This window comes from Lissotriton vulgaris, chromosome 12 (genome assembly GCF_964263255.1).
Source record: "Lissotriton vulgaris chromosome 12, aLisVul1.2, whole genome shotgun sequence".
In the NCBI taxonomy this organism is placed as follows: Eukaryota; Metazoa; Chordata; class Amphibia; order Caudata; family Salamandridae; genus Lissotriton; species Lissotriton vulgaris.
Window position 1 is genome coordinate 319,022,938 of NC_141700.1, and position 144,179 is coordinate 319,167,116.

At 43.9% G+C, this 144,179-nt stretch overlaps 1 protein-coding gene and 1 pseudogene across 1 annotated transcript; one reads left to right on the forward strand and one right to left on the reverse strand.

Annotated features, from left to right (window-relative positions):
- Positions 1-47,416: 47,416 nt before the first annotated feature.
- On the reverse strand, positions 47,417-107,044 carry PLEKHF1 (pleckstrin homology and FYVE domain containing 1). Its single transcript, XM_086945104.1, has 2 exons — positions 106,864-107,044; positions 47,417-49,258 (listed from the first exon to the last, which is right to left on the reverse strand). The coding sequence occupies exon 2, from the start codon at positions 49,242-49,244 to the stop codon at positions 48,456-48,458; it is 789 nt and encodes a 262-aa protein (XP_086801230.1). The 5' UTR covers positions 49,245-49,258; positions 106,864-107,044; the 3' UTR covers positions 47,417-48,455.
- On the forward strand, positions 74,962-75,571 carry LOC147674027 (acid-sensing ion channel 2 pseudogene; annotated as a pseudogene).
- Positions 107,045-144,179: the final 37,135 nt, after the last annotated feature.

The window sequence follows — 144,179 nt, forward strand, 5'->3', positions numbered from 1 at the left end:
TGCGTTGTCAGATTGCGGTGTTTTGTGTTGTATCTGTATTGTAATGTCATGCGGAGTTGAATGCCTGTAGTGTGATTGAGGGAGGGTTGTGAGCACGCGCAACCTGGTGAAAATCTTAAGTTCAGAGAAGAGCTTAAGTGGTTCGGGTGTATCGAACATCCAGAGTAATTGTCGACCATTGTAAAGGGGGTCATGAGGTACCATTGATCGCCCGCAGGACCGTGATAGGGGGAACGCAAGAGTGAGTGTATGGGTAACGGAATCAGGTCGGAAGTTACTGTGTGTAAGTAACCTATCAGTCAAGGCGATTGTCTGGAAGTTCACGGAAAGACATTTCGTCAGTTAAGGTGACAATTACAGTTAGACTGTGGGCGTACAGTCAAGAAAAGTGATCGCTTGGTCGGAAGTAATCATTTTTCAGGGTATGAATGGGACGCATGCATGACCGGGAGACGAGCTGATAGAGGAGGGGAACTGCTGCGAAGGGGAGACGAGTGACGTCAGAGAGAGCCGCGCTGTGATAGGCCGATTGGTGTGAAGCCACGCTGGAATAGGCCGGTTGACGCAAACCGCGCTGTGATAGGCTGGTTGGTGTGAAGCCGAACTGGGATAGGCCGGTTAGCGAGAGCCGCGCTGGGATTGGTGGATCGTCATCAGGAAGTAAACGAACGCAGGGAAATAGCGAAAAATTGTAGATTTTGAACATGAAGTGTTTTAAATGCTTGAGAGCGATCTTTAAGAGAAAAAGGAGAGAATCCTATTACGGGGAAGAGGCCCCGCCAGAGGGTACACCAGCTGGCTACGAATGTTGGGTTGCATACTATACTGTGGCTTGGTACTTGGAGTAAGATTACAGAAGGGAACGAGGAACTGACTTTTCCGAAATATGGAACGTTTAGATTAGAAGTGTTGCACCAGCTAAAAGCAGTTATGTCTTCATTGAGACCTTTGCCTAGTCCAACACAGTTATGAGGCCCTTAATGCGTGGATTAGGGCGGCGCACGACAGGAATCAGAACAGGCGTCAAGAAAGGGTGAGACGATCAGTAAGAGCAGTACAAGATGCCAAATGGGATGCGGAAACCAAGAAATGGAGGGCACAGACTATTGAAGTGGATAAGCTGTACCCAGTGAGAGAGGTTACAGGAGAAAAGAGAACCCCAGAGGAGGATGACGAGAGCGAGTCAAAGGATGACCTAATAAGTAGGTTGTTGATAGATAGACCGCCTCCGTACAATAGGGAGATGGAAGGTATCGAGCTCCCAAGGGAAGATAGGTTTGGCATAGAGGAGAATAGACCACTCCTATAACTGATCGGGTACCTACCAAAGGTGAGGAAACACCTCAACCTAGTCCTGTACAGAGGGTAGTCGGAAGGTTTGTGGTGCAGAAGGTGCCAGCAACGGAGTGTGTTGAGTCTCATGGATTGCCAGATGCTCTTCAAGTACCCGTTACCATACGTCCTATAGTGTCGGTTTATAACCCAGAGAAAGTGCGAGAGGAGGAACAGGTACGGCTAGACAGAGAAAGAGCTGAAATGGAAAGCAGGAACAACATGACAAATGGCCTGGAGGCAATTGCCAGGACCGATAAAATGGAGCACCCCATTGGATTCAGCAGTGGATCCCATAACAAAACAAGGGGGTCAGAGAGGACCGATGGATCTGAGAGGACCACGGCCGAAATCCTTTAAGGAGTTGAGGGCTGACTTGAGGGAATGCGATGCTGCCACAGAAACACCGAGTAACAGGTCAAGAGCAGAAGCTGAATGGGGAAGTCGAGGCAATGGGACATTGTCTCACTGCGGGGCTAGCGAAAGCGGTCAGGAGTGGGACGGTAAGAGTCAGGAGAGTAGAGGAGCTACCCGTCATATCCACGGTGGAAGTAGGCAGGAGCGAGAAGGTAGAAGTACAGAGTGTGGAGGGGCGTCTCGTCTCATTCACAGTGAGGGAGACCGAAGGACGCAAGAGTACAGGGATAGCTTTAAGTGCACCCTCCATGCACCTGGCGATAACATACAGCATTGGAATCTCGGGAACATGGGGAGCCACGAGGTGTCTCACCATGCGTCAAGCGATCATTGGCAGGAGCTGGATCGCGGGAACATGGGGAGCCGCGAAGGGTCTTGCCATGCGTCGAGCGAGCATGGACAGCAGGGGAATTGCGAAAGCATGGGGAAAAATGGAGTGTTTTACCATGCACCTAGAGAAACCAGGCAGAATGGGAAATGTGGGACTATGGGGAGTAGAGAAGTGTTTCACCATACACCAAGAGAGGATAGAACTGCATGGGACCTGGAGAGATGGGAGCATGGGAGGACTCCCCATAACACGCCTGAGCCCAGACGTAGGACTCGGAGCTGTGATGGGAGAGACGTAAATGGGCTCTTTAGAGACAGCACACTGAAAGCTGTGATAAAGGCAAAAAGGCTCGATGTGACCAGTTTAAAATCTGACCTGGACGAGATAATAGATGGTGCATTGCCTTTAGAAAGGATTGACATGTACGAGCAAGATGAGCTGCTGTTTATAGCATAGGATATTACTCGAAAGGCAAGAGCAACTCACGAGAAATTGTCTGAACTGGCAGACAAGTATATGGTAGACTTGTCGAGAACAAAGGCATTACAGGGTAACCATAGGTTGCATTATTCAGATCAGGACCTGGAGGAGAGGAGGACAACTGGATTAAAAACACACATAAGGGAACTGATCACAGGAATAAGAGTATGGAGAGATCTGGATAAATGGGAAGAAAGGTGGTCCAAGAAAGGGACTGTTAGGCGGAGCGCAATTCTGATGTCCCCGGAGGGAGGGCCACTGCGGATGGAGGCATTTCCTTTGCGAGTAATAGCGAATGGGAGTTATGTACATGTGCCCTGGAGTAGGGGAGATTTGGCTGCGTTTACCAATTCATTTCCGAAGTTAAGAGAGAATCCTGTAGAATGGTACAAACAGGTAGAGAGGTTTGTCAAGATTTCAAAAGTACTGTGGATTGATTTGAACACTTTATTTGACATTGTGGTCCCAGGAGACCTGTGGACAGCATGCAAAGTTAGTATTGAATGGCCCACAGCAGAACCAAAAAGATATGCTCGTACTAATTGTCCGTCAGAAAGAGTAATGATAAAATACGAGCAAGTGATTACGTGGTTGAAAACCAAGGTGCCAGCACAGGATATAGATTGGGTGAAAATAGACCGAACTAGACAGGAACCCAAGGAGACAGTCCATGAATTTTATGAGCGATTGCTGAAAATGTTCAAACAATACAGTGGATTGGATGTAATGGATCCCAAAGACATAGGACAGTTTGTATCGAAGTTCGTTTTGGGGTTGAGACCTGATATTTGTTTGATGATTCAGCAACACTTGATTTGCTGGCAAAACAAACCATTGGATGAAATTTTGAGATACGCAAGGTATTACAGTGATGAAATAGATTCCAAAGCAAAGAAACTTAAGGAGAAGTTGATGATGGTTCAGATGCAGTCGGCTGGAAAGGGTGGACAGCAGAAACAGGGAACAGGGACGATGGGAAGGAGATCAAATAGTCAGAATAGGGACAACGAGGAAAATCCGAGACCTAGAATAGACTTTGCTACATTGAAAAAGACGACAAAGTGTCACCAGTGTCACCAGGTGGGACATTGGAAACGCGAGTGTCCCTATAACCCTGAAAACGGAGAACTGGAAGTAGAGGAGGAGGAAGTTCAGACCGTTCCAGTCCAAGGGGTGACAGTACCAAAGGGTAAGGTGGCCAAAGGGGGGACTTCGGCTCCTCAAGCTCAATTCCCGCAACCACCAAAGATTACGACAGGGGGCAAGACCTATAGACAAATGCCTCTTTTAGTAGGAGGAGAAGAGTGTTACTACGTTGATCCACTGACTGGACGGCGTGTGAGTAGAGAGGAGGACTGTACCCTCGGGGCAGTTCTAGAGGTGGACCAAAGAGGACCGTTTGTTGAGGCTGAGGTGGCGGGGTGTCCTACAACATTCTTAGTAGATACCGGAGCTACTCGATCAACTTTGAGATCAGCCGTGGTTCCGGATCTGCCAATGTCGGGGGAAACAATTCAAGTGGTAGGAGTCACAAATAGGAGAATGACTAACCCTTTGGCGGAACCAGTGCTAGTGAGAATAGGAAACTACAGCAATGAACATCAGTTTGTAGTATGTGATTCTAGCCCTGTGTGTCTGTTAGGAAGAGACTTATTGTGCAAACTAAATTGCACAATATACTGCACGCCTCAGGGAGTAGAGGTACAGACTAACGATGATGATGCCACCTTTAAAGTTGCAAATTCAAGAGTATGCGTAGAACTGTATCCTACCCTGATGGTGGAAGAGCTCCCTTGGGACTTAAGAGATACTGTGTCATCTGAAGTATGGGATTTCACTGGAGAAGAGCTAGGATTGATTAAAGGAGTAGAACCAGTGAAAATCATGATAAAACCAAATGTTGAATATCCAAGAACGCCTCAATACAAATTGACCCCGGAGACGATTGCAGGCATAAAACCCGTGATCGACTCCATGATTAAGCAGGGAATACTGAAGGAAATCGTGAGTAGTACATGCAACTCCCCGATTATGGGTTTGCAGAAACCTAGCGGGAAATTTAGAATAGTACAGGATCTCCGAAGGGTTAATAACATAGTTGTTTCATGTTGTCCAGTGGTACCGAATCCATCAGTGATATTGTTTCAGATACCATTCCAAGCTGAGTGGTTCACAGTGATAGATCTTTGCCAGGCTTTCTTTTCAATTCCATTAGATGAGGAGAGCCAGTTTCTTTTTGCTTTTAAGCTGGAAAATCGTGTCCTAACATGGTGTCGTATCCCACAGGGGTATACAGAAAACCCATCGATTTTCAACCAGCTACTGAAGAAAAATCTTGAAAGTCTAGTACTACCACAGAACTCGGTTCTAGTTCAGTACGTAGATGACCTACTTGTTGTGTCAGGAACAGAAGAAGCTTGTAAGATAGACACCATCGCCTTGCTGAACCATTTAGCTGAAAATGGGCATAAGGTGTCTCCGAGCAAATTGCAGTACTGTCTGACAGAAGTGCAGTACTTGGGTCACCGAATTGAAAAAGGAAAGCGGAAGGTGTCACCAGACAGGATAGAGGCGATCATGAAGATGAATTCGCCTACGACACAAAGAGAGGTCAGGATGTTCCTAGGAATGGTTGGTTATTGCCGACAGTGGATAGCTAACTTTTCCCTGAAAGCAAAACCCTTACAAAAACTGACGCACAAGGAGGTGAGTGATCCGGTACCATGGGACAAGGATTGTTTGATGTCGTTCCTACAGCTGAGAGAGGACTTGTGCCGTGCTCCAGTTTTGGGAATGCCTGATTACGAAAAACCATTTTCACTTTACTGTTGCGAAAGAGAAGGTTGTGCTTTGTCAGTCCTAGCACAAATTCATGGAAATGCCCGTAGACCAGTTGCATATTTTTCGGCTACTTTAGACCCAGTAGTCGCAGCGTTGCCCGGGTGTCTCAAATCCGTTGCTGCAACGGGTGTCAGCATTGAAAGGTGTGAAAGCATAGTGATGGGACATCAATTAGTGGTGTATGTACCTCATTCTGTAGAACTGTTAATGACCAGGACCAAGACACAGCACTTGACCAATAATAGGCTCACGCGCTACGAGCAAGTTATTCTTGCTGCGGAGAACGTGACCCTTAAGAGGTGCTCTGTTTTGAATCCTGCCACTTTGATGCCACTTCCTAATGATATAGAAGACGAAGAATGTGAAGATCATGATTGCCTTGATGTGACTGAACTATGCACCAAGCCAAGACCAGATATTGTGGATGAGCCGTTGACTGACCCTGATGAAATTTTCTTTGTTGATGGCTCATGTGTTAGAGACAATACTGGTCAGTTGAGAGCAGCTTATGCTGTTTGCACCATTACTGGAGTTGTGGAAGCCGCCTGCCTGGAAGGAGTACACTCCGCTCAGGTAGCCGAAATCATTGCATTGACACGTGCCTGTTTAGCAGGTAGCAAAATTCGAGTCACCATTTACACAGATAGCCAATATGGTTTTGGTGTAGTTCATGACTTTGGGCAATTGTGGTCTCAGAGAGGTTACATGACTTCTTCAGGTTCGCCTATTCGAAATGGGGAGTTTGTGCGACTATTGTTAGAAGCATTAAAAGGTCCGGCAGCAATTGCCATTGTTAAATGTGCAGCACACACTAAAGGTACAGATTTTGTGTCCCAAGGAAATCGTTATGCCGACGAGGTTGCTCGCTACTGTGCGGAGCAAGGATACTCTTTCACGGAAGTGGAAGTGGGTGGGACACAGGAAAAGACAGAGTTAAACATGATGCTAGAAACAGTTGATACTTGGGATGATTTAAAAGGCATGCAAGAGAACGCGTCATTGAGAAAAAGACATGGGAAACTGCAGGTTGTGTAAAAAGTGAAATGGATTTGTGGATTTCAGCAGATGGAAGGGCAGTATTACCAAATGAATTAGTGAGTCCAATGGCACGACAGATACATGGTCCAGTACATTTAGGAAGAGATGCCATGCTGCGGGTATTTAGGCAGACTTGGTATAACCCAAAATTCAGAGTTGCCGCAGAAGCAGTGTGTCAAAGGTGTGTAACATGTCAGCAATTGAACGTAGGGAAAAAGGACACAGTTACATTGAGTCACATTGGGAGGTCTGGTGGGCCTTTCAACCAAATGCAATTAGACTTTATTGAGATGCCAAAAAGCAACCGCCTCACGTATGTTCTGGTGGTTGTATGCATATTTTCCAGATGGGTCGAGGCATACCCTACACGCAGGTGCGATACAGTCACAGTAGCAAAGTTGTTGCTTAGAGAGTTAATACCACGCTTCGGGGTGCCGACCTCTTTGGAATCAGATAGAGGGACACATTTCAACAGTGAAGTTGTGAAGATGCTTTGCTCTGCATTAAATATTGATCAGAAGTTGCACTGTAGCTATCGACCAGAGGCTTCGGGATCGTGGAGCAGATAAATGGAACTATAAAATCCCGAATGGCCAAAGTGTGTTCATCGACGTCCTTAAGCTGGCCTGATGCCCTGCCCTTGGTACTCATGAGTATGCGTAGCACACCAGACAGGAGAACAGGCCTCTCCCCACATGAGGTTCTAATGGGGAGGGCAATGAGACTTCCATCTGTTCCAACTACAGCTTTGTTGAATATCACAGATGATCTGATCCTGGATTATTGCAAGGGACTTTCTGATGTCATTCATTCTGTGTCTCTTCAGGTGCAGGCTGTTGAAATTCCATCTTCCAGAGACCTATGTCACGACCTGTGCCCTGGTGACTGGGTGCTGGTGAAGAAGCACGTCCGGAAGAACTGCCTAGACGTGCGCTGGAAGAGGCCCTACCAGATAATTCTGACAACGAATACTGCAGTTAAGTGTGGAGGGCTGCCAAATTGGATTCACGCCTCCCATACTCGAAGAGTTCCAGCACCCCTGGAAGAAACAGCTCCTCTCACAGACGAAAATCCAGCTGTGGACGACGAACCACTAGAGGGGATCAGTCAAGCTGTGGGGGTGTCGGGGGAAGCTGGGAGTGCTTCAGATCAAGCGGAAGAAAGACAAGACGACAGTGAAACTGAAGTTGCCACAGAAGGAGAAAGTTGCTGTGAATACGGCTCAGACACTGATAAAGTCAAAAGTGATCAAGAACCGAGTGTGAGGACAAGAAATAGGAGAACAAGGCGTGGAGAAGCTAGTTGGCCTGAAAGGAAGAAGAGGCTGAGCTTGAAGCCAACTCCAGAGAGAACTCTTGCTCCTATATCTGAAGACTCAGATCTGGACGAAGGTGCATAGAATCAAGAACAGGAGGGTCCAAGAAGATCAAGGAGGGTGCGAGTGCCCTGCAGAAGATACGCCACTCCTGAGTGGACCTACCTAGCAGCAGATGTCCAGTGCACGAGGTCCGGGAGGGTGAGGGAAGTGACAGTGACCAGTACTGACCCAATCATAACATTGGAAGTGGTGTTGTTGGTACCTGGACTTGAGATCGAAGGGTTGCTGGCACTCACTGTCCCCAATCCTCCTTATCTGAGCAGAATAAGAGAACTGGTTTTAAACAGAGTAGAATTTCCGACTTTTGGTCCAACGATACCAGCACTCGAGGAGATCATTCTTCGCTTAGAAATTTTAGAATACGTGATTAGAGCCCCTGGAACACGCATGATTACAGACTGCTAAAGACTTTGTAAATAAACAGATTGAGAGATAACCTAGCGCCAAGTGAAAGAAGAAGAAATTTAGGGACTTTTCTATTTAGTGGACGGAGAAGGGCTAGGGTTGTCTGTTGCTATAATTCAAAAGACTGATCTTGCAAAAGGGATTATCAGCTTCCAGGTATGGTTCGAAAAGACCGAATAAGCAAAGAAAACACTGTTGAAGCACCAAAGAAAAGAGACTTTGTGTCGTGGAAGAAAAATAGAACTACACTGTCTTGAGATCATGGAGGCCGGCAAGGCAAAATGCATAGTTGGCACACTTTTAGCGGGAGTATTTTTCCTTTAGTTTTAGTAGTTACTGTATCATATATAGTGGGACATGAAAATGAAGAGAAGGCAACAAAAGAAGCAAAAGTTGTAGTGATACCAAAACCTACTACTGCTGGTCAAAGGGGGGACAATACAGAGAAAGAGAAAGCTTTGCTAGCAGCAGAAACTCGTAGGTTGCACGTAAATGAATCACAAGGAAATTTCAAATCAAATGCATATGCTAAATTACTTTATGAATACATTGATGCTATGGATGCAAAGGACTGCTATGTCTGCATGCAATTGCCAGCCTCTGTAGACGAAGGTATTAGGTACCATCATCTTCCATTGGCTTATGGCAGTGGTTCCCAAACTGTGCGCCGCGGCGCCCTGGTGCGCCGTAATGAGGTGCCAGGGGCGCCGTGAGCACGATGTAGGAAATTGCAGCTACAGGCTGATGGACCTATGTGCAGTGGCGCAGCTGGGGGAGGGGGGTTCGGTCCGCCGCAGGCTGCACTATTTTGGGGCCAGCATTCAGTGAACAAGCGCACAGAGTCGGATTAAAAAGGCCATAGGTTTTGAAAAAAATCTAATACTCATATCACCGAGCTTTCACGTGTGTGTGCGCGCCTGCACCAATGGGAGCGCGAGAAAGTGAGCTGGCTCGCAGAAGAGACTTCAGGGCCACCTAACTTTCCCAAAACAGCCTTTAACTAGGCAGTCACTGTAACAATTGAGGTTAGCGAACTTGTTGGAGAAACAAGGCTTCGCACGAGGCGTCTTTCCAATCTTTTAATCGCTGTGGTTAAAATGTTTGCCTTTGTGTGCTTGTGCGGGGGAGCAGTGCTTTATTTTAGTGATACTTTGAGGTCCTAGAATGCAGCTTAATGAGTGGTGTGGAGATGGGTTAGAATACCTTTATAGCAGACACGAAATAAACCAGGGCTGTCACCAGGACTTTAGGTGGGGGTGGGCCTTGCTAAGTCTCAAACCCAGTAGCAATTGAAATCTGTCTTTAAAACTGGCCGCTATCTGGCTCTATATTCATGTCCGTAATTTTACTAGCAAAAACCCTAATTGTTTCCTTAACAATGACTGTAAAAAGCATTTCGATATTCCGTATTAGCGATGCAATCTCTGTTTACGTGTCACATGTTTTACTTTATCTTGCATTCCCTGGGAGTATTTGCTTTTTCAAGGTGTTGTGTTTCTGTAGTGTTTTGATACACCAAATTACTCTTTTATAATGGTGCATATTTTAAACTGAGACGCCTCCAGATGTCTGAGTAAGCTCGGGTTATGTGTGTGGGCGGTTCAAGGTGCACCATTGAGAGCTCTCAAGCTGAGACAGAAGGCAGTGCGACTTTCTCACAGTGTCTGCCGTTTGGTTCTAAATGTGTACAGACTGTATGCACCTCCAGTCCTTGGCCTCTCTTCAGAGCGATGGCTACATATGTTCAGTTGTAATTGTGGGAAAGTGCAAGATATGCAGATGGACGATTGCAGAAAGATGTGAGGAGGAAATGGGCATAATTGGGTAACAGAGAGAGAGACTTCATAAGAAAGTGGTGTGAAGTGGGTTGTCTGAAGCACTCGAAAGGGCACTGCCCTTTCCATAGACCTTACTATGTTAATTCGCAGGCTCATATTTTCAGAATTGAAACATTTTAGATTCTAATTCTTCCCAATAATATTATTGTTGTTACTCATTTATCTGCTACTGCTAACAAGCACTGGCAAAGCTAATAGGTCTGCCTTGATTTGGGTGTGTGCATTGGTTGTGCTGTTACATGTCAGGATGCAAAATTAGAAATCTCATAAAGAGGCATACAATTACTGGTCAGGTGGCACGCTCTGTGAAACATGGAGTTCTAGTTTACATGTTTTAAGCCACACCATTAACCAAGTAGGCCATGCCTCTTAGAAAAGGAAGTCTGGTTATGCTTATTTGGCCCTGCTCCATTTTGAGAGCTTCCTACACTTTTGATCAAACTTATTACATTGGATATAACAGAAAAGTGGGGACGCGGCATAGAAAGGGAAATATGGCTGAGAGCAAGGGGGGTACAGTAGAGTGAAGGGCACAAGGGACTGTGGAGAGAATATAGGGGCAGTGAACACAAATCCAGTAGGGTCAGTGCCTAATTAGAGATGGTAGTTGCAAGTCAGGCCCACTGGCAATCATTTTGGGGACTGGCAATGACTTTTCCTCACCAGGCTTTGACCCGAAGCAAGAAAGTGAAAAATCACAAAAGCCAGAAAAAGAGAAAGTGAACAATGGAGAAAAAATGTGAAGAGGGAGAATGTAGTAACCCTGCAAGAGAGAATAGGTTTGGGACCAGGCACTCTGTTGGGGGAAAAAACGATGGATTGGGATGCAGCCAAAGTGATTGCCAGTGGATGAGATCAATAATTCAAGCATTCCAACCCTTACAATACCTTCATTGAGTCCCAAATACTTTAGGGAAGACAACTGGAAGTACTCCCGAAGTCGGGCTTATATCCCCCCCCACCCGCCCACCGGTAAAAAAATGGTGGGGAGCCACGGCCAACTGCCGGGTAGGTCAAGGGAGCCACAGGTCAAAAAAGTTTGGGAACCACTGGAATCACATGTAGTTTGTTGCTTAGTATATTTTATGGACGCGATAGCTTTGAGTATTATTTTTCAAACTTTGACTCTGTTTTACCAGAGGTCCCGGCCTACAAGCATATGAACAAGTGGGATTATTATAAGAGTGAAGATAGATTAAGGAAATTTTTCATTCCTTGGAGAACGCTGGATACTTCATATGCCCGAAGAAATAATTTGACTTGTAAAGTGTCAGAAATTGAGAAAAAGTTTATAGGGCAGGTGGATGATCGATACAGGAGGCAGAAGATCCTAAAGGCTTCGGGCCAATGGAAAACAGATTGGACCGAGGAGGAAAAGTCACACAAAAGGAAGGGTAGTAATGGTCCAATAGCTTTAGATCGAGTGCAAAGAGGGAAACTATGTATATACAGGAGTAAAACCTACTATGAGAATGTGTTTGTGGGAGAAGTAAGTTGTGAACATGCTTTCCAAATAGAATACTATACAAAGGATTTCTTGAAGGGAATGCAGGTGATCCCGAATGTATATTTTGTCTGTGGAAGAAATGCATACGTGAAACTACCGGATAATTGGTACGGATCATGTTATTTAGCAATTGTCTTCCCAAAATATACCATACTGAGGATCTAGAATTCATAGAGAGAGGAACTCAAGCCAGAGGGAGAAGGGATGTAAGCAATGATGAGGTAATTGGAGACGTATTTGGTGCTATGTTCCCTCTTTTAGGGCTAATACTGAATGATGTCAAGATTAGGAGATTGGCAACAGTTGTAGATAGGTTGTCTGCCAGTACTGCTAGATCACTAATGCTGGTGGAGGGAGAGATGCAATCGATAAGGGCAATGGTTCTCCAGAACCGACTTGCTCTAGACGTTCTGTTAGCCAAAGAGGGAGGAGTCTGTAAGGCTTTGAAGGTCCAGGAATGTTGCACTTACATTCCAAACAATTCAAAACCTCTTGAAAAATATATACAGAACATCACTGAAATTCATCATGAGATCGAGGATCTGACACAGGTGAATGTGTGGGAAAAAGTGAGTCATGGAATGGGTAAAGTTGGAGGTTGGTTTGCCAACCTAGGGAAGGGTTTCATTTGGTACATACTGAAACCTATCATCATAATAGTGATTTGTGTTATCACATTGTGGGGGTTGGTGCGGCTGTATCAATGGTATAGATCAAATAGGTTACAAAGATCCATGAGAGAGCAGGAGCAGAGGTTAGCTGCAATGCAGGATAACCAGTACAGGAGTCTGAGTGCTCTAGACATGATGAAGCGAGGGAGCACTGCAACGAGTTCTGTTTGATTCAATTCATACCCTCAGGGATGGTGTTGTGATGGTGATGACCTCTAAAGGTCATCAAAGGGGGAACTGAGAGAGCGCAAATCAAGTAAAATGTAGAGGTGCACCATATTTACAAGCACGTTGCACCAGTCTAGTTAAAGGAACATATAAGAGTGTCGAATTTATAGAGTGCATACATATAAGAGTGTTTAATTAATACAGAGTGCATATATCAGTATGAAAAGCTACTGTAGGAGTGTTTAGAGATGTTAGAATGATATTAAATATCCATGTTAAGTGGCTGTTGCAGAGGGGAATGTAATGCTGCTAAACGTAGAAATGTGTAGGCCTCATGGCAGTTCACTGAGAAAAAATATGTGCCTTTACAATTTCACATGATATGGATTACTGTTGTCATAATTCAAAGTATTATTGATCATAGAACTGAAAATATACGTTTTATAGAAGTGTTCCCTATAACCAGTTGTGTGTAATAAGTTAGAATACTGTTTAGGCTGAGAAATAAAGGTTCATAGTGTGCACAGGCCCGTTTCATGTAATTCTAGTAGGCCTGAAGAGATAAGGTTGTTTCTTTTGATCTGCATGTGCTAGTTAGAACCAGGTCGTGTTAAGCATAAATTGTGAACCATGCTCGAAGGTTTACGACTTAGGAGATAAGCTGGAGGCCGGAATTTGGGGCCCACTTCATGGGTGTCTGTTTGCAGGTGCGAGGGGGTTCCAATCAAGAGAGTGATGAATAGAGCTCTGTTCTGGGAGACAGGCACAGGCCTGGAGGAGGGTTCAGGAATTTCCTGGGGGGTACCGTCTTGCCGGAGAAGAGCCTGAGAAGCAAGGTCAACGCTAACAATGAGCCCAGAGGAGTATCAGCATGGAAAAAGCCAGAACCGACACCACGTGAGGGATGTACGTGAGGGGCGTCTCTGAGGGGCGTTTCTACTGTAATTGTGATTTTGTATTAGGGACAGCACCCCTGGGTGGAGTTAGAGCAGATGGCCTGAGGAACCTAAGAGAGCGGATGGGTAGGCAGATAGCGCATAACTGCGATGCACAGATTTACAACAAAGAATAAGGGAAAGTGAGTGATCTTCTTTGGAAGTCACCACGGCTGACACCTTTTTAGGTTAAGATCTTGCTAAGTAGGGATGTCACTTAGTCTAGTGTAGGGACAGTCTAATTTGGATTTTCCTTCCCTTTTGTAAATGTCGCACAAGTTACAACTTGTGTCTATTCTTGCAACCTTGATGATCTTTGAATTAGTTTTGGTGATATTCTTCTGTCGCCTAAGAACATTTAGAGAGTTCATGTTTGTACTAATGCCAGTGTATCTTTTGAACCTTATATTGAGATGTTTGTATCTCCAGTTATCTTTGGCTTTATAATAAACTTTTAAAACTTATTCGTAGTAAGTGGTTCTTCAGAGTTGTTCAAAGTCTTGAACTGATTAACCTAGTAGTGGATTGCTTTTTACTCTATGACAGGTAACAAAGGTTCAGTCGACCTGAGTCGGGATCTAGATCTATAGTGATCTGATAAGAGATCAAAAATCCCGCCGTAACACACACCTATCTGCCCGTGGTGGAGGGGGGTTGGCTATCCCCTTCTTGGTGTGCCACTATCAGGCAGCACAGTTGAGATATATGGTGGAATGGCAGCAGCCGAGCATGGAGAAGCATTGATGTTTTATAGACCAAGCAATTGCCAGCATACATATATGGAAAATACCCTGGCTACTCAAAAAACACCTTCCTCAGGAGTATACATATCCCCAGTGGTAAGGTGACTATTGGGACAGGTTTCAATTAGCCAAAAAACTATGCACACCTAATTCACCGCTCACACCCATAATTGGGAATCCAGACTTCCCACCCACACTACACACCACAACGTTTTCCTCTTAGGAAGAAGTGATCCGTAAAAGGATAGAGGATCTAGTCAACTTACAAGGCCTGCTTAACTTTTCCCAACTGAAAACAGACTATGGCCTATCTGACACAGAATACTGGTGCTATGTTCCCGTTAAATACTGGGTAACATATCCTCTAGTGCGCCCTTTCGCAGGCAGACCCTCATGAGTTTTGAGAAGTGGCTTCTCACCTGCCACAATGATAAAAGTCTCCTTTCTGATATTTATGCATTTCTCAACACCCTACCCAAAGTTAGCAACTAGCACTGGGAATTGAAGTGTGAACATCCGTTTTATGATAAGGAATGATTGAATATTTTATATTGCATCCACACCTCAGCCTGTAGTGCGTCTGGGAAAGAAAACTTCCTCAAAATCATACACTATTGGTATTATACGCCAGCAAGAACTGCCAAGTGGACGCAAAGTGGCAGTGACAGCTGCTGTCGTAATTATATCCAAAAAGGCACATTGTCTCACCTCTTATGACATTGCCCTAAACTGCATCACTACTGGACCAACATCCTAGCAGACCTTGATGAAATGTATTATTCTGAGATACCCTGATTTCCCACTTATATTTTATTGGGCCTCCCCAACGCTCTGACTTACCCACTTCAGTCGACAAAGGGAAAAGCTGTCACACTTTCCGCCTGTGCAGCCAAACAGGCCATTCTGTTGAAATAAATGAAATGAAATGAAATGAAAACGGGATTTCTAGAGCGCATGGCTGCCCGGGGGCGTCCCAGCGCTGGGATTGTACTAGCCATTGAGGGGGGAAGCAAAAAACGGGAAGGGAATAGGCAAATTATTGTGGGAACAGGTGGGTTTTGAGAAGCTTGCGAAATTTGTTGTGATTCGTTTCTGCTCGAAGATGGATGGGTAGGGCGTTCCACAGTATTGCTGCTGCAACTGAGAAACGACGTCCTCCAGTACGGGCTTTCCTAATTTTATGTACTGTGGCCAAGTTGCCATGGGAGGAACGCAGAGATCTGTTGGGTTTATATGGGAAGAGCCTAGTTTTATGCAACGGGGGACCCTGATCTTGTAGAGCTTTGTGCGTTATACATAGTGCCTTGAATTTGACCCTTTCACGGATTGGGAGCCAGTGAAGGGTCTTCAATGCAGGTTTAGCTGATGTTCTGCGGGAGGTGCCTGTCAGGAGCCTAGCAGCGGCATTTTGAGTTCTCTGCAAGATGTTCAGGGTTGCTTCAGGGGCTGCCAGGAAAAGGGCATTGCCATAGTCTAGCCTTGATGATATCAGCCCTTGTATTAGGAGCTTTTGAGAGGGGGCAGGGAGCAGGGGGAGAATTTTCCTGGCTGAGCGAAGTAGGCCTACACAGGTACCTGCGTTTTTTTTTGCCTGGGTTTTAAGAGAAAGGTCCTGTTCTAACCAGAAACCCAGACTTTTGAGCTCCGGCTTGGGTTGGGGAAGGGTCCCTAGGCAAGAGGGCCACATTGCGCTGGAGAGGAGTGATGTTTGTGGTCCCAGTAGCATGAGCTCGGTTTTAGAGCCGTTCAGTTTCAGTCTTGAATCACACATCCACTGATAGATCCCTTCAAGGCAGTCATGAAGGTTTTTGATTTGAGCACTCTCTAGCGAAAAAGAGACCACCATTTGGGTGTCATCAGCGTATGTGATGGTTTTTATCCCAAATGGGGAGACCACTTCATCCAGGGGGGCCATGTAGGTGTTAAATAGTGTAGGGCTCAATGAAGAGCCCTGGGGGACCCCACGGAGTTGCTGCCTACACACACAGATTGGCTGTATAGACTACAGAACCTTCTTGGCATCAAAAAGCTGATGGCTTTTGTTAAACATAAGCTTCCACTATTCGAGGAAACCTGGGGTTCATGCCTTTGGTTCCTGGCGCACAGCTAGCAGGAGTTAGCATGACCTGCTTACCTGCAAGTGCTCTGCTTCAGAGCGGTGACCCATAATCAGACTTGATAGTCTGCCTTGTGCATCATTCCCTTTGGTTTTGCTTTGTTTGCCCTGCCTTGGCAAGGTATGCCCAGACGTGGGTCCCTTGCTCAGTTTGCCACTGGATTCAAGCTAGCCTGGCTGATGACGGCTGATTAGCCAGAAACCGGGCCCAGGATGCTTGTTTCCGGTCCAGGGAAGACATGACTTGGGAGTTCGGTCTGGACTGTTCCCATGATGCACAGGGTCAGACTGATTTGCATGTGGCCATGTCTGAACTGGGGTGGCGGAGTGAACTAAAGAATAATGATGGATTAAACCCAGATCAGTTGACTGGGGGTGAGTGCTTGCAATGTTCAACACTCTGTCCATCATCCCCTAGGGTTTGGCTTTGTCTTGCTTCTTAGCCTGTTTTGGGAAATAATAGTGATTTGATGAGCATTCGCCCATTCTTTCTTGTCCCCTTTCCCCTCCCCTCACCTCTCTAAGACATTTAAACTCAATACGATTCCTCCCTAACCTGTCCCCCCTCACCTTCCTTTCCCAGTTGTTACCCATTCCTGTTCTTTTACCCTCACCAGCCGATGAATGTACATAAGGGTAAGTATTGTCTATGTTTTCTTGATTGATTACATCTATATATGAAAATCAATACAAATGATTGAATCCTAAACTTCTGTGGCCATGATAAGCGAGTGTATGGATCAAATATCAACACACACTGTGTTGTTTATCTGACTGAGCCCAAAGTGTGGTATAGGCATCTGTTCTGTATGTGGAGTCAGCTGTTTAACCCCAGATGTAAGCATTACTGCATGCTAGTCATTAAGTTGTTTAACCCCTTGATGTAGTGTGTGATTAATCCCATATTGTTTGCGCATTTTCAAATGGCACGAACTTGGCCCAATGGCATTAGAGCATTCTACAACAGAACCAGAAAACATTACACATTTTCAAGGCACAAGGAGATTAAGGGGTTTGCCTATAATCACAGGCTGTTGAGCTGAGGCCAGAATTTGAGCCTTGTTACCCAGTTCCACAGCTGCCAGCTTTAGTTGCTAGACCACACCCTCGAATATTCCTTTCCTCATTTAAGTTTTTACATTCATGTGTAGAGTCCAACTGTTCTGAGAGGACCTCACATTCTAAACACAGTGAATAAGCTTCCTACCCCCTCTCTCACCATGGAATGGCAACTAAGCTTTCCCTTCCCACAATCCCTTCTGCTTTTTATGTCTCTGGACAGATACCTCATGCTCTGGCAGGAATAGAATTGCCTAACTATGAGAGATTGTCCAGGTACACAATGTGACTTTTTATATTCAAAATAGGAATCACTGTGGGTTCATCTTGATTAGATGCCTCTTTGGGGAAGAAGTAGGGTATAGCATTGCATAATGGCACCAGGTGGTGCAGCCCATGTAGTAGCACAGGGGCACAAAGGTGTGAGGGCACAACCTGCCCTTCACCAGCTGCAGTTTATTTAACAGGCTGCCTACCCAGTCTCAGAATTTATTTTGCAAGCCTGGCTTGTGTTTAGTTCTCTCCAAGTGAGAGGACCACTGGGAAAGATACTGTCACAAAGAGTGAGGGGAGATTTGAGTTTAGAGAGAGACAAGGGTGCACAGAAAAGGAAAGGACAGGCACAAAGACAAAGATGAACTTAGGAGGAGAGGTACAAAGGAGAGGAAGATGAGAGAAAGGATACGGGAGAAAAGGAGATGAGAATCAATGGAGGAAAGAGATGGAGAACAATAGTGCAACACTGAGATAAAGGTAGGACGATCATGAGGACAAGAAAAGAAAGCTAGTAAACAAAAAAAGGCAAGGCTGGGATAGAGGGTGAATAAATAACAACGTCAAAGAGAGCAAAGAGGAAGAGAAGGAAACAAACATGTGACAAAGAATGGAAGACAAAAGATAGTTGTATAAGAGAAAAGAAGAAAAGAGATGAAGGGCTGTGAGAGCATAGGGAGGCTGTGAAGAGAAAAGTGCAGGATGTAGATAGAAGATAGTGGAAAAGATGGGGGAGAGAGTAATGGGTAATAGCAAGGAGAATAGGATGAAGGGAAGAATTGAAAAGAGAAGCAGAACTTACAAAGTGAAAAGTATATAAGGACAATTGGGAGAGAGGGAGAAAGGGGAAGTGAACGTGGAGGGGAGAGTGAAAGGATGATATAAGGATGCTGCATGGGACTCAGGTTCTAGCTCTAACAGGCAGTTTTATTAAATACGTGGTCCCTGTGACAAGAGCTGAGCCATGTCTAATGATTGTGAGGTTGTCATGAAACAGTTGGCTGGAAGGTTCCAAACCGTTAGCCTTTATGTTTTGTGATTTCTGTGTTTTTTTTGTGTTTTCCAAACTTTTTGAAAACAGTGCTTATCAGTGTTTATTCAGCTGCCTACTCCCAAAACATAGAACATCTGTGCATTGCATTCTCACTCACATCTCCTTCCCATCTTTCACAATTTATTACCTTTCATATACACTCTGTCACAAATCTGTCTTGTTTACAGAACTGTTAATAGATTTTGAAAAGTAAGAGTGCTATATTAACACCTTGGCTGCTATGGGGTTTTCCCGTCCTGCGCTGAAAATTCCAAAATACTAAGGATCATGACAAGGCCAGCTCGTCATAAGCACAGAGCAGGTAAAACCCATGACGAGCTGGCCTTGTCATTAGCACTGAATTGGTTAACATGTTTTAATAAACAAATTCTTGGAAAGAGTTGGGAGTCATTCACATACTCCTTACTAAATAGTATGACATAACATTGTAGAAGTGATCAATCCTTACAAAAGCATAGTAACTTGAGAAACCTTTAACATTTTGAATCATACCAGAATAATTGTAGCCCTGTGTAGGAGGCTGGTTTAGTATATGGTACTCATGTATGTAAGTGTAGCACCCTGCACTAATCCAGACAATCCTTATGGGAATTTTAGTGGTCTTCGACAACCTCAGAAATCTCTCTAAGTGGTAGCTGTGGAGAGCAGCCTTCAGGCTTACTCCAGAAGGAGTGTAAATCATCTTGTTTTAACAGCACTTAAACTTATGGTATGGGTTAAGTGAAAAAGAACCAAACAGTGTAGGTATAAAAAATATGTATTTATTATTAACACTCACTAACACAATACAGTATCTCCTACCAAGAGATATATGTACAAAACACACAATACTTTGTCAATAGAATAAACGAAAAGCACAACTACACAGTGGTCCCCAGGGGAGACTAAACCATATACTAAAATAGTGCAATGCAAACCACAACTCAAGACAAGAGTGGACCCAGAAGACGTAGAAGAGTTGGGGATCTAAGGAACCACCCACAGTGAGTATCTAGGAACCCCACGGAAGTCATGTGCAGTGTGGGAACACAACCACGTACTCAATTCAAGTCAATGAGTAAGTCGTGGTTGCAGTTTTAAAGAAAAAGGACCCTTCCTAGCAGACACTGAAGACACCCCATGGAAGGCGAAGGTTGGAGAGCCACCCCAACCGTGGATACCCAAGGATACCTACACCAGGGAAGCTAGGTGCATAGGTGCGAAGTGGCGTCAGAAACTGCCTTAGACCACAATGGAGGACTTCAAGAAGATGCCACTGATGAAGAAGTTGAAAAGAGTCCAGTGGATGCCAAAGGTGGATTTAAGGTGAGAGGTACCTGCAAGCAAATGGGACAGAGTCTATGCCACGCTGGAGTGGCCAAGAGGCAAGGAAGACCATCGCCCACTGATGTCGGAGATGCAAGGGAGTTGATGGTGCCCTTGAAGTTACAGCTGTGCCGACCACATAAAGCTGTGGAAGACCAGGAGCTGCTCACGAGCTGTCCCATGTTGGATGTCACGAGCCAAGGGGTCAGTGTCCTGCAGGGGCACCATCAAGCCTTGGCAACGGCAACCCACATAGTTGTAGAAGAAGTTGTAGTGTCTGGACCAGCAAGGTCCATCTGGCTCACCACAAGCAGGTAAGTCAGAGCAGGGCCTGAGCAAGCAGAGGAGCCCACTGAAGCCCAAGAAGACCCTCGGGAGTACCCACGGGCTGGAGGCACAGGAGTCGCAAGAGGACCTCGAGCAGCTCACCAAAGGATGAAGACCCACGGTGCAAAGGATTGGGTGCAGGTGAACATCTTGGCTATAGGAGATGCTTGAGGCTGGAGCTTCTTGGAGCCCAAATATTTCTGTAGGAGAAAGTCAACAAGCATTGGAAACGGCATGTTGACGAGGTGCACAGGGGTTCTGTTACAGCGGTTCTGACGAGGGATACTGGCCTCAAACTTGGTGAGAAGACAGTTCAGGCCTCAAGGGAGTTGCAGAACCACCATCTGTGTTGCTAAGCCTTTCAGAGTCTGTGGGAGCCCAGGCTCAGCAGACCGGTCGGCTGTGTTGAGGTACCTGCAGATTCAGGGAAGTGACTCCTTCACTCGAAGGGAGATTCCTCTGGTGTCTTGGATGTCCGCAGGTCCTGTGAAGAACCTGTATGCAGCACAAGCACAGATGTTGCAGCAGACTTGCAGGATGACGAGACGAAGATCAGCAGGAGCCTTCTCAGTTGCAGTCTCAGTTCCCAAAGCGAAGTCCTGAGTGCCCAGACGGTTGAAGTAGAAGTGGTATTGGATCTGAATCTTGTCCCACAAAAAATGTAGGGATCCACCCACGGGTAAGCCCTTAAGTACTCTCAGGAGAGGGTTGGGATGATTCAGGAGTCCCTACCACAGGAGGGGCTGGACAGTGGGGATGATACTCCCATGTCCTTTGTCCAGTTTCACACCAGAGCTGGCTCCAATGGCTCCCTGAACTGGAGTATGCAAGAAGGGCACCAAACAAGTGTTTCAAGCAGTCTCAGTGGCACTGGCAAGCGCCCCCACCCTGTCCCAATACACTAAGTCCTGTCTGGAGGTGGTCACACCTCTCTGTGACAGGAAACCTATTGTTCTGCCTTCCCCTGCACGTGGTTAGCTGAGCAGCAGGAGAGCAGAATTGGGTCTATGGTCAGCAGCAGCCATAGTTTTCGGTACTGGGAGCACTGATGGCCTCCCAGAGGAGCTTTACAGTGCGAGGAAACATACCTTTCACAGTGTTTACTTGTTTGTATGATTCCAACATGTTTGATACCAAACACAACATGGTTCGTTACAGCCAGTTTAGAGACAGCCATTGCGTAATGACGTAAGGCCACTCTATGTATCTCAATGGTTGATGCATTTACAACCTGTGAGATTGGCCTCCAAAGGTTGTAGGGGTGTCCTGCTCATGCAGGGGCACCCTCACACTTAGAACCAAGCACCCTGCCTTCAGAATTGAAAGGCCTGCCTTAGGGAAATAGGACCCTTTACTCCACATGCTTTTACAACCCGTTCCATTATCCAGTATTTTTTACTCTGTAATTTTTTTTATAACGCAATCCATTGCAACGCAAGTTACTATTCCAACTCTACCGGGTTGTTACTTTGGGGAATGTGTTGTAATGGTTTGTGGTGTAAAGCCCTGAGTTGTAAAAGATTTTTCAGAGTAAAAAATGCAGGGTAATGGCATGTGTTGTAATGCATGCATTGTAAAGGATGTTTTCTGCCTTAGGGGTGACTTACAGGTTTTAAGTGCAGTGACCTCAGATATAAGGAAACTTATAGCGGTCATAAGGGATGCTAGCACCAGCTTACACAGGCTGCAATGGCCTCACCAATATAAATGTCGTTAACTACCCAGTTTGCGACATCAGCCTTGATAGCAACCCCATCAAAGTGTATGCGGACTTCTGCTCTCCCTACACCTTCATCAACTCAGTAGATTATGGCAAGTTGAGAAATGCTAAAATGGAAGGTCTTCAAACCCCGGACATTGCCCCAATGGGTATAACTGTGACCCCATTCCTCTCAAAGGAATGTTCAAATCTCTCGTCACCTTTAAAAATTCCACTTCTGTAGGCAAAGTCTATGTTGTCAAGGAAGGGTCCAACCTTTTGGGGATCAAACTAGACCCCAACAACCAAGAATAACTATTAGCTATCAGTCAACCGAAATCTGGGGACTGGATCTGCGAAGAAGACAAGGGTGAGGGAGCGGTGAATAAATCTTACCTGAACCCACCTGGAGTCTGTGTTTCTTCTGCCTACAGACCATCTTTGTAACATATAGCAAAGAAATCACAGTAAATAGCACTAATACATAGTGGGCCCCAGGGGCGGACCAAAATATACTAATAAAAAGGTGGTGGAAGAACTGTAACTCAAGTCAGGACAATGTCGAGAGGCTGTAGAATTGCTGGTACCCCAGGGAACCACCTAAGGTGAGTAGATAGGGACCCCATGAAGAGTGTGTGCAGTGTGTGAACACGATCACATGCTCAGTACAAGTCTATGTGCAAGTCACAGTTGGATTTTTAAAGATTAAGAACCCTTCTCAGTGGACCCTGAAGAAACCTAGTGGAAGACAGAAGGTTGGAGAGCTACCCCACCTGTGGATACCATGGTACCCAAGTGGTACCCAAGTGGTACCCAAGTGACCTAAAAAAGTTACCGTAAAAAAGAGAGTTACCTTAAAAAAGAGTTACCTTAAAAAAGAGAGTTACCTTAAAAAAGAGAGTTCGAAAATACCAGCAGTTGAGAACCCTAAGATCTAATAATCATGAGTACCTCACTGTCCCCCGTTTTTCTAAATCCAGAATTAGAGGACGGTCTTTTGCCGTCAAAACTGCAATCCTATGGAACTCCATGCCCGATCATATCAGGAAAGCTAAATCGGAACTCATTTTCCGGAAGGCGCTGAAGACTTGGCTCTTCAGCCTCCGGTAAACAAACTAGGGACTGACAGCTCTGACAAACTATGGCAAAAATGACAACCCTAACTCATCTCTCACCGTGTCCAAATCACCGGGACACCCCAGTTGAGGGTTGCTGTGTGCTTTACAAGCTTAAATACATACGAAATACATACCTATCCTGGGAAGCTGGGTGCATAGGTGTGATATGGCGTCAGAAACCGCAGTCGAACCCAATGGAGGACTTCAGGAAAGTGCCACTGCTGGAAGAGGAGAAGTGGCAGTGGAAATCCAAACATGGATTCTAGGTGAAGAGAATCTGAAAGCAGAGGGGACAGAGTCTGGGTCACTTGAGAGTGACCAGGTACTCGGTAGACGAATGCCCACCGATGTCGGGTGCATCAGGATAGATGTCGATGACCTTGACTCTGCAGCTATGGGGACCGGGCGATGCTGAGGATGACCAGGAGCTGGATACGAGCTGTCCCATGAAGGATGTCGAGTTCTCAGGAGTCGGTGTCTGGCGGGAGCACCAACAAGCCTTGGCAAAAGCACCCCATGCAAGACGTCAAGGAGTTGCAGGAAGAGGACCAGCAAGGTTCAGGAGACTCACCACAAGCAGGGGAGTCAGGGAAAGCCCAGAGAAATCAGGTGAGCCCAAAGAATATGTAGTTGACCCTCCCCAGGACCCACAGGTCATAGACACTAGAGTCGCAGGAGGACCTTGGTCAGCTTTACAAAACAACAGGCCACGGAGCACACGGTGCGATGTGGTTGAAGATCTTTGTAGGAGAAGTTGCCAGAGTTTGGGGAAACTTGGAGCCCAATGCACTTGCTGCAGAATTGCCAATATTTGCACTTGCAAAAGTATGCAGTGCACAGGGGATCAGGTATTGCAGTCCCCCTATGGGATTCTGACCTCAATCTGGGTGAGAGTGCAGCGTGGGCCTCAAGGGACGTAGAAACCTACCTGTGTTGTTGAACCCTTCAGAGTCTGTTGTAGCTTGGGATCAGCAGACCAGTCAGCAGTGTTGCGGTGCCTGGTAATGCAGGAGAGTGACTCTGTTACTCCAAGGGAGATTATCTTTGGGTGTCTTGGATGCTCCACATGCCCTAAACAGATCCTGTATGGTGTACAGGCACAGACAAGGCAGCAGACAGAGAGGGAGACGAAGTCAGGCCCAAATGAAGTCCAGCAAAGTCCAGAGTGCCCAGACGGTAGAAGTGCAGTGGTTTCAGTTCTGAATCTTGTCCACGACGAATCTAGGGACCTACACCCAGGTAAGCCCTTAAGTACCCCAAGGAAAGGGTTGGGAAGATTCAAGGGACCATCCCAGGGGAGGAGGGTCTGGATGGTGGGGAAGTTACTTCCATGTCCTTTGTCCAGTTTCCCACCAGAGGGGGAGCCAACGGCTCCCAGGCCTGGTTTGAACTGGACTATCCACAGGGACACCAAATGTGCCCCTCATGCAGACTTTCAGGCACTGGCAAGCACACCCACCCAGCCCTAATACACTAAATCCTGTCTGGGAGGTGGTCACACCTCTCTGTGAATTGAATCATGGTTGCTCAAGGATGAACCCATTGGCCCTCTTGTGGCAATCGCTTAAAAAATGTAAATTGTGGCACATGGAATGATCTTCAAAATATTGCGCTAGCTAAGCCAGGACACTGCATGGATGTGACGGAAGCATGACTAGAACATTGTGGGCAACATTGTTGAAGGTTGCCGAAAGGTCTAATAAAACCAGGGTGGCCCTATCTTCACTGACTACTGCCATTCTAATATCTTCAAGGATGGAGACTAGAACCAACTGTGTCTAATGACATGATGGGTCCAAGAGTGAATTACCTTTCCTTAGAGTGCAAACATATCAACTGTGATAGGAGCCCATTTGGCAATTACCCTGCCAATTAATACTGAGGTTACCAATGAAACATTCTTTCAGAAACTTCATTCTGGTGGAATGGAATAATCCCAAAAAGATGCCACATTTAAAGGCCCAGCAGTATCCGTTCACAAAGTCTGAAAATGCATTTCAGATTACACTCTAGACTAATTATGTGCAGATCAACCTTGCATGTCAAAATCCTGTGGCCTTAGCTGTTGAGACCCTTATTATTTTACAACAAAGCTTACAGCTTATTATTTGGATCATTTATAACCACAAACTTCAATGTCTCATATTCGTGGGCTCCGAAACATGAAGCAGTTGCTTTCCAGTTTCTGATTAATGGTTCTCAGACAATTTCCCAGCCGAGGTCCATACCAGGTAAGGGTGTTGGGATGGTGAAGCCGGGTGGGGGGGATTTAGACAGACGACGACAAGGGAACATTAATTATTTATTTAATCTTCCCTCGTGGTCGTCTGTCGAGCCCCCCACCCCAACCCGGCCCCACCACTCTTACCTGCACCGGCCATCGTTGGTCTTACTAAGTCTGTTCTTGAATCCTAGAAGGCTTTCATGAGGAAAGCATGTGATGATCCTTAAATGTCGATCTCATACTGATGCCTGGGGTGCCAGACAAAAGAGATCAGGCTATGGGAATTCTGTGATTTATTTACTCCTTCAATTTCACCTGCAATTGTTTGACCTAAGTTTGGTGGTAAGTCAATCAAGAGTCCACAGGCTTCAGAAAAAAAGCCTTTGGTATGTCTGAGAAGGGCTGCTAACTTTCATGCTTCTGAGGGGCCTACTTTGAATGTTTTGCCTGCTACACCATTACATCTTTGACCTGAGAACGTGGTCCCTTCCTACTCACTGTAGAGATAAGTACTTCCTGTAGCAAGGACACAAGAAAGAGAAACAGCAATTCTAAAAATGCTGGATGTAGTAATTGCATGTTGAATGATCCTTCTTCATATGTCAGCAGCTTCTGCTAGCAACTAAACTTCTCCAGAATCCCTAAACCCGAGTGTGCATTAAGATCGAGTATCAAAAGTAGTTCTCCTCCTTCTGAAATACTTCAAGCAGCTGGTCAGGCTGGAGAATTTCCCATCTGCATTGGTCTTGTCAAATATGGTATTCCCCAGACCCTTTTTGTACCACCTACATTGTTCAGTCTGTATATGAAAGCACTGAAACTCCTCAGGGTGGAGGTCTTTGTGCCGATGCACCAGCATGCAGACGTGTGTGCTCTGAAAAAGTGCCACTTCAATTTACGAAACTGGTGATCTTCGACCATCCTTATGCTTAATCTAGACAGAGCTGAATAGTGATGGCTCCATCTCTCTCTGGCCAATGAAATAACATCATTGGTTGAGTAGATTGATACTTATCTCTCTATTTCTTCATCTATAGAACATAAAGCAGCGAAATCTAGAGCTATGGTTCACACCGTCAAGAACCTTAAATAATTTCTCCAAACCAGGTACTTCCATCACATTATGCAGGCTCTAGTGCTGGCCAGAATCCACTATGAGAACTTTATCTTGGTGAGCACTCCAGTATAGTCTCTAATTCTGGTGAAAGATGTTCTCCATGTGGAGACAAGTCTTAAATCTAGCACAAGAAACCATGCCCACAGTTCCTCTGGTCTAAAGATCTCCACTGGCTCCACCTAAAAGGTAGAGCAAAATTCAAACTGGCTTGCATCGCCTTTAAAGCAATACACATAATAGACAACACAGAACAAGAGGATGATAGTTGGTTATAGGCTTGCCCTCAGTTGTAATTAGTAATTTCAAAACATATAAGGCTGCTCCCAGGGATAAGGATGACGTCTATCAATCCGCCACAATTAGATGTAGACAACATCCACATCAATAAATTGGCATAAGTTGTATCCCGAGCAAGAAAAAATCACAAATTAATACAAAGCAACATGTATATTTTATCTTCTTCTTTTATTATTTTCACAACAGCTTCCTTGTTGATCCTAGTCAACATGTGTTTCATCTTAAAAGCGGTATACACAGAAAGACTTCATCAGGGCAACTCCATCTAGGTAAATTCTCATGCCGCAAGTAAATTCAAATCACAAATCGCTAGACGCCAAATCCTCGTGTTGATACTTGCAGGCAACATACATGATTGCAAGACTTGATTAACCCCTTACGTGGGGTCTGACATTTGCTCATATTGGTACGCTTTACCTTACGTGGAACTATTTTCTGGAACACAACTTTTTATATTCACAATGCGATTTGTGATTGGAATTTACTTGCGGCAGGAGAATTTACCTAGATGGAGTTGCCCTGAGGAAGTCTTTGTGCGTATACCACTTTTAAGACGAAACACGTGTGGCACAAATGGTGCTGCAGGCATGGTGACCTCTTTAATACCTTTGCCCTGGGTACTACTGGAACCATATAATAAAGTCTTATAAAGCATCTTGCCAGTTGGCTGTACCGATTCACATTACCTCTGGAAGGAAAGAGCATAGGCATTGGGGCGTGGGTAGCAGGTCCCAGTCCCTTTCAGTTCAAATCACAGCATCCAGAGCTAAAAGTGGGGGGTGACCATCCAAAAAGGGCACTTTCCTACACTATAAAAATGCAATTTCAATACAATTCAACTGGTGCAGTCATCTGCGAGCAGGAGGTTAGACTGGAGTGAATGAATGTTGTGGTTAACCATCAGCACACATTTTAGTTCTTAAGTTTAACAGGTGTGGGATGTAGTTGAGGCAAAATCCCATAGCATGATGTTATTATCTTAACAAAGCCCCCACAGTGGAACACTCCATTCAAGGAGATTACTCAAGAAAGGACAGCGTTTAGTTTGGTGGAGATTACTCAGGTTTCTTGGGTCCACTGTAGATTTCTTCAAAAGAGGGCTGTATGTAATAAGGTACCTTTCACTTATGTAGACAACAAGTCTGAATCAGTAATTTATTACAGTGAGATAAAGATAGGCTTAATAAGAATTGGGAGAGGCACCTGGGGGTGTTGTCACGTTTAACTTCATGATTTTATCATACCAAAGAAAGAAGTATTTATTTCCCAAGCCCTGTCAAATGATTCAGCATTATCAGAGGCAAAGGAGTATTTACCACTGTGAAAAGTTCCCTTGGTTGGTTTTGAACAGAAACGATCTATTCCTGCAAATAAGCAACTTTTTTGCAAAGGTACACGTTAGCGTAATAACTAATCCTGACTTTTGTCCTGGGATCTTTTCGCCAAAACGTCTGATATACTCAAATCAGACTGTTTTGGGATGTATGGCTTTTGTTGTTTTTTTTGTTACCAACATGTGCTGTTTCTATTGATTGACGTTCGAGAGGTATCTTCATTGACTGGAACTGGAGCAACGTGATGTCTCCTGAACCTCCTTCTTTGGGGTAATCACGATGAAGAAACAGGCTCAGCTGCTCTTCCTTTGAGGGTACATGATGCTTATCAGACTAGATCCGCCCAGCAGAACACCTATGGAACTCCCTCGGTGTCAGTTAAGCATGCAGTGTCCGTGGACAGGTAGGCTTTGACAAGATCATTAGCATTTTCCAATGACCCGGAAGCAGTCCTATGCGAGTTTGAGTACTCATTTTGGAACTATTCTCCCATCAGTTTGCGACTACTCATATAGTATGAGAGGGTAGCAGTGCCTTCCTTGATTGCAACCCAAATACTACCAATGGAAACTGCAGCACTGCAGCAGTGAAGTCCCATGCACAGAATCATCACCAGGAGAAATGTGGACTCTCCAACCAGTACCCTGGAGAGTAGTTATAAGCACAGATCCATCATTACAGTAACTCATCCTGTGGATTTTGAAGAACAAGCATTTTGCATCAGTAAGTATTTTTCTAACTTTGCCTCAATTCCAGACTTTACTTTTGTTGTCCATGTACTGACCTCTGAGCAGAGCCACTGGAATGATGCAGCAGGGGTGGAACAAAGTATGTGGTAAATTATGTGTCACTCATGTTAACACTGTATGGGCAAAGGTTTCGCCTCATTCTTACCAGTTTGACACCCAAAGACATCAATAAGCAATTGAAAGGTGACCAATTAACCTTTGTGATCGGCCTTTCACTGCGCGAGACCATGTGTTGCTGTATTTGTAGGAACTTTTCATTTGTTGGAGCTAGAAACCAAATCTGTTTTTGTTAAAATCTGCAGATTATACAGCTGATGATGGCTTATGTGGCAATTTCATAATCATGCAAAAATCGCAAAATTCCAGTAGCTCTGCCTCAACCTTATCACTGACTAGGAGTATGTTCAGGCCTCCTGAACTTTGTCGCCAAATTTCACTGTAACCATCTTTTTTTTATACCTTGGTTTAATATTTAGTCAATATAATTACACATCAGGACATGGCCTTAAAGATGAAGAAGCCATTATGACACAGTTTCAATGTCGTTAGTAGACTCATAACCAACAGTGGAAACATTGAAAGCCTCCAAATATAAAATCCCACATGCAAATCAAGTAAACTGGTATGCTAGCAAATTAGAGGTAGAATATTTTCTGCACCATGGCTCTGGTAATATCTACAAATATCCAGTGAATCCACAGACTGAGGCCCTCAATATGAGGGGCCTAAATTCCACAATCGCAGTTACCGAATTATGAGATGCATCGTGTTTTCGCATTTATTTTCACACTGAGATTACAACTAAATCTCCATGTGAAAATTTGGGGGGAAATTAGTAATTAGTGGCAGAATTGGACCAGGAACTACTTTTCCACCTGCCAATGCCTCATTTCTAAGGAGACTCTCAGGATCCCATTTGTAATGGCCAGGATTGTTCTCACCCCTGGAGGTACCAATGCTCAGCATATGTGACTATGAGGGCAGGCAAAAACTGAATGCCTGAGTGGGAGTGCAGGTGGTTTCTCAGTCGGGTCCAAATGTTCCTAGGTGCGACGCAGCTGGGAATTGCACTGCATTAATGTCAAAGAAATCGTTAGAAATGATTAATTCCATGATTCAACCTGCAGATTTTTTCTCCCTTCCTCAGCTCATTGCCACCCTAACCGTAACCAGCAAGAGGAAAGTGTTGGTATACTTCAGCTTCCTACAGGGTTCCACCTACAAAGCTTCGGTTGGTGCCACCGGGCCTGGAGTGTGCTCTCTAAGCTCATACAGGACGTCATCCAGATTACTATCCTTAGAAAATTTTTAAAACCTTCTATTACGCATTTTACTTTCCTGCTGCTGTGAAATGAGTATGCTTTATTCCTACAAGTGGTTACTACATGCCAATAAAGATGACTGTCTTTTGCTCCGCCCCCTCTAAATGTATCGTAAAAGGCTGTGAAGTGCTCTGTTGCCCTGGTGACTTGGGTAACACCATAAATTATCACTAACAACATAATAAATAATGAAGTCCAATATCAAGATAATCCACAATCAACTCACACTCTCCGGAGTAGCCAGTGCACACCATGGTGAATCTGTTATCTGACCAATGTACGCAGCTTGGACCAGTAGGACACCTCCCACATTCTGCAGAAACTCGTGTGCCTTCACCACGAATGGGAGCTTCAAATGAAGCACTTTTTAAAAATATGAATGCACTGACACAAAAGAATAAGTAAAGATTGTGCTATCTATTCATTTATGTATTTTATGGTTTGTAATATGCTGTCACTTTTGTTCTTCTAGAATTGTCATTGTCAGGTGGGCTTCTCATGTGGTGTCAAATGTTGGACTGCGACTAAAAGCTCCAATGGAGCTTAAAATAGATTGATGTATACGGTGAGGGACAGAAACGTCTTGAAGAGGCTCTTCCCTCTCGTTGAGGGAGGTGGTCCCTTGACATCTAACGAGTAGAGTAGACCCCTTTGAAGAGGCAAGTATTCAAGTTTGTTCTGAAGGACGTCAGGATCAGTAGGTGTCGTAGGTTAGGGCACAGTGAATTCCACAAGCATGTACCTAGCATCTGAGTGTCCTCCATGGATTTGTTGGGAGAAGTTCTATTGAACCATCAATTTTGCATTGCTCGATCTGAGAGACAGTATGTAAGAAACGATCATGGCCCTAGTAAGGCTGATCTGGACAGACATTGAAGAAGAGGTGCGATCCTTCTGACCATCACAAATTGTTGGTTGGTATCTTTAACTGGTGTCGCAATGTGATTTTTTTTAAAGGAAAATCCTTTATCATATCAGATGCAGCAGTTTCTCACTGACTGAATGGGCCTCAGAGTTTCCTTAGCCATTCAAATGGAATATCATTTGTTGCGATTTTGCCAGTGATAATGATTTCGTTTTTCGAACCATTTAGTTTGAGGTAGCTGTCCTTCAGGCAGTCGCAGATGTGTCTCAAGCGGATCACTGAAATAATATAGACTGCCAAAATATCGACCTGCAAAAATATCGTTGCCAAAATATCGACAGACAAAATATCGACTTTCTATCTACAAACAGGTAAGTACAAAAATATTGAGTACAAAATATCGTTAACAATAATATAGATGTAAAAAATATCGACTTTATTAAAAACAGTGTTAAATTAAATTAATATTAAATTTTAATGACTAAAATATACTTAAAAATACTTAAATTAAATTATAATAATTAAATAATAAATGAAAATAATAAAAAAAAAAAATTTACAATCTTATTTGTTGACCCTGAACCCTAAAATATACCCCTTTACCCAAAAACCCAAAACTGACCCTGAACCCTAAAAATACCCCTTTACCCAAAAACTAAAAACTGACCCTGAACCCTAAAAATACCCCTTTACCCAAAAACTAAATACTGACCCTGAACCCTAAAAATGCCCCTTTACCCAAAAACTGAAAACTGACCCTGAACCCTAAAAATGCCCCTTTACCCAAAAACTGAAAACTGACCCTGAACCCTAAAAATGCCCCTTTACCCAAAAACTGAAAACTGACCTTGAACCCTAAAAATGCCCCTTTACCCAAAAAACTGAAAACTGACCCTGAACCCTAAAAATGCCCCTTTACCCAAAAACTGAAAACTGACCCTGAACCCTAAAAATGCCCCTTTACCCAAAAACTGAAAACTGACCCTGAACCCTAAAAATGCCCCTTTACCCAAAAACTGAAAACTGACCCTGAACCCTAAAAATGCCCCTTTACCCAAAAACTGAAAACTGACCCTGAACCCTAAAAATGCCCCTTTACCCAAAAACTGAAAACTGACCCTGAACCCTAAAAATGCCCCTTTACCCAAAAACTGAAAACTGACCCTGAACCCTAAAAATGCCCCTTTACCCAAAAACTAAAAACTGACCCTGAACCCTAAAAATACTCCTTTACCCAAAATGTATCAATATTATTTAATTACCAATTAATTATTAATTAACAATAACAATAAAGTAAATATATTAGCACATTAGCTGTAATTATTTTAATAATTAATATTATTTTTTCCCAATTAATTACTTAACAATAACACAAAATTATATATATTAAAATGTACTCTAATTAATGTAATTAACTAATTACAATTAATCAATTACCAATTAATTACTAATTCAAAATATGTACAAAATTATATTAATTAATTAACTAATTATTATTAATTATCAATTAATTATTAATTATAAATATTTACAAACATATATTAATTAATTAATTATTATTAAATTACTTCCCACCCTATTCCCCTATAAACCCACAACCCGCTACAGAATTACATAACGCAATTATTAAAAAAACAAATTCCATTTAACAAAATATTTTATAACATTAATACACACTTTTCACACATATTATTACATAAAAATACACTATAAAATATTATATATTATTAAAAATTCGATATTTTTGCTATCTATATTTTAAACAGTCGATATTACTTCACTTACCTGAAAAACGATATTTTTGTAGTCGATATTATGTCCAGTCGATATTTTGTTCAGTCTATATTTAAAACTCAATATTATGTCCAGTCGATATTTTGGAGTCGATATTTTGTCTGTTCACCGTCTCAAGCATATGGTCATATTCATACTTTAGTTTGAGAAGCCACCTAGGTGGAGATTTATCTAGTTGTCATCTACCTGCATTTGGTAATGAAACTTTATTGGGAGATGATCTGTGCTAGGAGTCTTGCATGAACAATAAACAGCGACAGGGGGGTCCTTGGGGGATTCTACAGCTAATGGGATTTGTGGTTGAAGTAGACAACCCCATTTTGATTTCTTGGCATCAATCTTATTGGAACAAGCTTCACAACTGGAGAGATGTTCTGCTTATCCTGACCCAATGTTCTACTTATTTGTATATGATCTTGAGGTCTATTCTATAGTAAGCTGCTGATATATTAAGTAGGATGTGAATTTCTAACTGTCCGGCATCTAAGGAGGACAATGGATTTCTCCTGATATCTGATTTCACAGTTTCCATGTCTCTAGAAGTCTGAAGGTTCATTGTCGTTTAATAGGTTTCAGGATTCAATGTCATCTTGAAGTTGCCTTTTGACCTCACCTTCCAGGATTTTGCTAATTAAGGGGAGGTTAGAGAAGGGCCTGTAATTAGATGGCTCTAATACGACTGCAGGCTGTTTCTTTAGTTAAGGAGTATTTATGGGGTGCTTCAGATCTGAGCAAAATCGTCCCTGTTAAAAGGAACGATTTTTGATTTGTAAGATATAGAGTCCTAGTGTTGTCAGAGGTTGTTTGATCGCTTCCCATGAGCATGGTTTTATTGAAGGGGAGGGTTTCTGATTCACTTGAATGTTGAATCGATTCTCTGAGATTTTGTTCTCAAAGAAGACCAATAGGTGTTCACAGTACTGGTCTTGAAGGACAATAGCTGTTCACAGAATTAGCTGGACTGTTGTGACACACACCAAGCATGCATCGATGATTCCAGGGCAATCACAACTGGACACAAGGCATGGATCAAACCTTTTGTGTTAGGGGCAGGGAGAAATGAACATCAGGTGTGAACAAAGATTTCCAATCCTAGGCAGGGATCAGTAAGTCAAAATGATTATAGACAGAAATGGATAAATGATTTTAAGCAGGGTGAAGGACATATAACAGCAACCTGTTTCAAAGTGTCAATAACTTACAAATTAGTACCTTGGTGAAAAACACGCAAAAGAAAAATGTACAACTGTATTTGTACAATGTCATTAAAAATTCATTTAAGTAAATTATCTAAAAGAACAGATGTACACAAAACAAATCTCACTCTTACACCCCCCCCCCCCCCCCCCACGCCGAAGCCTGAAACTAAGTAACGGTCATATTCAACTGAAAAAAGGTCGCATTCTGTGAAGGGTTAGTTTGTACATTTGTGTGGGGAACAAAGGGAGAGAAGGCTGGAGCAAAGGGATTTGAGAAGGGGGAATTTGCATCTTGCAATGCACAGTCACTTTATCTAACTCAATGATGATATTATTTAAGAGGGAGAGTGTGTGTCTTTTGTGCACTTTGACTCAGTTGTGAAGGTTGTGGGCAGAGCTAGCTGCAGAGCATTGCTGGAGACGCTGGTTCCGCAAGCCAAAGACCAGGTAACGAAGGGGGCTGTGAAGTGGAGCAGAGTAAAGTTGATAAGGGTGTTTTCTCGTCGCACGTTTAAATAATGACACAAACGCGAGGTAACTGTGAGGCGTCTTTATTCTTTCACTTGTGCCTCAGAACTGGCACTCCCTCGCGCCAACCCCTCCCCATCCGTTTCCGCCATGCCTGACCCGGAAGTCCAGGACAGAGTCAGGCATGGCAACACAACATCTCCCCCTTTTGTGATTTATTGGTTACCTTAAGTCCTTTTGATTCTTCAAAGTTCTTCAATGAGTCTAACTGGTCTTCAAATGGTCCTCTGCGACCGGCGGGGAGGCTGCCACTCTCCGACTTCATCCGTGTCAATTACACAAAGACGTTCTGTGAGGTTGACTGTTCCTGGGTCTGAGGTCTCCGTGTCTTTGTCCACCTCATCTTCTTGATCATACGCCATTGGATTGCACTTCCTGAAATGTGACACATTTCTTGTGGTCCTCTTGTTCGTGGAGGCAGCTCTAATCATGGTCCCTTTCCTCTTCACCACTTGTAACGGGTGAGCATGATAGCCGCTGTCGGTCTTGGTTCTCCGCTCCTGCCTCACTAGTAACCAGTCTCCTTCTTGAATGTCAGACGTCTTTGCAGGACGACGATTGTCGGCATATTCTTTCATTTTTGTTTTCTTGTCTCTGTCGAGGTTCATTAGTGTCTCATGATCCGAGGTCAGAAGTCTGGATTGTATAACGGCATCCGACATTGGTATCCTGGTGCGCTGGGTCCTCCCGAGCATCAGGGTGGCAGGGCACCTGTTGGTGGTGCTGTGTAGTGTGGTTCTGTATGCTTGTTAGGTAATTTGCGAATTCTGTGAGCTCATGTCCATTGAAAGGTGGTCCGTTGTCTGTCTTCAGTATCTTGGGGATTCCCCATGCTGCAAACACTTAATCAAGAATGAGTATAACGGCAGATGCTTTTGTGGATGATAGTTGGTGTGCAATGGGGAATCGGGAATATTCATCCATGATGACAATGACATATTTCCCAGATTATAGCGGGCCAAACAAATCGACTGCTACTTGCTGCCACACGCTGTCTGGGAGATCGGACATCTGCAATGGAGCGTGTGGTTCTTCTAGCCCTACTAGTTGGCATTGTGGGCAATCTTGAAGCGTGGCTTCTACCATATGATAAAGGGATGGGAACCAGACCTTCTCTCGCTTTCTTCAGGGCCACTATGCCTCTGTGGCCCTCATGTGCTAGATTGATGGTCCCTTGTCTTAGTTGGAGGGATGACAATTCTTCGGTCTCTTAGTATCAACCCATCTGCACTGATTGTGAGCTCATCCTTGACGTCCCTGAAGGATGAGAGTTCTTGCAACTCGATAGCAGTAGTGGTGTGCAAATCCTCCAGATGTCTCCACGAGTTTGTGCATATGTGTTGCATGACATCTTGGAGTGTGGCATCCTTGGCAGTGGCTTCTATAATGGCGTCTAGTGGGATGGCAGGTGGGCGTGCTTGGTCAATAACGAAATGGAGGTATTCTTCAGCTAGCGAGTAGCGTGTCTGTGTCAGTGCTTGGGGATGACGTGATATGTAATCTGCCGGGTTCTCCGCCTTCCCCGGTTTGTGGATGATGGTGTATGTGTAGTCTTGCAAGCGGATCCCCCACCTCTCAATCCTTGGAGGCATCTTTGCTCTTGGGTTGCCGAAGATGGTGATTATGCCTTGGTGATCGGTAATGAGTGTGAAATGCTTGCCATAAACAAATAAATGGAAGTGTTCGCATGCCGACACGACTGCTAAATTTTCCTTCTCCGGTTGGGAGTATGCCTTTTCCAATTCGGTGAGGCTGCGACTGGCATAGGCTATGATGTGATGCTGGTCTTTCTCATCATCATACTGGGATAGGATGGCACTGAGGCCAACAGGACTCGCGTCGACTGTGGTTTCGGTTTTTTGTTTGGGGTTGAAGTAAGCCAAATGAGCAGCAGAGCTCACAGTTTTTTTGATCTTGTTGAGAGCAGGCTCGCATGCAATGGACAAGTGAAATGCTTGACCTTGTCTTGTTAGTTCTCGCAGCGGGTAGCTGATAGTTGCATAGTCTTTAATGTATCAGGCACAATAGCTGGCCATGCCCCGAAAAGATCGAATGTCGCTGACATCACGAGGCTGTGGAGTGTCAGCGAGTGCTGAGACTTTTTTGGGATCCGGCCTCATGCCGTCTTTAGAGAAGATGTGGCCGTAGGACTTGAGGATTGACTTGTGAAATTCACATTTGTCTCTGTTGAGTGTGAGGTTGGCATTGAGATGGGCATGGCACACGCGGTCTTGAGCTTTGTCATGGTCTTCGCGTGTTTCACCGAATACAAGGATTTTGTCACTATAGTTGAATGAGTTTGGAATGTGGTGAATCACTCACCACACGGCTTCTTGAAAGATTTCCGCCGCTGAAGAGATGATGAAATTGAGGCCTTTATATCTGAAAAGTCCTTGATGTGTGGTAAACGTGGTAATGTATCTGGATCTTTCGTGGAGTTCGAGCTGGTGGTATTCTTTGTTGAGATCTAATTTTGAGAATACTGTCGCTCCATTCAGGCGAGTAATCATGCCACTGATGTGAGGTACAGGATGTCTTTCCCATTCAATGGTGGTGTTCGGAGCTCGCATGTTCACGCATTGGCGCACTTTGTTCTCATGTCCTCACTTAGGCATGACTACAACGGGTGACACCAACGGAGTTGGTCCGGGCGGCCGTTCTATGATGTCCGCTCTTGGCAGGTCTTGAAGCTCATCATCGACTGCTTCTTGGAGGTGGAACTGTACTTTCCTGTGATGTTGGGCCACTGGCGTTATTTGCTCATTTATGTGTAGTTTGACTTTGACGTTGGCAATTTTCCTAGTCCTGAGAACAGCTTCGGAATTTGTTTATTATATCAGGTGAGTTGTCCACTTTAAACAGGATCTCCACCAGCCTTAGCCTTTCTGCTGCGGGTAAGCTGAGGAGGCAGTCAGCAGCTTCAGGGCCTTCTATTACGTGTATTTGGGCCTGAATTGTCCTGTCCTTGTAGGTTAGCGTTGTGGGAAATCGTCCTAAACATGGCAGTGGTACCTTGGACATTCATGTGTAGACGCGCACTGCAACTGGTTCTAACTTCTGTTTTGGGCGCATTTTCTCATATTCAGTCGTGAACCAATTTGGCGGAGTAGTTTCCCATTTGAATGTCTAGTCGGGGATATTTCTTTAACCAGTCTGGGTCGGCCACCATGCACATGTATTCGTCACTGTCTTGTGATATAGGAGTGAGGGCAGATGATTCCCTTGATGTCAACCGGCGCAATCGATATGAGGCCTGCAACTGGGTGCTAGACCTGGACGAGCTAGTTGAGCGGTCTCTCCTTCCATGCACCGCCCTCACGTTGTGGTGCGTTCCATTGCTTCGTCTGGCTGGTCCTACTTCTTTACGTCGAGTTTGATACACCGCTTAGAAGTGATTGTCTCTGCCGCATCAGTGACATTGTTGATCCATGGCTTGGCAGGTGCCTGTATGGGGTAGTCCAGGCCACAGCAGTAGCAGTGTGATGGCTGTTTCTGGGAGTTGCTGTTTATGGTCCCGCCACGGGACGAACTTGCGGGTTTCCCAAGCCTTCGATGATTCGATCTATGTCTTGTTTCTGTCTGGGACTGAACTCGGAGGGCTTGGTTTTTTTTTCTGTCTTTCCAGCTTCCATCTTCTTTGCGTGTTATTCAGCTTGATCATTTATACGCGTCGAGTGAGTAATATTTCTTCAGTAGCCAATGGCGTAGTGACTCTGATTGGCATCCTTCGATAATAGGTAAGCGAAGCTCATCTTCAGTGTTGAAGTTGTCAAACTCACAGTATCGTGCCAGGCGCCTTAAACGCGAAATGAAATCGCCCATGGACTCATCGCGTTCTTGGGATGCGAGATCGAAGGTGTAGCGTTCATAATCCAAGTTACGTTTGTGGAGAAATTTCCTATTCAGAGCTGCTTTCACGTCTGCATATGATGCAGCATTTGCCAGAGGAAGTTCTTTGATTATTTGTCCAATGTCCTTGCCCACTAAGTTTTTTAGTGCTATAAGCTGATGGTCAGGGTCTTTTACTCTTGAACCCTTCATAAAATCTTCGAAGTCCTCTATCCAGCTCTTCCACTTGGGGCTCATCATGTTTCCAGAGGTCAGTATTAAGGCTTCGAGGGGGCAGAGGAATGATACCCCCATTACCATGGGTCCAGGTGGTGCAGTTTGAGCCGGGCCTGGCATCTCATCTCGTGTGGAATCAGGTTGCGTGGACATGGTGACGTGTTGCTGTCGTCACTGTCCCCTCTGATGCTTCCCACAGCATTCACAAGGCTTCTAATGTCTTTTGGCAGGCTTAGGAGGCTTTTTTAATAGTTGCCTGACTCCAAGATGGCCGCCAGATTGGTGGCAATGCTTTCCCTATGGGGCGCCTGGCTTCAAGATAGCTGCCAAATGTGACTTCTGTGCACCAGTCTGAGGAGTAGGGAAATGAATGTTCTTACCCCACTGTTGCGCATTTTCATCTGGTGATGATACAGGAACTTCTCCTGTAAAGCGCTCTTCTCAGGCTCATGAATAGGCTGCCCTGCAGGGTTTACTGGCTTGGATAAATAGCGCGCTTTCTTTTGCGGTCCTGACGACCTCGGCGCTGTTATCCCATTCTGCAGGGTTGGAGGGGGGGGTCCTCACATCCCACCCTCGCCGGCAGGTTTTGCGTTGCACGTTTAAATTTAAATAATGAAGCGGACGCGAGGTAACTGTGAGGTGTCTTTATTCTTTCACTTGTGCTTTTGACAAGCCAAAGAGGCTCTTAACCCAAGCCTGTCTTCACTGGGCTCGGTGTTCTGAAATGAAATGAAATGAAAATGGATTTATAGAGCGTCCCAGCGCTATAGAACAAGGAATGCCAGGGACAGTACCAGCGTCTAGGGGTCCTTGGGAAACAGAAAGGTTTTAAGGAGCTTTCGGAACTTCGAATGGCTCGGCTCCATCCGAATCCTGGGTGGGAGAGCATTCCACAAGGTCGCTGAGTTCACTGAAAAACGGCGACCCCCAGTCCGCGCCCGCCTCACTCTCTGAACAATTGCCAAATTGGCATGATCGGAAAGGAGCGATCTAGTGGCCTTGTAGGGGCGAACAAGATGCCCTAAAATGGGGGGTCAGTTCCCCTGCAGGGACTTGTGAGCAATACATAGGGACTTAAATTTGACCCTTTCACAAATTGGTAGCCAATGGAGGGCTTTGAGTGCAGGTCTGGCTGATGATCTGCGCGGAGTACCAGTAAGGAGTTTCGCTGCCGAGTTCTGAACTCGTTGAAGAGTATTAATTGTAGATTCAGGGGCTGCCAGGAGAAGGGTGTTACTATAATCCAGTCTTGATAAATTCAGACCCTAAATGAGTAGCCCCCTCGAGAGCCCTGGCAATAGGGGGAGAATTTTATGAGCAGAACGCAAAGTAGTCCTATACAAATGACCGCTGTCTTTTTTGCTTGGGTCTTAAATGTCAGATCCTGCTCCAACCATACTCCCAGACTTTTTAATTCATTCTTTGGGGTGGGCGCAGGTCCCAAACAGGCAGGCCAGTTGGAGTTAGGTAAAGATGTTATATGGTGGCCTAGCAACATAAGCTCTCTTTTAGCCCCATTCAATTTAAGACGTGAGCCATTCATCCAAGAATGGATTTCTGAGAGACAGGTGTGGAGATTTTTCGCGCAGTGTTTTTCTTGGGAGAGCGTGAGGCGACCAGTTGGGTGTCGTCGAAGTAAGTGACTATTTTAATCCCAAATGGATTCACCACATCCTCGAGGGGGGCCATATAGACATTGAATAAAGTAGGGCTCAATGATGATCCCTGTGGGACCCCACACTCGAGGGGGGTTATCTTGGAGCGTGCTGCACCCTCCCAGACCTGGAAGGTACGATTCTCCAAGAAAGATGTGAGCCATTGCCGCGCTGTACCTGATACTCCCAAATTGCTCAAACGGTGGATTAAGATCTTATGGTCTTACGTATCGAAAGCTGCGCTTCTCAATCTGCCATTCACTATTACCAAACCTTCTCCCATCCTATATGTTCTACTCCAAGCAAAACTTTTATAACCATTCAGCAGCCTCAGAAAAATAGTTTGGAAGGAGGGGAGCGGCAAGTGGAAAGTAGAGTGTGAAAATCAATTGAACATGGTGATACACCAACTGGGATAGTATTTACCAAAATATTCAAATTGAAAACCAATCAAGTTGTTTGGGCTATATAGGTCAGTTACCAGTATCTACCAGCATTAATAATGAAACTGACTAGAGCCAGATTAAAATCCTACTAAAATCTAGCCAGACTTTAACAAAAGTCATAGGTGGAAAGTCAACACAAATAAGGAACATTACTAAGTATATTACACACAAAGAAAACGGCCTGGCTGAATATCGAAATAGACATTAGGAAACACATTACTGCAGAAGAAACACCAGTGGAACAAAATAAAGTTGCAGAAATTACTAGTCCCGATAGACCAACCACTAGCCTAAAACAAATCAAATTGGTTCTTTACTTGGCATAAGAAACAATGCTAGTGTTCTGTGGAGTAAACAGACCGATCTTGTGAATTTCTATGCAATTCTCAGCATCCAAGCACCTACATGAAGAAAACCTTCTAAGCAACAATAGAAACGGTCAGTCCACTGATCAGTAGGTTAATTCAGTTTTTTTAAGTGAATAACAACCAGGCTCATATTGGTAAAGAGCAGCTAAGACTTTCAAGATTTTTTTTTTAAAAGCTTACAAACGTTTTTTAAAAGTGACACAAATATAAGAAACAAACAATACCCTTCTTAAGCTCTTTTAAGTCACTTCAAACTCGCCAAAACATCAGGTTCTGGACATATTGCCCATTCAACCAACTGTGGTGATTGTCTCCAACATACAACAAAATGACCATGGTACTCAGCAACATACCCAGGATTACTACCTAGTGGACACAGCCCAGTAGACATTGAAAGAATAATTCAGGGAAGGACTTAAACCCAGTTTCAAATCAAACCTAGAGGTGGAGTAACGAGTTCGTTTGAACCCCCCCCCCCTTTAGCCCCCCTTACCCAGACCACCATGGAGGCAGAAACTCAGTGTGAGATTGAAAGCACTGAATTAGTTAATAATCCTGATACTTGGATGGTCTCTAACATTATTAATTAGCCCCAATTTCGGAAGATACAACCAAAAGACCATGAATGCTAAGCTACAATAAAAAGGATCTCAATCTTAATTAATGATCAGACAGTCTAATAAAAGGCTGAATATTGAAATCCAATGTGATCTTTTCTTGACAGCCAATAAGTATTCGTCTGAACTCGAGTCCACCACTATTATAACCTTAATTAAGATTGAAACACCTACATCTAGTACATTGAAAAGCTCAGGGATTCCACCTCAAAGTGGATCTGCCATTAGTAGTCGATCTCTTGGCGAGGCAACCTCGACCTCCATTCAAATATTCCCAACAAAAGACATAGGATCAACGCCTGTTAGAGCCAGCCACAGGAAATTCAGCTGCTATGTCTGAGACATGCAACAAAAATAGAATACATCTAGCAGGCCCAATAAAAACATATAACCTTAACATTAATAAGGCTACTCACAACAGAAGTTGGGTAGAGCCCGCGGAAAACGGAAGTTCACTATTTGTCCCTCATTATTGTAGGGAATGTATAAGCAACATCTAAACAAGAGAACTCTTCTAGGACTCTTTGGAGCTATCCCTGCCCTTGCTGCCATTAAATCTAGTGACATTGAATGTGTGGCCTTCACAGAGGCTAGATGGGGGTGAGCAGCAAGGCTTTAGAGGCCACTAAAATAAGTTGTGTAAAGCCTGGCACCACACACTTCATTATGTCCCTAAGATCGTCCTCTTAGAGTGGGGCATTGATTTAGTCCTAGATGCCGCTACCAGGTATCTTGTGCCACTAAGAAAAAAAAGGAGGTTGAGCCCTGTACCACATTGAACAGTTGCAGTTTAGTATGCTGATAAATGCTATGAGTGCAGCTAATGAAATTAACAACGCACGGTCTTTGTCAATTCTTGGTATGAAGACAGGGACACTACAAGCTGAGCAGAGAGTTATAGAACACAATGAAGCTCATGTACCTGTCTCAGAAGTTCGGTGAATGTTTCCTGGGTCTCTTCCAACCCACAGAGAGAATCCTTAGCTGAACAAGGAATGCTGGAGCCACAACAATAAGAACCAACTTCTCTTCTTATCATAGAATGTTGCAGGTGCTAACAAACTTAAAACATATTTCGATTTTTGTGCTTGTTAAATCAATTTTCCAAAATTTGCTTGCAAGAAACATAGGTCAGGGCTGACAGAGGAGTAACAGGTTTCAGTGCCTACATCAAGCCAGCAGTTGAATTCTCAGTGCATGGCAGACTGTCGAGTTAACCTAGTACTAAAAGAAGGGGGGGCAGTAATCCTCTTAGTTAACATCTATAGTCCTCTGGCCTCATTAAGAAAGAAAATGATTAGCAATATACTGCTGAAACACCTATACAAACAACAGCAGGTATTTGCTGATCATGAAATAATATTAAAGAGTGACTCAAATGAGGCACTTTCTCAGGTGTGCTTGCAAGATCCTGCACTAATCGAATTGCAGTAATATTGTAATATGACATATATGGTGTTTTTTCTACTTTGATCTGCAGCAGCAATAAACGTTTTGGCCTAAAATGTATGAACGGGGGCTTTTAAATTTCAATGGCAGTTTGCAGCCTGACATGCCAGCAAGGCCACACGCATGGCTGGTCATCAAATATCTTAGACTATACTCTTGTCATTACTCGTCTCCTTGACCTGACGACCCTTTCCCAAATTGTACCCTCGGCCAAAAGTGATCACCATCTACAGGCACTTGGTATCAATCTAGGAATCATATTCAATGATCAAATGAAGACTACTGCGTCAGCAGAAGAGGAGTCCAAGCTACGTAGAGGGAAATGGAATCTCTCTGCATAAGAAGTATGTGAACTGTGGGAGTTTCTCTTGGAAAATTATGTATTGGAAGAAATGACAGAAACTAACGGGGACAAAACAGCCACCAACACCTGTGAGAATATGGTCACCTCATTAGTAGATCATTATCAACTAGAGAATTCTCAAAGTTGAACATTTTTCCTTCCTATTTCCAATCACTCTATTTGCCGTAAAGTGCTCTCTTGGTATACGGAGGAACTGGAAACAGAAAAGAAAGTAATGCTAAAACAACAAAATAAATATATTTAAAAAAAGAAAATGGAACAACTTGCATAGATGAGCAGGCCACGAAGGGACCATTGGAAAACTGAAGTAAGTATACAGAGTTTGATGCTGGAAAGCAAAATCAGCCTTTGAAATTTAGAGATGGCAAATCATTTGTAAATAGTTTAGCATCAGGGACAACACTGCATTTTAGACGCTTTTCCATCGATTAGATAACTTTACACCTGGAATAAATTGCATTTATGCAGAGTCTTGGGGAAAATATTTACTTAAACTTTACTGTGTCCTGGAAACAACTGTGTTACCCCACACCTGTCCTCTGACACACAAAACACTCAGCAATGCCTCAAAGAATATCTTGGAGATGAAGGCCTACGAGATATTTGAGCAAAATTATTGATGGCTGACTTCCAAGGTTGGATAAACTCACTAAAACTTTTACGTTTCTGCCAGACGGGGTTCAGAAAAGGCAGTGAAACCCTGGAAAATATTGGTATTACTACAAACTACAAACAAAGGGAGCGCCCAGAAATCCTCATTATTTGTGCACTTCTTAGACTAAAGCATGACCTTTGACAAATGAATCTGAGAACCTTTTGGAGAAAGTTGGAGGCTTGCAGACTTCTGACCATTTGTTCACTGACAACCGACTGTAGTAAACTGACACTTAGGTCAGGGTAAAACTGGGCAATGGACCCACACTCTCTAATAAAATCTTCCCCAACTAATGTCTGAAACAGGGCTGTGCCCTGGTGGCTGTTCTTTTTGACTTGTATATGGCTGATCTTCTTCGCGTACTGTTAAATCATAAACTCTTCCCCCCAAATTGGGAGCAAGATATTTACCACTGCTTCAGCATGCAGATGATACACTACATTTAGATGTAACTGAAATTGGCCTTCAAAGGGCCATAAATGGTCTCCAAGAATAAAATACATGATCTGAAATTAAATATGAAAAAGATCATGATAATGAAATTTGGTTTTGCTAAATCTAAGTCTGTCCAGCGTCTAGGAGATCAACGGATACTCATGACTGCAGCTTATCGCTGTCCCGGAAACTGGACAGATTCCAACTAACGTTTAAATATCAACTTAAGTCATGGAATGTTGTCACTACATTTGCTGCACCATTTAAGGATAATAAACAATAGGCTACTTAGCCCCATAGGTACAAGTGTGCTTCAGATATTTGGAGTATGGTTGGCACCAGCCATTATCCATGAGTCCCCCACTGGGGTCAACAACTTGCATGCCGATCTGGCGAAAATGTAGTTTGGGGCGACATTCAGAGTTTTTCATCTACCCAAGAGCCCTCCCGAAAGCCAACTTCGAATCCAGAATGGGGAATTTAACCACGTCTGCTGATGCCCACTTTATCAAGTACTACTTTTGTCTGAGGAGAGCTCCTGTTGAGTCCTTAAAAGCGTGTATTTGGAATGGGGCAACACGTCATTTTTAAATTCATACAAACAAAAGCATCTTAAATTTAAAAACCCTCTCAGAAGAACTGCAACTAAATGAACGCTGGGACAATAAGATAGAATATGGTTATTTTAAATTACAAGTGAAGCAAGCAGCAAGAATGTATTCATACACAAAAAAATTAAGCTTTTAAAACAATGGACAGAGCACAGTCCCTTTACACTCTCATCAGAGGCCATTTCCTCAACCTTATCTTTATTTGTACATAAAACAACATTTGCAGGAAAAATATATTCACCTCAGGTTTCTTCTGTTACCGTTGAAATACATTGAATCATGGAGATATTGTTATAGGTGCACATTTTGTAGAAGATGTGGCCATCATTCCGAGATGTTATCACAGATAATCTGCGTATGTCCACTTATAATGTTTCCCTGAAGAAATATTTTACTCCCATGTTTTAACAGGCTTGAAGTAAGGGCACTCAAGGCAGCCTGTTTGCTGGGCATTGTTCAAGAATTAAAGGCCACACAATTCAAACTCTAGGGAGAAACAAAGAGAGAGCGAGGAGAAGAAGGGGTACATCCTTATCCCCAAATTAAATGATTAGACAACAAAAGGAATGGACCCAGCATGGGAATTCAAACACAAGGCGGCTCAATGTCAAGCACAGTGGGAAAAAAACAGTAGGTTTTGAAAAAGAACCCTCACCCACCAACCTGGTTGGTGGTATGATTCATCATGGATTCCCAGCTGGGCTGCTGCATGCAACCCAGCTGTGCTGCAACGCCTGAGTTACAGCGGAGCGGGTGATTGCATGCCACCAACCAGGTTGGAGGGTGAGGGTTCTTTTTCAAAACCTATTGGTTTTTTTCCAGTGCTCTTGGTATTGAGCCGCCTTGTGTTTGGATTCCCGTGCTGGGTCAGTCCCTATTGTGGTCTATTCAAATTCTAGGACATTGCATTAATTGAGTTTCGAAAGGGAAATCAGACAACCACGCACATTGCTGCCCCTTAGTACATAGATTTAAGTTAGATAATATTTCTGCTTAGCAAGTGATTACAATAAAGGCTTGCCACTATTTCCCTAATTTTGCACTTTAGGTGACTTTTCCAGGATCTTGGGCTCTGACATTTGAATGTTCATTTACTTAGCTAATTATGTATTCCAGCACCCTACTCATAGGACTTAACCTGCTCAATCTTAAGATCAGAGTACCAAGTGCTTGTATTTCTGGATAGGGCCATCTTGTGCTGTACTTAAGGATCCGCGTCATCATGTGAATTATAGCGAATATGTACCACTCATTGTAATTCATAAAATACTGCTCTTTTTTTCTCCCGCACAGGGCACTTTGTTCTTGTTATGGATCAGTCATTATTGTGTCATGGTGAATATACTTTACTCATTGCAGATCTTGAATTCATGAACTTTACCCTATATTCGGCAACTAGTTTCACCAAACTAACTCCTGGTGAATTTCGATGCATTTCTTATCTTACCTGTTCCATCTCAGGATTCCTTTCTTAATATAGCCTTATAGCCTGCCGTAGAGGGCTATACCGGCTATTAAAGGCCATCTCCAGCGTTAAAGGCCCGAGCAGAAGGCGAGGTCCTTTAACAAGAGAGAGGGACTTTAATAGCGGTATAGCCCATCTACGAAGGGCTATAAGGCTATTAAAACATTCTGTCACTAGAGGACAGAATGTTCTAACAAAAAAACAAAGCCTTTTAGAAACATGGGGGGATTGGAATCCCCTCAGGCTCCCTGAAGCCTTTATTCACAGCCAGAGCTGTGAACAAAGAAACATTGGAATGTTGGAGCTCCGGGCTTCTACCGGCCATTATAAGCCCAGAGCACTCCATTGTTTTCAATGGAGCTCCAAACATTCCAATGTTCTAATATGCGGTAACTTATGGATTTATGGACTCTTTTCTTCTGTATAGGTCTCCTTATCTGCATAGTGAGGGATTAGCGAATGATTTGCTACAGAGAATATGTATTTCTCGCTTCGAATTATGAACTAATGCACTTTATCTTATCTTTGCCTGCTAGTTCCTGATATTATAAACCTACCCAATGGTGAATGTCTATGCATTATTTCCCTTATCCGTCTCAGTTCAGGATTAGCTTTTATTATGCTACTCCAAGCTGAACATCAGCATAGTCTAATAACATCAGTCTGTAAACAGTTTGTGCAGCTACAGCAGTTTTAACACGCCAACTGCATAGCAAAACAGTCAAAGCAAGAAAGATTGTCTTTTGGCATTGGCTATCAGCTTGCTAGTGACTAATGTCTGTGTCTTTAGGAGGCTTTGAGACCAATTTTTCTGGATTCTAAGATATTTCTGTGGACATTTTAGAACATCCATTAAAAAAAACACTTTTGTGTGCATGCATTAATAACATCTGATGACTGCGCCCACAAGGAAGCCTAAAGGTCGAAGATCAGATAGCAAGTTTGACTGTATATTGCAACTTGATTTTTTTAAACGTTTAGCAAAGCAGAAAAGTAATATGCATATACTAGAATAAAAACGATACAATTTACCCAAAATCCCGGTTTACAAAGTGATGAATAACTAATCATGATGCACCCCAACTGGACAGAGTTTTTCTAGGGCGTCATTGGGAATTGCAGGTTATCTGAAGCAGCTAGAAGGTTTCAAACACAGTCAATGAATTGTCTCTGCAAGGGCAGCAGTTTCCTTTCATATTTTCTGGGAGCAGAGAGAAGCAGTCAGAACATACTTTTCCAATATCTCCCTCTTGTGAAAATAAAATGATAACAATGTATTACCCGGAAGATTGTTTACTCATAGAGCTATACAAGTTACATGTTATATACATAACTACTATTCAATGTTGCCCAAGCCCTTTAGTAATCAAGGGCTTATGTGATGTTTTTCACATTAAAAATCTAATATCCCCAATTAAGAAATATCGTAATTGTCTGGTGGCCAGTTATATTGTATGTTTTCTTCCAGAAAATGATTAGATCCACCATAGCTCCAGACAACTTTTATGCCCACCTTTGGTACATATAGAGTCACTTTACTCTCCCTTTCTTCCATGTCTTTTACAGTCCTCCATGACTTCAATGCCTTTCGTAGACCTCCCAAAATGCCAATCTCGTATTTTCCGGTCAGAAGCTCAAGTGTTTTAGCATCTATATTTTTAATACTGATGTTTTTCTCATTCCATAAGACTATATTAGAATGATAAAAGGCCAGGTTGGCTTCTCTAGGGTTAGTAGCTGTTACTATGATATTGGACGCCTGCACCAACAAAGCAAATTAATTGTTTAGAAAGCTGTAGACACAGAAGACGATTCTGATGCTTTGGAAACCCTATTATCAGCTATTAATTTCTGCGCATCAAGATGGTGGCACATAAAACTCTGCGGTATATGCATTCATTGTCTCATATTCGTTATCGCTATCATCCTCACTGGATGGGTCATGCAAGGGCACTTCAGAATGGAAACTCTCCCTCTTGCTTCTCTCCTTTTCCTCTTTTGCCTTTTCAGCCATTAACTCTTTGTAGCATAGGCCACATACCCGCTGTGGCTTTTGATCCAACTTGGGCATCAAAAATCTGAATTTAGAGCATTCTTGGCACACCACGAAACCACACTTGCGGCAGTGGTGACGACGGGTGACTAGTGAAAATTTCTTCTGTGTGCAGCGCATGCAAATATCTGTGGCTCTATCGGGGATCCAAGGGGCTGCGTGGTCAGTGGAGGCTGCCCTACCAGTTTTTGCAAGCAGCTGCTTTACACATTGCTCAATGTGTTGGATCCATTCATCTCTCTCTGTCTGGGAAGCTGCAGACACAACAAAAGTCTTCTTGGAAGTTTTGATCATCCACCTGTTCTCTCTGTCTGGCAGGTCCTCCAGGGTCTCTATGGTGACATCCTCCAGAGGAATGATGTTCTGGCAGTTGTACTTCCGCTTGTTAATGACAATGTTTCCATACACCAAGATATCGTTGAAAAGAAAAAACATTCGTGGCTTGGCCTTTTTCCGACACTCTTTTGTCAAAATTCCTTCCCCTATGAGAACCCTTCCTGGTAGAGCCAAGGGTTGTCCTGCAACCCCGAAGCAACTCTCCACAGCACCCACGCGGACAGAGTTTATTTCTGTATTAACAAGGTTGTCGGCCATCTTGTCTGTTTTATCTAGAAAGCAAAAGAAGTCCTTGTTAAGCAAATAAATACGCTGAACCATTTTTTCATAATACACAACCCAAAAGATGCAGCATTATGGAAAACAGTTTCTCAAAGAAATGCATATATAACAAGCCCACAACAATTAGTAAGACATATCACAAGAAGAACAGGAGGACACTGCCCATGGCGTTGGAGCATCAAGTAAGCAACACATAGTGACACCGTCTCTGTATTAATGGAAGATTTGGAGGAAGCAGTACATTTTGGACAGAAAGCATGGTACTGCATCACCTTTCTTTACGTGTTCACTACGGGCTTTTGTACCACTCAGTGCTCAGCACTGAAGTGGTCCACTGGTGACAAGAGAATAGCCAGGTGCAAAGGCATGGGGCGGAAACTGAAAGTGCACAGCAATAACAATTTTTGATAAGACAGGTACAGTTATTACATGTACTGACAAAAAGAAATACCTCAAACGTCACTGGCAAGCAATGATGTGTTAGGGAACTAGGAACTGAAAAGCCAAGGCCTGAATGCATTAATAATGTCCAGCTTGCTATGAATAGTGGAGAGAAGATCCAAGGTGGTTCAGTTACTGAAAGCACATGATAATTAGCTCTAGAATGATTAAACTGTGATGAGTTAGTAGGCTTTAGCTACAAGAAAATATTTAGCATTTCCTCCATGGGTGAGAAAAAGCTCAAAGGGAAAAGAGTAAAGGGTAGGACTTTAGGGAAAAGACAAAAGCGATGCGTGACATCAGTGTGATTTAACCTCACGGTTCGGGACCGTCTGGCGTCAAGGCTGACACTGAAGAGCTGGATAAAGTACCTGGTAATACACCCACTTTTTTGATAAACTGCAGGATACTTACCAGTAGATAAATGCCCAGGTGCCAAAATATGCCCCGCACACTGAAGACCCACAAGGCGACCATGTAATTCTCTTATATACAGCTATCCACTACCAGGCAAAGATTCCCGCTGTCTTTGCGCTGCTGCTTCTTGTGGTTTGGGAAGCAGCACTGGATTAATGGACACCGAGAACAACAATAGGGGATGAGCTTTGTTGTACCACACATCCACACCAGCACAGTGCTGTGCTGATGACGTAAGTAAAGGTAAAGTGAAAATACATCATTGAAGATCCCCCTGCACCTCAAACACAGTTATGTTGCCTGAGTGTATCTGACTAGGCAGAATCCTACTGAATTACTGGCTACTAGGTCTATAAGCTAGAAAGTAAGACTACAGTTGGGAGCCGACTACGCACACCAGAGGTTTAGCCAGAAGGGGAAGTTTAGAGTTTTGTAAATAGTTCTTATGTTGATCAGCAGTTCTAAATGCTGCAGTGAGATGGGGGGTAAGGAAAACCTACTTCTCTGGGACATAAGCAGGTAGAACATATCAACTGGTGAGGTGTATGTAGGAAGGAGAAGTTACTTGAAGAAGGAAGATGGGGTAGAAGGGAGGGCCCACATGCTAGGAAGAGTGGGTCAAATGGAGCACCTAAATTGGTGGTCAATTATGGGAAATTGCAAGGAGCAGTGTAAAAAGGAAGGGTAATGTTGAAATAGAGTTGATTTTGACTGAAAGGACTTTGGCAAGGACTTTACAAAAGGGCTGTTACATGAGAAAGCGTGACGGTGAAATGGTGGGATAGTGTAAAAGTAGATGTTAATAAACCTAAAATGACCACAGAAAAATACTTTTCTTGGTTTATAATCTGTTCGACTCTGTCTGCATCAGCTTGGTATGTTCTGGCCTTTCAAATCTATATGAAAATCACACCAGACTTATTTTGGTCCCCATAATTTCTTTAATCTGCAAGACTGAACTATTTCTCTCTCATCACCTCACTACATGAAATCCCCTTTAAGTTGATGTTTGGAACTACTTGATGCACTTACAGAAACCAACATCCCCTCAGTTCAATAGTCAAAAGTGAAGATGATAGGTTTCTCTTGGAAACATACCCCCAACGTAATGCCAGCTCTACCAGCTATGAGTAATAAAATTATTGAACTTTCAAGTATCGGTATATGATCCACAAAGCTCCACGCGCCCCACAGAATGCCTTTCCTGGTGACAGACAGACTGCTGGACGTCAACTGATTGTGTAAAACAGCCCTCTAACCCCGACATCCCTAAATCAAACAGCAACCACTTAAAGAATGCAGGGAAAATGTGTTATAATTTAGAATAGAGTCTCTGGCCTATTTTTTCTAGTTTAGTCCTTGTTCTCCACTCTCCCTAACCTAACCAGCCCATTTAACTGACAATACTAAATTTACAATACCCGCGGCTTGTCTTCATTTGTTTTTTAGGTCGAGCCTAGAGTCAGCACATGCACTGCTCTGCGAGGCATGCTCTACACCTTCTGTTAAGTTAGTAGACACCCACACACATCCACTGCTTTTTCATTGGTTGCTTGGTCTGCCTTTACAGATTGCATTGCTTTTGTTGGAGAATAGTGTCCATTTGGCCCACCAAATGGCTGTTTTGTTCCCTCCCTGGCGACTGGCCCTGCTACATGGAAGCATTCCCAAGGGGCCATATGTTTTGTTTCAATTAACTATTTTTTCTTTCGCCAAAGCTGACTTGCATTTTGTAACCACCTGCACCATTTGTTCCACCCCCTCCCCGGCCTCTCTCCGGCCCTGCTTTCCTGTTCCCCCGCTCCAGCAGATGATGCTGCTGCCAGTGTAGCAGCATTTTTTTAAAATAATATGTTTCTACCCAGCCGCACTTTACAGGCATCTTCTGCAACAAATGCAACTGACTGAAACCATTGCAGCAGCTGCGTCACCTCAAGCAGAGCATGGGGGGACAGCGGCTTCGCTGCAAGAATGTGCCGCATGGCAGGAGGAAAAGTTAGGTTTCTGTTTCTTCGCTGGTGGGTGGATTTCGGTGTGAAACAGAACAATATCGCTGTCCCACGAAGAGTGATTACATGCTTCAATGGGCACGGACATACGGTATTGATTAGCACACGAATGAGGCCTCTCCTCTTCCGGTCACAGGCATTGAGGTACTCATTTTATGGGAATGGAAAGCTTTCCTGCTGGATGATAATTTGAAGTGAATGGCAACAGTAAGTGCTTCGCTGGTGCGCTGTTCTTCAAAGCCCCTTCATCTTGTTTTATGTTTATCAGGCTCGCAGGGGCTAAGCTAAAGTTTCAACTGAGCTGTGTGTGCTATGCTACTGAACTTTCCTTCGGCGCCACTCTCTGGGACTGGGGTTAGTTTACCTTCTTAACTAGTGGTGAATAGTCACAAACCAGACTCAAGTCGCGACAGCCAAGAAAGCAGAAAACCCACAAACATTTACATAAAACATGCCCATAAATAATAAATGTAATTAAATTCAACATACTGCCCATACAGTGTATACATAGAAACCACCACCAACATGTTACTAAGTAGAATGCAGCTGAATTCATGCTTTGTTTCGAACCAACAATTACTAGAAAAATACAAAATGATATCCAATGGTAAATGTGTCCTATTACATTCTAAGTAAAATGAACCCCAGGCTTAACTAACCCTGCAAAAACATCAGATGTCCACCAAACAATTAACTTGTGTGCTTAGGATTTGTTATCTCTCTCTACGGCGTGACTAGCAACATGTCCTTTTCAGCTAACACCCATGAAATTGTGCTGAAAGTGAACTATGTAAAATAAATCCTTTTCTGAACCCCACAGGTGAAATCCATTCATTCCAACATGCCGTACAGTTTAAAGAAGACACTTGATCATGAGAATCAATCTAAAAAATAATCATGTAAGAAATATGTGAAACACCTCATTAATACATATCATGCGCCATGTGATCCTCTGCAAGCTACGATCTTTGAGATCTATCAAATAAACCTAAATACAATAACACATGGATCATAGTCAATTAAAATATTCCTATGAAAATATTTTGATTAACAGAACCAAAAGTGCTTTGGGAATAATTTTTGGATGTTTTAAAGATGTAAATATAGCTCTCTCTAGTGAACGTGATAAAACTTAGGGAAAGATTCATCAAGCCGAAAACGGCTCGCAAAGGGCCAGATTCTGAGAATCTGGCCCTTCGTGAGCGCTATTTTTGCATTTGGGATTCATCATCCCAAATGCAAAAATCGAATTTTTAGAAATCGCATATTTGCGAATAATTGCATTTAAGGAATCTCAATTAGAGATTCCTTAAATGCAATTCAAGAAGCATTTAAAAATTACGAAACGCTATTTTTGGCCGCTATTTACCGCGAAGTCTGACTTCGTGGTAAATAGCGAAAACTGAGAAAAATGAACTTTTGTGCATTTTTCTCAGTTGTATGTCACACACACACATGTCCTTTGGACATGTGTGTGAGCAACATCCGTCTACATTTTCATTTCAGGGGTGCTACAGGGTGTCCTTTGGACACCCCTGGCACCCTTGAAATCGCATCCTTATTTGCCATTAGCAAATTGCTAATCGCAAATAAGGAATGTATAGGAATCGCAATTTATTTAGCGATTCCTACATGAATCCCGTTTTGCAAGTCCTTAATAGCGATTCCTTAATAATCGCTATTAAGGACTCGCAAAACGGGACAATGATGAATCTAGCTGATAGTCTGTCCCAATAGCCTCCAAGATAGTATCTTGCTATTTCTTCTTCTTAATCTTAACTTCATGGTGCAAACGATCAGAAGGGACCGAAATATTGCAAATGCCACAATAATGTGATGCAATGTGTAGGAAGCTGGGTTTCTGTTGTAGTAACCCCCCCACTTTTTGCCAGACTACTAATGCATTTTGACTTGATGTGCCCTGGGTCACTGCCAATCAGGTCCCCAGGGCCTGTGTTCTTTCCCAAAAACTGTACCTTGTACCCCCAATTGGGACCTCTCTGGCCACATGTCAGTCCCTTGTAAAAGGTACCATGGGTACCAAGGGCACTGTGTCCAGGTAAGGCCCCTAAGGGCTGCAGCACTTATTGTGCCACCCTTAGATGCCCTGTATCTTTACACACACACACTGCCTTTGCAGGCTGCATGTTTTGGTGCAGAACAAAGTGAAGAGTCGACATGGCACACATGCCGGTGTGCCATGCCTACAACCCACTGCCCTGGCATAGGTCAGCCACCCCTCTAGCTGGGTGCACTATACCAGTGGTGACGGTACATGTATATGAGCCATGTACCTCTACAGTGTCTAAGCCAATTCTTAGACATTGTAAGTGCAGTAATGCCCCTACCTTGAACCTGCAGAAGCGAAACTCCACGGTGTCCTGCAGCCAGCAGCCTCAAGAACCCAGAGGACCTGCCCTGCCTTCAAAAGAAAAGACTCTGTCTCCTGTGAACACTGGATTTGTTCACCAACAGACTCCAGATCCTGCAAAGTCCGCAAGTTTGCACAACTCTGTACCTGACGCCAACGGGCTGAGTTCAAGTGACCCAACACCATGAGGAGGTCTCCCCGGTGATCCTGACCTAAGATCCAGTGGCCCCTGAACCGCCTCCAGCCGACGCTTGCAGCTTCAAACAGGAAGGTCCTCCCAACCGCGACCAGGAGCTGGTCATAAGATCCAACCCTAAAAGGCACCCCTGCATCTTACGCCCCAGAAGCCTGGGTGGCCCAAATGACAGTGCCTAACCAACCCCCAGCATCCCAACTTACCTCTCCAAGTGGTGGTCGCACCCAGAAAACCTTTATCCCGAGCCTTCAGTGTGTTTGCAAACCAAAGACTGCCAATCGAAAGCTACAGGGTGCCCATTCCAAAACAGCACTCTGCACCCGGCCGCCCCAGTGCAGCTGAGGGTGCACCTTTTGTGCTGTCTTGAACCCCCATTTGATCTGAGCTTAAGTCCAGGAGCTTTGCTCCCACAACCCAGTGGCCTGCTCGTCAGCAGCCACCAACCGGCGGCCCCCTATCACCCATTGGATAACATTGGACCTCAGCTCTCTGCACCTGGCTGCCCTAGTGCCGCTGAGGGTGTAACAAGAGTGTATCCTTGACCCTAGGGGACCCCTGAGTCTACCCCAGAATACCAACTCCAGGTATACAGCACTGTGTAAGAGAAGTACTCTGTAAGTTATCTACTTAACCGTCTACCTAAAAATCCAATACAATGTATATGTACAGTATATCAAAAGCATTGCATTACTAGTAGCTCAACTGTAATCAAATCAAGGTGCATATACAACTGCAATGCAAACTGTTTACAAACTGTATTACTACTGCAAAGTATTTATTGCTTACCTGTGCCATGCTGCTTGGTTCTAGAAAATAAAATAACTAAAAGAATATTTTTATACAAAACCAATTCGTCTGAAGTTCAGTCTTTGAGTGTGTGATATCATTTGCTGATTGAGTGTGTACAACAAATGCTTAACACTACCCTCTGGTAAAGCCTTACTGCTCGATCACACTACCACAAATAGAGAGTACGGTGCTATCTACTTTTACCTCTGCCTACCTTTGGGGATCCACTGGGCTCTGTGCACACTATACCTCACTTTGGTATAGTATATACAGAGCCAGCTTCCTACAGCAATGCACTCCTTATTGTGTTCATTAATCAATATTTTTTAGATGCTCAATGACAAAGTACAAACCAGCACGCTGAAAGTGAAGTAAAGATTAAAAAGAATAAAGCAAGATACCATCTCGGAGGCTATTAGGAAAGACTGAGTTTTATATTAAGTTCATTAGTGGGAGCTAACTTTTCATCTTTAAAACATCAAACATTATTCACAAGGATCTGTTAGTTATGTTAATTCAAATATTTTCATGGCAATGTTTTAATTGACTGATTCATGTTTTATTATATTTGGTTAATTTGATAGATCTCATAAATCGTACGCTTGCAGAGGATCACACAGCACACGATATGCATTAACGCGGTGTTTCACATATTGCTTACATGTTTATTTTTCGGATTGATGCTCATGGTCACGTGTCTACTTTAAACTTTACGGCATTTTGGAATGAATGGATTTCACCTGTGGGGTTCAGAAGAGGTTTATTTTACATGGTTCACTTCCAGCAAAATTTCATGGGTGTTAGCTGAAAAGGACATGTTGCCAGTCACGGTGGAGAGAGAGATAACAAATGCTAAGCGTGTGAGTTAATTGTTTGGTGGAAATCTGATGTTTTTACAGGGTTAGTTAAGCATGTGTACATTTTATTTAGAAAGTAATAGGACACATATTTAACACTTGATATCATTTTGTATTTTTCTAATACTTTTTTGTTCAAAACAGAACAGGAATTCAGCTGTGTTCTACTCAGTAGCATGTTGGTGGTTGTTTCTATGTATTCACTGTATGGCCAGTATGTTGAATTTAATTAAATTAATTATTTATGGGCATGTTTTATATAACTATTTGTGGTTATTGATGGGCCTCCCTTATATTACAGAAGCCTAACAAAGGTTGTTTTTTTTCCCCCAAAATGCATTGGGTGTATACCAAAGATATAACGTGAATTCTGACAGGTTGCAGAATAAAGTCTAGATGGGCATTTTTGTAGTAGTTAAAGTGTAAAATCACGCTGCCTCTGTGCACATTTTGAGATCATTGAAGAACTTAGGAATAAAATTGATTACTACGGATGAACTGGATGAAATCATTTAGTGTTTGCAAGTTTTTGCTTCCTTGGCTGTCACAGCTCAAGGGACCTGCGAGCTGTTTAGGAGCTTTACTTGCATTCCATGTATCACAAGAGAAGCAAGTACTTTCACAGCTTTTATGCTCTGTGTACCACCAGGACCTTATACTTCATCTCGTCCGATGCACTCCATGGTATTGCTAGAAATTAATGCAGTCCTGGGCCACTCTTTTATTCCTTACAGCGAAGGGGCACCCCATGCACTCCTTCTGTCATAGAGAAGCTACAAACAGCATATGGTTTCCATTCATTGTAGGTAACACAGTAAACCTATTTCCAGTCCAAGGAATTGCATGCTTTTCACGTGACGTAGGAGACCTGCTTGCTACCCAAGGCTTCCATGCATTCTGAGTAACTACTGTCTGGGACTTCCGTGCATACCATATAACACAAGGGGCCTACATACTGCCCAAGAATACCCAAACATGTAAAGCAGATGCCAGCAGAGTGTCTCATGGCATTTGCGATAGCAGGGCATTGTTTTTTAATATTTGTGATTTTTCACATTATGGCAGGTTGTTGGTGCTTGTGACATTTATAAAAGCAGAATGTCTCTGCACGGTGGTGCCTATAATATCTGACTACAGTGCACTGGTTGTACATGTGACATATCAGAGTGCAGTGCAATGGCACCTGTAACAACTCCAACTGCAGTGCACTAGTGGTACATGTAAAATGTCAAAGTGCAGTGCATTCGTGCGGAGTATGGTGTTACGTTAAAAAAACATTGTTTTTTAAGTGCTGAGCTGTTACAGTGAACTTCATTTCCAGCTGCACTACGTGACTCACTAAGTAATGAGCATGCTGAACAGAGTTCCACAAAAAAAAGACATACAACAGAGTTCTTTGTTTTATTAAAGTGGGAAGGGCATATTCTTACTAAGTGTATTAATGTTTGGCCGTTTACATCATGTATTATGTAATTTTATAAATATTATTTATAGGCGTTTGTATACAATGGAAGGTAGTCCTCAACAGCACACCACATCATTCACCTCAAGGATATAATACTCTACAAGATAAAATACAGTTACACAGCATTACACTCCAAAAACACACAATCCCACTCCACACAATTCAAATGCACTCAGTACCACATAATTACTATTCACATAATTCCACAACACATCATGCCACATAATTCCAAAACACAAATACCCTCCACACCACACAATTCCACAACTAATAATCCAATCCACATAATTCCACAACACACATCATGCATACACTCCTTAACACTAAAATAAATAATATTGGCATTTACAATTCCAATAGCTCCAACAAATACAAGACATTATGCATAAGTACAAGTTAACACCACATAAGATACTGTCCTTACCCTGCATGATAAGTCAGTCTAACTAATGTCAGTGCTGTTGACAAGAGGCTGGTCCATTCTGCCCCATTTCAGTACAAAGGAGCTTGCATCGCCAGTCATTTAACCCAGGACTGTCACTTCTAGAAAGCAGCTGTGTCACGATGTATGACTAATGAGAAAGTCTTTCTTTCAATGTACCGTGCTCTGAATGTCTTCGATGTCTATGGGTGGAACAATGAGCATTGGGCACTTGTTTGTATCATGTAAACACACTTTAAAATGGTGGTTTTGTTTTTGTAACCTGGCTTGTGAAGGAGACTGTTCCGGTCGAAACGCGCCGCCAATAACACTTTATTAACACAGACCCTGGTGTGCGAGTCTTTTTATCTTGGGGGGAGGATGCCCGCAGGATTTTAACAGATCTTTATTCGGCTCTTGTCAAACGCGTTTCAGAGCTCTTCGCTCCTTGCTCACCGACAAGTGAGCTTAACAGAGCAGCCATTTTAAACCACACAAGTTTGTATCACGTGACAAACACACAAATGTAAATAAAGAAAAAAGACTATATATCTATTCAGGTTTGCGCATGTTGTCCCCTTCTTCAATACATGAATTCATTGTATTAGTGATTTGTCCCTCATGCCAATTTGCATAAATATAGCAAATAAATGTATCTACACTATTTACAGAACTTATACCAAAGCGCATAATTTTAAGGGCGATGACTTATGCCTTCTAGTATGTGGGACTCTTGATGACCCAAAGACAGACTGTTACATCAATGTCTCACCGATCTAGGTTACACAACCATAGTTTTTCCACACTATTTTAATTTCTACATTTTCTAAAGTTTTCCAAAAATATAGCGCAGGTGGGCAGTGATGATCGGCACGTGTAAAACTCTTATTAGGAAAAATATTATATAAAGAGGAGTCATATTGTACTTTCTAGAATATACTGACCTTCTTAAAGTTTTGTCAGCAGTCAGATCTTTAAAGTGGGTGTTCTGGTCAGACATTTTCTTTATTCTTCTCACAGGATTATGCAAAGGACACGGCTGACAGGCGCAGAGAATTCCTAGCTATGAGACCGGATCTTTGATCCATTCGAACACGTTTTGGTCTCTTCCATCCCTGTCTATTCAAAGTAACCAACAATAATAAGACAACTACCTATGAAGACTGAGAAGCTTTCTAAATCCTGCAGAATAGACAGTATGGCTACATCTTTAGTGCACACTAAATGGTTTGCTTAATCCCCCTTTATTTCTTACAGCCCTGTTTAATATTTTTCGATGATTCCTTCCCTAAGAACATCAACAATGTTTTTGTTAACAGCAGGTAATAGGTGATAACAGTCTTTTTTCTCCTTACAGGTACCATCTCCCTGTTGTTTGACCATCCCATTTTCATGTTGTTTGTGCTGCGTTCCCTCCCGCTTTCCCCCATGGAGTCTGGACGTGTCATCTTTTTCATGTGGCGTCATACCCCCCACCCTTCTGTGTTTCAGAATTGTTGTAGGTATGTTATGCTTTACTCTCTTAACTCTAACAAAAATCTTTTTCTTTTTTCATGCTAATTTGTTTCCTTTTTCCAGGTCTTTTTTTTACTCTGTTCCTTACTACAATATTTCTATTTTATGTTCTCTCTCCTACCCTCTATTCAGCTTATTCTTTCTTAATGTTATTATGTCTGTTCTTGTATTCTGGTTTACGTTCAATATTCATTACATTATTGTTTGTTTACTTAATTGCATTCTTTACATGAATATTTTATATTTTTGAAAAATGTTTCATGGAATGTCAGAGGCTTCCCCTATCTAAAGACACTGAGTCTCGTCATATTTATCTAAATTAGAAGTAAAAATAGCCCTATTGGAAGAATCCCACCTTACAATGTCTGAGTCACTAAAAAGGAATTGGGTAGGTGAAGTCTTCTTTTCACCTGATGATGGCAAAAGAAATGGTGTTATAAACGTATGTCATAAGTCATTAAAAGCTAAGCTTTAGTCTCAGGACTTTGACAATGTAGACTGGTGGTTGTTCACCAATTTACTTTTGCTGTACTTTTATTCTATGCCAAAGGTATTCCTGTTCACAAGATTTACAGTTTTGTCATTTGACCATCAAAGCACACGTTTACTAAACTTCCTTTCTTGGACTTATAGACACAGAAGTCCAATTTGACCACTTTAATATTCAGAATCATTCAGCTGCTGTTTTTTAAAATGTGTATTTGTTAGATTACACAATCCACGTGCAAATACAAAGAGCATATGCTCAATTAATTACTTAAGAAATCTCTCACTCCATTTCTCCCGGCAAAGTAGCATTTCGTTAAGTCTCAGTATTGATGGGGCAGAGTTCCATGGATGCCAGAAACCAAACGTTTCAGACCAATAATGTTCAGAATAAAGATCAATAATATTTAACCCACACTGAAGGATTGTTGGGATTTTTTGACCCAAACTTGTTGATTTATATAGTTTTGACCCCTCTCATGTTAGGTCAGATTGTGCGGTTACATACAAGACATAAGTTCTTTTCAATACAGATTTTGTTATGGATTCTCCCAGTAAATAGAACTTGTTAACGCACCCTAAATTTTTATTTCATTTGTTGTCCATAACTTGTTTTTTTGTAGCCTGAATTTTTTTTAAGTGAAATATTTCTTTAGCAATAGGGCTAAACTGTGGTGTTGCATTGATTTTCCAAGTTTGGGTTTATTATCGTTGGTGAGGGAGCCATGTATGTTAACCGTTGGCTTTGGAGCCCCTGCTTTCGGTGTATTTGTTCATTGCGTACAATGGTTATGGCATCTTCGCTTGATTTTCCCACCATTTTAGAATAGAACTCCCCATGAAAGGGATCCCTTTTCTAAATGTTCTGTGTATCACAGTGCATAATGCGCCTTACATGACTATAAATAAAAGATGGCCTGGACCATTTTATTTGATTTAATGGGGATAAGTCCAGCGTGGAAGGAAATAGTTGCTCAATATTTGTGATTGCCTTGTACAAGAACAGGGGAGGTTTTAACCTGCCCGTGATAGCATAGTTTATCACCTGTTTTGTGTTTAAACTTTTGTTTTATCCTGCCCGTGACTGCTTCAAACTAACCTGTTGAATTGTGGGATTTGCTGTCCAAACTCTGTCGTTTTTCCCTCTCATTCCCTGTGACTACCAGTTTTTCCCTCCAAATTTCTCCTTTGATCTGTGCTAAGACTTATATGTTAAGCAGTGCACCCCCAGCCACCATTTTGTGTTAACAAGTCAGGGAAACCAGCGCCCCACCAGCAACAGGGATATTCTACATCAGAGGGTGCTCTGAGACAGCAGTAATCTGATGTGGGCTGTTTAAGCTGTATGTATTTAATAGGGACTGTGCACTTCGTTTTTTGGCCAGGAGAGTGAGTAAAGTTTTATTCAAACAGTATTGTTAAAGGACATGTTTGTTAGTCCCTTACCTGCAGAAGTCCAAAGTGTGGATTGAGCCTGTCTGTCTCCTAGGAGATTTCTGAATAGAGCAGCAGCTTCCAACTCCCTGGCCAGCAAACCTTGTCTGAGGTAGCTGGGACCTTATATAGTCTGCTATTGTTTGGTACATGTGTACACTGATTTGTGGTTGATTCTGGTGTTACTATTGGATTAGGGTTAGTTTTCTCATTGATTGGGTATTTTAGGGTTCTGATTGGATTCTGGGTCTGTGATTCAATCAATGTAGGGTTTGGACTAGGGCTAGGGTTAGGATTGCTATTGGAAGTAGGGACTATGGTTTCCTGTGTTACTGGTTGTTGGGACTAGGGTGGGACTAGGGCTAAGGTTAAGCCTTTAATTCGAAGAAGTGATTATGGCTTCTGGTGTGATTGGTTTCTGGACTAGGTGTGGGACTAACAGTAGGGTTAGGCTTTCTATTGGAAGTAGGGACTAGAGCTTCCTGTGCCATTGGTTGCTTGGATTTGCATTGGGGCTACTGGTAGGGCTAGGGCCTCTATTGAGCGTAGAGATCAGGGTGGTTTTCACCTGATTGGTTGCTTGGACTAGGGTTAAGATTGGCTGTAAGGTCCTGCTCTCCTACTGGTTTCATATTTTAGGGGAAGTGGTGTGATTTGATAGAGTAAGGGCTAGGGTTCCCATTGGCTGGAGAGGTCACCTGATTACTAGGGCTATAAAAGGCCAGGCTTAGGGTCAGAGAGGACAAGGGCAGTTGCCTCTTTAAGATTGTTCGAGACTGGTCGGGACCCAGGCCAGAAATGATGCCCATGTTCCCATTCAGTAATACCCACTCACAATTTATTTTCACTGTAGATATGTACCTATCTTTGTGTATTGCTTTGTATAAACGTAAAATAATTATGTTGTTAAAAAAATTATTTTCCAAAATCATGTTTGGGCTACATGTACTTGCTTCCATTGTGTTCTATGTACCTTCATGTACTATGATCTCCAAAATACCCCTTTCTAGACTCTCTCCTACTCTACCTCTCCTGGCATCATCTGACACCTCTTTTACTATACCGATCCCCCAAAACAAACCTCTCGAAACTCTTCCCTCTGACTCTTCCCCTCCAGAAACCCTTTTCACTCATCCAAAAGCCTCGTCCCACTGCTATGACCTAAAAGAAATAAATAAAAAAAGAATCCTTTACTCTTCTATCCCTTCACTATCCTTTTCAATCAAAATAACAGACTAATATGTTCACATCTCAAATTCCATATTCCACTATACTAACTCACCAGTAATCCTTTATGGGTTCCAGAGTAGCGTGCTACTTGCCAATAACACATTTCAACACCCCATCAGGGTAACAAGCACTATATAAATGCAAACCTTTTTTTCCCTTTTCTACCCCTACCCAAGCCTTCTCAATCCACCACTCAATTAATTTAATGTTTCACCATACTAATTCAACACTAATCCTTATGGGTTCCAGAGTCATTCCATCACATTATTCAGGACCCCTTGCAGCGATTGCCTTAGATGATGAGAAGGCTTTTGATAGAGTTTATTGGCCTTACATTTTCCACAAACTTAAATGGTTTGGTTTTGGTCCAAAAATAATTTCTCTAATCTCTTAACTCTACACTGAACCCAAAACGGCTATTTTCGCTAACAGCCTTACTTCCCCCTATTTACCTTCACATAGAGGAGTGGGCCAAGGTTGTCCTTTGTCTCCTTTTATTTCGAATTTGGTACTAGAACCATTTTTATCTAAAATACAACAAAATCAATCCATAACTGGATTCACATCTAACACCCATTAGATCAAGTTAGCAGCTTATGCAGATGATGTTCTGCTATTTCTTTCTCATCCACAATCTACCTTCCCTGCTTTTTTGTAAGAGGTTGACTCATATAAAACTGTGTCTGGTTATACATTAAACAATGAGAAATGTGAAATAATACCTCTGATCAAATACACTTTTAAAGAGGAGTTTTCAATCTCAAATTTAAACAGAGCCTCCAACATATCAAATACCTTGGCTTATGGTTCACCCCATCTATTAATGCATCAATTCCCTTAATTTTGATTAATGCTTAAATAAATTAATTACACTTACAATGAAATGGCACCCTCTTTATTTGTCCTGGTGGAGCAGCCTAGATACTATCAAAATGTTCTGATTGGATTCTGGGTCTGCTATTGTTTGGTGCATGTGTACACTGATTGGTGGTTGATTCTGGTGTTACTATTGGATTAGGGTTTTCCTCATTGGTTGGGTATTTTAGGGTTCTGATTGGATTCTGGGTCTGTGATTCAATCAATGTAGGGTTGGGACTAGTCATACATTACACCATATCTAACATCCCGCTACCTATACCGACTAAGCACTTTCATAAGATTAATTCCATTCTTTTATTTTTTTATGGAGCAACAAAAAACCTAGAATGTCATTATTAAAACTTTCACGCCCAAAATCAGAAGGTGGTGTAAATGTCCCTGATTTCCCTAAATATCCGTAGGAAAGTAGGATCTCCTTCTTATGGTTAGCCCTACTTTTTGCTTGATGTTACACTGTTTTTGACTAGTCTGACTGTGATCCTGTTAATCAGGACTTCAGTCTATCTGCTTACTCCCTACAATGTTATGCCATGTACCTAGGTACACACCAGATCGGATACTGGGGTACCCCTGTCAGTCCCTAGTATATGGTACACATGTATGCAGTGCATAGGTACCCCAGAAGCCTCCCATGGGCTGAAGCATGTATTATACCACCCATGAAAGGCCATGCAAAATAGAACTAGAGGCCTACCAGTGCAGCCTGTGTAAACTGGTGCTTTCATTACTTACGAAAGATATAGGCTTCTTATATCTATAGGTCACTACACTCAAAACCTATCAGTCACTCCTCTAGCAGGCCTTAACAATCCTAAAGGGAGGGTGCTGATTTTTAGTGAGAGGGTGCCCCTGCATGAGCAGAACACCCCTACAGCCTTCAAAGACCATCCTCCCTGGTCGTCGGTGATGCACCCAGACATATTGTTAGAGGTGTATTATATGCTCACGTAAAATGCTATCTTCAAAAACAGCTGCAACGAAACATGTTGTGTTTGGTATCAAACACCTTGGAATCATACCTCCACACCTGTAACCAGTGTGGGAGGTATGATTCCACCCTTCTGAAGTGAGCTTCGTGGGGTCCCTGGTCTTCCCGGTGCCAGCCTTCTCAACCCGGACAGCACAAAATGGCTGCTGCCAACTAGAGACACAATTCTTCCCTCCTGCTTCTGAGCCGAGCGCGAGCAGGGGAAGGTAGCACAATAGGCATCCTGTCACAGGGAAGTGTGATCACCTCCCAGACAGGATTTAGTGTATTGGGGCTGAGTGGGTGCGCTTCCACAGTGCCTGAAAGTCTGCACGAGGGGCACATTTGGTATCCCTGTGCATAGTGCAGTTCAAACTAGTCCTGGGAGCTGTTGGCTCCTGCTCTGACACAAAACTAGATAAAGGACAGGGGAGTATCCTCCCCACTGTCCTGACCCTCCCCTGGGAGGGTCCCCTGAATCTCTACAACCCTCTCCTGTGGGCACAAAAGGGCTTACCTGGCTGTAGGACCTTAGATTCGATGTGAACAAGATTCTGAACAAGAAACCACTGATCTTCGACCGTCTGGATACTCTGGACTTCGCTGGACTTCGACTGGGCCGAACTTCGTCTCCTTCTCCATCCAAAGCATTGCCTGTGCCTGTGCACCATACAGGCTCTGTGCAGGACAAGTACAGCATCAGGACAAGTAAAGTTATCTCCCTTGGGGTGAAGGAGTCACTCCGATGCATTTGCAGGCACCATAATGCAATTGACCAGTCTACTGATCCTGAGCTCCAGTGGACAACGAAGGGTCCAGCAACACAGGAGCTGGGTTTCTATGTTCTTTGAGGTCGAGCTGCCCTCTCACTAAGTCTGAGGCCAGTATCCCTCATGGGGACCACATAACCTGAACCCCTATGCACTGCATACTTTTGCAAGTACATATGCTTGTTGTTATTTCCAGAACAAGTGCATTAGGCTATGAATAGCCCCATCCCCTGGGCACATTTCCACCACAGCACTTTGGCCTCCTCATGCTGAGTGCTCTGTGGGCTGTTACTTTGTAAATCTGCTCAAGGTCCTCTTGCGACTCCTGTGCCTCCGGCCTGTGGATCCTATTGAGGGTCTACATTGCGTTTCATGGGCTCCCCTGGTTGCTCCAGGCCTGCCCTGACTCCCCTTGCTGTGGTGAGTCCCCTGGTCCTTGTTGGGCAAGATTGTAACCTTCCATAACCTTCTTCATGGGTTGCCGCTGCAATGGCTTGTTGGTGCTCCCGCCGGTTACCGACCCCTCAGCACTCAACATAGTTGTAGAGTCAAGGCCTCCATCATCACACCTGAAGCACCCGACATCGGTGGGCATTCGTCTACCGAGCCCCTGGTCACTCCAGAGTGACCCAGACTCTGTCCCCTCTGCTTTCAGGTACCCTTCACCAAGAATCCACCTTTGGATTCCAACTGACATTTTTCTTCTTTTCCACTGTGACATTTCCTTGAAGTCCTCCATTGAGATCGACAGCGGTTTCCAACACCACTTCAGCCCTAGGCACCCGGCCTCCCTAGGATAGGTAACTCCGTTACTCCTGTATCCACGGGTGGGGTGGCTATCCAACCTCCTATGATCAAAAGAGCTTCCTCGTAATCCACTGGTAAGGGTCCTTAAACTTTAAAACTGCAACCGCGACTCTCCCATTGAATTGTACGTAGCATGCGGTCATGTCCTCACACTGCACCAGCCCTCTGTGGGGTCCCTCCTTACTCCCCTTGGGTGGTTGTTTGGGGTCCTAGCAATTCTACAGCCTCTCAACACTGTCTTGACTCGAATCATAGTTCTTATACCACGTTTTTTAGTATATGGTTTGGTCTCCCCCTGGAGCCCACTGTGTATTGGTGCTGCTTACGATTGTTTCTGTGCTACAGTATTGTTTGCTTTGTGTTTATCTGCATGTAGCAGATACTTTGAGGAATTTAAAGTGCGTTATAATAATAAATACATATTTTTATAACTACTGTGTGGTTCTTTCATTTAACCAATACAATAAGGTTGCATTTGGGTGAAACAAGCTGCTTAACATTCCTTCAAGACTAAGCCGGAAGGCTGCTCTCCACTGCTACCACTTGGATAGCTTTTTACTGTTATCTTTGACTTCTTAAATCACCATAAAGGTTGTTTGGACTGGTGCAAGGTGCCCACTTTCATTAGCTCACTTTGCCACTGGATTCAAGCAAGCCGGGCTGAAGACGGCTGGAATGCCAGAAACCGGTCCTCGGAAGCTTTTTTCCGGTCCAGGGAAGACATGGTTTGGCAGTTCGGGCTGGACTGTTCCCATGAGGCACAGGGTCAGACTGAATTGCATATAGCCATGTCTGAACTGGGGTGGCAGAGTGGGCTAAAGAACGGTGATGGATTAAACCCAGATCTTTTGACTGGGTGTGAGTGTTTGCTGGATTCCGATGCTCCGTCCATCACCACCCCCTTTTATACCACTTTCATTAGTAGACATCATATACCAGTCCAACTTCTCACAATATGATATGGCATTCTTAATAAGACCCTTCATTAGATTTCTCCACTATGGGTCGAAATTGAGAAATCTTTTCATTCACCCTTCTCATTTCAGGAATGCCTTTCTTTCAATTGTAAACCGGAAAAAATAGCCACACCAGTTCTTGAACACTCCTGCAAGTTGTAAAATGCTGTTCTTCATTTTACCCTGAATGATCTTGATACTTTTCTCACTTCCATGTTTTGGCATAACAAACATATACTTATCAACCATTAACCCTTTTACTGGAAGACATGGAGAAATAAACTATTTGAACAAGACACATTTCTCATGGGCGCAATCTCTTTTTCAATTACCCCTTTCATTTCAGCACAAGTTTTCAAATTCACAAAACAGCAATACTTGGAAGCACATACGCATTTTCTAGATCGTAACCCATCCTCCTCCAAGACTGATTCCAGGGGGTATAACCTTCACCGAATAATTCCTTATGCTTCTATTATTTATTCTAACATGAAACACTTCCACTAAAAGGGATAAAACAAAAATAGAAGTGTTAAATTCAGTAAAATAAAGATGATGGATACTTGTTGTAATGTTCATGTAGTATATTTATTCTTGGGATTAGATAGTCAGGTACAGCATTCAAGTAGGAATGTAATATGGTAAGAAACCCCACCGGGAGCAGATAACTTCCTGCTCAGCCTCCAGGTAACTGATAAATCCCTTGAATAGCAACAGGTAGAATCATGGATGACATCACAGAGACATGACATAGACAAGCAGACACTAACACTAAGGAGGGACAAAGATAGAGGAAGAGCAGGATATAACAAGAACTTTCTTGGGAAGCTGATTTTGACACACAATTGCCCATTTCCCTGTGGAACAAGATCTGGTCAAAAATCAGGAAATCATCCAAAGCAGCAAACACTACACAAACGTTATTTTTTATTTATAACAGACTCCTATTAACACCTTTGACCTCACACAAAATGCAACCTGACATATTCCTGACACCTGTTGGTCGCATTCCTTAGAACATGCTGCTATTTACATGTCAGCATGTTCTTAAGTTTTGGAATTAAATATGGAAACAGAGCAACATTTTTTGGGAAGTTTATCTACCGACTGAAATATGGGTCAATCTCCAGTATAAATTATAGACCTGTTGCTAACACTGGCTTTTCAGCAAATAACAAAGAATTGGAAAGACAAATGTCTAAACTATCGTATCTAACTTGGTGGTACGCTGTCTGTCATAACCACAGATTAGATACCACATTTGTATATCCTCTTTCTCTTGCTAAGAAACGTTTACATTTATGGCCTCCTGTTACACAGATTTTGGATAATAGCGCAAAATTATCCCCCTGGTACAAGAAGTTGTTCAGCCTCCCTGACTTCCCTTCTATTGATGATAACATTGTTTTGCATGTTACTTCTTGATTATTCACACAATTGATTATTTATATTATAGTAAATCTTTTCTTCTCTTCTTTTTACTGCTTACATGAACCAGCTCCTTATATTTTTTTCAAAGTGTATTATCTCTCTTTTCCAGGCAGAATATTCAAAACTAAAGCTGTTCCTTATGCATTTATTTTAATGTTCAAATGTACACAGCATTGGTGTGTACTTTTTTTTAACAATAAACTTACTTTGAACTAAGAAAATACATGGGGGAAGATTCACTAATGTTTCGCCCATCCCAGCAATGCGCTGTGTCAAAAATACGTGCTGTTTTATTTTCCCCCAGCACTGGCACACTTTTGGCTGCCATGTGCTAATGCAGACACCATTACTCTATAGTAGGAGTCTGTGCTTTCCGTCAAGCATATGTGTTATTTAATTGGTTGGGGGGGGGGGGGGTGCTATTCCAGGACAATAACTATGCATCAGTTACTTTCTCACTTTCCATGTGTGCTGTGCAGTGCAACACAAAGGTAGGAAAGTTTTAAGAAAACTAAAGGTAGTGTAAGTTTGTGGCACAAATCCCTGTTTACCAATGACCATAGATACGGGTTATACGTTAAATCCCATGGGAACACAGTTGTGCACATCACCACAGCTATCTTTAGGCGTCTTAGGCATCAGGATTTGCCTATGAAAACAAATCCTAACAAAACATTTTGAAAACAAATCCTAACAAAACATTTTGAAAACAAATCCTAACAAAACATTTTGAAAACAAATCCTAACAAAACATTTTGCGCAGGGTTTATGTCACTTTTGATGACACAAATCCAGTGCAAAATGTTGATAAATTTCCCCCAAGGCATGAAAATGAAAGCGAGCTGCTTCAGTGTCGTTTACATCGATCGATTGTGTGCGCCACTTCATTCTCCTTCAGTGCCTTAAACTTTCATATCTTCGAAAGCTAGAAATACAAAATATTACGAACCTTACTGGATATCGATGCTCGAGTACCTCACGATTCTGACTGTTGGTCTAAAAATCTAAGGATCTTGGACGTGTCCATGTGGTTCTTAAATATACAAAGAGTGAAAGATAGCCGAAAAAGTTCATAAGTTGTGTGTCTTCTAAGCAGAATAAGACTGGCATTTGTTTAAGACTACCACAACTGGCTACACCACAAAGTATACAATGATCAAGCTGTGCCGACGGCGCTGGGTAATAAATAGACTGACTAAAAAAGGCTCCACGTGCCTTGATGTCGCAATATTCAAACAGGCACTCTAAAAAGTAAACAAGCACGTGCTCTGCAAACCAATAAAAGCTGCAGAGAGAGCAAAAAAAATACAATTTGCTCTGCAAACCAATAAAAGTCGTGGAGATAGCAAGAAAAAAAGCAATTGGCTTGCACTGTAGGCTGCCATCACAGACAGGTTTTGCAACAAAAAGGAGAACTTCACCAAAAAAAAAGCAGGATCTCCCACAGCCCGAGGCTGCACTAACACGTGGTCAGTAAATATTGTTTGCAACAAAGCAGTTGGACTGGGTCTTCAATGTCCAGGTCACCCGACTCCTGTGCGGCCGAACGTGAGTGGGCGCGCGCACACAAGGGTCCAATTGTTCCTGGCGGAATTTCCTTAATTCCTGCCATGTGGGCGAATTGTGCTCAACAATAATAGCCATTGATGCCAGGAAAACTGCATGTGTTTTACTGTTTTTGCACATGCCAAACTGCCTGCTATGGATAACAAAGAGAGCAAAGTGCCGACATCGCAACAAAAATACAGTTTCTGGCCTTGGCAAGCCAGGCAAAGGTTATTGTTTTTATGCAGTTGCAAGTGTATGCAAAAAAAAAAAAAGAGAAAAACATGCTGTTCAATTGTGGCGGCCATGTGCTTGCCATAAACAGGATAAAATCAAACAAAATTAACCAATCACATAGAATTTTACGAGGGCAGTCTGGGTGGCTCCTAGAAAGCAGAGGTACTTAAAACACGCATAAAAAGCGTATCTTTAATATACATCAGAGCAAATAAGATTCTTTATTGCTGCAAAGTACAGGTATTTTTAATTACTCTACCGCGAAGTCCTAGTTTAACCTAATGATAATTGAAAACATAAAAAGATACACAGCAAAATATTGACCTCCAATTCCTGGCGAGGAAAAGCACTTCTTTTTGGATTGATTTATAGAGGTCATCACATTTTTTTTTATACATTCCAAGAGAGTCAAAAAGTGGGAGTCAGGCTGTATGCCATGGGGAGGAAGTAAATTGTGATTGACAGCTGAGTAGACAAAAGGGTAAACAGGGCTGACATAGGGACCTCTTTATAAGTATGTATTTATGATTATTTGATATGCATGAATCTTGCAAAACAACTAGAGCTGCTACAAAAAAAAAGAGTACTAGAGAGGTCCATTCATATCACCATACCCTCAAGTAAGGCAGGGCAGGGTTAATTAAACCGGAGGACACGTGAGGTGATGATGGTTTCCACTATTAAGAACATGTCTGAAAAGAAATATAGGAGCTAAAAAAAAAATAAGGATACGGCTTACAAGCTGTTAAAAAATAATAGTTGGAAACAATACTTCACATATAAGGACAGGGAGCAAAATGAGGGGTGGATTGGACTGGAGTGGGGTGGATTAGATTGGCTTGGTCTAGGGTGGATTGGATTAGAGTAGGGTGGTTTGGAGTGGGGTGAATTGGATTGGGGTAAACTGGAATGTGGTGGGCTAAGTGGGGTGGACTGAACTGGGGTGGATTGGACTGCAGTGGATTGGAGTGGGGTGGACTGGATGGGGTGGATTAGATTGGAGTGCAGTGGACTGAAATGGGGTAGGTGCACTGCATGGAGTGGGTTTGATTGGACTGGGGTATTTCCAATGGAACGGAATGGGGTGAATTGGATTGGACTTGTACGGGCAGATTGGATCGGATTGGACTTGGGTTGATTGGAGTGAGGAGGTGGATTAGACTGGAGTGGGGTAGATTTGTTTGGCTGGATTGGGGTGGGTTGTTTTGGATTGGAGCAGGGCAGAATCGAGTGGGATAAGTTCGAGTGGGGCAGATTTGGCCGGGGCAAATTAGAGTTGGAGAGATTAGAGTCAGAGAGATTGTGCTGGATTGGAGTGGGGCAGATTGTTTTGGATTGGTCTGGGGCAGATTGTTTTGGACTGGGGATGGAGTAGGAATAACGTGGGTTGGATCAGATTGGGGTGATATGGATTGGATGTAGTGTGACGTGTATTGGGAGCGAGTGGGTGGATTGGTGGGGTGCACTGAATTCGAGTGGGCAGACTGTAGTAGATTGGTGTGGGCGGGTTGGGGCAGATTAGAGGGGGCAGACTGTTTTGGGTTGGAATGGAGCAGATTGTTCTGGATTGGAATGGGGCAGATTATGCTGGATTGGAGTGGGGCAGAATGGAGTGGTGGATTGGTGTGGGGTAGATTACAGTGGAAAGGAAGTGGGGTGGATTGGATTAGTGGGGCTTGGATTGGAGTGGGGTGGATTGGAGTTGGGCAGATTGGAGTAGATCGGAGCAGATTGTTTTGGAATGGGGCAGATTGTTTTGGAGGGGAGTGGGGCAGAATGTTTTGAATTGGGGCAGATTTTTTTGTAATTGCAGTGGGGGAATTGGAGTGGGCCAGATTGAAGTGGGATCGAAGGATTGGATTGGGGGAGTGGTTTGGATTAGAGGGGGGTGGATTGTATTGGTCTGGGGTGGATTGAATTGAGTGGGGCAGATTGTTTTGTACTGTAGTGGGGTGGACAGGAGCACAGAAGATTGGAGTGGGCATTCTGTTTTGGACTGGGGATGGAAGTGGAGTGGATTGGAGTGACATGGATTAGGACGGTGTGGGTCTACTGGAGTGGGGCAGACTGGAGTGGTTAAGATTGGAGTGGGGCCAATCGTTTTAGATTGGAGCGGGGCAGATTAGAGTGAGCAGATTGTTTTAAATTGGAGTGGGACAGATTAGAGAGGGCAGACCTTTTCAGATTGGAGTGGGGTGGACTGGAGTGGGGCAGATTATCTGGATTGGAGTGGGACAGGTTGGAGTAGGGAAGATTCTTTTGGATTGGAGTTGGGCAGATTGTTTTGGAGTGGAGTGAGGCAGATAGGACTCTGTAAGATTGGAGTCAGCAGATTGTTTTGGATTGAGCAGATTGTTTTGGAAGTCTTGGCAATATAAAAGAAAGTTAACTTTGGAAAATAAATCTTTGCAATTTTGTTTGACATGCTGGGCACATTTTTGCCAGCCACACCGCTTTTGTTTGCAGGGCACTAAAAGTTAAACAGAACAAAATAGTACCTCAATCATATCAGGAGCAACAGACGGGCACTGATTGATTCAACTCAAAGTTTGGTCCCTGCTCCACAAAGAGGAACGGAAATGATGTTGGGCCTGTCTTTACAAATTATAAGGCTGAAAGATGAGTGCCACACAAGGCAACACATTTTAAGCAACGGGCAAGCTCTAAGCCCTTTTTAGGTCTCGCCTGAGCCAGCGCATTCGCTGCTCTGGAGAGACATTTAGTGAGTGGGCTTTCGAAAGTCTGACAGGGTGTCATAGAGCGAGCGGTTATGCGCACAATGACAAGCAGAGGTGCCATCTGGCTTTCCTCTCTTGTCGTGGTGCATGCACACCACTCGCCACAGCTGCTCTCACTTTTGCCGTAGCGCGGACACCACTAGCGTGTTGTTTTAAAAAATATCTGTTTAGCACACGCACACACAGTGCTTGTTTTTCCTTGCCACCCAGTTTCTTAAGTTCTCCCTCTCCTCTCACCTTCCAATTCCTTTCCCTTTTGTGTAAAAATTAAATATGGGCATTCATCGCTTCATCTCCGCTACCACTCCTGCACGCTCTCACTATCTTTCCTCCGTTCAGCCTATTTTCAGTTTTCTCCTCTTGGTTCTCCACTTCTCGTTCACCAGCCTCTGTCCTTCTTTCAATCAGAAGAGCCTGTGCACCGGAATGGCGGCCTCTGGAAAAGCGCTCAGAGAAGGACAGCTAAGTCCTGTCACTCTCCACCTCACCACATAAACCCGAGCAATCAATGTGAAGTTGCTCCAGCCCCGTGAAAGCTCAAGCCCGTGAAGCACACATCCCTGCGGACTGCTAAACCGAAGCATTACGCACTAGTTAACAGGCTGCGAGCTGACAACTCCTTTTAAGCATTTTTTTTCAAATCTTCTCTTCTTCTGTAGGAGCGCGCAAGCGTGTGTGTGTATGTGCAGGAGGAAAGACTTATGTTTGATTGGTTGACCCACTCTCCCTTCTCCACCCATCTCTGCCACATCACCCTGGTGTCTCCCTACATAAAACCAATCCTTATCGCTCTGAGGAAATCAGGAGTTAGAGTTTGAATGCTTTTTTTTAACACAAATATTTACCCCTGACAAGCCATTGCTGCGTCTCTAAGAATTCCACAGCACAGCACCCCTCTGCAACCTGCATAGCCTCCCACCCATTTTCTTCCTCTCCTCTCCTCTCCCCTTCCAATTCCTTTCCATTTGTATATAAAAAAAATATGTGCATACATCGCTTCATCTCCGCCACCACCCCCGCACGCTCTCGCTATCTTCCCTCCGTTCTGCCTGCTTTCTATTTTCTCCTCTTGGTTCTCCACCTCTCATTCGCCCGCCTCTGTCCTTCTTTCAATCAGAAGAGCCCATGAACTGGAATGGCGGTCTCTGAAAAAGCACCCAGAAGGGGACAGCTAAGTCCCGTCGCTCTCCACATCACCACATAAACCCGAGCAATCAATGTAAGTCACTCCAGCCCTGCGAAAGCTCAAGCCCATGAAGCACACATCCCTGCGGACTGCTAAAGCGTAGCATTCCGCACTAGTTAACAGGCTGCGAGATGACAACTCCTTTTAAGCATTTTTGGGGGGAAATCTTCTCTACTTCTGTAGGAGTGCGTGTGTGTGTATGTGCAGGAGGAAAGACTTATGTTTGATTGGTTGACCCACTCTCCCTTCTCCACCCATCTCTGCCACATCACCGTGGTGTCTCCCTAAACAAAACCAATCCTTATTGCACTGAGGAAATCAGGAGCCAGAGTTTGAATGCTTTTTAAAAACACAAATATTTACCACTGACAAGCCATTGCTGTGTCTCTAAGAATTCCACAGCACAGCACCCCTCTGCAGCCTGCATAGCCTCCAAATGGGAATCTATGTGTGTCTTCTTTGCTTCTTCTGAGGAATCCTTATAAACCCTTGAGCAGGAGGACACTGAAAGTCAGGCTGAATAAGTTGTGGGAAACCCAATGACAAATGGGTTTCAAGGAGTGTGCCAGTGAGGGAAGGGTAGAGAACATGCAGCCCTTCAGCCTCCAAATCTTCGCCAACACGTCCACATTCCATGGAATCCGCTACATCTTCACATAATGGCCTATGAGCATGAGGCGCTGCTTGTGGGTGGTGGTCTTTGCCGGCTGCCTCGGCCTGCTAGTTGTGGAGAGTTCGGAGAGAGTAGTCTACTACTTTTCCTATGAGCATGTCACGAAGGTGGACGAGGTGGTGGCCCACAGCCTTATCTTCCCTGCTGTCACCATATGTAACATCAATGCATACCGTTTCTCCAGGTTGACAACCAATGACCTTTTCCATGCCGGTGAGCTCCTAGGCTTTCTCGATGTGAATGGACACATTCTGGAACCTCAGCAGGCAGATCCTGTGTTCCTGGAAGCTCTACAGGAGAAGATACATTTTAAGCAGTCCAAGCCCAAGCTCTTCCGCATTCGTGAGTTTATTGACTATGTCGGCCACGACTTAAGATATGATGCTCTACTGCAAGTACAAGGGTCAGGAATGCACTCATAAGGACTTCAAAACTGTAAGTATGCACATTTTTCCTAAATCTTTGGTTCAAGATTTTTCCTGACTGTTTGGTGAAGCATACCGCACATGAAAATTGCTGATTATATTGTTGGAGGATTGATGAGAAGACTTGGAAAAGATTGTCTTTTTAGTGCCCCGCCCTCCCATCCAACAGCAATAAAGAACAAGAATTGGCATAGCTAATAGGTCTCGCCTCTGGGACCTTAGAAGTGTTTATTTACCCAGCACAACATCCTTGGTGCAACAACATCAAGTGTTGCATGGCTAAACACTTATAAGGTCCCAACGGCGAGACCTATTGGCTATGCCAATGCTTGTTTGTTAAGTGTCTTGCAAGTGAGACAAAAGATCTAGTGCATGCTGTCACAGGCTTGACCATAAAAAACGTGTTTAATGTAACATGCTCTAATACAAGCCAAGTTTTTGCTTCATAAAACGTTCAAAAAAATAAAGAGTTAACGGCTGCCGGTCCCAGGAAACAAACAGAAAATGCCTGATAGCACAGGTGGAGGGCTTGTGCATTTTAAAGGTAGGTGACAGAGGAACCTAACGCAAAAAAGGAATTGAGTGTTCCCTGGGTTTTTGATTCAAATGGGGAACCAAGTCATTCACTCATCTCACTATATTATCACTCAGCCTGTTCATCAATTCTATGCTATAGTAGAACCACAAAAACATAAATTTTGTGTACAAACACTTCAGAATCTTTATTATAAAATTTTTTTGTTTAAAAAAGTATTCGATACATTATAAAACATGAATTCATCATAAATGATTAAAAACAATATCCATCTGTTAAGTGGTGCCTAGACTTAGGTGTTTTTTTGGTCAAATTCATAGGCAAAAAGATACACAGATCAACACACTTTGAAAAACATCAATTACAATAAGAAATAATGATAAAATATACAAAATTAATACATCCCCAATGGGGTAGTCGACACGTTTCGGTGGTTGTGGCAATAAGCCCCACCTTCTTCAGGACAATTCTGATGTACACATATATCTGTAAGCAGAAAATACCAATGTAAGAGTACATTCACAATATAATGAACAACTTTATCTCTTCTTCAACACTCTTTTTTGTACTTGTACATCTTTGTTTTGTGGTCCCACTATGCACTAACACCGCTTTAATGGCCCTTAGGACCAGCCCCCTTAAGGATCAATATGGACTTGGACATGTAGGCTCATATACCCATGCATACAAACATTTCCCTCAACTGCAACATCACGCAATCAATAGGACTGCATACCTTTTAAAATATCCCTTTTTGCTCAGGACATCTATGTGAAGTAAAAACTTCTATGGCGGCTTATTGAAGTCTCGCTCTGCCAACAAGAGACATTTTTTTATTAGCTGGATCCTTTAGTCTAGCTATCGAGTTTTAGGCTTGCTGAAATCCCCAGACTCCTACCGTTTATTTTTAGGCAAGGTACTTAATTTTGCTCGCGGTATATATCCTTTTTCATTACTGGCATTTACGTTCAATTCTGCCCTGTAGGGAAGCAGTGAATCACATTAAGTTCCCCCTCCATTGTTATTATTATAACTAGCAACTAGGTTATCTTATCACGTTACACACCTTAGTTAGGGTAATCAGATGTTTACATCGGTGTAGTCTTCTGTTAGGTTGTCGCAATGATTTTGAATTTATTTGGTCTGAAAAAAAAATGGAATAATCCCTTTTAGTTGTATGATTCCATCCTCTTTTTTGCAACCCACCAGTCATAAGAAAACCTCGCTCACCTATTTTTCTTCAGTTCTTTCAGGAATTGGTATTCTCAGTTAACCGTTTTTTGTTTTGAAATTCTGCTGATTTCAACTCTAAATAAAACATGAGTGTACATTAGTCACTTCCCTTTCTGTTTTTTAAGAGTCTTATTACACTTATATCCTCATTCTGACTCTCACCTTTTGATATCAGGTCTGATTTCCTGATGTGGTTAACCCCACATTCCTTCTGCTTCGAATAGGACTTCCTTCAATTGTCCTTCTTACAGGGACTCTATGAGAAAATATCGTGATGTTACCCCCTTTGTGCGTTATGAACAGCATTCCTCATTCAAAATGACAGTGTTTTTACTTTCAATTGTGCATACATTACATTGTGTTATATAGATATACTTCCCCCACCTACTTATAGTTACAGATTTGGGGATATGTTCAGGTTTCTATACTCCCCTGAACCACTATTTGGGCATAACATTATTTTTACATGGTGTTCCCATAGGGAACTCCCTGTTACAGTTTTGTGGTTTATTGCCCAGATAACAGAAACTTTCGACAACCTCAATACGGTTTTCCTTAAAATAAAAGGGTTTAGGATGGTTTACTTTTTTGCCGCATACCATGATAAAAGTTTTGGAGTTATTAATTTTGAGTTTCTTCCCCTGGATAAAATCATAGAAACAATTCATCAGCTTCTGGAGGCCTATCGGGGTACTAGACAGTAGACAGTAGAACGGTGTCATCGGCATAAAGCAACACCGGTATAGGTTGGCCACCTGCTTGTGGGGCATCGGCTTGGACCTTCTTTAATTCCTGCTCGATAGAGTTAATGAAAAGCGAAAAGAGCAATGGGGCCAGAACACATCCCTGTCTAATGCCAGATTTGACCTTGATCTTTCTAGTGCATTCTCCCTCTGGTCCGTAACGAATTTGGGCCGATAAGTTGGAATAAAGTCTTGCTAGGAAGTGGATAATACAAAGGGGGTTGGTGATGGACGGAGCTTCTGAATCAATCAGACACTCACACCCAGTCAAGAGATCTGGGTTTAATCCATCACCGTTCTTTAGCCCACTCTGCCACCCCAGTTCAGACATGGCTATATGCAAATCAGTCTGACCCTGTGCCTCATGGGAACAGTGCAGCCCGAACTGCCAAGCCATGTCTTCCCTGGACCGGAAGCAAGCTTCCGAGGACCGGTTTCTGGCATTCCAGCCTTCTTCAGCCCGGCTTGCTTGAATCCAGTGGCAAAGTGAGCAAGGGACTCACGTCTGAGTATACCCTGCCACACTTATGGTGGCCAAAAGCAGTACAAAGGGGGTTGGTGATGGACGGGGCTTCTGAATCGATCAGACACTCACACCCAGTCAAGAGATCTGGGTTTAATCCATCACCGTACTGGGGTGAATGTAAGACATTGTTCTGCATTCTGTCCATCAACTGTGTTTTTTGCAATTTTCACCCCGAGTGGGCTGGGTATGCTCAGACGTGAGTCCCAGGCTCTCCACATCACTGGAGTCAAGCTATCCAGGCTGAAGAAGGCTGATAGCCAGAAACCGGTCCTTGGATGCTTGATTCCGGTCTAGGAAAGACATGGCTTTGTAGTTCGGGCTGGACTGTTCCCATGAGGCACAGGGTCAAGGCTGATTTGCATATAGCCAGTGTCTGACCTAGGGTGGTGTGGAGTGCAAAAAAACGATGGATTTAGGCCCAGATCTTTGTACTGGGGTGAATGTAAGACATTGTTCTGCATTCTGTCCATCAACGGTGTTTTTTGCAAGAAGTGGATAATAGCAGGGGGGGCACCTATGCCCAATAAGGTTGACCACAACAGCAAAGAACCCGGTTTGGCCTTGGTGTATTTTCCTATTAAAAGGTCTAAGTTAATACACTGATCTATGGTGCCAAGACCCTTTCTGAAGCCAAATTGGGATGATGCAAGAATGTTATTATCTTCGGCCCATTCTTCCAAGCGCATCAATAGGACCCTGCTCATAATTTTTAATGAGGAATCCAGAACGGAGATAGGGCGGTAGTTCTTGGCCTCTCCTCTATCTCCCTTTTTATAGATTGGAATAATTATGGATTCACTCCAAGTAGAAGGGGTCCTATTGTCGACGGTGGCATTAAAGGCTAGGGTCAAAAGTGGGCTCCACAGGGCCAGATCGAATTTATAAACATGCCACGCATCCCTGAACTCTAAACCCTAACCACCCTAAACTCAACCCATGCTTGATCCCTAAAAAAAAGTTCTCCCCATCCCTAAGCTCCACCCATGAACCCTAAAAACTCTAAAATCCCCTCATCGCCCCTATACAGACCCACCCCTTAACCCTTAAAAAAAACTCACTACCCCTACTCTTCACACACGTTTATGACTTTGGATGCTTCCTAAAAATGATCTTTCCTTTGTAATGGTTCCTTTCATTTTCGATTTATTTGTGTTTTCTTAAAAAATTCTTCCCTTTAAATTGTTTTTCCATGATATGGTTTCCTCCAATGTGTTTCTCAGTTTTTGTTTTTCCATGAATTCCCATACATCAGCACAGACACACCAGTTTAGAGATTTTGTTTTGTGTGTGCAAATTTCCTCGCTCTAGTTTGTCAAGTGTTAATTGTACAGCCACGCGGCCCAATGCTATGCTAGAATGAAGAATTTATGTCAACCTGCACGAGTCAAGAAGAGTCCTATCGGGCATCAATAAATATATCCTTTAAGCATAGGCTTCAGGCTCAGTGGGTGGGAAAACTGGCAAGATTATCCCAGCTACACTAAGACCAATTCAGTGTATACATATGTGGGGACCGCCTCCACCATATCCTCTAAGCCGAAGAAGCGGTAGGCAGGCTTCAATCCGGAATGTTAAATTGCTGGAATGCCCGCTGTACGGTTTGGCATGTCTTCGTGTTGTTTTCACTCATCACTTTTCAGGCTTTACCAGTTTTCCCCTAGTATTTGTCTTACAGCACCGGCGGCACCACAATAGGCTACTGTCACTTTAGTTATCTTTAGATCTGCTGCTTAGAGACATGTTATTGTGCTAGGAGATTTCTGTAAAGCAAACTCATTCCTTTGGCATTTGTTTTTCACACAGTTCTTTAGCACATGGACCCCAAGGCAAGGAGATTAAAAATATTTTGTGAGCACAAATCGGTTGAGACATATTGCGAACTTGGAGACATCTTAGGCTAGCTGAACAGGATGACCAACATAAGGTTCATGAACCATGCTGCCTCCCTCCCCCACCAGTAGGGCTCAGTTTCTGCAAAAACACAATGTATTTGTCTAAGGGAACAGGGAAGTAATATTTGAAGTGGGCTGGACCCAAAGCAACCAATGGCTGAAGTGTGCTCACCAAAAGTAACCATTGGCAGAAGGGGGCTGCTCCAAACCCCTCTCTGTTTATTGTTTATGACAAAAGGTCTTTGCTGTGCCATGCCTAATATAGCTTTATAGCCCACCATAGCGAGCTATACCAGTCATTAAAGGCCCGGGCTGAAGCGGGCCGCAAAGCTATTAAAACATTCCGCCCCATGAGGGCAACATTTCTTAATTGAGAAAACAAAGCCACGAGAGGAAGGGGGTGGCGATAACCCTCAGCCTATCTTGCTGTGAATATTCACCTGTTTACAGCTTCGTGCAGGGCCACAGCTTTAAGCAGTTGAACATTCGCAGCCAGAGCTGTGAAAGCAGACTGACAGAAATCAGCCCGCGGTTCTCCCCCGCTCTGCTAAGTTGTTTTTCTCAGTTCAAGCAGGCCAGGGAAGCCCAGGAGCCGAGCAGCATTCACCCTTCCCCCTTTCTGAAGCCCAGGTGACACTGAGCTACACGAGGAGAGATTGGCGAATGCTCCGTGTATCCTGCTGCACAGCCTCCGCCATTTGCTTCCCCTGCCCAAGCCATATATTTTGGAGAGGCAGGGGCAGAGAAAGGCAGAGGACATTAAAATGTTGAGAGCAGCGGGCCTACACCAGTTAATATAGGGCGCTGCTGCTCCATTGTCTTTAATGGTGCTCTTCAAAAAAGAAGTAAAATCTCTCCTCGTCGCCAAATTCACATGAATTTAGACTAAAGAAATCTCGTAACTCATTATTTTTCCTCCCATGACTATGTACAGCCGACCACCTATGCACCGTTGCTACCTTACCTTGTTTCTATTGTTACCATTTGCTCATCTTTGCACAAAATGACTTGTTATTTATGACTCCTTTGTCTTTTTTATCCCATTTGTGTGTAAAGCGCTCTATATCCATAAGGATCTTGTGCGCGCTCTATAAAACTTTCAAAATAAAATAAAATAAAATTTCCAATGTTTTAATAAGGGTTTTAAACGTGTCATTACAGTAAAAGCAATGCACACCATATATTTAGGATCATTATTTCTGAGCTCCGCTATCCTTTATCCAGCCTGGGTCCCTAGAACATGCAAGCGCTTCCATTAACCGCATCGCTGCGGCGGTTATTTTCACGCTACGCGGCTTTTTTCTAAAAGCCGCGTTAGATGACGAGCTCAGCTCGTCATCCGCACACGCCCCCCGAGGCTGATGACTAGCTGAGCTCGGATTGTGCAGCTGCACTTTAACTAATATCTTCGGATGATACTTGTGGACATTCAAACATGTACTTTAACATACAGGGGCTGACAACACTAGGCTAGTGATCATTAAAATACCAGGATGGTTCCCAAAGTACACAATATTGAAATTTATCAAATGCATTTGATCATTCTTGCCCCACAATTAATGTCTCTTTTCAATGAGGAAACAAAAGCTGTATATTGGTGTCGCTCCGCACACTGATTAAGGTTTTACTGAAATCTGGTGAAGACCCGTCATGTGCGCATCTTACCACACTTCATCAGTGGTGAAGTGAGACTCCCAAACTGTTGGCCAAAGTCCTAGCAAATATGCCAGTGGGGGCTGTGTTTACCCACATACACTTGGCCCGAAGGGATTTCTCCTGCCAAGGAATGCTGCTCACAATGCAGCCTGACTACACAATCGCGTACCAAGGAATGTGAAAACAAGGGGCAGATCCCATTGGGAATGCAAATGAAAAAGCAATGGGATCGCAGAGCCTGGATAAAATGTATAAAGTCATGGGTACGATGGATGAGACTCAATAGACAAAATATGAATTAATAAGTGCTTCCTACCACAATTTATACCATTTCTGAGCAATACAGATAACAGTTGTTAGTATTACAAAAGTTAATGCTACTCAATTTATTGATCCGGAGAATGATTTGAGACGGACTTAACCTGCTCTAGATTAAAACTTTGTTACTCTGCTCACACAATTGTCACATAGAAGCACTTACCTGTAGGAGACATTTTGCGATTGAGCCAAGCGCGATATAATGAACAAATCATTGGCAGCATGCAATACTAGTAGAATAGCCACTGATTTCAGGGCAAAACTCAGAAATAGGTACGATGTGCTCTACTCCCCACACTTCTTGCATTGGGGACTGATAATAGGTCCACAAGATAGCTTAACACGTGCCAAAGAAAATGAGAATGATTCACGAATTTCAACCAACATCTTGACTCAAAAAGAGATGGATGAAGACCTATATACCCAAGCTCTTCAGGACCTCAAACCAGCGTAATTTTGACACAAAACCTAGTTGGTCACAGGTGGAAACAAGAATGACTGGTCAGGGCAAGATACTTCCAGGACTATCCTATATAAACGATTAGGATAATTCAGGTGCACAGGAACCCGACAACAACACTCCTTCAGTAAATAACAGAGGAGTGTGCGGAACCTACAGGGATGTTCTGCAATGCTCAGTTCTGAAAGTGGGTGTCAGTGAGGGCAGTACTGGAGTGGGAGCTTCTCTCATTAATGGGGGAGCCAGCACAACCTAATCTTTCTATAATCCGACAGCGAGACCTACCAATCAAGACTCCGGTCAGCGTCATTGGCCAGGGAATCTGCTTCCTAATTTCCCCAAGTGCCAGCATCGCCAATCAGCACTCTGCTCTGTGGACAGCTAAGGCAGAGTTGGCACCGTAAGCACACTGGGTCACTGACACTGAACTGGGATGCCTTGTATGAGGTCACTGTTGTCTGGGATACACCTATGTAAAAGACAGCGACACACCTTACATCACTCCAGTGCGGGGAACTCCCAGTTGGTGCCACTGCAGTAAGGGCAGTGCCCCAGTGTAAGGCCACTACAGTGAAGGCAGCTCTTTTTGAGGTCATTTCACTGAAAGGTCCAGGTACAACGGTGCAAGGCTGAAGTCACTGCTGTAAACGCGGAGGTCCCTGCAGTGAGGGTGCCCCCATCTGCTATGTGACAGAATCTGTCCTGCTGGTCATACACATGATCCATAAATGACAACCTGATTTAGCAGGTCCATAATTCAGAATTGCACAAATGACGTGGGCACTTGTTTTCATGAATATTCAGCGAGGGAGTGACTTCAGACTACAGAGCAGTTTTGTTCACAACAGTAAAAGGAGTTTAAGGTGTATTTACTACAAATTAGGTTGTCTAGACGCTTCTCAAGAAGCTGGCTGCTGATGAAAAGACTAAATAAAGTAGGATCCTGGCATATCTCTCAATTACGTCAATTTCAGGATCTTCATGCATCATCACATTTGAGTGATTGTTGGCAGAGTACTTTGACATGCTTTGATACTGGGGTTTTCTGCCTTTGACAGACTCTTGACTGCTATGCGCTTCCCGGATTGGTAGTTGGTCATGAGTTTGCCAACTAAAAGTAGGGAAAAATACCTGTGAAAATTCACATGCTTGTCACTGTACTACAAGTAAACTCGTATTCACAGGTTTGTACACTTTACTCCTCTCCATCTAGCTGCTCAGCCAGTGTGAGTGTTCCGGGTAGAATGTTGGCGTAAGTGACATGAGTGGAATGCTTGGGTGCCTGGTGTATGTGTGTTGGCAGTTGAGGATGGGCTGGGCAGCCAGGAGTCTGCTCCTGTGGGGCTAATTATATCTACATCTAAGAACTTAATAAATATCTTCTACTTTTACCTGGCCTGGTCTACAGCGTCTATTTATGACACCTAAACATGTGGGACCAGCTCACTACATAAACCCACACAGGATATGTTGGCACTATACTTGATGTTCCTTTAGTAAAGATAGCGCTAGTCTTTTTGTCACTGCACTATGCCAAGTTGATTTAGAATTGCCTGGTAAATAAAATCTTTTGCAACATTAAACCATTATAAAACATGATTAAAACAAGTCTAATAGCATCAACACGATACATTAATTGCAGAATGAGTTTTCAATTTAGATTAATTTTATTTAGATAAAAGTGCTTTATTTTCCGACATATATAAGTGCATAACAGACCGTACCGGTTAAACCTCGAAGATATTAGGAAGGCAGATTCACAGACAGTGGCTCCATAGGTCTACTGCACGTTCACCATCAGTAGGTTATAAAATTAGAAACGACAGCTGACGTATATGAAATACATGTTCATTCAGAAGTTACATGCTAGACGGTTGCCGCTGCCCGTCTTCGTATATGTACTGTATAATAAGGTGCATTTTACATCTAAAGTAAGCGTAAATTGTAATGTAAATTGATACTTGTATAGCGCACTACTCACCCGCAAGGGTCTCAAGGCGCTTGTACGAATACCGCTGTGGAACCCATCCTGGCTTTCCCTCCGAGGCACCCACTCCTGGGCACCCCCAAGGTGGAGGCCAGGCATCCTTAGCGTTGTGGGGGCCGTTGTGGAGATTAAGCAAGCTATTGCCCAGAGTTGCAGAGAGGGACTCCATGATTGGAATAGGCACCGAGGCGAGTATTATCAGGTCAGTGGAATTTTGAGCCCACGACCTGCCGAGGCGGGGAATTGAACCCTGGTCCCGGGCTAGACCTCTGCATCAGCTGCCGCTCTAACCATTGAGCCACACTTCTCCAAGAGTGCCTCAGTTCATAAGGTGCATGCTAAACTGTCCTCAATGCTTAACTGACATAACATAACCTAAAATGCCGACCATAGAGGGAAAAGAAGGACAAGATCTTAAAATGCAATCTAGGCAGTGTACTTTTTTGTGAGACTTTTAAAAGGGATGCAGTAGCATCCAAGGTGACCTATGTGCAAAGATAGCCGGTTGGTTGACCAAGGGGAATTTACCCACCAATCAATTAAACAATGGAGTTTCATCAACCATTAAAAGCTTTTCCATAATGCAACGATCGGGGTGAGCAGGAATAAAAAAAAAAAACAGATTACATTCTACTGCTAGGTGTACTATTTATAAAATGGTAGGTTTTTCCTAAGACATTCTAAGCTGAGGAATACAGTGGCATTTAAGGTGTCCCATGAGCAAAATGGTCACTCCAGTTGGGTGTGTGCGATCAGTTTGACAGGAAATGCATTTTTTGCCTTGATTAGGAATTTTACAAAGCAGCAATTTAGCTGCATGCCCACTGGCGTAAAGCAGGCAAATACCACTTGTCTGCATGTTTAGATGCCTCTTCTGATGGAAAGTGGGCACAGCATAACTCTTTGATCTGCCATCAGCTCCTTGCAGGTACACACCAAGTGCATCATAGCTTCTTTCCCTTTTATGCACAAGCGACAATCAGTTGTGACGATGTCGCGTTTCCAAGGTGGTTGATGTAGGAAAGAAGGTAGTATGCCCAATCGATATATCAGAAATTTCTCTTTTACTGATTTAGAGCACCACGTGTGAAAATAGGGTTGGGGTGTTGCTTATTCGCAACTGTGCAGCACATGTCAGCAGAGGGCTCTGTCTGCCACTGCTGCCTTGTTCTCAATTAACAAAACTGTTTTGATGGATTTGTTTACCACCTTTTTGAAGCTGTTGTGGGTTGTACATGACTCCTAAACATCCTGTCGGCCAAGTTGTGTAACTGATTTATTAAGGTAAGCCTTGGCGGCCGGAGGACTGCTCCTGGTCGTCTGTACCTGCTAAAAATGTGCGTTTATTGTGTTTGGATCTGCGTTCTTGATTCTATGCCAGCACTTGATATACCCGCATCTTCTGGCGAGAGATTGTTTCTGTAGACCGAACTCCAATCTTACTTGAGCTGGAGAGGTGTATTTGGGCAGGCCGAAGATCAGGGCCGGACTGGGAACAGAAACCGTCCCTGGAAAACTGCTCAACCACCGCCCCCTGCGGTGAGGTGAGAGTGCAGCCAAGCAGTTTTCAAGGGCCGGTTTCGGACGGTTTTGTTACAGGGGAGCCAATATTGCCGACCCCTGGTAACAAAAACGGCCCCTAGGTGCCCAAAACCAGACCCCACATTAGTGGCGTACCAGGGAAACGCCTGGTGCCCGAAATGGCCAGTCGGGCCCTGCCGAAGGGATGTATGACAATACATCGCATGCTTTTACCACGCATGCTTTTACATTGCAATTTTTACAAAGCATGCCTTTACAACACATAGTGTTGAGGGGTGCTGGATAGTGAATAGTTTAATTTACTATTCCAACTCCAGTCCCCGTGGATAGTAGGGAAGTTGTTGGATAGTAAATTAAATCTATTCCCTATCCTAGAGCGCCCCCCAGCGCAATGCGTTGTAATGGTTTGCGTTGTAAAAGTTGCGATGTAAAAGCACTGCGTGGTAAAAGTTGCGTTGTAAAGGATGTTTCCCCTGCCGAAGATCCTTTTCTAGGATCAGTCCATGATCCCATCTAGTCACTACACTGTGGGCCGCCCTCTATGTCCTGTTACTGCACAAATGGCAAAACCCCAAATTCTATGGCATGGCCCTGCTGGCACATTCCTCAATGGTGCTGATCTCACCACATGTATGTCACATTTTAATCATTGTGGACTCACCACACACCTGTTTGTTGGCTGCATGGTAGTACTCTTTGCACTTGCCCAAAAACAACTGGCCGTGCTCCTACTATTCCACAGCCCCATGGTAGTAGAGTTATCTACAAAAAAAGAACTACGCAAGAGTTCATGCTGGTAGTGTATTAGTATTTTTGTGAGTGTTTTGGTTTGTAATGTTACTTCAATAATGTAGCTCGCAGCTGCTTTACTGTGCTTCACTGTGCTTTGGTCTGCTGCCGTTTCCCTCACTGATCATCTGCCTGCTGCTCGCTGCTCAAGAAAATCGCGGAGACAGGCTACCTTATCGCTCTACATCGGAGGCTGCTCGACAGGGGCAGGGACTGCGAGACCCAGGGTTCAGCGCGTGGAGACCTAAGCGCACCTGGAGTCTCTTCCCGCCCCTGCTCCGCCTCAATTGGTTGCCTACTCCTTTGGCCCGGATTGGCTAGAAGCACTACAACAGCTCGCGGCCCCCGCTTCGCGGGTGCCGCTCGCAGCTGCTTTACTGTGCTTCACTGTGCTTTGGTCTGCTGCCGTTTCCCTCACTGATCATCTGCCTGCTGCTCGCTGCTCAAGAAAATCGCGGAGACAGGCTACCTTATCGCTCTACATCGGAGGCTGCTCGACAGGGGCAGGGACTGCGAGACCCAGGGTTCAGCGCGTGGAGACCTAAGCGCACCTGGAGTCTCTTCCCGCCCCTGCTCCGCCTCAATTGGTTGCCTACTCCTTTGGCCCGGATTGGCTAGAAGCACTACAACAGCTCGCGGCCCCCGCTTCGCGGGTGCCGCTCGCAGCTGCTTTACTGTGCTTCACTGTGCTTTGGTCTGCTGCCGTTTCCCTCACTGATCATCTGCCTGCTGCTCGCTGCTCAAGAAAATCGCGGAGACAGGCTACCTTATCGCTCTACATCGGAGGCTGCTCGACAGGGGCAGGGACTGCGAGACCCAGGGTTCAGCGCGTGGAGACCTAAGCGCACCTGGAGTCTCTTCCCGCCCCTGCTCCGCCTCAATTGGTTGCCTACTCCTTTGGCCCGGATTGGCTAGAAGCACTACAACAGCTCGCGGCCCCCGCTTCGCGGGTGCCGCTCGCAGCTGCTTTACTGTGCTTCACTGTGCTTTGGTCTGCTGCCGTTTCCCTCACTGATCATCTGCCTGCTGCTCGCTGCTCAAGAAAATCGCGGAGACAGGCTACCTTATCGCTCTACATCGGAGGCTGCTCGACAGGGGCAGGGACTGCGAGACCCAGGGTTCAGCGCGTGGAGACCTAAGCGCACCTGGAGTCTCTTCCCGCCCCTGCTCCGCCTCAATTGGTTGCCTACTCCTTTGGCCCGGATTGGCTAGAAGCACTACAACAGCTCGCGGCCCCCGCTTCGCGGGTGCCGCTCGCAGCTGCTTTACTGTGCTTCACTGTGCTTTGGTCTGCTGCCGTTTCCCTCACTGATCATCTGCCTGCTGCTCGCTGCTCAAGAAAATCGCGGAGACAGGCTACCTTATCGCTCTACATCGGAGGCTGCTCGACAGGGGCAGGGACTGCGAGACCCAGGGTTCAGCGCGTGGAGACCTAAGCGCACCTGGAGTCTCTTCCCGCCCCTGCTCCGCCTCAATTGGTTGCCTTCTCCTTTGGCCCGGATTGGCTAGAAGCACTACAACAGCTCGCGGCCCCCGCTTCGCGGGTGCCGCTCGCAGCTGCTTTACTGTGCTTCACTGTGCTTTGGTCTGCTGCCGTTTCCCTCACTGATCATCTGCCTGCTGCTCGCTGCTCAAGAAAATCGCGGAGACAGGCTACCTTATCGCTCTACATCGGAGGCTGCTCGACAGGGGCAGGGACTGCGAGACCCAGGGTTCAGCGCGTGGAGACCTAAGCGCACCTGGAGTCTCTTCCCGCCCCTGCTCCGCCTCAATTGGTTGCCTACTCCTTTGGCCCGGATTGGCTAGAAGCACTACAACAGCTCGCGGCCCCCGCTTCGCGGGTGCCGCTCGCAGCTGCTTTACTGTGCTTCACTGTGCTTTGGTCTGCTGCCGTTTCCCTCACTGATCATCTGCCTGCTGCTCGCTGCTCAAGAAAATCGCGGAGACAGGCTACCTTATCGCTCTACATCGGAGGCTGCTCGACAGGGGCAGGGACTGCGAGACCCAGGGTTCAGCGCGTGGAGACCTAAGCGCACCTGGAGTCTCTTCCCGCCCCTGCTCCGCCTCAATTGGTTGCCTACTCCTTTGGCCCGGATTGGCTAGAAGCACTACAACAGCTCGCGGCCCCCGCTTCGCGGGTGCCGCTCGCAGCTGCTTTACTGTGCTTCACTGTGCTTTGGTCTGCTGCCGTTTCCCTCACTGATCATCTGCCTGCTGCTCGCTGCTCAAGAAAATCGCGGAGACAGGCTACCTTATCGCTCTACATCGGAGGCTGCTCGACAGGGGCAGGGACTGCGAGACCCAGGGTTCAGCGCGTGGAGACCTAAGCGCACCTGGAGTCTCTTCCCGCCCCTGCTCCGCCTCAATTGGTTGCCTACTCCTTTGGCCCGGATTGGCTAGAAGCACTACAACAGCTCGCGGCCCCCGCTTCGCGGGTGCCGCTCGCAGCTGCTTTACTGTGCTTCACTGTGCTTTGGTCTGCTGCCGTTTCCCTCACTGATCATCTGCCTGCTGCTCGCTGCTCAAGAAAATCGCGGAGACAGGCTACCTTATCGCTCTACATCGGAGGCTGCTCGACAGGGGCAGGGACTGCGAGACCCAGGGTTCAGCGCGTGGAGACCTAAGCGCACCTGGAGTCTCTTCCCGCCCCTGCTCCGCCTCAATTGGTTGCCTACTCCTTTGGCCCGGATTGGCTAGAAGCACTACAACAGCTCGCGGCCCCCGCTTCGCGGGCGCCGCTCGCAGCTGCTTTACTGTGCTTCACTGTGCTTTGGTCTGCTGCCGTTTCCCTCACTGATCATCTGCCTGCTGCTCGCTGCTCAAGAAAATCGCGGAGACAGGCTACCTTATCGCTCTACATCGGAGGCTGCTCGACAGGGGCAGGGACTGCGAGACCCAGGGTTCAGCGCGTGGAGACCTAAGCGCACCTGGAGTCTCTTCCCGCCCCTGCTCCGCCTCAATTGGTTGCCTACTCCTTTGGCCCGGATTGGCTAGAAGCACTACAACAGCTCGCGGCCCCCGCTTCGCGGGTGCCGCTCGCAGCTGCTTTACTGTGCTTCACTGTGCTTTGGTCTGCTGCCGTTTCCCTCACTGATCATCTGCCTGCTGCTCGCTGCTCAAGAAAATCGCGGAGACAGGCTACCTTATCGCTCTACATCGGAGGCTGCTCGACAGGGGCAGGGACTGCGAGACCCAGGGTTCAGCGCGTGGAGACCTAAGCGCACCTGGAGTCTCTTCCCGCCCCTTGCTCCTCCTATTTAAGACACTCCCCCCACGCTAAGCGGGACGCGTGCGGGACGCCGGGCGAAGCCCGGGCAAAGGGCGGGCCGTCTGTGGCCGTCCGGGGACGACTGAGGACGGGACGGGTCACCCCACTAACATCCACTCTCCAGTAATACAAACAAAAAGTGACCATTGTAGAGTAAGTACATCTAAGAAAGGTAACAATTGTCCCTCACTTCCTGTGCTGTGACATTCGTGGGTGCTTCCTCACAAATGGGTCTAAAGAAACTGCGCTCACGGACAATTTTTATGAAACGTATGGGAACTGAGGAAGCCGTTAGAAAATCTACCGATAAAAGAATTAAAGCCGGCCGCAACAGCCTCACCCCAGCTATCAGTGAATATTTCTCGTCACTACCGGCAAAAAAGAAACCGGAAAAAACAATGTCTGCCAATGAAAATCTAACATCAGGAAGCTTGGATGATCGATTTTGTTTATCAGCATCCCCCCTTATGTCTCATAATGTCAGTGACACTGTGTTTAACAACAAGTCTCCTCTCATAATAAGAAAACAACAACCTGAAAATTCCAATTCTTCCACGGTGAAATCATCAACACCCATAAAAAACCATGAGGGTGTACACAAAACAGAAGACCTGAGTATTTTAAATAACACAGTAGAACAAAAAAGTTTGAACTCTGATATTCTCTTGATAAAGGGCAATGGGAGCCCTCAATTTCTAAAAAACTCATGTTCTCCCAACCAAAAAGCAGGAGAAAACAGTCCAGAGTTAAAGCTAACAAATACAGATTCAATCAAACTTTCTATACACGACCAAGATTTCTATTTAGACCCCTTTTTAATAGATAGCAATATCCCTGAAAAATCTCCTATTCCCTTATCTAAGGCTCTCTTTACATTACAAGAGATTCTCGAATCAGTTCTCTCCTTCCTAGGTAACATCCTCGAGAACTCCGACCAAACTCTGGACGTTCAAATTGGTATTCTGAAATTTTTAGTTGAAGAGAAAAGAAAAAAGGAGTCCCCTAAAAATATAGAAGGAAAACAAGAGGATACCAATCGACGTCAAGCAAATGATAACAAGCAAACCATCTGCCACTCATCTACTCAGACATCATACGATGATTTCAAATTAACCGATAAAAAGGAAAAAAAGGATTATCTCAAAGATTCCACTGTATTCTCATTGAAACGTCTTTTTAGAGAAAATCCTCCGAAAAAACAAAAACAATTCCCAATTTTCAATAAAATAGGAACGGAAAGACCTGACAACGACTTTGTAAATGAAGGCGAGGCATCTAACATAGAGATTAAACCTGAAATATCTTCAGGAGAAATGACACCAAACTCAACTAAGGATGTTACGCTAAAGGGAAAAAATAAAAGGAAGAAAAAACCTATGAGAAGGATTCATAAAAAGCAAGCACGAAAACTGAAATTCCAAAAAATCATAATGCCACAAAAAGAACTACAAGAGAACGACGTTGAGAAAAATACTCCGTGTAGGAGAAAAAAAGAAGAATCCCCTAACGGAACAACTAAGGATAAAAAGAAGTCCTTGAACCCAAAGGCGGATGTATATTTCCCTGTAAAATCAGCTTCTATGACAACAGATGAAATTGCAGAAAAAATCTCTTCTGAAAAGGAAAACGATTACAGGAACGCCACGCAATCTAAGATACTGCAATTTGAAGAATTATTTCCTACTGATAACATCCCTCTTAACAGAAGTAGGATTCTATATCTTCTACAGAATATAACACCTCTTCAGAATATGACAAGTAGGGATATTGACTTGGTGTCACTTCCAACGCGAGGTCAAACCAAAACCGCGACAGTCTCGTTCTGGTCTCCAGTGATACCAAGTATAATTCTGAAGGAGAAAGAGATAATATACCGATTCGGTTATGACGTAATAGATAAAGCTGAGCTTAAAGGAAACAAAAAACATCCAACCTCCAACTATAGCACGATTCTTTTATCCACTCTGCAATCAAACGAGGGACAAAGATCCTCGGGGACTTTAAGACACATAGAGGGTATACAAAATAGAGAAATTGATCAAGGAGAAGAGATACTGAAAATCCGAGTAAAGAAAGGCGAAAGGGAAGTGTGGCATATGGAATCAAAGGAAAAATATGCAGAAAATAAAATGGAGAATTCATGGACCTGGCTTCCTGGGATTTTAAACTATAACAAAGGTACCAACCATCTAAAATATCCTGTTTAACCAAGGTCTTAAGATTATATCGTGGAACATCGCTGGTAGAACAAAGAAAAAAATGAAAGAAGTCCTAAGTAAACAGCCGGATATACTGACCCTGCAAGAAACCTGGGCAACAGAGCCCATTTCACAAAAAGGTTTCTATGTGTATAGTATTTGTGCTAAAGCCTCAAACCGGGGCCACGCCAAAGGGGGACTGGCTTTTTTAATGAGAGAGGATTACTCGTGGGCACAAGAGATAGTGGAAACTAAAAGTGAGAATGTGCAATGTATGAAACTGTCCATGAAAGCCTACAATCAGATTACCACTAAACCAATACTGCTTTTCAACGTATATGCCCCTCCAGGAAAAAACCACGACAGCTTATACGATGAGACCTTGCAAACTATCACACAAATAATCGAAACCCATACCCCCTCACCCTATATAATTATGGGAGATTTCAATGGGAAAATTTCCAACTCTGAACTAAAAAAATGGGGAAAAATCCTAGAAGAAGAAAGCATGGAACAAGTTATCCCTCAATTTCCCGATGGTATTCGATCCAATAAAAGAGGGAAAACATTGTTAGCAGTACTGCTCTCCATAAACGGAACGATCCTTAATGGGAACGTGGAAGGCGATATCCCGGCAGCGTACACAAGACAGGGAAACGGGAGACCATCTATATTAGACTATATTATCTGTGGTAAAGACCAGCATGAAACAATGTTCCATTTGTGCTCTAATTTTTCTTCAGAGAGCGATCATGCCGTCATGCAACTTGCAACCAGTTGGTTGGTTCCGTCTGCAGAAGAAGGCCTGATGACCCTCGGCAGAAAGGAAACTCTGGTAAGCAGCGATCAGAGACGTATCTTCTGGAATCCCTCCTCTCTGAGCAAAATGACAAATCTGGTCGATCATCAACAGTTTTTAAGGAATTTATACTCTGATGACCTTATAGAAAACTTCGAGACCATGCTCATTGAACTTAAGGAGGTAATAATTGAAAGGAATCTTCAAAGTACTAATATAACCCAAAAAAGGAAAAATAATAACAAACCAGGGAACTCAACGACAAAGAAAATCATAAACAAATTGAAACGTGCCCAATACTCACATTTCTCTCCCACAAAAAAGAAAGAAATAAATAAACTGAAAAACCAACTCAGGAGAGAAAAAATACGTGAGAGAAAATCCTTTGAAGATCGTAATTGGGTAGATTTACAAATTGCTGCCAAAGAGCCTAACCAAAGAACCTACTGGTCCATAATAGCCAAGTTATCCGGGACAAAAAAGAAACTACAAGCAGTACCCGTCCCTCCGAAAGAGTGGGAAATTTACCTGGCTGAGCTTTATAAAAAAAATCTTGGCAAACTACAGGCAAGCAGTCCAGATAAGGTAAAGGTAAAAGCTATTGAAAAAACAATTCCAATAACTACGACAATAATGGTCGAAACCCACATTCGGAGGGCAAGAAGCTCAGGAGCCTTTGGTCCCGACCAAATCCCTATAAAGGCCATACAAACAAATTCTAGGGAATGGAGCCTCTTTCTTACCCCACTTTTTAATTATATTTTCTCCACTGGTCAGGTTCCTAAGTCATGGCAAGGGAGTACCATTATCCCTATTCACAAAAAAGGTTCCAAAACGGTAGCAGGCAACTACCGCCAAATTGCCCTGATGGACGCTACTGGGAAAATATTTGCAGCAGAGGTACTACTACAACTAAAAAACTGGGCTTTTTCGATGGGTTTGATACCCATGGTCCAAGCAGGCTTCAGGCCCAAACACTCCGTGACGGACAATATTGCAATCATCCAGTTTTTTCTGGACAAATACGTCACAAGAAGAAAACAGACGGTCTACATGGCTTTTATAGACTACTCGACAGCATTCGACCGAGTGGATCGGCCCACACTATGGAATAAACTGAGGAGTCTGGGAATCAACGACCACCTGCTACAGGCAATAATAAGTCTCCACACAACGACATGGTGTCGTGTTCAAATGGGGGGCCAAAAAGGACTAACGAAAATAATAGACACCGAAAACGGCTTAAAACAGGGTTGTCTCCTAGCTCCAATGTTGTTCTCGCTATATCTCCACGATTTACCAAATCAATTACAAAAAGGCTCCAGCCTGCCCCCAAAAATCAGTCAACAACGAGTACACCTGCTGCTCTATGCGGATGATATCGTCCTATTCGACCTCACACCATATGGTCTACAAAAATCTCTGGACATTTTGTTCAAATACTCAAATGACAATTTCTTAATCCCGAACGTAAGAAAAACCAAAGTCGTGGCCTTTACTGGGAGGAAGAAAAGTGTCAAATACAACTGGAAGCTAGGTGAGGAAAAGGTCGATGAAGAGAAAGAATATATTTATCTCGGAAGGATTCTTTCCAAGAATCTAACAAATACAATGCATATAGAAAAGTTAACGAAAAAATCTGACTTGCATGCAGGAGCACTAACGAGACTATACAACGCTACGGGGAGCAGGCATTTTTCCTCACTACTAAAAATATACAGGGCTAAAATACCAGCGGTTCTGTCTTACGCCACAGAACACATTCCAATCCAACAATGGGGCTTCATGGACCGTCAGGAGGGAAAAATCCTGAAAAAAATAATGAAGGTCCCGAAAGCTACTCCAGTTCAGGTCCTAAGGCTGGAATTTGGAATTACTAGCGCCTTTGCCACTGCTGTGGCAAACATAATTAGATGGGCCTACCAGCTACTCCATGCCACGGAGGGAACTCTACGTTTTCTGATACAAAAAGAGACTTTTGGCACAGATATGGTTAAACAAACTTTCTCAGCGAATATGTCAGTGGCATTTCAAATGGCTGAAATCTCTACAGAAATCCTGCAGACTTGGTCCGCGTCACAACTAAAACTCTTTCTTAAATGTTTTACACCTAGGGTAAGTTATGATTTGGACTCTGCTCATATCTGCAAGCTTAAAACATTCAAGCCATTCACTACCATCATAGAGTATAAACGTATACAGCCATATATCTCTTTTTGTCTCTCACATAATGCAAGGAGGGTAATTTTTATGTATCGAGCTGGGATCTTACCTGTACAAGTTTATAAATCAAAATGGTTACCCGGAGATCAATCCAACTTATGTTTGCTATGTCTAGGGGGTGAGCAGACTGTGGAGCACTTAATGTTCGCTTGCCCTAACTCTAAAGTGGTAGCAGCTCGCGCTCAGTATTTATCATCGATTTACAGATCCTGCAGGTTAACAAAGGAAAAAGAAATTTTAGCAACGGTTATAAATCCCCCGAATGAATTTGTATGTTATAATTTGTACAAATTTTTTAAATCCATGTTAACTTTATATTAATTTTCTATGTACGTATCGTATGTACAGTTTACTTTTATCCTATGTTATATTTGTGGTCCTCGGTAGAGTACCAACACAAATAAAATCTTTTTGACTTTTGACTTTGACTTTGATGTAGCTATGGAAGTTCATCATGTTAACTCACTATGCCACTCCAGACAGGGACCAGCCATATAAAAGCCAGACTTGTCTCTCTACAAGAGGAACTATCCAGCCCGGACTGCCATCCCAGGAGGTCCCCTCTGGACAGGATACAAACAACTTCAAACCTGATTCTGCCTCGTTGGGCTTCACCTGTGAGGTGCATCTAAAATTATGTGGCACAGCGATCATGACACAGTGACAGAAAGACGATGGGGGAATTCTTGCAAAAGTCTCAGCCGCTGCAAATTCCTCTGGGCACATTTAGGCCGCTGTTTCCCAAATATACCACTAAAGACAAGGACACGCAGCTAGAATTGATTCAAGCATTCCACCCATCATCTGCTTGTTTTTCTCAGTGCTCTGAAGGCAGCACCTTTTGTAATGTCGCTACACTAAGAACGGCTCCTTGTGTGAAGCACGGAGAAGGCCATGGCATGAGTGCTAATAGGCTGGAAGCAGCCTTGTCGCAATGACAACCAGAGACATTATTTCACATATGAAAAATGAACAAAAACAGAAACATCAGACGAAACCAAGCAAATGGCTAAACAAAACAAACAAAAAAAAACAGAACAGAGCAATGACATACCATAAATAGCGATACCTCAAAAAAGCCAGCAAACAAGATTGACAAGGTATTAACGTTAAAGCATCTCTAGGCAATACATTCTTCGTCAGTGTGCAGCCCTGTGAACCGTGGCTCAGACAGGCACCAGAGTGGGTGCACTACCTGAATCATGGATTATTTTACGTTTTTCTGCTCCACAAGGTTACTGGCACCGTTCAAATCATGGCCTCTTTTTACACAGAACATTCTGGACGACTACCAGGGCACGGGGATTACGTCCTTAATTGAAAGGGTTAGGGTCAGAGTCTTTGTAGGGCAAGGTGCAGGATGGGTCTATCAGCAATGCAAGAAAGGGCCCCCTTCCTCCTGATCTGCATGATGAGAATTGATGCAGTGCCATCGTTCTCCCGGCTTGCTACATTTCAGCGTTAACACAATAATTTTGGCACATTTTTTTGCAGCTATTAGTTCAAGATGGAAATTTGTACGAACGAGGTAGAGACATCTTTTATTTGACTGGCAAAATAAGTTCAGACACAAATTAGTATAATAGCTTTCAAGACCTAACAGGCTCCCTTTGTCAGTCTTAAAGGGTGGCATTTTGTAATTTAGACGCGTTTTCCGTTTTTGCAAGGAACTATCCCCCAGATGCACCAAGAACCCATTTTGCTATTCCTTAATAGCAAAAAATAACGATTCGCTATTAAGGAATAGCAAAATGCAATGCATGAAGAAATCACTAAAAAAATAGCGATTTCTTAAAATTCCGTAAATGCGACTCGCAAATTGCGAGTCGCAATTAAGGAATGCCTCCCCATTCATTCCTATAGGCCTAGAGGCCCATAGGAATGAATGGGAAGACATTCTCAATTTGCGAATTGCAATTAGCGAATCACAAATTGAGAATGCGATTTCAAGGGTGCAGGGGTGTCCAAAGGACACCCTGTTGCACCCCTGAAATTGATCTGTGCACATATGTTGCGCACACACATGCCCTTAGGGCATGTGTGTGTGCAACATGAAACTTTGAAAAATGCACTTTAGTGCATTTTTCAAAGTTTTTGCAAATTACCATGAAGTTCAACTTCATGGTAATTTGCGAAATCTCTATTTTTTAAACTTTAATGCATTGCATTTAAGGAATCTCAATTTGAGATTCCTTAAATGCAAGTAAACGCAATTTTGCGATTTCTTATTTTGGGATTTCTTATTTTGCGATTTCTTATTTAGCGATTTTTGCATTTAGGATGATGCATCCCAAATGCAAAAATACTGGTCGCAAAGGGGCAGATTCTGAGAATCTGCCCCTTTGCGAGCGGATTTTACCTATCTATGCCTATGTGCCTATCTCTACAGCACTTACCTTGGTTCTGTGGCTAGTGGCGTTCCTAGCTTTGTTCCAGTAAGGGACACGTTGTTTCTCTCTCTATAATGCACGTTTCAGTTTGTGCATGCCTCACCTGATTTACACTCTACAAAGGTCCACTTTTGTTTCACTCTACAAACCCCACAAGGCTTCCCCCTCTAAAAAAGCTGCTGTTTAGGTCTCTATAAGGGCCATCTTGTTGGTTCAACGACAAGGGCCTCCGGTCTCTGTCTCTACAAGGGTATACGCTTACTAAATGTAGAAGGGCCCTTGATTTCTGTCTCTTCATGGGATATCAGTTTCTTTCGCTCAAAGTGACACTTGTAAATGCTTCTACAGGGGCATCAGTTTTGTTGTTCTACGAGGGGCACTAGGCCTAGGTCTCTACAAGGGCTCCTAGTCCTTTCCCGTCTTGGCAACGTTCACCTTCGTTGTATCCACATGCCTGCTCCCACGTAAGAACCACTTGATTTCTGTCTCTATAGGGTTCAACAGTTCTATTAGGAAGCAAAAGACAACGACCGGCATGTCGAAACCTTGTGCAAATGAGTAGATCAAAGCGCATGGACAGACTGTTATGTATTCCTACATATACCCCCGATGTATGTCTCCTGAAATGAAATGAAAGTGGGTTTTGTAGAGCGCATTACTACCCGAAGGCCACGTAGCGCTGTTGTTGCTTACTTCTGGGAGACTGCTGATTTATTTGGGAAAAAGAAAAGTTTTAAGGGTTTTTCGAAATTTTAAAAGATTAGGCTCATTCCGGAGCGTGGAAGGTAAAGAGTTCCAAGTCACAGCCGCATTCAGGGAGAAGGAGCGTCCGCCCCACCTGGCCCGTTTGATTTTGCGAGTTGTTGCCAAAAAGGCCGTGCTTGAACGCAATAATCTTTGAGGATAGTAATGAGTGGCTAAGGAACAGATCATTGCAGGGGCATTTTTCCACATGGCCTTATGCATTATGCACATCGCCTTAAATTTTACTCTGGCTTGGATGGGCAACCAGTGTAAATTTCTCAGGGCAGCTGTGCCTGAGTGACTACGGGGCAGGCCTAACAGTAGACGTGCTGCTGCGTTCTTGGGTGACTTCGGAGGAGATCAGTTAAGCACTCTACAACAGCTTAGAGCCGATGAAGACCGCCCTCTCTCCGATGCCACCTCTTTCTATAACTGTAAGGAAGACCACCCTCTCTTTGATGCCACCTCTTTCTATCACTGTATAGAAGACAACCCTCTATTTGATACCACCTCTTTCTATCACTGTAAGGAAGACCACCCTCTCTCCGATTGCCACCTCTTTCTATAACTGTAAGGAAGACCACCCTCTCTTTGATGCCACCTCTTTCTATCACTGTAAGGAAGACCACCCTCTCTTCGATGCCACCTGTTTCTATCACGTAAGGAAGACCACCCTCTCTCCGATGCCACCTCTTTCTATAACTGTAAGGAACACCACCCTCTATCTGATGCCACCTCTTTCTATAACTGTAAGGAAGACCGCCCTCTCTTCAATGCCACCTCTTTCTATCAATGTAGGGAAGACCACCCTCTCTTCAATGGCACCTCTTTCTAGAACTGTAAGGAAGACCACCCTCTCTCTGATGCCACCTCTTTCTAGAACTGTAAGGAAGACCACCCTCTCTTCGATGCCACCTCTTTCTATCACGAAAGGAAGACCACCCTCTCTCCGATGCCACCTCTTTCTATAACTGTAAGGAAGACCACCCTCTCTCTGATGCCACCTCTTTCTATAACTGTAAGGAAGACCACCCTCTCTTCGATGCCACCTCTTTCTATCACGTAAGGAAGACCACCCTATCTTCGATGCCACCTCTTTCTATCACGTAAGGAAGACAACCCTCTCTTCGATGCCACCTCTTTCTATCACGTAAGGAAGACAACCCTCTCTTCGATGCCACCTCTTTCTATCACGTAAGGAAGACCACCCTCTCTCTGATGCCACCTCTTTCTATAACTGTAAGGAAGACCACCCTCTCTCCGATGCAACCTCTTTCTATAACTGTAAGGAAGACCGCCCTCTCTTCAATGCCACCTCTTTCTATCAATGTAGGGAAGACCACCCTCTCTTCAATGGCACCTCTTTCTAGAACTGTAAGGAAGACCACCCTCTCTCTGATGCCACCTCTTTCTATAACTGTAAGGAAGACCACCCTCTCTCCAATGCCACCTCTTTCTATCACGTAAGGAAGACCACCCTCTCTCCGATGCCACCTTTTTCTATCACGTAAGGAAGACCACCCTATCTTCGATGCCACCTCTTTCTATCACATAAGGAAGACAACCCTCTCTTTGATTCCACCTCTTTCTATCACGTTAGGAAGACCACCCTCCTTCGATGCCACTTCTTTCTATCACTGTGAGGAAGACCGCCCTCTCTTCGATGCAACCTCTTTCTATCACTGTGAGGAAGACCGTCCCCTCTCTGATGCCACCTCTTTCCATCACTGTAAGGAAGATCGCCCTTCCTTCGATGCCACCTCTTTCTATCACTGTAAGGAAGACCACCCTCTCTTTGATGCCACCTCTTTCTATCACTGTGAGGAAGACCGCCCTCTCTCTGATGCCACCTCTTTTTATCACTGTAAGGAAGGCCACCCTCTCTTCGATGCCACCTCTTTCTATAACTGTAAGGAAAACCACCCTCTCTCTGATGCCACCTCTTTCTATCACGTAAGGAAGACCACCCTATCTTTGATGCCACCCCTTTCTATAACTGTAAGGAAGACCACCCTCTCTCTGATGCCACCTCTTTCCATCATTGTAAGGAAGACCGCCGTTCCTTCGATGCCACCTCTTTCTATCACTGTAAGGAAGACCGCCCTCTCTCTGATGCCACCTCTTTCTATCACATAAGGAAGACCACCCTCTCTTTGATGCCACCTCTTTCTATCACGTAAGGAAGACCACCCTCTCTTCGATGCCACCTCTTTCTATTACTGTAAGGAAGACCACCCTCTCTCTGATGCCACCTCTTTCTATAACTGTAAGGAAAACCACCCTTCCTTCGATGCCAACTCTTTCTATCACTGTAAGGAAGACCACCCTCTCTCTGATGCCACCTCTTTTTATCACTGTAAGGAAGGCCACCCTCTCTTTGATGCCACCTCTTTCTATCACTGTGAGGAAGACCGCCCTCTCTCTGATGCCACCTCTTTCTATCACTGTGAGGAAGACCATCCTCTCTCCGATGCAACCTCTTTCTATAACTGTAAGGAAGACCGCCCTCTCTTCAATGCCACCTCTTTCTATCAATGTAGGGAAGACCACCCTCTCTTCAATGGCACCTCTTTCTAGAACTGTAAGGAAGACCACCCTCTCTCTGATGCCACCTCTTTCTATAACTGTAAGGAAGACCACCCTCTCTCCAATGCCACCTCTTTCTATCACGTAAGGAAGACCACCCTCTCTCCGATGCCACCTCTTTCTATAACTGTAAGGAAGACCACCCTCTCTTCGATGCCACCTTTTTCTATCACGTAAGGAAGACCACCCTATCTTCGATGCCACCTCTTTCTATCACATAAGGAAGACAACCCTCTCTTTGATTCCACCTCTTTCTATCACGTTAGGAAGACCACCCTCCTTCGATGCCACTTCTTTCTATCACTGTGAGGAAGACCGCCCTCTCTTCGATGCAACCTCTTTCTATCACTGTGAGGAAGACCGTCCCCTCTCTGATGCCACCTCTTTCTATCGCTGTGAGCAAGACCGCCCTCTCTCTGATGCCACCTCTTTCCATCACTGTAAGGAAGATCGCCCTTCCTTCGATGCCACCTCTTTCTATCACTGTAAGGAAGACCGCCCTCTCTCTGATGCCACCTCTTTTTATCACTGTAAGGAAAACCACCCTCTCTCTGATGCCACCTCTTTCTATCACGTAAGGAAGACCACCCTATCTTTGATGCCACCCCTTTCTATAACTGTAAGGAAGACCACCCTCTCTCTGATGCCACCTCTTTCCATCATTGTAAGGAAGACCGCCGTTCCTTCGATGCCACCTCTTTCTATCACTGTAAGGAAGACCGCCCTCTCTCTGATGCCACCTCTTTCTATCACATAAGGAAGACCACCCTCTCTTTGATGCCACCTCTTTCTATAACTGTAAGGAAAACCACCCTCTCTCTGATGCCACCTCTTTCTATCACGTAAGGAAGACCACCCTATCTTTGATGCCACCCCTTTCTATAACTGTAAGGAAGACCACCCTCTCTCTGATGCCACCTCTTTCCATCATTGTAAGGAAGACCGCCGTTCCTTCGATGCCACCTCTTTCTATCACTGTAAGGAAGACCGCCCTCTCTCTGATGCCACCTCTTTCTATCACATAAGGAAGACCACCCTCTCTTTGATGCCACCTCTTTCTATCACGTAAGGAAGACCACCCTCTCTTCGATGCCACCTCTTTCTATTACTGTAAGGAAGACCACCCTCTCTCTGATGCCACCTCTTTCTATAACTGTAAGGAAAACCACCCTTCCTTCGATGCCAACTCTTTCTATCACTGTAAGGAAGACCACCCTCTCTCTGATGCCACCTCTTTTTATCACTGTAAGGAAGGCCACCCTCTCTTTGATGCCACCTCTTTCTATCACTGTGAGGAAGACCGCCCTCTCTCTGATGCCACCTCTTTCTATCACTGTGAGGAAGACCATCCTCTCTTCGATGCCACCTCTTTCTATTACTGTAAGGAAGACCACCCTCTCTCTGATGCCACCTCTTTCTATTACTGTAAGGAAGACCACCCTCTCTCTGATGCCACCTCTTTCTATAACTGTAAGGAAAACCACCCTATCTTCGATGCCACCCCTTTCTATAACTGTAAGGAAGACCACCCTCTCTCTGATGCCACCTCTTTCTATCACGTAAGGAAGACCACACTCTCTTCGATGCCACCTCTTTCCATCACTGTAAGGAAGACCACCCTATCTTCGATGCCACCTCTTTCTATCACTGTAAGGAAGACCGCCCTCTCTAATGCCACCTCTTTCCATCACTGTAAGGAAGACCGCCCTCTCTCCGATGCCACTTCGTTCCATCACTGTAAGGAAGACCACACTCTCTTCGATGCCACCTCTTTCCATCACTGTAAGGAAGACCACCCTCTCTTCGATGCCACCTCTTTCTATAACTGTAAGGAAGACCACACTCTCTTCGATGCCACCTCTTTCCATCACTGTAAGGAAGACCACCCTATCTTCGATGCCACCCCTTTCTATAACTGTAAGGAAGACCGCCCTCTCTCTGATGCCACCTCTTTCTATCACGTAAGGAAGACCGCCCTCTCTCTGATGCCACCTCTTTCTATCACTGTGAGGAAGACCGCCCTCTCTCTGATGCCACCTCTTTCTATCACTGTAAGGAAGACTGCCCTCTCTCCGATGCCACTTCTTTCCATCACTGTAAGGAAGGCCACCCTCTCTTCCATGCCACCTATTTCCATCACTGTAAGGAAGGCCACCCTCTCTTCGATGCCACCTCTTTCCATCACTGTAAGGAAGACTGCCCTCTCTCCGATGCCACTTCTTTCCATCACTGTAAGGAAGACCGCCCTCTATAGCATAAAAACACTTCAATGTATTAGTGTGTGCCCCTGATACAAGAACTAGGTTGCTGAGATTTGTTGGCACCTGTGGGCCATGGCTTCTTGAATGTGCAGCACACGCTATGAGCGAGGGCACCATCAAGCCTGGTCAAACCATTCTCTTTCTAGGACAAGAGCATGCTGGGATATCAGGATATTGTGCTATGAAAGTTATAGAACAGCTTTGCCATTATTTGATGGGTTCAACATTTGAACTCTGGAGAAATTAATAGCTTTGGTCTACAATAACACGCAACTATGTCAGATGTTCCTCTGTAGTATTTACTTCAAGAACCAAATACTCTGCAATACTTTAAGATACCCAAGAAGAAATGCTAAAACTCCGTGATTAAAGAAGGAATAAAAGGCAGAAATTCCTTTCGGCAGCCATGTTAGGTAGGAGAGGCAATAGTATTCTTTTTTTATATGTATAGGTCAAATCTGAACCAACAAATACAGCAGGCTCATGATGTGAGGACTGGGACCAGGAAGTTAATGCAAGGCACTCGCTGAATGTAGACGGCCATCAATGTATTCCTCTGCTTCGAGTCAGCGCAAACCCCTTTCAACTGCTGAAGGTTTCCACATAGCATATGCATGAGATTAATTTACTTACAGAGGGTGTGACTGGAAGGCATGCCCCCACATTGCATATTCTGAAAATGTGCCTAGCAGTGGCCTCTGAGACTCGCCAAGGTCCTTATGTTCAGTCACCAGCCTTTCTGTGCACATCACTGATTTAAGCTGAAGGGTCGATCCTTCTTCCAAAAAGTGGAAACAGCGGTCCCACCGACCATCCACCACCATACACGGATGTCTTTGACATGGCAACGTCAGCGACCTTGTGGTAACCCACATATGATGTCCTGGGGCTCTGTATGATTGGCCCCAAAGGTGTTTCAAAATATCTGACTGGCCACTGTGGCGAATCGCACTGGGAGGAATTTTGGGGGCAATCTGATCAGTGTCTGGGCCATCCAATCCCCCTCCCCAAGGGGGCTACGTTATTGCAGGCCAGGTGGATAATGGAAGGAAATGGGGGCGCAGACCTATTGTCACATGAAAGAGAGTGGATTCCGGCAGCATTTCCAGGTGACAGTTGTTTCGAGTCAGAGATGTTGTAAGTGGGCAGGGAAAGGAGGAACCACGTTCCCAAACTGTATTCATTTGATCAAAACAGTTTCCATACCTCTATTTAAAAAACAACCATTCCTGACTGGTTGAGTTGCAGCAGGCTGAAAGGGGAGGAGCGACTCCTCTGTGAAGAGAGAGGCCTCTAAAGAAGAAACCGCCCTTCTCTCTATAGTGTCTGCTACCTGAAGGAAATGTAAATATGTGCGATTGGTTAGTCAGCAAATCTAAAGACTGCTGGGGAGTAGGTATAGGCTTTAATTATTAAAATCTGGATTTTCTCCTTTCACTCAATGGAAAGGGTTTCCATTGGGTAGAATCAGCGTATTTCTAGAAAATATGTTTTGAAAGCACTGTAGACATTTAAACAAAATCTTTGTGCGCACTCTGTGACAGCCTATTTACATTGTGTGCAAATTAATTTATACTGTATGTCATAAAAAAATACTGTGATTTCTTATTCACAGTGCGTTTTGTCATATATTTCGACTTTTGGGCACTATAAATACACATTCCTATTTCCCCCGTGCACCGACTAGAATTACAATCAGCTGGGACTAATTAAAGTGATTGCATCAACCAGGAAAAAGCATTTCGCTCAAATAAATGTAACTTGGATTTTTGATTTTTTAAATTAAGACGCGCGCCTTATATTTTACATGCATGTACCTGTAGGTGAAAGCCCAACGAAAAAGTTGCAGAAACTTCTGATCCGGTTAGCCGCTGTTTCAGGTGTGCCGTTTTGCTTTACTTTTTTAAAAAAAAATCTACGTAAAACTCATATTCAATACGTGTGTGTGTGTGTGCTGAACACTTCAATCTTTTTTTGTTTGTTTATAAAGCTGGAGGTGAACAACTCGGCAATAAAAGTAAAGGTGCACTTCAGACTCGTTGAGAGCGTGACCCCGCGTGAGGCTACAGGCAGGACATTCCTGTGAGCGCTTCCCTGAAAATAGCAGGAACTGTTCTGCCCCGCACGGTAAACAATCCTTACATTGCATACATATTTCTGACCATTATTGTGCAGGCAGAACTAACAGCGCTTTGTAAGGGGGGGGGGTGTATTTACACCGTAAAGCAGGGGCCGCTCCTTGATGTGGGCAAAGGGGTGAGACATCTGAACAGGCCAACGATCCCCAATAAAAGAGTGCACAAGAACGGGAGGTTGGCTAGACACGTCCTCATCTGGGCACGTCAAAGTAGGAGGAGGCGGCAGCGGCGTCCAAACAAAACAGAAACGCAGAAAACCTCAGAGGGAAATACCTCGAGGATACTGCTGGGTTTAGTTCAGGGCGCGAGGGAGGACGCTGAGAAAGGTACAGAGTCCTGCGGCGGTACAAAGGTCGCAGAACACCCGAGGGCTGAAATGTGCGCCTGCCTCCTGGCTACGTATTAGCATTCCAGCGCGGCGATGCCATCTGCGGGGGGAAGGGAGGTGCGGGTGGTGTTGGTGGCCAAGGATAGGGGTGGCTAGTCGCCTGCTCGAATCCAGGCGGGATTACGCAGCCTTTCACCCTATGGGGTCTATACAATCTGTGCAGTTTATTAAAGTAACAGCGTGGCTACACGAAAGTTTACTTTTAAGAAGAACTTTTTAAGAAGAACTCGATCGAGGCTTTCCTCGTCGCCTATGACTGAGGGCGGGTCTGTGGAGAAGCGAGAGAGCTGGGGAATAATTGTCTCGAAATCCCCTGCATAGGTGTGTTTTGCCATTTACCCACCGCCCTCCATTACACAGATACCTCTCTGCCAAACCAAGGCTGGATTGCAAATTAAAATCAACCCTGCAAAAATGTTCAAAGCACCGCGACACTGAGCAATGCTGGGAACAGACATGCGGCGCAGGGGTTGGTTGGGTTGTGACTGCCCAGCTCCGAGAGCAGCCCCTAGGCACGCAGCACATAGGGACAACGCCAGCGCAGCAGACTGGTTAGTCCGACTCTTAGCCACCGAAACCTGGCAGCAGATGCTGTCTCGTGTCACCCTCTTCAGCCTCACCCGTGGGTGTTCTCCTGCCCCTCCCAGTATCCGCTACCTCACTCTTCGACTCACCTGCCCCCACGCTGGTTCCCAGCACTTCCAGTCCTGCAGGGATCCCGACCTGGTTTAGTGGAGGGGGGCTGTCTCGGATCCACGCCAGTGTAAGCTGAAGTGTGGCACAGCTGTGAAAACATGCGGCACCAGTATCGTGAGCTGCCGATGGCTCTCTGCACCAGTCTCCCGTCCGACTGACTGATCTAAGCAGTCAAAGCACAGGGTCAGTGTACAGCCAAGTCCTTCGCCAATCAGCTTAGTGCATCCGCCCACTGCAAGTTCTGTCATCTGCCCACGCCAAGCTTTGCCAGCCAATCAGAACCATCTGTTTCGCCCACCTGCATCCCATCCAGCAAGGAGTAAGCGGCCCGTAAGGGATACTGTAGTCTAAACTGTACGTAATAACAAGCATTGCCAAAGCCAATAGGTCTTGCGTATGCGAGGGTTATTGGCTTTGTTATTTTTTTTTTAGTTATTTTGTGGTGTGGTATGGGTTGTCATTATCTAGTATGGTATGCTTTACTTTGATAACTTTATTTCGGTCAATGACCATAAAAGTGCAATAAAATATATACAAGCACAATATTAAAACATAAATACATCAGAATTAAAAAGTTATTAAACAATGGTTATCAAAGGAGTAGTAAAGGATAAAAAGCAGTAGTCCCTTATTCCTTATGGATTATTGCAGTTCTTCTTCTCCACATGCCGAATAGAAACCGGGAGACGGCAAAGACAATGAGAGGGGCAGTATGCTACAGCCTGTCATGTTATAGTATAGCATGGTATGACCCACCATTGTATCATGTGGTATGGCCTGACGTATGTACAGCATGGTATTGGCTGTTATTGTATAGTATGGTATGGCTGGCCTGGTATTTATATATTATGGTATGGTATAACCGGTCATTCAATCAATCAATCAGTCAATCATTTGAAAAGCACACTACATACCCGCGAGGGTCTCAAGGCGCTGGGGGGGGGGGGCGCTACTGATAGAACAACCAGGTCTTGAGTATCCTCCTGAAGGTCAGCAGGTCTTGGGTCTGTCGTAGGCTCAGTGGTATGGTGTGACCTGTCATTGTATAGAATGGTATTGTGTGGCATGTCATTGTATATTATAGTATGGTATTGTACAATATGGTATGGTATGGACTGTCAGTTTGTAATATATTCTGGTATAATATGGTATGGTATGACCTGACATTGCTTAGCATAGTATGGTATGGTGTGGCATGTCATTGTATATTATAGTACGGTATCGTACAAAATGGTATGTATGCGCTGTCATTTTATAATATATTATGGTATAATATGGTATGGTTTGACCTGATTTTGTCTAGTATGGTATGGTATGGTCTGTCATTGTATAGTATGGTATGGCCTTGCAACGTATAGTGAGGTATGTTACAGTACAGCCTGTCATATGGTATGGCACAACCTGCTTTCTGTGGCTAAATTCTTAGCAAATAGAAGAGGCCCAGTAGATAAAAACTTGAGGTAAATCTGCATATTGAAAAAAACTAAATGCTTTTAAACATTAAATATGTCTCTGTCTTCTGTGTTGCCCTGGAGGATATAAAAGCAACGTTGCAGTAAAGATTGCATTTGGAAGATTAACTAAGTGGAAATGCTTTTAAACATTAAGGCCAGATTAAATAACATTTTGTGTGATGCTTGCACCACTTTGTGTGGCACAGCCACAACACAAAATGTACTTCAGTATTTTTGTGGCTTAGCATTGGATTTTACCCAAAAAGCAATGCAACGCAGTACCTTGAGCTGCATTGCATTACCCTGCGTCAGGGAGGTATTACTTGAGTGAAACATGGGCATTCCGGTGCAGCCACCTATGTATTTTGACACAAACCCACATTTATTAAAAACTGCAAACCTGGGTTTGCACCACAATGGTGTGCCTAGACGAGACTGGCTTAACTAGCAGATATATCTTTATTTCTGCTTTTTATTTCCTCGTGCCTGTGTGCTTTTTTTTGCAGCACACATACAAAGATGAATCAGGCTCTAAGAATAGTTTTTGTGCAGGAAGGTACTCCTTCCTCCATAGAAACTATTGTGACCACAACACAGGTACACTTGCATCGTGGCCCAAGGGTGCCAGATTTGTCCCTCTGCTTTCACAAGTGTGGCAGCTCAAAACAGAGCAGAAGTGTGTCATATACTAGGAAATATGGTGCATTTCGACTTCCTCCCTTTTACGCAGTGCAGCACACCAAAATTCCATGCTGCATTGCATTGAGAGAAAGTTTAGTAAATCTGGGCCTTAATAAACTCTGTGGGTACAGTGTCTTCTTATCCCGAAAGATCTAAAAGCAATGTAGTAAAGATTCCATTTTGAAAACAAATAAAACCTGTAGGAGAGCAGGGTCTGCTTCCCATGGTTACCCCCACTTTTTGCTGTGTTTCAATGGTTTTTCGACTTTAGTGTGGCTGTGGACCTGCTAATCAGGCCCACAGCCTAGCTGTACTCTCTCTAAATTGATACCATGCACTTTAGGTACATACCAGATTGGTTACTGGGTCACCCTTGTGAGCCCCTGTATATGGTACCTTAGGTACCCAGGGCATAGGTGCACCCTAGGTCTACCAGGGGCTGCAGCATGTATTGTGCCACCCCTGGTTAGCCTTCCAAACTGACACCACAGGTCTGTGCTTACAGCCTGGGAAGGTGGTGTAATCACCCCTTACTTAGATATAGCATATCTATATCTACCTTATATATAGACACATACTAACCTATAAGTCACTCCAAGGCAGGCCTTGACAATCCTGTCTAGCATGAGCTGCGCCCCTCTGCAGCTGTCGGAGCCATCTCCTTATAGCTGTTCTATGATACAGCCATACCATATACTCTTAAGTGCATTATAAGCCTCTCGGTTAATGCTTACTTTGGTTTGGCTTTGTCAAAACATGCCGTGTAAGGTGTCAAACACTTTGGAATACTAACCCCCCCCCCCCCGCCAGACCTGGTGGCGGGGTGTGAGAAGTTGGCCTGATATATGATGTCTCCAATTCTGGGGGCACCTTGTATCAGTCCAAACAACCCTTATGGTGTCTGGTTGTAAGTCAACCTTATAGACAAGCTATCCTAATGGTAGCATGGACTAAGCAGCCGTAAAAGGCTTAACTTAAGAGGTCGTGTTAAGCGAGCTGTTTTACCAATCACAATCCTGTAATATCAAATGAAAGGACACCACACAAGTTATATATTAAAAATATATGTATTTATTACTAGAATAATCCTCTGTACTCTTTATGAGTGCAGAGGCACAAGCGTTTAAACAAAAGCACAGTTAAACATATGAAAGTTGCACAATTATGGATGAGGCCCAGGGGCCACGCAAACCATATATTAAAAAAGTGGTATAAGAGATACCAATCGAACAGTGGTTAGGCCTAGGGCCTAGGGAATCGCTGGGAGCAGTCGGGACTAGCAATGCTGAAGTCGGGAAAAGCCCGCGGGATTCGGGTGCAGCGCTTAAAGCACACACATGCACCAATGCAAAGTCAATGGTGCGTAAAAGTTATAAAGTTACTGTAAAAGGAGACTTCCGCTCAACCTAGAAGGACGAAACTTTAGACACCTACACTAGAGGTGTGCACCAGTGTAGGAACACCGGCGTTACTAAGTTACCTCACCCACAGGAAGCGGGTGCACAGGTGCGAATTAATGTCGGGTTTTGTCACGCAGGTTGCTGGTGCTTGGAGCTGAAGATGCTGCAGGCGTTGAGACGAGAAGTGTCCGGTGTGATCCAAGGGTGGATCGAAGATAAAGATGATCTGAAAGCAGAGGGGACAGAGTCTGGGTCACTCAGCAGTGACCAGGGTGGAACCAGGAAGGAACCAGGCAATGTCGGGCGCTTTCAGGTCGCTGTTGAGTAGCTTCTCTCCGCTGCCACGTGGACTCTGGGGCACCGAGGATGTCCAGGAGTGGATCACGAGCTGTCCCACGCAGGCTCTCACTGTCGGCGGTGTCGGCTTCCAGATTGGAGCAAACAACCCTCGGCAAGCGCAACCCACCCAGGATTCGAAGATGGCTTAACAATCGAACCAGGAGGGTCAGAGCGAGTGCTCCTTTTCAGGGGAGCGAGTGCAAGTCTGGAGCAACCAGATTCACGAGTTAGGTTTCAAGGTTCGTCAGCACAGGGGCCACAAGCCAACGGGCAAGTGACCGGGCCAACGTGTTGAGCCAAAAAATGCAGAAGGGCCCCACGCAGCACTCGGTGAGTGTAGAAGGGTGAGCTTCGGTGCAAGAGAGGCTCAGGGCTGGGGCTTCTCAAACCCCAATGCACAGCTTCGAGGGTCACAGCGTCTCATGGGCTTTCCAAGATGGCAGGCCCCACACTTAAGGTCACCTCCACGGGTCTCAGCTCTGCAGGGACTGTGGATCGAGCTGTTAGAAGGCAGGCACGCTGGGTCTTGTTGAACTCTGTTGCTCGAGTTCCGGCGGGAACTGCAACAAAGCAAATGTCGAGGTGCTGGATGGTGCCTGTTTGCACAGGGTGGTCACTCCTTGACCACAAGGGAGATTCTTCAGTCTTCTACGTCGAGTAGGATGTCGAAGGGTCCAGAGTTTTGTTTCATAAGTTTCAGTCAGGATAATCTGAGTGCGTTGGCACTGCTCCCATTCTTATACCAATCTAGGGGGCTGGATAACCTGCTATGTCCCTCCTATGGGTGGGACCCAGGAAGGGGGTGGTTACACCCCTTTCCCTTTGTCCAGGGTCACGCTGGGACTGGGGCTGGTGTGCCCCAGAACCGGTTTGACCGGATTATGCAAGGGGAAGCCTTGTGCTCCCCAGGCACTGTCTGGTTTCTTTCAAACCTCCCTGTTACAATCCACTATCTCCTGTCTGGGGTGGTCTGACACCTCCCCGTGACAGGAAACCCTTTGTTCAGGCCTCCTCGGCTGAGTTTCGGTCAGCAGAAGGAGGTCAGACTCGTGTCTGTGGCAGAAGCGTCCATTTTGTGATGCTGAGGCTCTTTTAAAAATCAACCGCGTTTCAGCAAAGTAACATGTCTTCTCCCTCTAGAGGGGTGGAATGCTATTCCCGTCGACAGGACTGTCGAGTGGATAGTATTCCAAATCCTATGACACCTTACACAACATGTTTTGATAAAGCCAAACCAAAGTTAACATATAACCGCAATGGATTATAATGCACTTAATAGTATATGGTATGGCATTATCCCGAAACAGCTTAGGGAGTTGTTCCCAACAGCTGCAGATAGGCTCAGCTCATGCTCGAGCACCATCTCACGTTAAACCACGCTCTCTGCCTCCAGGATTGATAAGGCCTGCCATAAGAGTGACTTACAGGTTTATATGTGTCCAGATATAGGTTTAGATATAGGTATACTATATCTAAGCAAGGGGTGATTACACCAACTTGCCCCAGCTGAGTGATCAGCCAGTTTGTCAATTTAGGAACCAGCCAGGGGTGGCAAAAGCTATGCTGCAGCCCCTGGTAGGCCTTGGATGCACCTATGCCCTTGGCACCTATAGTGCACTATATAGGGGCTGACAAGGTGTCCAGTACCAATTTGGTTATGCACCTAAGGTGCATGGAGTCGATTTTAAGGAGAGAGCAGATAGCCTGGGGCCCTGATTAGCAGGGAACCAGGCCAACTAAGTCGAAAACCAGCTAAACACAAGGCAAAAAATCTGGGGTAACCATAGTCAGGTGTCCACCTTCCTACACGGGGGTAGCATTCCACCCTTCTAGAGGGAGAAGACATGTAGTTACTGTTACACCCGGTTAAAGTTAAACAGAGCCCCAGCATCACAAAATGGATGCTGCTGCCACAGACACGAGTCTGCCCTCCTGCTGCTGGACGAAACTCCAGCAGGGGAGGCCTGACAATAGGTTACTATCATGGAAGTAGAAGCCCTAATGCAGCAAGTGAAGACCGGCTCCCCCTGCAATATCATTCCTGCATAAATAGCTAAGACCCTTATTCCTCAACTTACTCCATTGATTGGATATCTTTTGAATCTTTCCCTGGAAGAAGGTTATCTTCCATCTGAATGGAAAGCAGCTCAGATAATGCCTATTCAGAAAAACACGAAGGCTCCTCTGACTGATCTGACCAATCTTCGGCCTATATCACTTCTGCCATTCTTGAGTAAATTACTAGAGAGGCATGCCAACAAACACCTCTCTAGTTATGTCGAATTTTCAGGCAACCTAGACCTCTCTCAATCAGGTTTCAGACCCAAATATAGCACCTAATCAGCCTTGCTAGTGGTCACAGACAACATCAGAATGACCCTAGACAAAGAACATTCAATGATTCTGGTGCTATTAGACCTATCCACCGCATTCGACACTGTCTCCCCTCAGATTTTACTCAGAAGGCTGAAGGAAGTAGGACTAAGAGATTCTGCCTTCCGTAGGATGGCAAGCTTTTTATCTGGTCGCACTCAGACAGTAAATCTGGGCTCGTTTCGTTCGGCACCCATTGAACTTACCAAGGGAGTCCCACAGGGCTCCTGTTTGAGCCCTACTTTATTCAATATCTACGTGGCTCCCGTGGCAAATGTTCTAAGAAAATTTGGATTTATTCCAATATCTTATGCGGACGATACGCAGTTACTCTTTCCCTTAGACAAACTAACTCCAGCTATCCAGGAAACCTTTTCTTCAGGTATGAACGCTATATCGCAATGGATGATGAATAATTTTTTGCAGTGTAATGTTGGGAAGACCGAACGTCTTCTCTTTGGAGATGCCTCCAGGCTATGGTCCCCCAATTGGTGGCCCATCAATCTTGGTAAACCTCCTATTCCCAAAAATTCAGTTAAAAACCTGGGAGTCCGGCTAGATCAGGCCCTCAATCTTAAAGAACATGTTGGCCAGACAGCTGGAATCTGCTTCAACACTCTGGGCTTACTGCAACGCGTCTTTCCCCTTCTTCCAGACTCTTTAAGAAAGACACTAACCCAAGCTCATATACTGTGCCGCTTAGACTATTGTAATAGTCTATTGCTCTGAGCTAATGAAGCATCAATTAATAAACTACAGGTGATTCAGAACACGGCGGCGCGTCTGGTCCTGAATATGCCACCAAGATCTCCCTCTCGTCCACTTCTTCTTAAACTCCACTGGCTACCAATTCGCCAGCGGATAAAATTTAAGATCTGCTGTATCATTCATAAAGCACTATTTAACCTTGGCCCTGGATATCTGGCTGTAAAATTAATTCCTTATCATCCCTCGAGATCTCTGAGGTCTAGCATCCTCCCATCTTTTTACAATCCCCAGAATTAAGAGAGTGAAACTAGGAGGAAAATCTCTATCTTACCTCGGACCAAAATACTGGAATGAACTCCCCCTCTCTTTAAGAGAATGTCCTAATCATTTGGCCTTTAGGAAACTTCCAAAAAACACTCTGTTTTGCTTTTAATAAAAATATCCCATATCCTTTGCTGCATAGTTATAACGTTTCCATAAAAGCGCAGAGATACTCCTTGGAGTCGATTCTGGCGCTATACACACCCCTAAATAAATAAATAAATAGGTTTCCTGTTCAGGGAGGTGCTAGCACCTCCTCAGACAGGCTTTAGTGTATTGGTGCAGGGAGGGTTGCATTCAGTGAATGGTTTTCAGGCACTGCCTGGGGCACACAAGGTGCTCCATGCATTTCCCAGTTCAAACCGGTTGCTGGGGCACTCAGCTCTGGCGTGAAACTGGACAAAGAGGAAGGGGTGTAACCACTCCCTCCCCAGGTCAACCCATAGGAGGGACCTTAGAGTTAGTCAAACCCCTAAACTTACTGTAAGTATAGAACCCCAGTACCTAGTAATTTAGATTACCCTGGACGAAACTCTGCAACATTGATGTTGGACTTGGCTCTCTTGGCAGGGTCATCCCTGAACTTTTTGCCTTCCTCCAATATTCTCTCTGACCTGTTTTTGTTGGTATAATGACTCTGGGCACTTTACCACTGCTGACCAGTGCTAAAGTGCATATGCTCTCCCTACGATAAAGTGTATACATTGATTGGTTTCCATGATTGGCTTATTTGGTTTACTGTCAGTCCCCAGTAAATTGCACCAGGAGTGCCAGGGCTTGTAAATACAAATGCTGTTGGTGGGCTTGCAGCACTGGTTGTGCCACCCACAAAAGCGGCCAAGTAAAATGTGTCTAGGGTCTGCCATTGCAGAACCTTCATGCAGTCTGGTACTGTCATGCTGGCTGGGCAAGTGCACCCACTTGCCAGCCTCTAAACCTTCCCTTTACTTCATGTGAGTCACCCCTATGGTAGGCCCAAGGGCAGGGTGCACTGTAAGCATGAGGTAGGACATGCCCTGATGTGTGTGGCATGTCCTAATAGTGAATTACATATATTTAAAGGTCAACAAGGGCGCCCATACGAGTCAGCAAATGACCTCGGGGAACATATTTATGAAAGCAACAGTGGTCCCATGCATAAGCAAAATTCTGACAACAATCAATATAGACACAATGGATACTATATTAGTTATGACATGTCCAGCCGGACAGAGGTCTCAATCTTTTACTTTTAAAAAAAAGAATCAACAAGAATTTCCTTCAACAATTCTTCGTAGTGGGGCACAAGCCTGTACCCTAACACATACAAATTGGCATGGTGAAGAGAATCACAAACAAACAAAACAAGGCTTTTTTAGGCAAGAGCTTCAGATTCCTGTAGTTAATATTGCAACAGAAATTCAAGTAATACCATTACAAGCATGTAACACATGGTATACGTTTTTAGTATATGGTGTATAGGAAAAGTCGACGGCGTTTCGATCCCAGTATATAATCATGGGGATCATCATCAGGACATTAATAATGCCTAAACAATATAAACCTTTGTAGCCGGATAAGCCCACCCTATGCGGTCTGGGCAGGGCAAGGTGAAGTCTAGGCTAATTAACCGGCAATCCAGCAATCGAAAGCCTAGGGAGGACGCGCCAGCAATCTGCTCGATCGCGTTATGAGAATAGAGTAATCCGGATCAGTCGGCCGTGATTTCTTCCTCGTAGTCTGGTACTGTCATGCTGGCTGGGCAAGTGCACCCACTTGCCAGCCTCTAAACCTTCCCTTTACTTTATGTGAGTCACCCCTATGATAGGCCCAAGGGCAGGGTGCACTGTAAGCATAAGGTAGGACATGCCCTGATGTGTGTGGCATGTCCTAATAGTGAATTACAGCCATTTTCGTTTTTCACTATTGTAAGGCTACCTACTCTCCATAGGCCAGAATGGGCTGCTGGAAATATTACTCTATAGAATCCCAACAGACTCAGGGAGCATGGTAGAAAGTCTAGTTTAGTATGCCTGAACTCAGAATAGTAAAATACTTATTTTAGTAAAGTTTTTTTTAATATCCTGTGTTTGCAAATGATACTTTTAGAAAGTTAGCATTTGCTTGCCTAACCACTTCAGCCCGCTTCTGCCAGGATGTGTATCTGCTGTCTGGGTTGTGTGAGTGACAGGGCTGGGGATGACAGGTGGTGAATGGAGGGATTACACCAGAGGGGGTGGTGGGAGTGCCCCTTCAAGCTGAATAGGGCTGTGCTATGCCACCACAATGCTGGCTCCACCTCCTGGGGATCGACTGATGACTCTGCCCGACACCTGGCCCAGGAAGAGGGAGAACAGTCAACAAGGTACTCCTGGACTGTACTTATCATCTCAATGCTGGCTCCACCTCCTGCGGAGCGTCTGCTGCCCCTGCCCCTCACACTGAAAGAAGGAGGCAGAGTCTGCACAACAATGTGCTCCAGGACTGAAAAGGACTATGCAAAGGCCCCCCTGGCCTGGAAAGACAAAAGAAACTGACTATAAATGTAAGAGCCCTGCTCCTAAGAAATCAGATCCTACGTTTTGAACCAAGAAGACCCCTCTGCCTGAGGAGAAGGAGCCGAGGAAGCTGAAGGAAGAAGACTGTCCCTATCCTGGGGGACTTGCCTGCAGTGGTTGCCTTGCTGCCAAAGGAGAGGAAGAAACCATTTTGAAAGACTTGCTTTATTTACTTGTCAAAAACTTGTGCTTCAAAAACCAATCTCCAAGGGCCTGGAAGTGAGCGGGCCCCCTGAACTGAGCCCCAGGACCATTGGGCTCTCGCTCCCCCTTCGAACCGAGCTTCTGGGCTGACCTACGCTAGTGCCCCGCTGAACGCCGTCGCTGTGAGCCTCATAAATCCTGATTTGGCCTGGACGTGTCCCGAGTCCGTGCCGTTGCCGCCCTACACCGTGTGCCCCCACTGATTGCAGCCGTCGCCACACTGTGTCACCCCAGGGCCGCCCCGCATCTGCCTCGCTGTGTCCCTCCACGGCCTGAGCCGCACAGCCACCGCCGACAGCCGCCACTAGCTGCATTTGCAAATTGCCCCGAAGCGGTACGGTGCATACGCCTGAAGCGTACCCTTCCGCACCGCAAGCTGAGCCGCCTGAGTCGTACTGCCTTGGTTGGCTGCCCTGTACGTCTCGCACAGCCTGAAGTCGCACTGCCTTGGTTGACTGCCCGGTATGGCCCGTACTACGGGCCCAATTGCCAAGCGGCCGCCCAAGCTACACAGGTGCAAGTCGTATGCCAGGAGCGTACTGAAGCATTTCACTCCGTGGCCCCCGCCCAGAGGCCGCGCCGCACCCGAGCCATCCTGTACATGGAGTACAGACTGCCCGGTGCTGCACTGCAGCCTCAAGAGAAGCCGCTCTAGCTCGAAGGAACTCCGTCCCGCTGGACTCTGCCCACACTGGTGACCCCTCCGCACTGCCTCTGGAAGTCCGACCCCACGCCCTGCATCGCAGCGCTGGTGAGGGCCGACCCGAATCCCTCTGAGGCTGCCGACGTCCGTCTCTGACTGTGGCCCGCACCGGTCCAGCAACTTCCAGGTACTGTCTCCCCTCGTACCGCCTAAGGGTGCACACCTCGGGCCGGTGAGCCCGTTATTTTGCCACAAGTTCCTTCCCTTGAGTGGCACCCTCCTTAAGACCCTCCCGGTTGAAGGAGCAGTACTAACCTGGAATTAAGTTCATTGTGTCTACAAAAGACACGCTTACAAACGCCTATGTGCACATAAACTGAACTGTGTGCATTTTTATAACATAGAGACACTTTTGAAAAGAAAGTACCCATTCCAATCCAACGAAAGTACTGTGTGCCTGTAAACAACGTTATTGATGGTCTTGTGATAAATCTGCATAGTTACTTATCTTTTTCTACATGAAGTATACGTATTTTTATATAAAATACAGCCTGGTGTCCATTTGTGGGGGGGTCAGTGTGTTTACTGTGCATGATCATAAATGCTTAACTGACTTTGCGCCCTGGTAATTGATACTGTAAATCTTGGAGTTTACATATTTAAATATCTGTATCTGTGTCTCACTTTGTGTATAAGTGGCTGCATGGGTTGGTGAGTAGCTACATGAGTGTGTATATGGGTTATTAGTTGTTTTTTTGAGTATCAGTATCAGTGTATGTATGGTTCGGTGGGGGATATTACTTAGAGCACAGATGCATGAATGAGTGACTCACTATTTGTATGTATTTTGAAGACAGCATGTGTGCAAGACTGTATGGGTGGATGATTGTGTGTATGGGTGGGTTAGTGAGTATGTGTTTTTATAATTGATTGTTTAAGAGAGTAAATATGTTTCCGTTTCTGTAGAAGTATGTGTAGTGGTGTGTATATAGCAGTATAATCAAGTAAATGGTTTTTTGATTTGCATGTGTGAATTTGTGTGTGAGTAACTATATGGATGAGTATTAGTGTGTAACAGGATGTATAGGTGTATGAGTACATATGATGAGTAAGTACATGCATGAGTGACTATATAGAACTGTTAGTGAATGAGTGGATGTGTATGTAGATGTTGGAATTACCTTATAAGTTGTTGTAATTGGTATTGGTTTCTCCTTTTTTAAGAAAATGTTAGTTTTCTATTTTTGAATGTGTGTGTCAAAGGTTATATTATGCTGATAGGAGGTCTGCCACTTTGTCACAAGGATGTTGTCATCAGTGATGTCATTTGAGATGTCATCGGTGATGTCATTAGTGATGTCACTGACCATGTCATGAGTGATGTAATATGTGACATCATCAGCAGTGCATTGCACGCGCAAGTTATAGTGAGTCCAATTAACTATAACGTGGGAATTTCAATGGTTTTATGCGAGTAAAATTTCCATCTAACTATAACTGGTGTGAAACCTATGGTTTTTTCAGTGAATATATCTATCTATCTATCTATCTATCTATCTATCTATCTATCTATCTATCTATCTATCTATCTATCTATCTATCTATCTATCTATCTATCTATATATATATTCACTGAAAAAACCATAGGTTATAGACCATATATAGTTAGGGATTAGCATTTACAAAACCTTATTTTACTCACATAAAACCATTGAAATTTCATATATAGTTAGTTGCGCTAACTATATATCGCGCACCCGCAATCCACTGCTGATGATGTCACATATTACATCATTCATGACATGGTCAGTGACATCACTGATGACATCACTGATGACATTATCCAGTGACTGTATGTTTCTGTAAAGTAAAAATATGTCTTACATATTGAAGAATGAGTGGATGTATAAGTGTCTGGATGAAGGATTTAGTAGGTGCATGACTGACTGTATGAGTGAGTGATTAAATGTGTCTCACTGAGTGCATGAGTTAGTGACTAAACTGTCTTAATTTGTGCATCATTATGTCTGTTGTTCTGTAAACTGCCGCATGTGTTGATCAGTAGCTATATGAGTAACTATATGGGTTATTGATTGGTTGCCCAAGTATTTGTATGGGACACTGAGTGTGTGTGTGGGTGGCTGGGAGGTGTATGACTCTGTGCATAGATGTGTGAGCAGTGGATTCACTAGATGTATGGGTTCAAAAGAGCATGTGGAAACAGCTGTATGGGCGGTTGACTGTGTGCATGAGTGTATTGGTGAGTGAATGGATATCTCAGTGCTACATGTCAAAGTAAGTACATATGTAAAACACAGTACATGTGAGAGTTGACATATATAAATAACTGTGCATAAGAGCCAGTGAATGTGTGAGTGGCTGTATGGATCATTGTGAACTTGTATCAGGGATTGTATAAGAGAGTAAATATGTGTTCGTATATGTTTGAATAAGTAAGATGTGTATAACTGTATAGTTGAGGAAATGGAGGTGTGATTGATTCTTTGCATGACTGACTAGGTGTGTGAGTAGCTCCATGGATGAGTGACAGTCTGTGAGTGTCTGTTTACACTGAGTGTATCTAAGGTTATATCAGAGTCTGAATAGGTTCATCGTATAATCACATGAATGATGTCATCAGTGATGTGATCAGTAATGTCAAATGAGATGTCATCAGTGATGTAATTTAAGATGTCATCATTGATGTCATCAGTGATGTCATTTGAGATGTCATCAGTGATGTCATCAGTGATGTCATTTGAGATGTCATCAGTGATGTCATCAGTGATGTCACTGACCATGTCATGAATGATGTAATATGTGACATCATCAGCAGTGGATTGCGGGTGCGCGATATATAGTTAGCGCAACTAACTATATATGAAATTTCAATGGTTTTGTGTGAGTAAAATAAGGTTTTGTAAATGCTAATCCCTAACTATATATGGTCTATAACCTATGGTTTTTTCAGTGAATTTTCAAGGTTTTGTAAATGCAAATTCCTAACTATATATGGTCTATAACCTATTGTTTTTTCAGTGAATTTCATTGGTTTTTTAAAAGCTAACATCTGTAGCTATAAAATGTATCCTTCTTTAAATCCCAAAATATATTTTAGATGTTTATTGATAATTTTTTTTAAAATATTTTTTTTCTTCGCTTCCGGTAAGCGAACCGGGAAGCTTTCCGTTAGCTCATCTTGATGCCGCGACCTAGTCCGCGAACCGGTAAACGTTTCGTTAGCGCAACTGTGACGCGTCGCGGAAGCGCGACGTATCACGTTGTCGCGTAATGCGTCTTATGACGCGCCGCGTTAGCGCTCCCGGAAGTGCTCCGGACCGCGAACCGGAAACGATCCGGGACGCGGCGCGCACCGCGTAACGTAAGCGGAACAGGTCATGTGACTTGTTTATCAAACTTTTCATTGGTTCATTTCACTTTTAGTTTCCAAATGATGTATGAGTAGGTCATGTGACCTAAAAATAACACTTTTCATTGGTTCAGAACTTTTGCTTTTCCCAAATCATGTAAACCCCTCCTTCTTTCCTCACTCTGACTTTCATCTTGGTGAGAGAAAGACCATTTTCAAATATTAGAGCAATGGCTTCTATTGTTGCTTCAGCTGGTGGACCCCCACCACCACCTCAACCTCCTCATGACAAGAGAGGACCAGCATCACAATACATCTCTAACACAGAGGAGGAAGAGGAGGACCTAGAAGAAGATGAACCTGAATTTGTAGAGGAGTTGCCCCGTGTTTCCCGAAGGAAAATAAGTTTTATATGGCAGTTTTTCACAATCCCTGCAGGGGAGAAGAAGGTTAATGCCAAATATGCCACCTGCCGAATCTGCAAATACAGATTATCTCGAGGAACTGAGAAAAAATATAGTATGGGCAACTATACTATGCATCGCCATATGGCCAGGTGGCATCCTTTAAACTACAGCCGAGCAGAGCTAAGGGATCTTCAAGACAATCCCCCGACAACTCCTGTGGCGAGATCCACTTCAACTATATCTTTGACTGGAAGAGAGGCACAGGAAACTGTGCCAAACATCCAGCCAAACTTCAAGCACATGAAGTTAACGTGCATGTATTGTGGTGCTCTGATCTCCTGTGGGAACATGAGCGTCAACTTAATGAACTTGGTATTTGAAAACCATAAGTGCCCTAACCCACCCAAACAGTAATTTTTTTTTTGCTCCTGTTGAGCCCTTTTCAATACCTGTTTTTTTGTTGTTTCCCCTCTATGAAAAACACAAAAAAACATAAAACTGTTCTAAAAATACAAAAAAAACAAAAAATGTTCAGAAAAAAAAAAAAAAACATAAAACAACAAAAACATAAAAAAAGTTCTTTTCAGAACTACCTCCCCTTTCAAATAAAATTGCTAGAATGTTTAGCACTCTGGCAAGCTCTAATTTTTTTGGTTCGCTTTCCGGTTCGCTGCCCGGTTCGCGAACTTGAAGCGAACCAAAAAAATATTTTTTTAAAAAAAAGAAGAGTTACTATAAGAGAAGTAAACAGACAGTAATGATAAAAGAAAGACAGCTATAGGGAGTAAACCAGAGATACTATTTAATAGATCTATTTATTAATTCAGGATGACGATAAGGTGTGATCTCTCCTGAGGTTTGTTTAAGGTGAGACCTACTCTGGGTTACAGATCAATTTTACACTTGTTGAAGAATACAGAGCAGATAATGCATTTGAAGGCCTACCAATGAAGTAAATCATGTCCTCTTATTACATCATTCATGACATGGTCAGTGACATCATCAGCAGTACATTGCGGGTAAAAAGAGTAGAAAACATTTACCTTATAATTCTTGTTACCTTTTTAAAATATTTTTTCATACTTGCAATCTGTAAAAGAGAGAACAAACATTTCCAAAAATATTAAAACCTGTATTCAAAAATTAGCAATGAAAAGGGAAAACGTTGAAGAAGAAACAGTTTTTGAACAACTTTGACATTTACAGAAGCCACTGCTTCTCTACGTCCCCTACACAATCCTTAAGATATATATTTTAAACAAACAGTATCTTCATGCTGATGAACTGAGGCCTATTTTGGAACATGGTGCTTCTTTTGCACTGCTGATGTCTCACAATAGTGATGCAATAGCAGCGCCAAAAAGATGTAAAGCCATCATAAAATTGTGTCTAACATTTTAAATGATTGTTTCAGGATGCAAATAAGATGTGTGCTTTCAAGTGCTTTCTCTGAGGTGAGGCCTATTTCTTTTTTTTTTAAAAAACAGTACCCAGAATTACAGCACTGTAAGCATTAAAATTGACACTTACAGAAGACTCAGTTTCTCCATATGTACCTCACATTTCTAAATGTATATCATAAGTACAAAAAGCATAATATTAATTATACATGTTAAATGATTTATTTTTGCTGTTCTCAGAATGTTTCAAATTTCACTTAAATCAGTGACTTGAAGGTATTCATCATGTAACAGCGGGTAAAAAAAAACACAATCAAAATGATTGTGTTTAAAAAACCCATACAACCTAAAAAATCTGAATTCAAAACTCCTTAAAATTAACTTACTTTTAATGACGTCAAATGATGTCCTATGAACAGCGTCCACTCTGTTGTGCTATAAATATTTTCAGCCCGCCACTTTCTGAAAGAAAACCTCCATCGTTTTGAAAAATATATCACATATAAGAAAAGACTTCTCACATTCTAACACATGTTTCCACTAGGCCAAATCATGTTGCAGCGATTCACAAGTCTTGTAATTCTTCCAATGAAATCCCGTCATTTTCTATTTTCGCAACTTTCCAAAAGAAAACATTTAAGATTATTTTCACAATCCTGGACTACTAATATCTTACCCTTCTTTGTCAGTCATGTTCTCCTTTTCCTATGACACTGATACTGCTTACTATGAAGCAGACTTACTTGCATCAGGTTTATATAGTTGGATTTTTAAATTGACATTATAATTAAAAGTTTTGGACCAATAATCTAGACAGCATTGCAGACTTACATTCCCTCTACTTGATGAACCTCTTGCAATTCCTTAGAGCAAATCCCGAGATTCTTTCCTTAAAATTTTGGTTTTAAAAACACCAGGTAAGAATTTTTAAGGTCAAACGGCAATTTTTTTTTAAAAGTTACAACGGAATCATTGCAGAATGACCAGCCGTTTCGAGACTTTAAATAAGCTGTATAATGTCCTGATGTTGTTGAAGGACCATCGTGATAGATAATTGCTACAGTTACAAAAGTCCTTCCTGATATTGACAGCTGAGAAGCCACAAATTTTTTTATTAAAGTTGACAATTTTGATCCATCAGGCCTACATCGTTGGATCATTAAAATGACATACTGGCCATATCTACGTATAAATAATGTTGACATCATTTCAGATTTACATTGGCTACACTCCATGTTGTGATCCGCTGCATTTACTAGTTTATTAAAGGAGACTGATTTACTGTCTGGCAAAGTTAAATATATAAATCTTTCTGAGTCTACACTAGTAGTACTTGATACCATACAGTTCTCGCAGTCATGCTGCCATTGATAAGAAAGCCCAAACAGGTGATCTACATCTACACCCTCATCTTGCAATACATCAAGCATATACATTAAAAACTCCTGACAATCTTGCTGATTATTTTCAGAGAAGTCTGTTTGACCTGAACATTCATCTAACAGATAACGAACTTCAGACACACTTTCTACTTTTGTTCGATCAGTGCTACATTTCTCGAAAACAGAATTCAACAAACAGCATAAAATTTGTTCCGAATTCAACAGAATCTGTTCTTTTAAACTCTCTAGCGAAAAGAGAACATTAACCACTACATTTGCATAGCAGTTGACACCAGAACTGTTTTCAAATTGAAAACCGACAACATCTTCAACAGAATCCACTTTTTTTCTACTAACAATTTTCGGTTCATTGACTTTTGGTCTTTTTGCTACAACCTCCCTACTATTACTGATATTTCTACGTTTCCGGCCTACCACACGTTTCTCAAACAAAGGATATTGAGGCAAATGTGGCGCATACTCTCTTCTTAACCTATTGTATTCCTTAACACAATCTAGATCCGCAGAAATGTTGGTGACATCACAGTCAATCAAGTACAATCCCGATAAAGTTCTGACTCGTGACAATGCCACATATGCCATACCCTCCTTGAACACAGAACTGCCAATATTCACCAATGCACTGTCTACACTTAAACCTTGCGATTTATGGATTGTCACCGCATATGCCAAGCAAACAGGAAACTGTTTACGGCGAACATATAAGTCTTTAACAAGCAAAAACCTAGCAGAACAACGACCAATTAGCTGTACTTCCTCAATGCCATCAAATTTTATTTTTAAAAATTCTATTCCATCTCTATTTCTGTATTTCTCAAAATCAACAACATTACCCATTGATCCATTTACCAGACCTCTTTCAACATGTAAATTCCTTCTCAAAATGATTCGGCAATTTAAACACACATTCAAAGTCTTTTCAAAACCCGCTGTTTTAGATATAGTCTTCTCTAATGAATCCAATTTTGATTTCAAATTCTCTGACAAAATAATTGTTGATCCCATATGCTCTATTTTGTCAATAGCTTCAAGTTTCACAATCTCTTGCTTTTCTAAATTCAACATTTTGTTGTTGAAGAAGGCACATTCTGCAAGAGTTGGCATCAAACATATTCCGGATTTCTTCTCAGTAATTTTCTGAAAAATATTCTCAGGCACAATCTCTTGTTCGGGATATAAATTTGAAAGTAATCGTGCATTTAAAGCTTCTTTTCCATGCTCGGTCACTTTTCCAATTCTAATATCTTGTAGAATTTTCTTGTAATCTTCATCCTTCGCCTGACGCATATTTTCATGCAGTTCAGCATAATTGAAGTTTAACCATATATTGACGTTGCCAATGCTCCCTAGGCACTTCCTGGTATCTTCATGCGTGAGTATTTTGAACACAGGTTGACCTTTTACTGGTGTCAGCTGCAGAAGATCTCCGAAAACAATGATGTGTTTGCCACCAAATAACACATCATAATCAGTTTTAAGTACTTCTTGCATTCTCAAATGCACAAAGGCAAGCATAACATTGGAAACCATGCTTACTTCGTCAATGATAAGTAGTTTCATTTTCCTCAAGACTCTTGAAACTTCACAGCAAGCATCCCCAGATAACTTGTGGTATTGTAATTTGTTGTCATGCTCCACTGGCAGCATCAGTAGACGATGCAAAGTAATACCTTTAATGTTATGTGCTGCAAGTCCAGTAGGAGCGGTGACAACACAAGACAGCGAAGACTCAGTCCTTTCCTGCAAATAACAAGAAATTGCTTTAATGAGGAAACTTTTTCCAGTTCCCGCTTCTCCACTCACGTACAGTCGGACAGGCTTCAACGATGTACATGAGCACTCTTTCTTCTCATGACTTAATCCATGCTCAATTTGCTTGGTAACTTCATCATATATTTTCCTCTGCTCAACGTTGAGTTGTTTTTCCAAGTCGCTTAAGTTAACTGAATCCTCCTGAGCATGTGCCATGGCTCTTTCCACTTCATTCATAGCAGTGGCAGCTTCATTTTCGATAATAGGTCCTCCAAGTGGATCTTGACTCAATGAAACAGAACTCTGACTGTCCTGAGAACTGTCTCTGGCAATCTCGGCTGCAATCGTTGCTTCCTGCTCAATTTCCAAAGTTAGCATTTCTTGATATTTGTGAAAAGCAGGACATTCTATGGTCTCCTTAGCAGCAGTGAAAGAGTCTTCATAACAGAGGAAATCTCCAAGCAGTTCCTCTTCTGCACGCCACGGCTTGAAAAGTTGCAAAAGTGCTAAATAGAAGAACTCCTTTTTTTCTGGAGATTCGCCACTCAATTTTCGATGGTTTACTAATTGGCATTTTCTTTGCTTGACCAGGCATCCCTCACTTCCAATTACAGCATACACTCCTTTCTCAATATCTTCTTTGATGTTCCTCTTGAATATATAACTTTGTAGAACCTCATATAGACAAACATTCTCAAGGTGACTGCTTCGATTTGGATAATATGTATCCAACATGTTGGTCTTCAAAATGTCGGTACTGTTTGGTTCCTTTTCTGCCAAATACTCAATTTCCCGGACAGGTTTTAGAACTCGATTTCGCGTTGCAGCAAGACCAAGACTCGCCCAAACGATACTCCTGGATTTGGCATAGAGACTTGCTGAAGACAATCGATCAGAACATTCGTAAGCTCCGATTTCTCGATGCGACAACATCTTCAGACTGAAACTGTACAACTTCTTGCTGAGGCTCTTTTCATGGGAAATGTCCTCCCACATATCCTTGAGTTCTGTCTTTTCTTTTTTGGTGATGTAAGATGTCACATACCGAGCAACAGCCATACAGTTGTCAGCCACAAACTGTATATCCATGTTAGCATTCCACATGGACAAAATCACTGGGTTGTAGTCGTTGATGTACTTGGACTCTTCGTTCCTTTTCAAATTGTATGTATTTTTGGGTGATTTCCTCGTCACATTATGTCGCAGTGAAGACATCAAACTGTTCACTCTTCCTTTAGAAATCACCGGTCGTGGAAAGTTGAAACGACATTTGGTGTAGAACTTGTCCTTGTTTCTGAATTTACGACGACAGTACTTTCCACAACGATGGCTTTGGAAACGTAGAACTTGTTCTCTTAGGCTTTTCTTCTCCGTTGCGTTTGGAACATCACACGAAGAATACTGTTCTATGAAATTCATCACTAAGTCATCCGGATCTGTTCCAAATTTAGGTGCATCCTTGATCCACAGCAACATATGTATATGAGGAGCACCTCTTGCTTGGTACTCCTTTCTCCAGAAGAAATCCAACACCTCTCCAAGAGGTGGATTCTTCTTATTTGTGATGAAAGACATCATAGCTTCAAATCTATGATTGAAGTACCTGCATACATTCACTGGATCCAAAGAACACAGTTCTCCAGGTGTCTTGAATTCAATGTTTTCAATATTTCCATTTGCCTCTCGTAGAAATTCAAGTAAGTCTTCCCAGCCATACTCGGCACAGCTCAGAGTGAGGAACCATGTCGGAGTTCCTAAGTTCCTCAGCATACATTTTAAATCACCATGACGACGGTACCAGTACTCATTAGTACCACGCTGACACGCCATGAGATTAATTAAGTGAGAATCCAAAATACTGTCTTGGACATTGACTTTATGCATAAAGTCCCTTGCCGAGATATTTCGCATCTGTATACCACTTTTTAAGATGTGGTTCACTGCATATGACAGTCCAGACAGATCGCTTTCAAACAGGAGATGAAACAAATAGGGAATGCATTGACGAAACCTAGGATCTTCTGCATACAATCGTAAAGTCCGGTATTCAGATGCAGGAATTTGATGAGGTCGCTCATCATATCTTCCTCCTCGACCTGTGGGAAATAGCTGTGGGAAACACCGAGCTTCCAAACTTTCCTCCCAAACACTAATGGGACTCCCTTTGGCTTGTTTCATTTGAAACAACTCAATAGCATTCCCCATGACTTCCTTGGAATGCAAAGGATGAACACTATAATGTTCATATATTTCTTCACTTTTAGAGGCCTCTACTTTCTCAATTTGGCCAGCACACAAATCGCTATCCTCTTCATCACTTACTTCCTCTTCTGCAACATATACATTCTTATAGTACTTATTATTTTTCTTCAAATACACTGTTGCCTTTTTGACTTTCCTAACATCCACTAAATCTTGCCATATTTTCTTATTCTTTGTCGGAACCCCATTAACCAAGATAACCAGAGGTTCCTCTTCCACTTTTTCTACTCCAATTGTGTTAATGTTTTTGTTCAAATCTAGAGGCAAATAAACAACTCTTCCCTTTAATCCTCTCTGTAAATCTGCTGGAGGCAACTTCCCTGTCTTTGGCTCCATTCTTACAATAGCCTGAAAGGGATGGATACTTTGAATCAAAATAGATTCATAAGTATTTAAATCCTTCAATTCAGAAGGAATCTCAACCAATTCCAGATTATTATGAACTGCCCTAGCAGGCATCTGGTTTTGGTTTAATTTATTACAACAATAAGTACACACACGTTGATCCGATCCCAAATCAAAATAATTTTCTACCATCAAGTATGTGGCAAAATCCTTCCATTCACTATTATTTTCCCTTTCACTTTTTGCATATAAATCCACTAACTTAATCTGATTCTTGTAATAAGTGCGTCGACAACACACACAAGTGAAATTAGGCCTCTCACTTGATTTCATCTGAAACGTGGCAATTTCCTTCTGAAAATTATCTGTACTGGAAACCTGAACATTATCTTCAACATTACCCTCTACTTCTGGATCAATTTCAACATTCTCATCTTTACTACCAAAGTAACAAAACTCAATTTCTTCACAAATATTCTTCACATCTATTTCAGAACCATGCAAAAGAGCAGCACATAATTGTTTAAGCATAATTGCTGGACTCTTAGCATAATACAACATTCTCACTAATTTCCTCACTTTAGTATGATGCACTGCTAGCATCCTGAAATGATGAAAAACACTCTGGCATACTCTCCTGGAAAGACAAGCCAGTGAATGACCACGCAAACCTGTCATTTGTCTCACTCTGCAAGGATCTAAATCTTGCAACAACTTCATTTTTTGCTTCAAACTTTTCTTATTAAATGTCCGTATAAAATCACAAAGCAAATTGATGGAAACCTGTCGCACACTGCAAATAGAACTACACTTCCAAATATACACAGGACCCTTAGGACGTCTTCCTAAATCCTCATCACTTAGCGCCTCTTCTGTCTCTGTTGTCACAAGTTTTTCTTTTTCAACTGGACAACCATCCTTCACTTCATAAGCTCGACCACTGGTGTCAACTGCAAACTCCAAATTATTATCCTGAAAATAACTCTCCTCATTAAAAAATGCCTCACAACTTGAACTATGCATCCATTCTCCGGAAAAAACTTCACAAAAGTTACTACGATTTACTACTCTCTTCCATCTACTTTTTGTTTTGAAATCAGAAATTACCTTGCTTAGTTTCCTAATTCTATTAATTACCAAAATAAACAACTTTCGCTTAATTTCAAAAGCATGATCAATAATTTTCTCTACATTTTTCTTCTTCTTATAAAATGCCACTTTCTGTTGGCCTTTGTTAATATTTTTTAATAAATTAACTATTATCCTATTACGGAACATTCGTTTTCGAATGTCCCTAAACTGTTGTTTCCTTCTACTATCATGCACAGAGTTATCTCTTCCTCTACCACTAACATTTTTGATGGGTCTTTCCTTTCCATTTAAATTGCATTTTTTTTTCTGAACTGAAACATTTTTGGAATAAATACTTTTTTTTCTAAAAATATTTCTTAAGAATGATTTTGTGCTCTTACCCGGAGCTTTCTTGGTGTTTTGATAAGTATTTGGGGAAGAGGACTGCTGCAATGAAACATCATCCTGCTGTCTTTGACGTTTTCTAGCCTTTCTAATTCTATTTTTCGTAGGCATTTTTCAAAATAGGAAAAAATCTGCAGTTGAATCTGTGGAAAAATATAACAAAAAAAATGTTAATAACCACTATTACCAAACAGTAAATGAATAACAGTCATCAAAAACTTAATGCCCTACTTATTATTTAACATAGCAAATGAAAGCGTTTTCTGGAATGCCCTTGCACCATTTTTGGGACATTAATAACATGGCTATGTAACTCCCATAATCAAAATCTAAATTTGCCAAGCACAGGTGGGAGCGTATTTACAACAAACATACATACATACATACATGAGAAAGCCTACCAATGAAGTAAGTCATTATTTAAAATCAATTACATTTCTGGATATGTCCTGCTAGAGCTTCATAGGTTGTTTTGGGTCATATTTATAAGGCATATGAGTGTCTATGATGTTATTTTTCCTTTTTAAATGGAAAGCGTACCTTATGGGGCAAGTTTCTTGTAAATACGCTCCCACCTGCAGTTGGCAAATTTAGATTTTGATTATGCCCTTACACCATATTTGGGACATTATTAACATGCCTATGTTACTCCCATAATCAAAATCTAAATTTGCCAACCGCAAATGGGAGCGTATTTACAAGAAACTTGCCCCATGAGGTACGCTTTCCATTTCAAAAGGGTAAAATAACATAATAGACACTCAAATGCCTTATAAATAGGACCCAAAACAACCTATGAAGTTCTAGCAGGACGTATCCAGAAATGTAATTGATTTCAAAAAATCGTTTTTAAACACAGCATGTAAATCAATTGTATACCTGCATTCAAGAGGAAATGACTGAAAATGTCCTTCAGACACATGAAAGCGTTTTTTTAGAATGCCCTAACACCATTTTTTTGACATTATTAACATGGCTATCTAACTCCCATAATCAAAATCTAAATTTGCCAACCGCAAGAGGGAGCGTATTTACAAAAAACTTGCACCATCAAGAACGCTTTCCATTTAAAAAGGAAAAATAACATCATAGACACTCATATGGCTTATAAATATGACCCAAAACAACCTATAAAACTCTAGCAGGACATATCCTGAAATGTAATTGATTTCAAAAAATCGTTTTTAAACACAGCATATAAATCAATTGTATACCTGCATTCAAGAGGAAATGACTGAAAATGTCCTTGCGAGACATGAAAGCGTTTTCTGGAATGCCCTAGCACCATTTTTTGAACATTATTAACATGACTATGTAACTCTCATAATCAAAATCTAAATTTGCCAAGCGCAGATGGGAGCGTATTTACAAGACACTTGCCAAATGAGGAATGCTTTCCATTTAAAAAAGAAAAAAAAACATCAAAGACACTCAAATGCCTTATAAATATGACCCAAAACAACCTATGAAGCTCTAGCAGTACATATCCAGAAATGTAAGTGATTTCAAAAATCGTTTTTAAAAACAACATATCTGTTTCAGCTTACATAAGAGACCATGGAATGGGCTCCATGTACAACAATAACTTGTATTACTGCATGCCAGAATGCTACACCGAATATGCAATTACAATTTCTCAAAGAAACAAAATCTATTTGTATATCACTAGAGACAAAGCCACATTTTAAAAACACAGCTTTCTTCATCATTTTCTCCTTAAATCATACTATTCTCTATCTAAATTAAATAAATCTTTTCTCACCTTAGCAAATACTTTTTGAGTTTTCAAAACAGTCTCAGAAATACACCAAATTGTCTTCAGCAGAAGAAAAAGGATGCACTCCAGAGGCTGCAGCTATTCAAAGCACAGAAATACAGATATTCATTTCACATATCTCTCATATTAGCCAATCATAACTCTTCCCTCACTTTTTTCAAATCAAAACCCTTCCCCCCTCTGCCCTCTCTGCCTTTTTTCCATAGCAACCACCTCCTTGAAGACCTCTCATGTTTGCAAATTCACACAACAATGTTTCAATTGAACTCTGAACTCTCAGTGCACCTGCGTATCCAGTGCAATCTTTCATTAAATGTTTCTTCCTTGACCATTCAAATTACATCTTTCAAAGAACACATCCATGCACCCTAACTTTCTGTTTTAAGAAATGGAAATGCACCAATCACTGCTAATGAATCATTAGCATTGGAAACCCTCAGTTTTTTTTCTTTACAAACTCCTACTGTTTCAACTGCCCTTTCATTACCACACTTCATCTGACTGCAGCACAACCTTCTCCAACCATGTTTAACGTCTGGATTGTTGGACATAGTTACATCCACTGGGCTCAAAGGTATGCTGAGAACAGAAATTTACCTAACCTCAATTTACAAGACGTGGAAATTAAGTGGTTGGGCCAAAGAGGATTAAAATGTCACCAATTGATACCATTGGTGAAAACCTTTCTGCATTTGCCAAAACCTGACCTGTTAATTGTGCACTGTGGAGGTAATGATTTGGGCACTTTGACAGGGGTAGGTCTGGAAATGCTTTTAAAGGACACCTTTGAGCAATTAATGGCACTTTTTCCTCAAACTGCCTTGGTATATTCCAATATATGCCAAAGACAGAAATGGAGGTGGTCCAACCAATTTTCTCCACAAATTGAAAAAGCGAGGAAGCATGTAAACAAATCTGTTTCAGCTTTCATGAGAGACCATGGAATGGGCTCCCTGTACAACAATAACTTGCGTTACTACATGCAAGATATCTACAGAGGAGATGGAGTTCACTTCTCAGATGAGGGCAACAGAATTTTCATTCTGAATTTAAGACTGTGCATTGGTACCTACTTATAAGTACCTAAATGTACCATAAACCCAAAAGCTCTTCTCAGAGCTACCCTACATCTAATCACTCACAATTATTATTTTTCTCTAACTTTTTTCACTAATTTTCCACAAAATACGCTCCCCAGAGCGCTACCCGGTTCGCTAACCGAAAGCTAACCTCGCGGATTTTTTAAAAAAAATGTTTTTTTTTCCGCACATATAAGCCTCCTCAGCCACCCTCTGCAAACCTAGGGGGTTAAGATAAGTCTACCATGATCCCTTCTACCCATTCTAAACATTATTTGCCCTCCATCTTGTATCTTAATGCAACCGAAACACAAAATGGTGGACTCCCGTGACGCTTAAGGTTCGCTAACCGGGCCGCTTTCCGGAAAGCGGTCCTAAAAAAAGGTGGGAAAGTAATTTACAGAAAAACGACTAGAGACACTCTCACCAAATATAGATTAGCTCATACTACATAACAATCCCTTTCATTCTCACAAATTTGATTGAAATTTCATTTAGCCATTTAGCCTGTAGACCTCTCTAAGTACCGTGAGGTAAATTTCTTCAATAAAAACATTTGCCCTCCATCTTGTATCTTAATGCAACCGAAACACAAAATGGTGGACTCCCGTGACGCTTAAGGTTCGCTAACCGGGCCGCTTTCCGGAAAGCGGTCCTAAAAAAAGGTGGGAAAGTAATTTACAGAAAAACGACTAGAGACACTCTCACCAAATATAGATTAGCTCATACTACATAACAATCCCTTTCATTCTCACAAATTTGATTGAAATTTCATTTAGCCATTTAGCCTGTAGACCTCTCTAAGTACCGTGAGGTAAATTTCTTCACAAAACACATCTGAAGTGTTGGAATTGACAACCAATGAAAATGTTACTTTCATTTTCAACTTTTATTACCTGACATTTGATTGGTTATATACCTGAATATATATAAAGGAAGAGAAGGAAACACAGCCATTTTGACTGCTACTTCGTGAAGTGCACAACAAAAAATCAACTGATAACTTCAACTTATATTTCAAAGGTAAGATATTATTTATAAAACTTAAATTTGTTCTGTACTGAAACCAAATTAGTAAAACATTTTCTGAGAATTATATTCCATCACTCTGTAATACTTATTGAAAAAAATAGACTACTCTGTTTTAGTTATGGCAGAGCCATTCCAAGAAATTTCCAAGACCATAAGTGACCCCTTGCAAGGAGACCATTCACAGGCACTGAGGGGGCCCCATTGTCCAGCATTTTGACGCCCCCACAGTTTTAACTTTAAATCCACACGCATATCTCACACCTTCATAGGTGTGAGAATTGATTGTGGTCTAAAAGTAAAAACTGTGGGGGCGCAAAAATACTGGACAATGGGCCCCCTCAGTGCCTGTGAATGGTCTCCTTGCAATTGAGGGAGCGTCTCCTTCTCCCTCCCCTATACCTCCTGACACCATCCATGGGACGCCCAAGAAGGGGGCCCCCTGCAATAGACCTTAATTGCAGGCGACACCTTTCTTTGTGAAAAAAACACTTTATAAATAACCAAACTGCCAATCTGTACTGAAACCCAACAATGTCCTTTCTGTACTGATATATTTTTTAAATATTCATTTTTCAGAATTGAAAATGGAAGATCAACAAATCAACATAAAAAGTGAATCAGAAGAAAAAATTGAAACACAAAATAACATGGATTTCTTCGACAACACAATAAATGATGAACTTATCCAATGCGTAGATGCTGTTGATTTTCTTCTAAAAAATGAAGAAAAAAATGATCAGGATTTTTTAGATTTTCTTTTAAATTTTGAAAAACAAAATGAAAAATAAATTTTAATTTCTTAATTCTAAAATTGTTTGACACATTATTTATTTTTATATGTTTATTGAATGTTAAAAGTTTAATGAATTATGACACACAATCAAAATAAAAATTAAACATTTAAAATAAACAAAACAAAAAAAAAACAACAAAAACAACAAATAATTAACATACAGTATTAGATAACTCTATCATTCTTTTATCCTTATAGTTCGCTGCCCAGAACGCTTTCCGGTTCGCGAACTTGGCGCTTACCACGCAAAAAAAAAAAAAAAAATTTTTTTTTTTGGGACCCTCCTGGGCCCTTTTAAAACCTCCACATAATACCTAGGGGGTCAACGAGGATCTACTATGCCCCCTTATGGTAATTTCCCCCTTTGTTTTGGCCTCCTCTTGTCTCTCGTTCCTACCGAGAGACAAGATGGCGGCCGCACCGGACTGTTTAGAATGTTGACAGACACCGGAGAGCCAATCAGCTTCGCATCGCAAAGTTCCGATACGCGAAAAGTTCGCTAACCGGATCGCTGCCCGGAACGCTGTTACAGATATATATCTTGTTTTAAACGTTAATTTCTCAAAATCCACTGAAGCACATATATTAAGACCTAGCAAAGGCACATCAGGCTAACAGTCCCTACAATTTTGCCAAGTTTGGTGGAAATCCATTCAGCCGTTCGGGCTAAAAGTGAGGCCAACCGCCCTATGGAAATTAACATGGGAAAAACGCGTTTTGGGACCCCCCTTTTTTCTCGGCCCCCCTTGCCAACCCCCCCCCCCCAAATTTTCAGGGGCTACTCAGAAACAAAATGTGCCATTTTCCTGAAAATTTCAGCCGATTCCGTCCACAAACGCCAAAGTTATTAGACATAGAATTTTCAGAAATCCCATAGGGAAAAAATCCTAACTATATATACCTACTGGCGACCGCCAGTAGGTAATATATATATATATATATATATATATATATATATATATATATATATATATATATATATATATATATATATATATATATATATATATATATAAAAATCCCAACATAAAGTTTGCTCTCAAACTGGAAGAGCCTCAGCAGGTGGGTTACATTTGTCGTTTATTCCAAGGAGGCTGCACACAGGTTTAGTAGACCAACATCCTTATCTCATGCCAGACGCGTTTCAAGTTTGCACTCTTTTTCAATGGCAGTTGCGTTTGAAAAACAGGTGACTGCAACACTTTCTCATTTTATCACATTCGCCGCAGTGGGCGTGGCCACTTCACCTGGCCATCTGGAACTTGTAGTTTACATGGTTGCAGTCTCAAAGCCTTCACTAAGTCTGTAAAAACAAACGCGATATTTTAAACATAATCCACAGTGGGGTGATGTTAAGTGTACTTCACTCTGCTGCACGCTTTTTCACAATGAACGACCCCTCACCCGCAACATCGATGACAACCAGTGGCATCACCTTGACTTGATACACTGACTTTCCAGAGGGGCTTCGCCAAAGGTAACCCACCTGCTGAGGCTCTTCCAGTTTGTGAGCAAACTTTACGTTGGGATATATATATATATATATATATATATATATATATATATATATATATATATATATATATATATATATATATATATATATATATATATATATATATAGGGCTGCTAGTCAACAATTCTAATCCAATCCATTTGGCTGATTAATTGTCACTCATATAACGCTACTTCTGACCAAAACACACAGACTAGTTCAATTACTTATCTCACTTCAACCCATGAATATACTTACATTGAGTGAATGGATTTGTATTGTAGGCATTTATACATCTGGCTTAACCATAAACCAGCATCCGCTAGCCACATACAGAGGGCCTTATGTTCAAAAGGTTTGAGAGTCATAACTGGATTCTGACCACTAAAAACTTGTATCGGTATGTTCCAAGGTTTCATTTTTATTTATTTATTATTTTTGCGATGCAAGCAATGTTTATCAATTCACATTTTTGCGATGTCAGCATTTTCTGGATTGTAAATAGTTAATCGCAATTTCAACTTAGGGATGCGGTATTCGTATGTGAAAAGCAGTCGCAATTTATGATTAATCGCAAAACTAGCTTTTTGCACTCGCAAATTACTACCAAATGGATGCAGGTGGTAACCAGGGGCCAACTATAAAAAGAGGTCCAGAATGCTTCAACTCTTTTTATTCATTGTATGAGGTGGCAAGAAGGAGGCACATTTTGGCTGCAGTACAGAGGAGAAGGAATAGGCAAGAGAGGATGTATAGGGTCAAAGTTACATTCTTTGACCAAACAGAGGAGGACATGTATACACAGTACAGACTTACCAGTAGTGTTATTTTAGTTTTAATAGATGAAATGCACCCTTTATTACAAAGAGAAACACATAGAGCTCAGGCCCATTTCCTCACACATTCAAGTACTTTGTTCTTTGCATATTTTGGCATCAGGGAGTTAGCAAGCCATTGTAGCTGAGGCGGAGCATTTCACAGAGTGCACTATCTCTTGTTTTTAAACATGTTTTTTAAGCTATATTGCAAAAAATTAATAGTTACATTGTGTTTGCTCAAAGGCCAAATTACCAACTAGAGACCAAGATTGCATTTTTCAGTGTAGCAGGTATCCCTTAGGTAATTGGCTGCATTGATTGAACACAGATTGCAATTTAGCTACTGTCCAGATCTACATTTCTTATACAGAAATAGGAAAATAACCACTCCTTACATATACAGTGTAGGCAAGTGCCCTTTTTGACATCCCCACTTTTTGCATGGGATTTGATGTGATTTTCACTGTAAGTGCACTGGGTTCCTGCTAACCAGGCCCTCACTGGCAGACATCTTTCCCAAAACCTTACACTTGTATCACCCAATTGGCAATACCTGTGGTATCCTCTGAAAGTCCCTAATAAATGGGACCCCTGGGACCTAGGGCCTAAGGTACTAAAGAGGGTACCTAAGGGCAGCAGCATGAATTGTACCACTCTAAGGGCCCCCACACCGAGCTCATGCAAACTGCCACTGCATGCTGCATGTCTTGGTGCAGATGAAAGTGAAAGCACGATATGGCACACAGCCTGTGTGGCAAGCATATTGACACAACATGCAGTATAGGTAAGTCAATCTTACAGCCCTAAGGCAGGGTGCACTATACTACATGTGAGGGCATCACCACACAAGTAGGTATGCCCCTGTGCTGGTCAGCTCCATTGCTGCCAGTGCAAGTCAACAGGGAAGCCATTTTACAAGCATGTGCCAGACACTGGTAGAAATGAGTTCCCCAGCTACATTATGCCTTCACTGAAAAAGGATGTTTGGTATTAAACATCTCATATTTAATAAACCTGCAATGATGCCAGTGTCGGATTGAGTAATACATGCACACAGAGGGCCCCTTAGAGTTGCTCCCTGAAAACTTAACAGCCACTGACATGCTGGTAACTGACTGGTTCAAACCAGCCTGCCATCAGAGATGAGTTTCTGAGCCTCAAAAGTGAGGGCTTTTGCTCTTTGAAGGCCATAATCCAAGCCTACTTGAGGAGGGGGTACCTTGCACCCCCGCCCACAGGATGACCTGTGGATTAGCATTCCAAGGCCGGGGAGCTTCATAGAGGCCTTTGGTATGCAAATCTGGCTTTTCTCACAGGAGAGGTTACCAACACCTTGGCATCTGGACAGGCAGGAAAATTAGTTAGGCAAGACAGGCATGTCCACTCTCAGGCAGGAGCCACCCCTGAACTGGGCTACCTATAGTGGAAGCGACTTTTAAGAAGAGACCATCTTGGTGATGGCAAATTTAAGATCTCTGGGACAGGATTATGCCCACTTTCCCCAGGAAGTGGTCATATTCGGGGCGTAGTAACCCCAGAGGTAAGTAGCCTCTTGACTACTACCCTACACTCCCCTAAATTCAGTATTTGGAGGAGGCCTGGCACCACAAAATCAGATTCTGCCTCGAACGCAAGAACTGAAGAAGAAGCAACTCACTTGGCACCAGTCCTGCTGGCCTGTTCGCCTAGTCTTGGCAATTTCACCAAAGTCATCTCACCCTGCTTGCTGCTGATCCTCCAAAGCCTGGGATGACTGCAAGCACTTTTCCAAAATTCAGAAACTCCTGTGGAACAGCGGAGCTGTTCCTCTGCCTCCTGCAGGTACTAAAGACAGATTTGTGAGGCTCCAAGACCACGAAAACCTGTCATCGACAAGCACCACTGCACCGGAGCTGCCTAGCCCAAGCTAAAGTGGGCCAACAGTGCCAACATGGTCCAGAGATCCTGACAACCTATGAAGAAAAAGGACACTGAAGATCCTGAAAAGCAGAAGATCAAGGAAGAACAACTGACTTGGCATCAGCCCTGCTGGCCTGCCTGCTGTTCCCCATCGAAACTGCTCCAAAGATGTCTCGTCCAGCAGTTGTTGTGCCTCCAAAGCCTGAGAGGACTGCCTGCCTTCACCAAAGACTCAAGAACTCCGGTAGAGCTGCAGAACTGTTTCTCTGCATCCGACAGGCACCTCGAAGAAGTCTGTGAGTGCTCTGGACCACAAAAACCTGACACTGCAAAACACCACTATACCAGTGCTTCCAAGCCTGAGCCAAAGTCGGCCAATGGTGCATGTGTGGTCCCCCGGCCCTCCAGAGACAAGGCCCACCTTGGACTTGCCCACTGTGGACTTTTCGATGCCGCCTTCAGCCTCTGTTTTTTCAGGGCCCATCTACATCGAGTCCGCCTGGTGATGAAAATCTGATGCATAAAGACACCTCTGCACCTGTTGCACCTGGCCCCTGGAGAAGAGGTTCCATACATCCCTGAGCATCGCAAGAGTTGAGCATCCCTGTTGGTTCAGCCCGACTGGTCCCACAGTCCGAGCCTGCACCCTCTTTTTTGACTGACCGATTTCCATAGAATTGAATGGAGCACCCAACGCTGTAAGTCCCCTTTCCATCCCACCACCCCAGTGCTGCCTGAAGTGAACTGTTGGTGCTGCCTTGGACTCTGCCCCATACTCACCTTAATTCAAGGAGATTGGTCCTGTAAGTCGCTGTTGAGTGCCCAAATGCAATACATGCATTTCCATCAGAGGTGAACATTACCACGAAGTGCTTCACGTCCGATTTCTAGTGTCAGAATCACCTGATGCTGAGACGCACACCTTTGCACCCGATGCCCCAGTGCCTCCTGAGGTGACCAGTTGGTGTTGCCTTGGGCCTTGCCCCATACTCACCTTAAGATCTGGGGAAAGATCATGTAACTCATTATGTGACCGTATGCAGCATATGTTTTTTTCCTATGTTAACATTGCTGTAAAGTGCTTAAATTATGATTTAAACTATCAAAAACCTGTTTCCTTCAAACTTGCTATTTTAAACAAGCATTGGAAATGCAATAGGGCTCGCATTAGGAAAGTTTGAGCTATTGGTCTTATAAATTAAATTTGTTTTATTTATGTGTTATTTTTTAAAATAGCTAAATTAATAGCTTTGTCATTTACAATGCCAATAGATATAACTTTTGCAAATGTGACACCTATACCATTTGTAATGCAACATGTTTTGTATTTACGTGACTTAGATGTATTGATATTACAAATAACAATGGCTTTTAATTTTTTTAAATAATTAATACTTAAATAATTTATTTAATTTGTAATGGCAATAGCTTAAACTTTTGTAAATAACTTTTGTGAAGATTATGTTCAGTGTTTTTTATTGTGACGAAAATCCAAGAACAGAAGTGAAATGTTAAAATCTTTTTGTGATTTGTAATAAAGCGTGAAAGCTTGAAAACAGTTTGAAACATTGAAAGAACATATTTGAACCAGTGATGCTGTGGTTGCACTGACTGATGCTGTGGTTGCGCTGAGTGATGCTGTGGTGGTGCTGAGTGATGCTGTGGTGGTGCTGAGTGATGCTGTGGTTGCGCTGAGTGATGCTGTGGTTGCGCTGAGTGGTGTGTGCATCGGTGGAGCTTAGTGGGTGCATTGGTGGAGCTTAGTTGGAGCATCGGTGGAGCTGTGTGGTGGGTGCCTCGGCGGAGTTGTGTGGTGGGTGCATCGGCGGAGCTGTGTGGTGGGTGCATTGGTGGAGCTGTGTGGTGGGTGCTTCGTGGAGCTGTGTGGTGGGTGCATCTGTGAAGCTGTGTGGTGGGTGCATCTGTGGAGCTGTGTGGTGGGTGCCTCGGTGGAGCTGTGTGGTGGGTGCATCTGTGGAGCTGTGTGGAGGGTGCCTTGGTGGAGCTGTATGGTGGGTGCCTTGGTGGAGCTGTGTGATGGGTGCATCGGAGGAGCTGTGTGGTGGGTGCATCGGTTGAGCTGTGTCGGTGGAGCTGTGTGGTGTGTTCATCGGTGGAGCTGAGTGGTGGGTGCATCGGTGGAGCTGCGTCGGTGGAGCTGTGTGGTGGCTGCATCAGTGGAGCTGTGTGGTGGGTGCATCAGGGGAGCTTTGTGGTGGGTGCATCAGTGGAGCTGTGTGGTGGGTGCATTGGTGGAGCTGGGTGGTGGGTGCATCGGTGGAGCTGTGTCGGTGGAGCTGTGAGGTGGCTGCATCGGTGGAGCTGTGTGGTGGGTGCATCGGTGGAGCTGTGTGGTGGGTGCATCGGTGGAGCTGGGTGGTGGGTGCATTGGTGGAGCTGTGTCAGTGGAGCTGTGTGGTGGGTGCATCGGTGGAGCTGTGTGGTGGCTGCATCGGTGAAGCTGTGTTGGTGGAGCACTGTGGTGGGTGCATCGGTGGAGCTGGGTGGTGGGTGCATCGGTGGAGCTGTGTGGTGGGTGCATCGGTAGAGCTGTATGGTGGGTGCATCGGTGGAGCTGTGTGGTGGGTGCCTCGGTGGAGCTGTGTGGTGGGTGCCTCAGTGGAGCTGTGTGGTGGGTGCATCGGTAGGGCTGTGTGGTGGGTGCATCGGTGGAGCTGTGTGGTGGGTGCATCGGTAGGGCTGTGTGGTGGGTGCCTCGGTGGAGCTGTGTGGTGGGTGCCTCAGTGGAGCTGTGTGGTGGGTGCCTCAGTGGAGCTGTGTGGTGGGTGCATCGTGGAGCTGTGTCAGTGGAGCTGTGTGGTGGGTGCATCAGTGGAGCTGTGTGGTGGGTGCATCTGTGGAGCTGTGTGGTGGGTGCATCGGTGGAGCTGTGTGGTGGGGGCATGGTAGAGCTGTGTGGTGGGTGCCTCAGTGGAGCTGTGTGGTGGGTGCATCGTGGAGCTGTGTCAGTGGAGCTGTGTGGTGGGTGCATCAGTGGAGCTGTGTGGTGGGTGCATCTGTGGAGCTGTGTGGTGGGTGCATCGGTGGAGCTGTGTGGTGGGGGCATGGTAGAGCTGTGTGGTGGGTGCCTCGTGGAGCTGTGTGGTGGGTGCCTTGGTGGAGCTGTGTAGTGGGTGCCTCGGTGGAGCTGTGTGGTGGGTGCATCGGTGGAGCAGTGTCGGTGGAGCTGTGTGGTGGGTGCATCAGTGGAGCTGGGTGGTGGGTGCATTGGTAAAGCTGTGTCGGTGGAGCTGTGTGGTGGCTGCATCGGTGGAGCTGTGTGGTGGGTGCATCGGTGGAGCTGTGTGGTGGGTGCATCAGTGGAGCTGTGTGGTGGGTGCATCGGTGGAGCTGTGTGGTGGGTGCATCGGTGGAGCTGTGTCGGTGGAGCTGTGTGGTGGGTGCATTGGTGGAGCTGGGTGGTGAGTGCATCAGTGGAACTGTGTCGGTGGAGCTGTGTGGTGGCTGCATCGGTGGAGCTGTGTGGTGGGTGCCTTGGCGGAGTTGTGTGGTGGGTGCGTCGGCGGAGCTGTGTGGTGGGTGCATCGGTGGAGCTGTGTGGTGGGTGCTTCGTGGAGCTGTGTGGTGGGTGCGTCGGCGGAGCTGTGTGGTGGGTGCATCGGTGGAGCTGTGTGGCGGGTGCTTCGTGGAGCTGTGTGGTGGGTGCATCTGTGGAGCTGTGTGGTGGGTGCATCTGTGGAGCTGTGTGGTGAGTGCATCTGTAGAGCTGTGTGGTGGGTGCCTCGGTGGAGCTGTGTGGTGGGTGCATCTGTGGAGCTGTGTGGTGGGTGCCTCAGTGGAGCTGTGTGGTGGGTGCCTCAGTGGAGCTGTGTGGTGGGTGCATCGGTGGAGCTGTGTGGTGGGTGCATCGGTGGAGCTGTGTCAGTGGAGCTGTGTGGTGTGTGCATCGGTGGAGCTGTGTGGTGAGTGCATCTGTAGAGCTGTGTGGTGGGTGCCTCGGTGGAGCTGTGTGGTGGGTGCATCTGTGGAGCTGTGTGGTGGGTGCCTCGGTGGAGCTGTGTGGTGGGTGCCTCAGTGGAGCTGTGTGGTGGGTGCATCGGTGGAGCTGTGTGGTGGGTGCATCGGTGGAGCTGTGTCGGTGGAGCTGTGTGGTGTGTGCATCGGTGGAGCTGTGTGGTGGCTGCATCGGTGGAGCTGTGTGGTGGGTGCATCGGTGGAGCTGTGTGGTGGGTGCCGTGTAGAGCTGTGTGGTGGGTGCATCTGTAGAGCTGTGTGGTGGGTGCATCTGTGGAGCTGTGTGGTGGGTGCATCTGTAGAGCTGTGTGGTGGGTGCCTCGGTGGAGCTGTGTGGTGGGTGTATCTGTGGAGCTGTGTGGTGGGTGCCTCGGTGGAGCTGTATGGTGGGTGCCTCGGTGGAGCTTTGTGGTGGGTGCATCGGTGGAGTTGTGTGGTGGGTGCATTGGTGGAGCTGTGTCTTTGGAGCTGTGTGGTGTGTGCATCGGTTGAACTGGGTGGTGGGTGCATCAGTGGAGCTGTGTCGGTGGAGCTGTGTGGTGGCTACATCGGTGGAGCTGTGTGGTGGGTGCATCGGTGGAGCTGGTTGGTGGGTGCATCAGTGGAGCTGTGTCGGTGGAGCTGTGTGGTGGCTGCATCGGTGGAACTGTGTGGTGGGTGCATCGGTGGAGCTGTGTGGTGGGTGCATTGGTGGAGCTGTGTCGGTGGATCTGTGTGGTGGGTGCATTAGTGGAGCTGGGTGGTGGGTGCATCGGTAGAGCTGTGTGGTGGGTGCATCGGTGGAGCTGTGTGGTGGGTGCATCGGTGGAGCTGTGTGGTGGGTGCATCGGTGGAGCTTTTGTGGTGGGTGCATCGGTAGGGCTGTGTGGTGGGTGCCTCAGTGGAGCTGTGTGGTGGGTGCCTCAGTTAAGCTGTGTGGTGGGTGCATCGGTGGAGCTGTGTCGGTGGAGCTGTGTGTGTGGTGGGTGCATCAGTGGAGCTGTGTGGTCGGTGCATCTGTGGAGCTGTGTGGTGGGTGCATCGGTGGCGGTGTGTGGTGGGGGCATGGTAGAGCTGTGTGGTGGGTGCCTCGGTGGAGCTGTGTGGTGGGTGCATCGGTGGAGCTGTGTCGGTGGAGCTGTGTGGTGGGTGCATCGGTGGAGCTGGGTGGTGGGTGTATCGGTGGAGCTGGGTGGTGGGTGCATCGGTTGAGCTGTGTGGTGGCTGCATCGGTGGAGCTGTGTGGTGGCTGCATCGATGGAGCTGTGCGGTGGGTGCCTCCGCGGAGTTGTGTGGTGGGTGCATCGGCAGAGCTGTGTGGTGGGTGCATCGGTGGAGCTGTGTGGTGGGTGCATCTGTGGAGCTGTGTGGT

Coding starts and splice junctions, on each gene's coding strand:
- PLEKHF1 (XM_086945104.1), bottom strand. CDS start 49,244: ATGGCCGACAACCTTGTTAATACAGAAATAAACTCTGTCCGCGTGGGT.